The following is a 123,756-nucleotide window of genomic DNA, read 5'->3' on the forward strand; positions in this document are numbered from 1 at the left end:
CACAAACCCTTAACATTGTCTCCATTGACTTTCTGAATATGCTGCAAAACCTATCTTTTTTTTCACGCTTCTGGGGAAACAGAGGTATGGGGAAAATTCAACAAGATCATTGCAAAAATAGGTGCCAAACAGCCTGCTGAAATTAGATGGTAACAGTCAGAGTGGTCATTAGAGGGACAGAAAAATATTTTCTATATTTAGGACTAGATTTTCACTGTGAGAAGTGCTGTGGGTGGGTTAGTGTCAACCTCTGGATGATTCACTTTGATGTTCTGGTTTTGAGGAAGCTGTTATTTATTTAATTTATTGATTGGTAAATGGCCGATGTTACTGTGGTGGGTCCCGCACTTCTCCTTCATGTGGGGGAGTCTGGGTGCCGCTCCTTGCCCCTATTCTTGAGCATTGTGAGCTCTGGGTCCCAGCTCCTTCAGCTTTGCAGGCTGCGTACCCTCTTTCCCCTGAGGTAGGGTTTCCCTCAGTCCTCCGTGCTCAGGCAGCGTTTCCCTTCCCCTGGTATGGTTTTCTAGCTAGCAACAACATTCCTCCAAACACTAGTCTACTCTTGCTCCTTCCCCAAGCAGGGTTTTTTTATTAGGTCTTGGGCAGGGCCTAGGGTGACCAGATGTCCCGATTTTGTAGGGACAGTCCCAATATTTGGGGCTTTGTCTTTTATAGGTACTTATTACCCCCCCACCCTGGTCCTGATTTTTCACCCTTGCTATCTGGTCACCCTAGCGAGGCCTTAATTGACTCCAGGTGCCCCAATTACCCTGTAGTAACCTTTCCCTAGTTCCCAGGTACTAAGGCCTTGATCAACTTAGGGCTTAAATACTTCCCATCTACCACTCTCCTGCTGCCCTCTGGCCCTGCTGTATCACAATTGTAAAATGTCATTGCACTTTTAAAAGTACACCCAACGCACTTAGCACCTGGACAGGTGCTTTTTAGTCTTGATCTGGACCCAAGATCTTTCCCTTCAATTTTATATGTTGTAATCAGTCAATAATAGTACCCCACCAAGTAATCTTCTAGAGCTTCTCCATCCAGGACTGACATGGACAGCAAACTCAGCTTGCAGCTTGATCTTGGATCCTAGCAAGCCTGCTTCAATTTGTTCTCCTTGCTCTGTAGCCACATGCTCTGGTCTCCTTTTCCCACCTCATATCCCACTTCACTTTACCCTGCTATTATGGAAAAATGGCCAGGTCAGTCACCCCAGCATACTTGTCCCCTCTACAAGCCCAGTGAATGGCCTTGGCTCACTGTCCTAGGGGAGAGGGAATTTGCAAGCTTCCCAAGCTTGGTTCAAGAAGGATGAACCAGGTATGGAGACTTATCAAGATGTAACAAGAGTGAGTCAGAGCTGGAACAATAGCTGTGCTTCAAGTCCAAGCTGCAAGGGGGGTGGGTGGGATTTGTTCCCCAAGTGACACCTTGTAAGAGGGAAGTTGTGGAATGTTCCCTGTTTGGGGATACAGCCAAAAGAGTTCAGAGAGGAAGTTCATAAGATCCAACTCTGGTTTCTCTCTGTCACAAACATATCTGCCTGCAGGACGTACGACTGGAACTAACAGCCATGGACAAGGGGAAACTTGCTCAGTTTCTGAATTTTTTTAAATTGTAAATGATATATTTTTAAAATATATAATTATCTATCAGTATTGTCTGTCTTGTAAAACACAGTGGAAATTTTTCTTTACCTGTGTTGAAATAATTATGCTTTGCCCTTCTATAGCCTCTCTCATGCAAGGATCTCAGGGCACACTACAGACATTGTCAGGTAGTTTGGGCTCATAAATAGGTTTTGCTTTAAAAAAAATAGAAAAGTTTAAAAGTCTTCCAACTCTGAAAAAAATAGCATCTTCTTACTCAACAGAACTGCTCTTTTGGTGACACCTGGTGACTATAAGGATGAAATAGATCTATTACATTTTATTCCTATTACCTCTGCACAACTAATGGAGCTAAGAGACACCAAGTTGGAATCTATTGCTGCTTGTGCATCATTAACATAATTGTCCACTAAATTTCCATCAGTTACACCGGTACAAACTCTTTGACGGGTATGGGGTGAGCCTGGGTTTCACAGGTGTCACTGAGAACACAATTTAAAGATAATGGACTAGCACGGGTGTATTTGAAGGACATATCTAACAGACCCTTTATTACAGGTGATGATGTGCAAGAAGGCATGAACATCCTTTGAGTCTCAGTTTCCAGCTTGTGGTTGCAGGGCTGGCAATTTTATAAACAATTGTGTTATCTGTAAGATGCATATACTTGATATGGAAATCAATGAGACATTAAACATGGAATCCAGAGGTGAAAGCAAGAGCCGGTATGCCATGCTGGACCGGACTGGCTTCCCCAGGCCAGCGATTTAAAGGGCCTGGGGCTCCCATCAGTGGCCGGAGCCCCAGTCCCTTTAAATTGCCACCAGAGCCCTGTTGCCAGAGCCCCGGGGTAGCAGCGGCAGCCCAGGGCTCCGGTGGTGATTTAAAGGGCCAGGGGCTCCCAGCCGTCGCTACCACAGCGGAGCCCGGGCCCTTTAAATTGCTGACAGAGCTCCGAATCCTGGGGTAGTGACGGCAGCCGGGAGCCCCTGGGGCTCTGTCAGCGATTTAAAGGGCCCAGGGCTCCACTGTGGTACTCTGAGAAATGCAAATGAAACTGGCACACTGTGGGATTCCATCTGGGGTGAAAGTAACTTAAAGGACTTACTGGTACGCCGGAGTCCTGAGCAGGGGGTGGCACCTCAACCGGAAGAGGCGTGGCCTCAACCACAGTCTAAGAGCCAAACTTGTGTGCATGTTTTGAAGCAAGAGAGATAGGAAATAGAAATATAAAAACAGCCATACTGGGTCAAACCAAAGGTCCATGTAGCCCAGTATCCTGTTTTCCAACAGTGGCCAATGTCAGATGCTTCAGAGGGAATGAACAGAACAGGTAATCCATGAAATTATCTAGCTCTTTTTTGAACCCTGTTATAGTCTTGGCCTTCACAACATCCTCTGACAAGGAGTTCCACAGGTTGACTGTGCATTGTGTGAAAAAATACTTCCTTTTGTTTGTTTTAAACCTGCTGCCTATTAATTTCATTGGGTGACCCCCTAGTTCTTGTGTTATAAGAAGGAGTAAATAATACTTCCTTATTTACTTTCTTTACACCAGTCATGGTTTTATAAACATCTGTCATATCCCCTCAGTCATCTCTTTTCCAAGCTGAAATGTCCCAGTCTTTTTAATCCCGCCTCATATGTAAGCTATTCCATACCCCTTATCATTTCCATTGCCCTTTTCTGTACCTTTTCCAATTCCAATATCTTTTTTGAGATGTGATGACCAGATCTGCATGCAGTATTCAAGGTGTGCATGTACCATGGATTTATATAGAGGCAATATGATATTTTCTGTCTTATTATCTATCTCTTTCCTAATAATTTCCAACATTCTGTTCGCTTTTTTGACTGCTGCTGCACATTGAGTGGATGTTTTCACAGAACTATCCACAATGACTCCAAGATCTTTTTCTTGAGTGGTAACAGCTAATTTAGACCCCATCATTTTATATGGACAGTTGGGGATATGTTTTCCAATGTGCATTACTTTGCATTTATCAATACTGAATTTCATCTGCCATTTTGTTGCCCAGTTACCCAGTTTTGTGAGATCCCTTTGTAGCTCTTCGCAGTCTGCTTTGGGCTTAACTATCTTGAAAAATTTCTTATCACCTGCATACCTTGCCACCTCACTGTTTACACATTTTTCCAGTGATCAATTAATAATTTCTTGTTTTACATATAGGCAAAAGAAAAAGTTTGAAGTAGAAAATGCAAATCAGTTCTTCTGGTCCTATGTAAGGGAGGTAAGTTGTAGTTGTTTGGGGCTTGATAATCCAGATCCTTGCACCTTGTGCAGCCATTTATACCTGTGCAAGTGAGTCTAAAACACTATCCAATCACACACACTCACTCACTTTGCACAGGTATAATCATCACACTAGGGGCAAAGCAGTGCGCCAGACCTTTGGCTATGTCTCCACTAAGATTTTGCTTAAAATCTCCCAGTAACAGTAGGAAATTTTAAGAAAAAGATACATGTAGACAAAAGCTACATGCTGTGAGGAAAAATACCCTGTTGAGTGTGCTGACATTTATTTTACTTGCTTTCCTCCTCCATTATCCTCTCTTGGAAGGGGGATCATGGGCAACAGCTGTGGAAGTCCATGGGCGTATAATTCCTGCTCACGTGTTGGGAGGACCTGAAGCAGTGTGATGGCCCCAGGACCTCCATGGAGATAACTATAGTGGAGCATCCAAGGTCTGCATGGTTCTAGAGAGTTGATGTAACCTGCTGCCAGTACTGCACGTGTGTGGTGTGTGTTCATGTGCAAATCCTGTCCCATGCCCCTCCCCTCCCTGAACAACCGGGTGAGAACTCTGTCGGTGGGATTTTACTGAGTTTCCGGTACTCTTGGTGGAGAAATCCTACATAGGGGATGATCTGCCCGTAAGAATGTAATAAAGAAATGTTAAGGCCCCAATCCTGGAAGCACTTAAACAAGTAATTTTACTGATATGAATGGTCTTATTTAAGTCAATAGGACTACTTCTGTGCATAAGCATTTGCAGGATCTGGAACTAAGTCTGTGTCTTGTTTAGGTTTCAGCTGAAATAATGGGGAAAAAACTTCTCACCTTTAAATTCTTTATTGATTCTACAGGAAAATGTATACCTCAGAGGATTGAAAATCATCCTTTTGATTCATAGTAGGTACTTGTGTTGTAAATCTGTTCACTAAAGCCCAGGAGTTTTAACCTTCATTCATTATCTAGTGAGGGCAAAAGTAGCTTGTTCCTAAATCTGTTTGATGCTAAGAAGATGCCATTTCCAGCTGTTCTTCTCCATCTTGCCACCTGAATGCTGGCAAACTGAATGAGTAATACACTAAATGGAAAATATATGAAGTATCATCTACTCTCCACTGACAATACAGGCAAACAAGTTTGCCAAAACATCAGTCTAAAAACCAGTGAGCCAGATGCATATAAAATAGGATTGTGTAGTCCCATACATTTAGTTAAGGAAATCATTAATTTATTATCTTCTGTGATATTCAGAATCAGGATGTAAATCATCTATGATGTCACTAAAATAGAAGATGTTTCATGAGTAACATAGTACAGCACAAGAGAATAACTGTGCTATGTGAAAATCTCCAAACAGTGGTTTGTGAAGAAGTTGGCTGAAAAAATTGCAGCCAATGAAAATAACTCCACAAGAGAGAGGCTGTGTGTGTGTGTGTGTTTTGTGAATATATACACATATATGTGTATAAAATTCAGAAAGCAACTTCATGGTTCTTTATTCCATTTTCCTCCCTTTAACGTCTGATCTCTAAAGTCTTTTAAAATAGTGTTAACATTGGTATCTTTTTCCTTGTTTCTGAACTTTATGGGATAAGATAGACCCCAATCTGAACACCTAAAGAAAGGTTCTGCTAAGTTAAAAGAACCCACACTCTCTGTAAATGCCAGAAACTGGCAGCAGGACCTTTTGCATCAGAATTCTGCTAGAAAAGTGATGAGAAAGATGTCCATTCAAGTTCTGCTGCCTGTGAAGTCTTTTTAGAAGAACAAAACAGGGCCTGTCAGCCATCACTCAGAACATGCAGAGGGCTGGGAAAGAGGGTTTATCAGTACACTGGGCTAAAGTGTAGTTTCCATTGCAAGAGAAGTGGCACAATAATCTGTATCCAGAATTCATGTGCAGAACCTTGTTTGACTGCGCTCCATCACTGAGCCCACAGTTTATTGTGATGTCATAGAATGGTGAGATTAACATGAACATCCCCTAGCGCAGCAGCAGGAGAATAGAGAGGAAGACAAGAAGGAGAGAGAGAGGGAGAGGCAGTTATCTCTCAACAATTCATTTTTCACAGGTACTTGCTAATAAATTAGTTTTATTCAGGCTCTTGAGGTGCTTATTTCTAACATAGGGCCTGATCTTGTAGTCTTTACTCAGGCAAACCTTTTACTGACTTCAGAGTCAGAGCTCTGATTAGTCATTAGCGGTAAACATACTGCTGAAAGATGTTGAAACAACAAAGATAGTATAACTTCAGGGTTCTCAGGAAAGCAGGGAAAGGTTCTTAGCAGCCTGGGCTACACTGTATGTAAGAAGATGCGAAGCATGTGTCATACCACTAGAGGTCATGCGTGTCTCAGTGCTAAGGGTAGCGATGGTGCTGTAGCAATATGAGGAAGAAAAGAGAAACAATGTATTATAAAGTAAGTCTGTGGATTGAACTTTGGTTGCTATCTCCTTATTTGTTCTGGATGGGTGCAGGTTTTATAGTTTGCTCTTCATGGTGAGATTGTACCATAAACATCTGTAAGGAATACAGAAACAGGAATGCGGTCCAAATGCACGAGTAAATATGCTCACAAAACAAATGCTTTTAGTTTCCTGGAAGTCAGAGTTCATAATGAGCCTGAGGAAAAAGTAATTTCATAAACCAACCAAGAATGAACTCAGCTTGAACTGAAGACAACCTTGAGATAGCAGCAACTGATTAACTATGTCATGCAGCTTTTCATCAAATTTGCCTCAGACTATGTTAAAGCTTGTATATAATAGAATTCTAATTTACATGAGTTCTTCTAAAAGAGAAGGAAAGTTTACATTAGTAAGCCAAGCTTTCCTTAATCTAGCAGTGCCAGTAATGGAAATATGATATTTCCATTCACCAAGGAAGCCATGTAAGGAGAGGGGAGAATATTCAATAACTAAACAAGATAACCGCATAAGAAACTGTAGACAGGAGAAAAATTGCAAAACCAAGTGATAAACTGTATTTATTTTACACCTGTCACTTCCTTCCTTTAACTATCTCTACTATTAATTTCCAAACCTCTACAACAGCTTCAGATAGGTTCTGTGTTACAATAAAAAGAACCTGCCACTAAAATGTTAACTCCTTTTCCCCTTAATGTGGAATGTCACTCAAATTATCCTGGTCTGAGGTGTAGGACTAAAATATTTAGTGCTGTTTCAGTAACACTGATATCTCATGACTCACCGGGGCTAGAAACAGCTACTTTACCCCAAAAGAGACCTGTAAAATATCTTAGGCACAAACTTGCCAATACTTACATACTTGGCTTACCTTTAAGAACATGAGTAGTCCTATATGAAGCCAATAAGATTACTTGTATGCTTTAAGTTAAGCAAGTGTTGAAGTATTTGCAGGATCAGGGCCTAAACATTGTATCAACATAAGAACATAAGAATGGCCATACTGGGTCAGACCAAAGGTCCATCCAGCCCAGTATCCTGTCTACTGACAGTGGCCAATGCCAGGTGCCCCAGAGGGAGTGAACCTAACAGGTAATGATCAAGTGATCTCTCTCCTGCCATCCATCACCACCCTCTGACAAACAGAGGCCATGGACACCATTCCTTACACATCCTGGCTAATAGTCATTAATGGACTGAACCTCCATGAATTTATCCAGTTCTCTTTTAAACCCTGTTATAGTGCTAGCCTTCACAACCTCCTCAGGCAAGGAGTTCCACAAGTTGATTGTGCGCTATGTGAAGAACTTCCTTTTATTTGTTTTAAACCTGCTGCCCATTAATTTCATTTGGTGGCCCCTAGTTCTTATATTATGGGAACAAGTAAATAACTTTTCCTTATTCACTTTCTCCATATCACTCATGATTTTATATACCTCTATCATATCTCCCCTTAGTCTCCTCTTTTCCAGGCTGAAAAGTCCTACCCTCTTTAAGCTCTCCTCATATGGGACCCGTTCCAAACCCCTAATCATTTTAGTTGCCCTTCTCTGAACCTTTTCTAATGCCAGTATATCTCTTTTGAGATGAGGAGACCTCTTCTGTACGCAGTATTCAAGATGTGGGCGTACCATGGAGTTATATAAGGGCAATAATATATTCTCCGTTTTATTCTCTATCCCCTTTTTAATGATTCCTAACATCCTGTTTGCTTTTTTGACTGCTGCTGCACACTGCATGGCCGTCGTCAGAGAACTATCCACGATGACTCCAAGATCTTTTTCCTGATTAGTTGTAGCTAAATTAGCCCCCATCATATTGTATGTATAGTTAGGATTATTTTTCCCAATGTGCATTACTTTACATTTATCCACATTAAATTTCATTTGCCGTTTTGTTGCCCAGTCACTTAGGTTTGTGAGATCTTTCTGAAGTTCTTCACAGTCTGCTTTGGTCTTAACTAGCTTGAGCACTTTAGTATCATCTGCAAACTTTGCCACCTCACTTTTTACCACTTTCTCCAGATCATTTATGAATAAATTGAATAGGATTGGTCCTAGGACTGACCCTTAGGGAACATCACTAGTAACTCAACATGGGGGAGTTATTGTTATTATGAGAACCTTAAATTTATATTGTCTGAATTTTGTGCAGTCAAATTTGCAATTTTAACATTGTATTAACATAGCATTTTGTAGTTAGTTCCTTCTTATTTTGTTTTTCTATAAAGGAAAAGAAAACATAGCTGAAGCACTGAGATTTTGCAACTGTTTTTGTGCTATTCCAATCACTGAAGATGCACAAAAACTTGCTATAGCACTGTACACTAGTGCAATTTTTTTTGTGCAACTCCACACTGCCGTAGTCTTTGATTTTAGTAAAACTGCTGAAGAAGCAGGTGCAAATGTCATTTTAATTGCTTTATAACATCATAATTTCAAAAATATTTTTGATGATGTGAATTAGTTTCAAACATAGAGGCTGTGTTTTGGTTTGGTACTGCTCTTAAGGACTTTGAGGAGTATAAGATCCAAGGTTCACCTTCCTGCGAAGAATTGGGCATAGACCACCGCCACAGTTAAGATACAGACTTCAGTGAACAATGGTCTGATACATTATGGGAAATTACTGAGAATTTTTCTTCTCATTTCTGTACACTCCATTTTAAAGTAATAATGTGAAGGAGTCCAAAGATATGCCCTGATCCTGTAATCACTTACACAAATGAGTAACTTTATCCATGTGAGGAGTCCCACTGAGTTCAACCAGTGGTTACAGCTACTGTATATAGCAAAGAAAATGGACTTGGAGTTAGAAATCATAAACTCGGAGTTCAGAAAAACACCCAAAAAGGCATTTTCTACACAAAGTACCCAGAAAAATATGTTTATTCAAAACAGCATAACAGAGCTTTCAATTAAATAAGAATAATACAGGGCTATGGTACCCAGCTTTTTTCTGTGTAATTTCCTTATTTGGTTTTATTCTTCTTTACTTATTTCTGCCTCCTCTGATTCCTTTGATTCTTCCTCCTTCTCCTCTAAACTAGTATTTGCTGTTGGGGGAAAAACATGAATTCTGGGGTACATTTAATAAAATAATAGCGCTTGAGATCTTTTTAAATAATTCATTCATTGTAGTAATACTTTATCCTGGAAAATATAATGCAGGCTTCTTACATATACTGTCTAGTTTGTTATTAGGAGTGGGCCTAAGTGGAGTGCTTTAAAAAATCCTACTCTTGTTAGAAGATAGGCATATATGGGATATAACAAAATCCCTATTACTGTTAAACTGTTTTAAATTTACAGTCCACTTACTGTATTCACATTACCAAAGTAAAGACCCTATGGTAAACGAATAAGGATATAAACATGTAACCCATACTCATAGTCCTAGGTTCATCAACAGAATGCTGCAGGACTTAAATGGACGGATTCAGTTCATTACAAAAAATACTAATTACTAATTACTGAGGTGTGGGGTGCTCAATCAATATTTCATTATTAGAGAACATTCATCAATAAAGTAATAATGAGGCCTAAAAATTACAAGTACATTCAGCATCATCACATTCTGTATATTAGGGGCCAAATTCTTCGTGGACATAACTCTCCTGAAACCAAAAAACTTAGCTCTATGTGTTTAGGGTATGTTTCAGCATATTTTCAAGCCATTTAATTGTCTTTCTGGCTCCTGTTGTCAGTTTTGCACTTTACCTTAACATGAAATGGATTGATGAAAAACTGAGAATCAAACACTTGATGGTTGGAAACATCAGAATAAAAGTTTACAAATCTGGATATGTTTTAATATATGCAGTCCATATTTTAAGTAGGCAAAGATTTACTCATAAAATATGGCTTAACACAGGCCTCATTTTACAATACCTTCTAATAATTTTGATAAATAATTTGAAATATTTTTTTAAAATACTGAAAATTCAGAAACTATACTTAAAACATCCAAACATTAAAAAGCAATAACTTCAGTTTTACTTTTAATAATTAATTTAGCTTTCTGAATGAGAGTGTGCAAGTGTCACCAATGGGATCAAGCCTCCAAATCCATATGTAGATTTCAAACATCCAAAGTTCTGGTGTTGGTTAGCTCTTGTGTTCCATTTAGTGTATTACAAAGATCAGACCCATCAATAGTAATGATATTTCTTTTCTTCAGAACAAAGCTTTGTGTGATAAGTGATATAGTTTGAAGTCCTGAATGTCAGTTTCACTTTCTAACTAAACAAATTTTACATTAATATAAAAGGTTTGTTTCATTATCTCTTAGGGTGTTTTGGTTCTGTTTTGTTTTTTCATTCTAGTGAGGAGAACATTCCTCTCATTGGGGGAGGGGGGGCAGCTTCACTCTGAGGGGTTAAATTTTGTGAGGCATGTCAGCCCGGCCTCTAATTTTTGTACACAGAAGTTTCAAATATCCATTATGTGCAAACAATAATGCACATAAACTTGAGTATACAAAATTAAAAGCCACCTTGTGACGATTTAGCCCTTTATGAAAAACAAGAGTTATTATCTTTTCAGAATGATAATGTGCCCCCACACAGTAACACATTTTCAGCTAGTTGACATGCACCATTTCAGATGACCAACTATAATCACTCATTCCTCTCTTTCTTCCTCACCCTGATCCACTTGATCTTCTTTGCCCCCTTCCTCCTCTTCTTCTCCCTCCTTAGATGGAGACAGATCTTCAATGGGTTCTGTAGCTTCAGCAGGAGGTTCCCCAACCTCAACAGGTTCCTCGGCAACAGGTTCCTCGGCAACTGAAATGGGAGAAAAGGAGATATATGCCAAACTATGAGGGGGAAGAAGAACTTCATAGATCTGCTCATTGCCATTATTTTTACTCTTAAGTAACAGCTAACATCTTAGGCCCAATCCTGTAGCCTTTGCTCATGTGAGTAGTCCCACTGGCTTCATGGGGAATGCGTATAGACGGGTTGCAGTATCAAGCCCTGAATCAGATTATAATAATTTCAATAATGTTACAGGCTTCCCAGGACAGTTGTCTCTGTTACTAATACCACATTATATCAAATGGAAGTATATTCAGCATGCATGCTGCAGCATAAGAATGTGCTACAATAAGATGAACCTTCACACTTTTACTTTTTGCTAATATCCAGCATCTTGTAAGCTGACAAAAAGTACAACTCTCTTATTATAACATTTGCAAATTAATCAGGCAGAAACAGCTTGGGGAATTTGGGGGGGAAGGAGTTTCCAACAGTTCATCGGGACAAACCTGCAGTTGCTGGTATCTCTTCTGCTGCCGGAGGCTCTTCAGGAGGTGGTGGTTTTTCAATCCCGGGAGTCCACAGAGTTAATTTAGTAATATTTTTTGCTTTCCATTTTGGAATAATTGACTGAGATTCCTCCTCTTCCTCTTCTTCCCCTTTATCCTAAAAAACAAACAAACATAAAAAATCTAGCATCACAATTGGGAATGTGAAGGTAAGGACTACGAGCCTGTTTGCATGTATTGAAATCTCTTTACCCTGAGTTTGAAATGGTAACGATACAGCCCTTTAGAGTAAGGTGCCAATATGTAACAAGAACTGAACAACATTAATAGTCACAAACTTTAGAAGAGAGAGAAAACCTTTCTAAGCTAGAAAACTTGAAGGCAATCAGTCAGTTACAATGTTGGTCTCAAAATTTAAAAAAAAATGGCTGGTTTCCTTTCTTTCTTATGCTTAGATTCAGGCAACACAGCATGTCATGAAGGCCCAAAGAGCCTTCTTCCTTAATCATTCTGCAACTCTCAGAAGGGCTGGGCCTAACAGCAGTACCTACAGAGACTGGGCTGTTCCCCATTTCCCCAATGCCACAAAAGGGATGGAAAGGAGAGAAGGCAGGATCATTATCCGCCTCCTTTCCACACCAGCCTATACCATAGGTCTGGCACATAGGGAGCTCACGGAGGCATTCTGCACCCCAGAGGGGGAATGCATTCTGGTTCTCACAGTGGAGTTATACAGCTCTCTGCCCCAACTCCTTACAGAAACAGACAAGCAAGAGTGCACCCAATACAAAATTGCTCTCTGCTTCACAAGGCAGTGCAGTCTGAGCTCAGGTAAGACCCATGGAACTTATGAAGAATGTAGTACTGTACATGAGCTTTTGTGCTCTCAATATTCTGACCTTCTGTCACTTTCTTTACAAATAAGAATGATTTATTTTATACAAAAGTGGGAGAGTTTAAATAATAGACTAGCTACTTGTATTGAAAGATAACTTTTCTTAACTAATTTTATTTGAAAATGAGTCTTGTACTACAACTATTTCAACTACAGCAAACAAGCAAAGTTTTGACTGTTTATTCTCATTACTGTAATGTAGGGGTAGGCAATGTTTGGCATGCGGCTCGCCAAGGTAAGCACCCTGGAGGGCTGGCCAAGTTTTATTTACCTGCTGACACGGCAGGTTCAGCCGATCGCAGCCCCCACTGGCTGCGGTTCGCCGTCCCGGGCCAATGGGGACGGCGAGAAGCCGTGGCCAGCACATCGCTCACCCGCGCCACTTCCCGCCGCCCACATTGGCCCGGGACGGCGAACCGCGGCCAGTGGGGGCCACGATCGGCCGAACCTGCCACGTCAGCAGGTAAATAAAACTGGCCCGGCCCGCCAGGGTGCTTATCCTGGTGAGCCGCGTGCCAAACGTTGCCAACCCCTGCTGTAATGGGAGTATAGCACTGTGACCTACAGTAAATAATATAATCACAGGATTCACTTGAGAGTAATTGCTATAGTTAAGGGCTAAGACTGTCAAAAGTGAGTGATTAAAGTTAGGCTTCTAAGTTCACATTTAGACACCGACATAAATGGCCTAATTTTCAAAAGTATCAAGCACCCATCAGCTCCTCCTGAAGTCAGTGGGAGCTGCTGGGTGCTCAGCACTTGTAAAAGTCCCGCTACTTATATTCAGGTATCCAAATATGGAGTTAAGTGCCTAATTTTAGGTGCCCGTTTTGCGAAGGTATAATGTCCTCAGGCAACACCCCCAATAGTGCACCTCTTCACTTTCAAAATATGGTTCAGGCTCTTACAGGCCATAACTGAGCCCTAATTTTTAATGCATCTCAATCAGCACCAGTTAGAACTGAGGGTATGTCTACACTGGAGCTGGAGGTATATTTCCTAGCTCAGACAGACATATCTGTGCTAGCTCTGATCAAGCTAGCATGCTAAAAATAGTGTAGTCACAGAGGTACAAGTGGCAACAGGGGAGCCCACAAACACAATCACCTCTGAAATGCTAGGTACGTATTTGGGCAGCTAGCCCTTCCCACTGCTTGCACCACTCTGGCTACACTGCTTGATCAGAGAGAGATCACGGGAATTTCTACCTCAGCTAGAAATTACAGTCCCAGCTCCAGTATAGACAAACGCCTAAGGGGCAAATCTTAGCACACACAAAGTAGCCAGGCCAGGGGGAGTGGGGAAGGGGGAGATACTTTCCTCCTCTCCTCCCAGACACAATGAGCATCTGTGAAGCCACTGTCTGCAAGAGCCCTGAGTTCTCCCAACATAGACCTCTAGCAGCAGAGACACTGGCTTTGGCATACCCACCACCACACACTGTTCTTTAGGGATCTGATGTGGAGCTGCAAGTTGTTCCTTTTTTATAGAAATCTGAGAGAAATTGATATTGCTCATACTTCTTGGGTGGCTGAAGGTTTCATCACGTCACACACATAAATCTTCCATTATAACCATACACACTTCCTCATATCTTATTGCTTACAAATATACTTGGGATGGGTGTTATCTTTCCTAGTGCTTTGTCTAACAATATCTAAACATTTCAAAATGTAATTGCAGTATATTTACAGAAAAAGAGGAAACACCCATCATTATGTGTCATTTAAGGAGGCAAATACAGTTTGATTGAGGAATAAAAGTAAATCAAAGCCAAAGCATATGTTTTACGTCTTAATAGCTGTTTACCAAAACATGCAATACAATAGAAATAATAATCATTTCAGTTATAAAATGCTTCATATTTTTAAGGTCTTAACAAACAAAAACAACTGGAGTTAAATTTTACAGGTAAAGCAAAAGTTTCTCATTCAAACTGATATTATGAAGGGATATTGTTTTTTTGTTTTTGTTACATGCGGGTAAACCATGCAGCAGAAACACTTCATTCAAACCCAAAGAGCACCTCTGTTACACTAGGCTCCATGAAGATAAAGCCTTTAGTGGTTTGTGGGTTCCCATACTCTGGAACAGAAGGCAAAGTTTTTTGCTGCCCTTTCTCTTGTCCTTGGATTGTATTAGCTGAGCAAATCAATGAAAGAGAAGAAATGAATGTGAACTAGATTGACATGTTAACTGTAGAAAGATGGAAAAATTAGAAAGACCCTTTTTAAAAAAATAAAAGATTACAAATCGCCCAAAACTTTCATTTAGGTGCGATTATATTTGAAATAATTGTTTCCCTGGAAGTTTTGAAATAGCATGTAATAGACTAAGATCTGGCATGTCAGGCAATATAGAAAAAGAGCAAGTTCTGAACTAAATGCAGCATGTTTATTACCTGGAAACCAAAATACTAAGCTAAAAATATATTTGTAATAACAGCTAGGCATTATTGTTTTTATTATATAACTAGAGTACATAGGTCAGATAGTCAGAAACAGGTCTGAAAGGCCACACGCAAAAGCAAGAAGAAAAATCATTCCCCAATACTATTCACCCACAACTCTTATTGAAATCAATGGGAGTTGTGGGTACTTAGTACCTCACAGGATCAAGACAATAATAGACCACATTTTCAAAAGTAGTCTCAATTGTGGCTCTAAATTTGCACCTGTAATTTTTCACTACATTTTAGAATTACTTAGTACTATATTTTTATTTTCCAGTCTTTTGTAATGGAGTGCTAAAATATATTATACTGTTCAGCCACTAAGGGGCATGGTGTGTAAAATACCTTATTTAAATGAACCTCAACTATACCAAGCACAGCATTAAAGGATCTTATGATGACCACATCTGGTGTATATAAGCAAGCTCTGAAGCCAGTCCATATCTGGTAAAGGGACATGACATCTTCAGAATAAAGGCCAAAGTCAATCAAAACTCTGTCTGGCTTTTTGTATTGCAGAAGGCTAGCACATTTGAGGTATGATCCTGCTTTCACTGAAATCAACGGCAAAACTTCTAGTGTCTGCAATGGGAGCAGCAATGGGGCCCTCATGTGTCAGGGCTTGCTCAGCACAGTAGCCAGACACGTTTTTTTATTGACTCTGGTGCTTAGAAAAGCACATTCTAAAGCTGTTGGACTTTTTAAATATACAGTACCTGTAATGAGCTAGGCAGACTACGTTTGAACAGGCTAACCTGACTTGCTGAGTTTTCTAACATTTGGTATAGTCTGTATTATATTATTTACCTGATCTAGATGTGTGTATTCACCATGCTGTTCACACCCAATATCAAAGACATACTTTCCACGACCTACCGGCTGTACAAAGAGAAATAAAAAAAGTTAGCAAGACTTTAAAGCTAGAAAATTCCGAAGGAATAAATGAAAAATAGAAATGATCACTTAACACTGTGCTATGTAATTTACACAATAATAAATAAAAATACAATGAGAAAAGTAAACTTTGGAGAAACTTTGCATCGTCATTGATTTATTTATACCTGTTACATTTATGGTTCAAAGAATACTGTGCAAAATGGGAAACCTGGTTTAATTTTTCAATGTAAAGAGTCCATACCAGAACAACAACATGCGCTAGTTTTTCAAATTCAAATAGCGTTTTCCAACATACTTACATTTCCATTCACAAATTTGCCCTGGTATCTGTGGTTTAGATGAATAAGTTCAGCTGCTCCTTCCTGTTGCCCATTTACCCAGCCACCAACATATTTAGAGCCAGTCTCTGCATAGAGGTATGTACCTTGCCCGTGCCTGAGAGGCAAATAATAATTGTACTTTATATTACTGTAAATTAAAAGTGCAGGATTTCTTTGCAATTTTAAAGTATTTAAACAAATGCCACATTAATCTATATTTCCAACCCCAAGAACATCTTCTTCATACATTCATGCTCATCTGCCTTCTGTGTCTGGCTCTATTTAATTCAGCTGATGTCTTACTGCAGGCTTTCCTTCCATTCCAAACTGGATTTGGTTGCCAAGGCCCTCCACAGCTCTCTCTTTCAAAAGGACAACCACAACTCTGAAGACAACATTTTTTAAACTTCATCAAGACACTTGAAAGTTCACTGTAATAATGAAACAAACCTATAGTGGTTAAGCCATTCTCCAGTGTAGGTGTCTCCATTCACGTAGTAGTAAACTCCATTGCCATGTCTTTGGTCTCCCACCCATTCTCCTGCAATGGACATGACAAAAACAGAGTGAGATGTGATCAGTTTTACTTGTCATTGAAGTCAGCCTTCAGAATGATCATCTAGACATCTAGTCAACTTTTTATGTGAATGAAGAATATACAGTATTAGAAAATGAAAATGTAAACTCAGACAATGTAAATTCTGTAACTGTAACTGAATTCAATGAGAGCAGAAGCAAGCTCTACCTCAGTAATCTTCAATTTCGGTGTGAACAGTAAAGATAGCTTATCAGGCTTGTATATCAGTGTAGTCTCTTCACACTCCACAGTAAATTAAATTAGAAAAGTACTGGCATTCTCTGACAAAAAGCAGGCCACCATTTGTCACTATTATTATTGATATTACTAGTACAGTATTTCTAACTGATGGAAAGATTTGACGTCAGGAGAAAAGCCATGAGCATGCACAGATTCAGAGGATGTGCTAAACTATTCTCTTATTGAGAATCAGTAGGGCTTCAGGCTTCTAGAAAGGGCAGGGAGAATGTTCTGGACCATAAAGCTAATCAGTGCAAAACAGCATCTACTTGGCCAGTTGAAAGCTAGAGAATTAGAATTAGCCAGCTGTAGTCTACTACTGCTTAAATCAAAACGCATTAGAGAAAAGACTTGCAGAGAGCAATGAAGTGTGGATGGGAGACACACCTAGACTCCTCCTGACAAGGGTGACAAGATTAAGACATCTCCATTAGCATACAGAATGAAAAAACCAAATAAAGCAGGTCTTTTGTGATGTGGTGTATGTGCCCCATCTCAATCATGTGAACCAGAATGTAAACATCTTCACCACCCAGAAAAGAGGAAACTCAAGCTTAAAGACTGTGGGAGCTGCCAAACTTGGAGGGAAGTGCTGGCAGCTGTGGCTAGTTAGGCAGTACGGACATCCAAAATGGGAAGAAAGAATAGCCTCATTTATCTTTTTCTTCCTCAGGGGACAGGAGGATCTGGGGAATTATTTGGCTGCCTTGTACACAGAACGTTATGCTGGAGCCAAGAGACTCTGATCACAGTCAGAACTGAATTTTGTTTGTTTCCTCAAACTAGGCCGACTGAAGGAAGCTGCTGCCCTGTGTTCTTTGTGGACACTTGGAGTAAGTGGGAGGAAACTACCCTGTGTTTGTTTTGTTTCATTTGCCCTGTGGCCAAAGGTAGCTACTCTGTGCCTGTTTAACTTTCACCTTGCTGAGCCTGGAATATTGTTGTTCTTATTCCTTTTGTGTGACCTATCTTGAGCAGGGCAGCCACCTCTCCCAACCCAATGGGGTGGCTGGTAGTCTTAACTCAATGTTCACTGTACTGACCCTTCAGATTATCACCATTTCACTAGCTCTCCAGTAAATATAGTCTTCTGGCCTTCACGAGATTTAAATTTCTAACACAGGCCAAAACCCCTACCTTTCAGGCCTTCTTTGCACATCACAAAGCAGCAAAAAAAGACAGCAGAAGGCAAATTATTTTCCTTTTCAGGTCACCTTTAAGATCTGAGACATTTACAGACATCAGATGGAAGAATAGGGTGGGACTATTTCAGAGTGTCTTATACTGTAGCTGAAATAATCTTTTAACGGGTTCTAAGGAACCTAAGCCAAAACCAGTAACTGAGCGTTCTGATTTTCAGATACTGTGCAACAGGAGCTGGGTGGCTCAGAACATCTGGAAATCAGTTCACTCATTTAGGGGTATAAATATGGATGTGGGTGCCTAAAATTAAGCACTTAAGTTTAAAAACTTTGTCTTTGGTTCTGACCTCCTCTTTCAAAGCTGATGGTATAGCATACAACATTACACTATTGAAAAAAATGAATAAAAAATGTCAACAATCAGATCAACCTCCTGATGTTTTGCAGAGACAGCATTAGTCCTCAAATTAAATGTCATCCTGGAAAAGAACTCTCTGAAGATGGTTAATGAAGCGGCTGGAGTCTGACTTATCTGTCTCCTCATATTTCAGGGAAGACAGTGAAGAGAATCAGACCAAATCAGTCATTCCTAATACTAAAATGTGGGGAAATATTCTGTATGAGCTTCTGTTTCAGGAGCTGGACTAATGATATTCTGATCTTCTGTCTTATGAGATTCTTTAAGTACAGTATCTTGCTTAAACTGTTGCATTTCCTAGACATTGCTACCATAAAGGAAGAAAGTGAATTCCTAAAATAATCTGTTATTTGTAAAAGATTGTAATGAGCCTTCAGATTAATCTTGAGAATTCTGTTCAGGGCAAAGATCTAGATCAAGCTAAATTAAATAATTCTGTACAAGAACCCTAAAAGAGCATCTGGGGATAGAAGGAGAACTGCTGGCACATGCTAATTTCAACAGAATGCCATTGATTTCATTGGAAGTGAGGAGCCTAAATAACTTTGTGGATTGGGCCTACGCAACTTAGTTTTATAGTTGTTGGTTTTTTGTGGGGGTTGCTATCATATTGAAGATAGGTGCAGACAGAAAGTAAGGGAGTCACAATGACATCAGCCAATATTTCTTTCCTTAGAGGGGAAAATATAGAACAAAGACTGTACTAGTAAAATATAGTTTGACCTCATTTTAGGAGTATTTTAGCCTCAGAAAGCAAAGAATCCAACGTAGCTTTGAATCAGTGTATGAATCAGGCCAAAAGACACTGTCATAAACAAATTAATTTAACTTATGTCTGTGCAAGTCACTTAATTCTTTCTTGCACTTCTGCTAACATCCATTTCTTCTGCATTGCAAGATGCATCAGTATGAATCTAATCTTCCCATGCCTTCCAATCCATATTCTGATGAAAGCAGTGATCCTCCCTGGCGAATGCTTAATCACAAGTCAGATATAATGCCTACATTTGGAGGTGGTGCTTCTATTAAGTAGCAGATTTCTTATCTACCTATAATATATAAAGCTTTCTTCTCCTGGATCTCTCACTTTTCCTGAACTGCACACTTATAGAGGTGTACAGAGGAGGGAAAAGACTCTTGCTACTCCCAGAAGTAGAAACTGCATTAGGATATTTATCATAGTGACTCAAACTGTGGACCACAGAGAATTTACTAGTTGTCCACAGAGAGGTAGTGGGACACTTGGTGTTAACTCAAAAAAATATATATATATATATATATTATATATATATATATGCCCTGTGGGGGTTACTATCATATTGAAGATAGGTGCAGATATATATATGGACTCCTCCCGTGCTGTTGGCAATCTCACCAATAAAGATAAATAAATAAATAAATGTTCTCCCAACAGGTAAAAACTTTTTTTTAAAGTAAGCTTTAAAGGCTGGATTCTTCAGTCTAAGCTCTCTGGCCACAGATTCCCCTTAGAAAATTCTGGGGGAATCTCTGCCAATGTAGAGTTCTGCCCAGCAGTGCAAGTAGGCCGGTATGCCCAGTATGCCATACCAGCAAGATATTTATGTACCGGAAAGACACCGGAGAAGCCATTGGCCACATGGCTCCTCTCTGGTGCGGCTGTACTGCCCCCAGCCCCACCCCCCTGCCCTTCCACTGACCTGCCTCTCCTCTGGCTCCATCTGTACAACAGCAGCCCCACCGGAGGACAGGACTGGGGAGTCAGACTGGGTGTGGTACAGCAGCCCCGCTGGAGGACATGACTGGGGAGTCAGACCGGGGGGCGGTACAGCAGCCCCGCTGGAGGACAGGACTGGGAGGCAAGGCTGGGGGTGTTACAGCAGCCCCGCCGGAGGACACAACTGGGGAGCCAGACTGGGGGCAGTACAGCAGCCATGCCCGAGGACAGGACTTGGCGGCAAGGTTGGGGGTGGTACAGCAGCCGCGCCAGAGGAGCCGTCCGTACGGGGCTACCCAGCAGCCCCACGTTCTGCTCCTTTCCTGAAGTCTCTGGCGCAACAGGAGGAGGACAGTGCACCCCCTCCGTCCCCAGGTAAAGTGGGTGGATCGTGGGGAGAGGATGGAGAAAGCGTGGGGGCGGGGCTGGGAGGAGTCACATGGAGGGTTATGTGCCCCCCCATTAGCTGCTGCCCTCCCCACCCCCTGTACCAGTAAGAAATGGATTTTACCTGCATCACTGGTTCTGCCACATCTTATCCTAGTTCTGCTGACGGTATTCCATTTGGTATATGGGTATGGAGAAAGGTCAGGGGAGGGAGCCATGTCCAGAAAGATAGGAGATGGATTCTCTGCCAAGAGGGTAAATTTAAACTGCCTTCTTGAAGGTTTAACTTACACCAACTCTAGGTGGCTGAGAAACGGTGTGCTGTGATAAGCTCCTCCTTAGCCTCCACTCTCCACTGCTTTGCTTGGATGCAGTGGAGAACTGAATCCTATATTTTTACAATGCTCAGAACCTATAGCTCTTTGAAAGGATCTGAAAATGTTCTGGACTGAACTTGACTGTCAGCATAATCACTACATGTCAATGAATATTCTTGTGATGTTCTTGGGTTGTTGTTTTTAACATAACTTATACTCACTTCTACTCTGATTCTAACTAAGAATGTGAAGAATTTGCTCAACACTAAATATAATGAAGCATTCCACTTGATCAGATGATTTGGCAGGAATAAACTGTTGCCAAAAACTTCAATCCACTCTTCTCCTAACATCTGGGGTGAGGCAGGAATGAAGAGGGAAAAAAGAATTTTGTGGATTGAAGCAATAATATGCTGCCTGGCTCATTGTTTCCCATAATTCCACTGAAGCACCTCATCTTCTCGAATATTTAAATCTTCGTAATTATGTTCAACAACAAAAGATGAACATTTTACCTTCATATTTTGATCCATCTGGATACATAAAAACGCCTTGACCATGCTTTTTGTTGTCAAAGAAGTCTCCAATGTAGCGAGCACCATTTTTAAATCTGTAGGTCCCCTGCAATATATTTGGTGTAGATATAGTACTTTGAATTAAAAGGAAAATGAAGTGCCTAAACTAATGGAACTGCTGAAACACATGCATGGCTTTCAAAATAATCCTCTATAATTATCTTACCCGCCCATTTCTCACACCATTGGCATACTCTCCTTCATATGTATCACCATTGGGTAACCGTGCTCTTCCATGTCCATGTCGTTCACCTGCTGCATTGCGTTCACCTTCATATTCCTATTTAGATGGAATAAGCCATTCAACAGTTAAGAGGCAGGGGTTCTAAGCTGAATCCAATATGAGTACAAAGAGGAAGCCAAATGTTTGTTCTGAACAGCTCCTTTTCTTCCTGAGTCCCAGGATGGCACCTGGCCAAGAAATCTATTGGTAACTGTTGTGAGTATCTTGTACCAACCCACCAGATCCTACCTGGTACCCAAAGGTGTCTTTTGCCTGCAAACTACTGAAATTTGTTGGGGGCTGGATTCTTGCTGCATAAACTGCAGCAAGTTGAAAAAGACATTACATACCCTAGTAAAATGGCAGGACTTCACTCAAGTCCTTTTTATCTCTACAACTCCATTGAATGCAGTAGCTTAGCAACTCTTTGAGGCTGAGTATCACTAATGTATATATTCCAAAAGAAAATAGCAACTAAGGACATAATTGTATTTATAAGATTATTTCTTATTTTAAAAAATATTTTGTTTGAGATACACATCGCATAGCTTTGAGAATCCCAACATAACAGTGATTAATTTTTTTTTCGTTTCCCCATACTTTAATACTACAAATCCAATATCCTGTGTGATCCTAGTCCATGGCTCTGCTCCTACTCTAATTGACATGAGTGGCAGGCCTTCTGTTAACTTTGATTAGAGCAGAATTGACCTTTAAAATATGCAACAGTGAGTAATTACAAATTCAGTTCTTTTTGGGGTGACAAAACTAAAGATATGTTGGTGTAATCGTGTCTAATGGGTGCTTTTTCATTAATATTCCACATAGTTATGGACTGGGGCTGTACCAGGGGAAAAAGTGAATTTATAGATTCAAAGGGACCATTATGATCATCTAGTCTGACCCCCATATAGCACAGGCCATAAAACTTCTCCCAAATAAATCCTAGAGCAGAACTTTTAGAAAAACATCCTATCTTGATTTAAAAATTATCAGGACCCTTTGTAAGTTGTTCCAATGGTTAATTACTTTCGCTATTAAAAATGTATGTCTTATTTCCAGCCTGAATTTATCTAGCTACAACTTTCAGCCGCTGGATCCTGTTATACTTTTCTCTGCTAGACTGAAGAGCCCATTATTAAATATTTGTTCCCCAGGAGGATACTGCCGGACTATAATCAGGTCACCCTTTAACCTTCTCTTGGTGCACAGACACAACCAGCCCCCCAGGGTAACAGTGCAGCAGTGCCTGGGTGGCAATGAAGGGCAGCTCTGGGGCAGCTGGTGCCAGCTGTTCTCCACGGGGCTGCCCAGCTGCACGCGGACTCTGGAGGGAGGCTCGCCGAGGGCACCGGGGAAAGGGGGCTGGCAGCCAGCGCGGCCTGGATGGCTCCTGGGCACTGCTGGGCGGGTGGGGGGGGGGGGGGACTGCACCGGTGCTGAGCTGGGGGGATCCGCTCCGCCGCCCGCCCGGCGCCGCGGCTCTCAGGGGCGGCCGAGCCGCACGGAGGGGCGGGTGAGGCGGGGCCCGGCAGTGTGGGGCGCGGGGACGCTCCTGCTCTGCGGGGCAGGCGCTGGCGGGGGCGGGGGTGACCCCGGCCCGGGAGCGGGGCGGGGGGGGGGCAGCACTGGGCCCCGGAGGAGCCGGCGGCCGCGGCCCGCACTGACCCCCAAGTCGTTCTCCGCCTCCTCCTCGAACTCCTCCGAGCCCAGGTCCGACATGGTCCGGCCGGGCCCCGCGGCGTGTCCGTCACCATGGGAACCGCCGTCCTGGGCGGAGGGAGGCGCGCGCCGTCACCCTAGCAACACGCACTGGCACCGCCCCCCTTTCCGCTCTGGGGCGCGTGCTGCTGTCCCGGGTCCTGAGAGCGGGGCGCCCCGCCCAGCCAATCGGCTGCAGCGTCGCGCTCGGACCAGAGAGGGCGCGACGAGAGCGCACAGCGCAGCGCCCAAGGGCAGAGTCCCGGGCACACGAGGGGCCGGCAGGGGGCGAGGGACTGGCACACAGGGGATAAAGGGCACCCGGGGCGGGGGCATGCAGGGGGCGATTGTAAGGCACAGAGCAGGACGCGAGGCACAGAGACAGTAGCATCCATTGACATGAGGGGTGTGTGCAAGTTGTGGGTGATAGATACAGTGCAGGGTATGGCATGCACAGAGCACATTCAGCCTGGTGCACATATGGCATAGCACTGAGCACAAACAAAGGGAATGGCTACAGCATGTGGTTTAGCTCGGCAATGCTGGAAGAAGGCTAGATGTGTCATGCAGGGCCGGCTCTGGCTTTTTTGCCGCCCCAGGCAAAAAAGCCGCCTGCTGCCCCCACCTCCCGGTGGGGAGCACGGCAGGGGAGGGCGCCAAGCCCGGCCACGGCCCCGCTCTCCCCGACCGGCTGGAGTGCCGGGAGGAGGGCGGCGAGCCCGGCTGGGGCCCCGTTCTCCCTTGCCGGCCAGAGCACCGGGAGGAGGGCGCAGAGCACGGCCACGACCCCGCTCTCCCCGGCCGGCTGGAGCGCCGGGGGGAGGGCAGCGAGCCCGGTGTGTCACACCGGCCACAGCCCCGCTCTCCCCAGCCGGCCAGAGCGCCGGGGGGAGGGCAGCGAACCCGGCCGGGGCCCCACTCTCCCCAACCGGCCAGAGTGCCGGGAGGAGGGCAGCAAGCCTGGCCGCGGTCCCGCTCTCCCCGACTGGCCAGAGCGCCGGGGGAGGGTGGCGAGCCCGCTGCGGCTCCGCTCTCCCCGGTGAGCGCCGCCCCCCTCCAGGTGCCACCCCAAGCACATGCTTGGTAGGCTGGTGCCTGGAGCCGGCCCTGGTGCCATGGCTTTATTAGTCCAACAAATATAAGGTACAAGTCAAAATTCCAAATTTCTACACTTGTGAGTGTGTGGTTTGTGTCTGACTCTAAACTTTGCCAGAGTACACCATGTTCAGATTTTCATTTTATGACTAGGGTACAGAGCGACTTCAGCTACACAACTCTAACAAGAGTTTTGGTTTGGACTCATCTCTAGATCAGTGCATGACCAAGGGCACATAATGTATGCCTACTCCTTACTTCAGAAAGGACAAGTGTGGCAGGCCTTTTTTCCTATTAGAAAATGAAAATGGCCACATCCCAATAAATAGAAACCTCCTTCCTCATTCCTTTGTTTGTTTGTTTTTTGGTTGTTTTTGTTTGAGTTTCTTTAAAGGAATGTTGTGCCTCGATATTATTGTTGTTATGACTGAAGTCCTTCATGGAAATGCAATTATGATAACGTAGCTATACATATTCAATAGTGTATTGCTTATCTTTATTAAATATTTACTTTCCCCAGAAATAGCTCCTTTCTTTACACCTAGGACTTCTTTTTTTCTAGTGTGTACAATTAATGTCATGAACCTGTCTAAATAAATGCTTCAAATGTTCACAAATCTTTTTCTGTCATTCATATTGAGCGTTCCCAGTAATTCATATAGTTTGGTCTTGGACCTGTAAATAATATTTTAAATTTAAACTATTGCTAGGTCCAATTTTCTTTCACTTGGGTATAGTGGTGTTCAGAAATCCCAGTTCATAGATTTTTACCTGCTTGTTATATCTTATGACTTTTGCTTGTAAATGAGTCTTGTTCATCGGGACAACAGAGCGGGCGCTGTCTTTGGACAGCTGGGTAAATCTTATTGGAAACGGTGTACTCTTTCAAATCGAAGCCAGAGATCTTATGGTCAACATACCAATGTGCTGGCGTGTCTGAAAACTATCAAGAAAGATGCAGCTAACTTGGCAGCACTCATAGTAAGGAGAATTTATGCACAAAATAACGTGTGTGCCTTGACTAGCATCAAAAGAAGGGTGTTTCCATGGGAATACAATAAAAGAGTACATTGATAATAACCTGTACTTCTGCTTTATTATTCATGTACATCGAGGGAGTGAGATGTGCAGTGTTGGTGACACCATGCTAGATATCAAGCAACAAACATCAAAAACAGAAAACAATATACATAAAATTGAAAAGATCTGGAAAAGTAGCATGATTGGCACTGACAAAAATATGAATGTTTAACACCAGCATCATGTCTGGACTCCTTTATGGAGTAGAGTCACAGAAAACTACCCCTGAAACTGATAAGAAGATCACTTCATTCTAAAGTAAATGGTTGTGGAAGATCTTCAGAGTCCACTGGAAAGAGTTTCTTGCAACACCAGAAATTCTCAGTAGAGCAAATCAATCTAAAGCATCAAATATGAAAATAAGAATGGTCATACTGGATCAGACCAAAGGTCCATCTAGCCCAGTATCCTGTCTTCCAACAGTGGCCAAAACCAGGTGCCCCAGAGGGAATGAATAGAACAGGTAATCATCAAGTGATCCATCCCCTGTCGCCCATTCCCAGCCTCTGGCAAACAGAGGCTAGGGACACCATCCCTGCCCATCCTGGCTAATAGCCATTGATGGACCTATCCTCCATGAATTTATCTAGTTCTTTTTTGAACCCTGTTATAGTCTTGGCCTTCGCAACATCCTCTGGCAAAGAGTTCCACAGGTTGACTGTGTGTTGTATGAAAAAATACTTCCTTTTGTTTGTTTTAAACCTGCTTCCTATTAATTTCATTTGGTGACCCCTAGTTCTTGTGTTATGAGAAGGAGTAAATAACATTTCCTTATTTACTTTCTCCACACCAGTCATGATTTTATAGCTCTCTATCATATCCCCTCTTAGTCGTCTCTTTTCCAAGCTAAAAGGCCCAGTCTTACTAATCTCTCCTCATATAGCAGCCTTTCCATATCCCTAATCATTTTGTTGCCCTTTTCTGAACCTTTTCCAATTCCAATACATCTTTTTTGAGATGGGGCCACCACATCTGCATGCAGTATTCAAGATGTGGGCATACCATGGATTTATATAGAGGCAATATGGTATTTTCTGTCTTATTATCTATCCCTTTCTTAATGATTCCCAACATTCTGTTCACTTTTTTGACTGCCGCTTCACATGGAGTGAATGTTTTCAGAGAACTATCCACAATGACTCCAAGATCTCTTTCTTGAGTGGTAACAGCTAATTTAGACCCCATTGTTTTATATATATAGTTGGGATTATGTTTTCCAATGTGCTTTACTTTGCATTTATCAACACTGAATTTCATCTGCCATTTTGTTGCTCAGTTATCCAGTTTTGTGAGATCCTGTTGTAATGCTTTGCAGTCTGTTTGGGACTTAACTATCTTGAATAATTTTGTATAATCTGCAAATTTTGCTACCTCACTGTTTACCCCTTTTTTCAGATCATTTATGAATTTGTTGAATAGTACTGATCCCAGTATAGACCCTTGGGGGCCACCACTATTTACCTCTCTCCATTCTGAAAACTGACCATTTATTCCTACCCTTTGTTTCCTATCTTTTAAGCAGTTACCAATCCATGAGAGGACCTTCCCTCTTATCCCATGACAGCTTACTTTGCTTAAGACCCTTCGTTGAGGGACCTTCTCAAAGGCGTTCTGAAAATCTAAGCACACTATATCCACTGGGTCCTCCTTGTCCACATGCTTGTTGACCCCCTCAACAAATTCTAGTAGGTTGGTGAGGCATGATTTCCCTTTACAAAAACCATGATGACTCTTCCCCAGCAATTTATATTCATCTATGTGTCTAAAAATTTTGTTCTTTACTATAGTTTCAACCAGTTTGCACAGTACTGAAGTCAGGCTGGATCACCTCTGGAGCCCTTTTTAAAAAATGGCGTCACATTAGCTATCCTCCAGTCATTTGGTGCAGAAACTGGTTTAAATGTTATGTTAAAAAACACAGTTAGTAGTTCTGCAGTTTCACATTTGAGTTCCTTCAGAGGTTTGGGAATCTCCCTCACATCCTCAGCCGTGAAGACCAATGCAAAGAGTTAATTTTGTTTCTCTGCAATGGCCTTATTGTCCTTGAAAGTTCCTTTAGCATCTCAATAGTCCAGTGGCCCCACTGGTTGTTTAGCAGGCTTCCTGCTTCTGATGTACTTACAAAAAAATTCTATTACTTTTTGAGTCTTTGACTAGCTGTTCTTCAAAAAAAAATGTGGCCTTCCTAATTATATTTTTACACTTTTGCCAGAGTTTATACTTCTTTCTATTTTCCTCTCAAGGGTTTAACCTCCACTTTTTAAAGGATGCCTTTTTATCTCTCACTGCTTCTTTTACATAGGTGTTAAGCCACAGTGGCTCTTTTTTAGTTCTTTTACTGTGTTTTTTAATTTGGGGTATACATTTAAGTTGAGCCTCTATTATGGTGTCTTTAAAACATGTCCATGCAGCTTGCAGGGATTTCACTTTTGGCACTATACCTTTTAATTTCTGTTTAACTAACTTCCTCATTTTTGTGTAGTCCTCCTTTCTGAAATTAATTGCTACAGTGTTTGGCTGCTGTGGTGTCTTCCCCACCACAGAGACGTTAAATTTAATTCTATTATGGTCACTATTACCAAGTGGTCCGGCTATATTCACATCTTGGAATTCACATTCAGATCCTGTGCTCCACTTAGGACTAAATCAAGAATTGCCTCTCCTCTTGTGGGCTCCAGCATTAGCTTATCCAAGAAGCAGTCATTTAAGGTGTCAAGAAACCTTACCTCTGCATCCCATCCTAAGGTGACATGTACCCAGTCAAATCCCCCATTATTATTGAGTATTTTATTTGTATAGCCTCTCTAATCTCCCTGAGCATTTCACAGTCATGATCACCATCCTGGTCAGGTGTTTGGTAATATATCCTTACTGCTATATTCTTATTATTAGAGCATGGAATTACTATCCATAGATATTGTATGGTACAGTTTGGTTCATTTAGGATTTTTACTTCATTTGATTCTATGCTTTCTTTCACATATACTGCCACTCCCCCACCAGCTCGACCTTTTCCCTCCTTCCAATATATTTTGTACCCTGGCATTCCTGTGTCCCATTGATTATCCTCATTCCACCAAGTTTCTGTGATGCCTATTATATCAATATCCTCACTTAATACGAGGCACTCTAGTTCACCCATCTTATTATTTAGACTTCTAGCATTTGTATATAAGCACTTTAAAAACTTGTCACTTTTTAGCTGTCTGCCATTACATGATGTAATTGAATGGGGCTCTTTTTCATTTGACTGTTTCTCATTAGATCCTACCTGTATTTTATCATCTTCCATCCTCTCCTTCTTACTAGGACATAGAGAATCTCCATTAATAGATCCTCCCCTAAAGGATGTCTCTGTCCGAACCACATGCTCCTCCGCACCTGTTGTCTTTCCCCCAGACTTTAGTTTAAAAACTGCTCTACGACCTTTTTAATGTTAAGTGCCAGCAATCTGATTCCACTTTGGTTTAGGTGGAACCCATCCTTTCCGTATAGGCTCCCCCTTTCCCAAAAGTTTCCCCAGTTCCTAATAAATCTAAATCCCTCCTCCCTACACCATCGTCTCATCCACGCATTGAGACCCTGCAGTTCTGCCTGTCTAACTGGCCCTGCATGTGGAACTGGAAGCATCTCAGAGAATGCTACCATGGAGGTCCTGGACTTCAATCTCTTACCCAGCAGCCTACATTTGGCCTCTAGGACCTCTCTTCTATCCTTCCCTTTGCCATTGGTACCTACATATACCATGACCACCGGCTCCTCCCCAGCACTACACATAAGTCTATCTAGATGTCTTGAGAGATCCGCAACCTTCGCACCAGGGAGGCAAGTCACCATGCGGTTCTCCCGGTCATCACAAACCCAGCTATCTACGTTTCTAATGATCAAATCCTCAATTACTAATACCTGTCTCTTCCAAATAACTGGAGTTCCCTCCCCCAGATGGGTATCCTCAGTGTGAGAGGATACCACAACATCATCTGGAAGGAGGGTCCCAACTATGTATCATTTCCCTCTGATCCAGCAGGATGTTCTCCTTCTCTGAGACTTTCATCCTCCTCCACAGCACAAAGGCTGTCAGACCGGGGGTGAGACCAGTCTACTGTGTCCTAGAAAATCTCATCTATGTACCTCTCTGTCTCCCTTAGCTCCTCCAGTTCAGCCACCCTGGTTTCCAAAGCCAATACACAGTCTCTGAGGGCCAGGAGATCTTTGCACCAAACGCAAACATATGCCATCTGCCCATAGGGCAGGTAATCATACATGCTGCATTGGGTGCAATAAACTGGATAACCCCCCCTCTGTTGATGGACTTCTGCCTGCATTCTCTTTTTACTCCTGCAGCGCATTGATGTTATGTTTTTATCAGGGGGTATTTATGTCTTTAAGTTTAAAGAATGTTAAATGTATCTAGCCCCACACACACACACTCATCCTCTAAACTCCCTTGCAAAACTCCCCTGTTAGTTGCTCTTGTAAGAAGATGACAATAGATATATTTAGGAGACACTTTAAGGATACCACCAACATGACTTTCACACCACCTTTTCTACCTGGAAAGGAAAAAAGAGGGTAACCTCCAGAAACTTAACACAGGATAATAGAGAAAGAAGCTTAATCTGTCAACATGATATTCAGAAGCCTAAACAGACCAGCATAAGACCAGACGAAATGGTGGAAACTGATGAATGCCCTGTGCATCTGAGGGTGCGGGAGGATAAAGAAAGAAGAAAAAGAATAGGCAATTAAATCTCATGTTTCGGTGCTTAAGCTGATGCCTCAGCAGTTGGGAAGGATTCCCAGCTTCCCATGTAAAGCACTGCATAACTGGCTAGGTGCATTATTTGTGAGCCAAGATTGGGGTGCGGAAGAGTTCAGTTTCCTCTAAAAATGCCTGGTACTAGCCACTGCTAGAGGTAGGATATTGGAATTCATGGACTAGTGGTGTGATCTGGTCTGGAAAATCTTATGTTCCTATATAAATAAACAGAAGTGGTGTTTTTAAGTTCCACTAAAATTGAATTGTCATAGGCAGTATGACCACAAGGAAGTTGCTAAACCACTGAGCTGGTATTCAGGTACCGCATGATGGATGCAATATAAGACCGCATATCAAATAGACAATGTATGCAGTCATCTATACTCTGGCTAAATGGGTCTTTTTTGCCTGATGACTCTGTGGTCATTTCTCAGGACAAGTCTACCCGATTGTGACGGGGCGTACTTGCCCCGCACTGGTACTGCAAGAATTAACTGTACTCTCTGGACCATGGAGGCCTCACCCCCGCTGCCCTGCTGGGCATGCTCTAGTTGGAGACTAGATATAAAAGGGAGCAGCTTGGTTCATTCAGGGCTGACTGCTGACGAGGGAGGATGCATGCTGTGAGCTCCAGCCTGGGAACTGTGGAAGCCCCTGATGGTGGAAGCCAGGGACGCTGAGACTCTGGAGGATGCCCAAGAAGTGTCGGAGCTGCTGGGAGCTGCACTGACCAAGGAGCCCAGAGACCCCAGGGAGGCTGCATCAGGAACAGAGTAGAAAGTAGCTCAGGGGGATTAGTTATGGTGCCATGTGGGGTCAGTGTGTTTCGGGTGGATTTCCCGCTGACTCAGTGGCAGGCATACTTACCACTGACAGGGCCCTGAGCTGGGACACGGTGGAGCAGGGAGGGCCTGGGTCCCCCTACCCGGCTGCACCCTCCCTCCACCCCCCACCAAAGGGCAACCCACTCCCCTGACTGGCTGCCAGGCCAAACAGCCCTACTAAAAAGGGTCATTGTACTGACTCTGGCCATTGGGCCATGCAGCCCTGAGAGGTGGCAGCCATACTGACTCTGGCCACCGGGCCACACAGCCCTGCTGAACAGGTCAGACATATTGAATTTTACCCCTAGGCCAAGCTATCCCAAGACAAGGGATGGTTGTATAGACTCAGCCGCGGGGCCATCATTACCCCCATCCCGTCCCAAGAAGGGACAGGGCGCACTTGCCCTATGACACCTATAAAATTAAGTCAACCTAAGTTACATCATTGCACAGCTACTGAAATAATTAAATCGCTTTTGCATGTCCACACCATGCTGCTTTTGTCAGCAGTGTGTGTCCTCACCAGGAGTGCTTGCACCAATTTGGCTATCATTGTGGGACAGCAAAAGTCAATGTAAGCAATGCAGTGTCTACATTGACACTGCATCGACCTAACTACATCAGTTTAAGCACTACATCTCTCACTCACGGAGGTGGAGCTATTAAGCCAGTGTAGTGGGCAAGTTACATTGGTGGGAGCTATATTTTAGTGTAGACGCTTACAGAGTTAGTGTACTATAGTGTAGACCTGGCCTCAGTAATAGACCATGCACATTTTTATATTCTGATTTGCTGTTCTAAATCCCTCTGTTATAATTAGCTATTGGCCCCGGAACTCATTCACGTACCCAAAAAAAGCACAATCACTTCAACTTCTAACTATTTGGTCACCCTCACCTAATTATTGCTGTCAAACCAATGTAGGGAGTGATGAGGATTCCCCGCTTCAAAGGTAAGGAAGATAATGGGCTGATATTGAGATAGCTAAAACTGAGTTGGTAACAGGGAGTAGTGCTGGCTGTTGGCATAAGGAACTGGAGCACTGAGCACAGTAGCTAATCAGAACAGTGTGTTCACATCAGCCAATCATGGTACCCCATATGGAGAGATGTTTTGTGATAGTATGTAGTATTTTTAATATCCGTTTCCTATGCGTGGACTGCAACATGTGCAAAGAAATGTTTTTTTCACATTAGTTTACACAGGAATCTATACATTTAGTATGTGGAAACATGGCACTTCTTAGTGCTCTGCCACTGACCTACTGGGTGGAAAGTCACTTCCCCTCCCTGTGCCCCCATTTCCCCATTTGTGAAATGGGGGTAATAATGCTGATCTTCCTTTGTAAAGTGTTTTGAAATCTGCTGATGAAAAGTGCTCAATAAGAGCTAGGTATTCTTATTATATGGCATATATATAATGATTTTATTTCCCAGGGAACAAAGGTGAGGAGGGAGAAGACATTTTATTAAAAAGCAGTTCAATGTTGCTTAATATTGACCTCAAAATAACTGTGTACTTGGCTAACAAACTCCTTGTCCTTTGGCTTTGGAATTTATTTCGTGCATGGTTATTAATCTGAGGGAACATCCTGTTTTGAGATATTTAACAATATTGAAATCAAATTTCCCCAACTGTCAGAGCAAAGGAAGCTGTACACTTACTAAGTCATAATTGTATGACTGTTTCTCACTTATGCAAATCCCCTGTGTCTGGATGAGGGGGTCTGTACAGTTATTTCTTAATAACTGTATAGTATATAAATCACTCTATTCTAGTTTCTTACTACTGTCAGAATTTGACATCTGCTTGCCAACACTAAACATATCCACCTCCTTTTCTTATCTCCGCCTTCCTTCCCCCTGATAACACCTCTGTGATGATTGGGGAATTTGTCTGTACAATTTGTGAATTCTGTTTGAGATTATGAGCTCTCTATATGTCTGTATGAGACTGCAAACTCCATTTTGATTGTAAGGCTGGTCATTACCTTCCTGCTGTCTTGTGACCTCTATCTTGAACTGGAATTCCAGAGGGGTGCTAAACAGAGAGAGGGACCCAGTGTCTAGGCTCCATTCAGGGTCCAGAGTCTTAAAATTCCAGGGACCAGTGACTGAGTTCCCTCACAGTAGTCTAGTGTGTGGCTGAGATGGGGCACTCAACTGTGGTCTGTGACAGCTTCACAGTTTCTTATATTACCAGATCCTCAACTGGCATTTAGAATCACAAGTTGTTGAAGAACCTCATGTGCTTTTATCCTCTCAGTTAAGCCAACCAAGTGCACTCCAGACTTCCAGCCCTTAAAGAGTGCTCCATTTTAGACCCTTCTCCATATGCTTTCATCCCTCCTCCAGCAGCAGTACATCTGTGAACTGTAGCAGTTTTTCACTACCTAGACGCTAGGGTGACCAGATGTCCTGATTTTATAGGGACAGTCCCAATTTTGGGGTCTTTTTCTTATATAGGTTCCTATTACCTGCCACCTCCTGTCCCGATTTTTCACATTTGCTGTCTGGTCATCCTACTAGGCACTGAGATTGCTCTCTGGAACCCTTTTTAGAATCCTGTCACCAATTTAAGATGAAAGTTGAGGTGATTTCTCTGATTCCGACAGAGCTCGTCTCTGTTCTGGATACAATTAAATTATCATTGCCAGAGTAGACTTATTTCTGGGGCTCATTCCTGAACCATTGAAGTCAATGAGATTTTTTTCTATTGACTTCAGTGGGGGCAGAATAAGGGCCCTGAATATCAAATTTGTTTCCTTTGGAATGGACCAGGTATTTTAAGAAAAATCGTAGAAAAGAATACTCCCAGATCTTTTACCAGATCTTCACATCCACCCCTCTTCAAATTACGTAAATTAACTCTTAATACAGAGCATATTATACTCATGAACAGAGTATAACCCTTCCAGCAAAAGTGGAGCTGCTTAACATATCTGTATGTATCCCTCTGTGTTTATGGCTATGAAAAAAGTTTGTTTTATACATGAAAACAAATGAATGGCTTATCTAGTCCTTCCTTCCCCACACCCTGCAAACATAGATGCTCCTGAGACATAGTTTGTCACAGCCTAAGGACAAAAAATATGGAGGAAGCCAATCTTGAAATACTGGCAGCCATTCTTGAAATACTTCATTACTCCTCAGCTAATGCAACCCTGCTCAGCTTCTATTGCAGACCCAAGGGAGTGGTAATACCTACTCCAGAACTCCTCAAACCTTACAGCTGACTTTGAATATCCCATTCTTAAGACAAGTATTTTCCCCTTAACTTTTATATAAAAAGGAGAGTTTCCCCTTCCAATATTCGGGAGGGGACGAGAAAGAAAATGACACACCAAATGCCATTTAAAGGAAAAACCTTATGAACTTAACCTTAACCTTCTGAACTCTTCCCCAACACTTCTATAAAGATGTCTATGCAGTTTGAGATTCCTTTCCTTCTCTCATTTTCTCTCAATTTGTGCATTGTTGTCATCCAGACTTTTGTGGGAGGGGGATCAGATGGGACATAAGATTGGCAATATGTTGACTTGCACGCTGCATTTATAGTAAAGTTAAAAGAAAAACAATCCTTTTTTAAAAATTTCAGAATTCTTAACGTATTGTTGGTACTCTTTCTGTGGGCAGGGGTCAGATGAGAATTAGTTTATTTTCCAGATGCTTTAAGAAAGGATTGATGAAGGATCTAGAACTTGGCCCAGTCAAGGTAACCTAGAGTCATGGATTTTCCAAATCAAGGATTATATGGATTGGGAGGGACCTCCTGCCACATGGCAGCATTGATTGAATTGGGCTAGCTCAATCGTACCCATGTTAGAAAATGCGGGAGAGGACTAAAGGAGAGAACAATTCCTCACGGATTCCTATATGGAATTCTGCTCAAGTTGTTTCACAGAGAGGTGAGGTCTGCCCCACTATGGAATATTTGTGATTCCACCTCCCGTCTCAATCTGGGATCTGCAGGAGACAAGTGCCCTCTATACTCACTATAGGAGCTACTGATTCCTAGTAGAATGGATCAAATGGAGCAGCTCTGCCCAGGTCTTTCTCTGACACCTAATGCCCCAAGAAACAACACTCAAGATGGTTCCTTTACTGGGAGGGGCTCCATAGAAAAGCCTGGTGCTAGAGCAACTTTTCTGAGACTGCCCGTGGGAAACCTCCACAAGGGTCCAGTAAGAGTAGGATAATGGCACAGAGGCAGCTGACCTCATTTGTCTGATTGGAACAAGAGATTTGTGTGTGACTCACCAAGCATGCTATGAGTCATTATTATAGGGGTCAGATCTATCCTTAAATAGCACTCATGACAGCACTTCCACACCCATCCACAATAGTGTGTTCTATTGCCTAATCATTCCAGTAGTTATAGGTTTTCTTAATATTTAACGTGATTTTCTCTGCTGCTGTTTAACTGGATTCTTATCTTATCCATCCTTATCTAAGGAGAGTAATTGCTTCCTGCCCTCTTAAAAGTATTCCCTTAATATATGTGCTATTTGCTCAGTTATGAGAGCACAACATGCACAAGCAACAGATGCCTTTCTCCAAGATTGGTAATGCAGAGTAGGCTTGTGTTTCCCCTATGCTCTGATATCCAAATGAATCCAGATTCAGACATCCCCAAGATCTAGGTGGTTTTAAATCTGGCATTCCAGTCCTGGCACAACTGTAGTTATAAATGCACAAGAGTTTGCCATACATTTTTTTTATTTTTTTTTTTTACAAAAACATTTCTGACTTGCAATTTTTACTTCAACGGGGGGCTTTTAGTTCTTTGGATAAAGCAGCCACAGATGAAATCTTTATTTATTGAGGATTAGAGAAATATTTACTCTGGTCATAACAGAAATATTTGTTGAAAATGTTCTGATAGTGCCGTTACACTGGTTGTAAGTGTGCCCAAAGCCTTTCCCTGTAAAAGCGATTAAAAGTAGAGACACTATCAGAAGTTTGTCCAAAGCATGGCAATAGGTCAGCCTCACTCCCTGTGCTCCTCCAAAGCAACTGAAATTGGCCATCTTGTCTTTGCTGTGTGAGTCTGATTTAGTGCCTATGGAAGTCAATGGAAAGACTCCCATTGACTTCAGTGGGCTTTGGACCACACCTTTAGGTCAGAGGTGCCATCTCAATCAGGCTGGAACAGAAATGTCTTGGTTCTGGAACTGCCTGTTGAACTCCCTTCCTAAGGATGACTAGAGTTTTTTGTTGGCTGTCTTAAGAGGATATAAATCCAGATATAAATCCACTGCACCTATAGCTATTTTCCCCCTCCCTTTTGTTACCAGCTCTTCCTTTTGGATTTTTTTTTCCTTTGCCGAGGTTTGATGGCTGGTTATATCTGGACTGGCCCCAATTTTGATGTAAATTGTTCATATAATATCCCATGTCCTCTGTTGGGGAGACAAAGGCTGTTAAAATTAATAAAAACAAATGAAGACCAATAGTTGTACCAGTGCCCGGAATACTGCTACTTCTTTGGAAATAGTAACCCATTATTAGCTAGAGAAGGCATTAGCTTTTTTGAGCTTCTGAAACTGTCTGCATGTACATAAAAGGCTAATCATAAGACATGAAAATGAGATCATGCAATATAACATACTGGGAGGGAAACCAGCTGTGTACATCTAAATGCTATATGTGGCTACAGGCTGCAATTTCTGTATTAAGGCCCCAATTCAACAAAGCATCCTAATTCAGCAAAGCATTAAAAAATATGCTTAACTCCCATTGACTTCAAGTCATGAACTTAAGTACTTTGCTGAGTCAGAGCTTTAAGGAGTTAAGAGTACACCTTAGTTCTGTACAAATTAAACTGACTTTTTACCCAGGAAATTGGAGTACTTTTTCAGGTTGTGATGTCAGTAGGGATGTAGTCAAGGATATGTCAATATACAGAGCATAATAACTGTTTGTTTTTGGAGATAAGCACAAACTTTTTTATTTTTTGGCAATGGGAATGCTGGAACAGGCGTAGCAAGAAAGGAAATGGTTTGTATAATCAACCCAACAACATACTGCCATCCTCATACATACCTTCTATAAAGAAAACGTCATCAAAACCCAACAATTATTTTGCATGGTGCTCTGGATTATGTATTCTCCTCTCAATGTTTTTTTTTTAATCCTTTTCTCCTGGCCATATCACTATCTGCATCTCAGGCTGGAGGCTGACCTTCTGATTCTCCCTGCCACTGTTCTCTTGTGTAACTGGCAGGCACAGACTCCTGTCACTCTTTATATGTGTTCTTGCTTACTTGCTGGCTTTTGGCAAGTTTAGCTGCTGGCAGCTGTGCTAAATGCAGCAGCGGTTTCTGATGATAGAGAAGAACAGTCTGGAAGAGATTTTTATTTGATCTTAATAAGAGCAGCATTTTCAGCTTTAAGAGGAGAATTGTTATTATTTATTTGTTGGTTTATTTATTTTAAGGAGATGTTTGCAATCAGGGACTGGATGTTATCAAATCAAGCTTATGTACTTTAGGAGAGTAGGCATCAGATAACATAACCTGGTCAAAACAGACTTAAAAAAGACAAGAGGCTGTGCATGTAATGGTAAGAATATAATTTATGTTGAGTAGTTTTGCATATAAACAAATGTTACTTTAGGGTATCTGACCGTTCTGCTGCAAAGAGTGCAAATCTTCACTTTTTACGTCAGTCAGAGTAAACATTGCCTGAGTGTCTTCTGGTGCTGGCAGAAAAGGGCAATGGCATTATTCAAATTATGTAAATTGTGTTTCATAGGAGGGCACCCTCTTTCTATTTTTCTCTCTGTTAAACGGTCCATAAAATAGAATTTTTTTAAAAAAATCAGCATATTGATAAAGAAGCAGCCCAGACTGATGGCTCCCATCAATAGCTCAATAATGTCATGCTTCCCTGCATTGTCTGTGCTGTAGTTATTAGTAGAATATAGCTGATGTTTCCTCCCCAGCCACATATCAAGTTTTTTCATATTGGGCAATTTACCCAATGCTCCTCAACAGTGGAAGAAGGGGGCATAAATTGCCTTCCCCTGTAAGGATTACACATATAGTGAGTAGCAGTGTAGGGATAGAGCAACTTCCTTGAGGCCCTGGTTCCCCACTTGTTGCACAGATGGGGAGTGAATAGAGCTTTAGCTCCACCTCCAATGACCCAGCCAGCATTGCTGAGCTACTGTGAAGGGGGATGTAGTCCCTGTCAGGCATCAGGCTGAGGCAGATCATTTCTTCTCTGGAGTAATGAGGGAACAAGGGGCCATATTGTGACTGGGCAACTATGTACTGCCAGGGTTTGTGATAAAGTCACAATTTAGCCCATACTGTATGACATTCCTCTCTACTAGTTGTGCCAAAACTAAACATTTAACATACAGAATAGGAGTGTTTGTTTTTCTGAAATTGGTCCGAAATTACTGGATTACCTGTGAACCAGAAATGTTCTACTTTGAGGATAAGATTGATCATAATCCAGGACAACACTTTAGCTTCCAAGGCAGGGATCATTTTTTCCCCCCAACTTGAATAGTTGTGAATGCCAACAACTCTGCTTGGAGGAGGAAGTCAAGGGCTGTCTCTAAAGTGGGAAAGCAAATGAAGTATTTGTTTGGGCCTGTACTGGAATATTGTGGGCCTAGTTATATAAAACAACTCTCTCCAATAGCTTATATAGTGGAGCTATTCCTTTAGACACCACATAAAGGACTGTCTTTGGAAACTGAATTCAAAAATCTCTTTCTGAAGGTGTTTATATAATGACAATGGCCACTATTTTCAACTGTCAGAAAAAGCAAGCTGCACAACGGCTACCCAAGATCACAACTATCTAGTGTAATTTTACTAAGCTTCAATGTAATGCCAAGGACCCGATTCTGCAAACACCACGTTTAACTTTATTACTTTGAATAGTCCCATTGAAATGAATGGGCCTACCCATGGTAGTGAAGTTGAGCATGTATGTTTGCAGGATCAGGCATAAGTAAAATCATGTTAGGAGCTAATGAGTTTGTTTAACTGTGAAAGCTGGGATAGGCAGTACAAGGGAGAAAATGAAATGAAGCATAACTTTCCAGAGAGAGCTGTGAGACATTTTGTAAGCAGCCTGCTGGAGCCAAGGATATTACATTATACAAAATAGAAACTGTCTGTGCTGTAGAGGATAATTAAAGCTACTACTCCATAACTGTTTACGTTACTGGGTACTGAATAAAATAAACAGATTCTTAAAAACATAACTGAAATAAGGGTTTGTACAAATTAGAGCCGGGGGGAAGGGAATTAGATTAAGTCCATCTTCCTGTAAATGTAGGACCTAGTCTCTTGACAAAGAGTCTGATCCTGAAACGTCTCAGACATGTTCTTTGTGCATGGTGAGCAGTGTTACCCACTCTAGGGTGACCAGACGTCTGGATAAAATTGTCCCAATATCCACCGGCAGCGCTTTTTTTTTTTTTTCTCTCCGCCGGCAGGGACTGATTTGGCTTTTTTTTTTTGCTCCCCCGCCATGTGTCCCGATTTTTTCTTTCCCTCATCTGGTCACCCTAACCCACTCCCACAATGTTATCACAAGTCTAGCAATATTTAGTATTTTTATTTAAGCCCAGCGACAGGAATCAAGTATATACATGAGCTGTTCAGCTTTCATTGCTTTTAAAAATGTAAATTTCTAGCCTTCATGGTTATTTCGAAGTTTTAAAATGTGACGCAAATGCACAAACCAGATGGCAAACAAAAAGAACCCAATATTCATTTTTAATCATGATTTTTAAGCCAGTTTCATGAATCTGCCTCATAATTTTTGAACATTTGAGATGGCAGTACTAGGAGAATAGCCTTATTGAATTCAATGGGACTCCTCAGATTGCATAAAGTTAAGCACCTGCATAAGTTTTTGAAGGATCAGGGCCAATGACTGTACCACATATCAAACTGATGACATTTGATAAGTAGGCACTATATAGTAAAACAAAAAAATCCTGAATGCACAAATTAAAAGTGTCAGGTTAAAACTCATGGTGTTTTTTTTTAAAAAACCCTTACAAATAATATCTTTTGTTGATTAAAACAAAAGTTTAGGAATATAACCTAGGGGTTACAGTGGACGAGAAGCTGGATATGAGTCAACAGTGTGCCCTTGTTGCCAAGAAGGCTAATGGCATTTTGGGCTGTATAAGTAGATGCATTGCCAGCAGATCGAGGGACGTGATCATTCCCCTCTATTCGACATTGGTGAGACCTCATCTGGAGTACTGTGTCCCTTTTTGGGCCCCACACTACAAGAAGGATGTGGAAAAATTGGAAAGAGTCCAGCGGAGGGCAACAAAAATGATTAGGGGGCTGGAGCACATGACTTATGAGGAGCGGCTGAGGGAACTGGGATTATTTAGTCTGCAGAAGAGAAGACTGAGGAGGGATTTGATAGCTGCTTTCAACTACCTGAAAGGGGGTTCCAAGGAGGATGGATCTAGACTGTTCTCAGTGGTAGCAGATGACAGAACAAGGAGCAATGGTCTCAAGTTGCAGTGGGGGAGGTTTAGGTTGGATATTAGGAAAAACTTTTTCACTAGGAGAGTGGTGAAGCACTGGAATGGGTTACCTAAGGAGGTGGTGGTTTTTAAGGTTAGGCTTGACAAAGCCCTGGCTGGGATGATTTAGTTGGGAATTGGGCCTGCTTTGAGCAGGGGGTTGGACTAGATGACCTCCTGAGGTCCCTTCCAACCCTGATATTCTATGATTCTATGATAACTAAGGTCCAGACAGTCTCCACCCAGGGGGGACTCATTTCTGGAGCAGAACCCTACTTTCCATCATTTTATATTTGTTTGCCTCTCTTTGCTTGTCCAATAAAAATACACCAATCACTTTCACTCTTGTTTCTAGTCAGTTTCGCTTTCAGATTCTACTGAAAGTAGCACAATGTTGCTGCAATTGTGTATCGAACAAGCCGGGAGAACGTTTTTTCTTTTCCATTGAACTTGAGGGTTTTCATCTACAGTGCACTTCAGGTAGGACGATGTTTACAAAACCTAAAATGTGTGCCCAAACCGGTGACCTGACAGTTTTGCCTTTTAACCAGAAATTATTTGTAAGAATTGAAACAAAACTGTTTTGGAATTAAATGTCTACGGTTCTGCAGCACGCTGCATATGTGGGCGACTAACCACGCCGAGTCTGAAGCGCTGCTGAGTGATCCACGGGACAGGTTACGTGTATAACGGGAAGGAGCTGTGTCTCCCACGTACTGTAGCTTCTTCTCTGTGCACTGAGCACATTGTGCAGCTTGCTTCTTCCTGCATTGCATGTGGCGCTGCTTCCTTATCAGAGGGGCGAGGTGGGGGGAGGCGCGCCCGGCAAACAGGTTCTTCTATAGCACATCGAAAGCTAGGACCGGCTGAGCATGAATGAAACAAGAGGGAGCCACGCCTGCAGGTCAGCTAACCAGGAAGTATCCAAGCAGCAAGGAAACATCACCCAATGCTGCGCTGAGGCAGTGCACTGAGAGAGCCCTCGATGATCTCCAGGCGCGATTTTCTGGTGAGCTCTTGTGCTAGGGTCTGTCTGCGCCTAAACTGGAACAATGGGAGGGGAAGGGGGCTGCTGGGAAGGGGAGTCTCGGGCTCTGGGGGGCTAGCTGGGGAGGAGTACTGCTCGTTAGGGAGATGCACCAGCTGCCGCCGCCTGGGAATAATTATCTCCACCTATGCATGAAAGGGAGGGTTTGAGTGGCACGGCCAAGGGAGGCAGAGTTACAGCTTTGTGCTAATTTATCAAACAGAAGGGGGGAGGGTGTCTTTATTTTTGGTTGCCCTCCTTCTCCCCCTCCCCGCCTTACTTATTAACTGTACCGCTGCTTCACTCTATAAAGCCTTTTGAAGATACACAGTTTGCGTGGAAGAGGTTGTACACAAGATGATCCTAGTCCGGCACATTCTTGCATGAGTAGTTCCACTGGCTTCAGTGAGACTAGACTATTCGCACGGGTACGTTTTGTGGTAAGGGAATTAATCTGTAGGGGTGAAACAGAACGTCTTCCATCAGCTGACATCCTCATTTCCCCTAGGCATGGGGGGTTGAGGGTGAATCATCTTTCCTGTTTCATTTTCCCAAGCTGACCGTCAGTTGAATGTCTGGCTGTCTGGTAGGGCTTGAAATTTGATGGAAGCTAGTGGCGTGATCAGAAATAATTTGTCTCATGTGGGTTGAAAGAGTTGTTAGAATCTACTAGCTGCAGGTCCCAAGCAGGAAGTTTCTGATCAGATAACCACAGTATGAGGTGAATTTACAGGCAGCATTTATGCAACAGATTGTTTTACAAGAAACCTGTATTTGTCTTGAAAAGGGAAGATAGTAATTGGGTGTGTTTATATAATTTAAGGCACAGTGTCTTGGACAAGCAACACTAAAGCAATGATGAAACTTAGGCCTTGTCTACACTACGAGAGTAGTTCGAATTTACTTGCATCGAATTTTTGGAATCGATATTGCAAAGTCGAACGTCTGTGTCCACACTAAGGACAGTAATTCGACTTTGTGAGTCCACACTAACGGTGAAAGCGTCGACATTCGAAGCAGTGCACTGTGGTCAGCTATCCCACAGTTCCCGCAGTCCCCTCTGCCCATTGGAATTCTGGGTGTAGCCGGCAATGCCTTCTGGGTAACAAAATGTGTCGAGGGTGCTTTTGGGTAACTGTCGTCATCCGTCCATCACTCCCGCCCTCCCTCCCTGAAAGCGCCGGCGGGAAATCAGTTCGCGCACTTTTCCAGTCATTGACAGCGCGGATGCCACAGCACTGCGAGCATGGAGCACGCTGCGACCATCGCTGCAGTTGTGGCCGCTCTCAACGCCTCGCAGCTTATCATACACCTTTCCCTGAGGCAGATGCAGAAAAGTCAGGCGAGGAGGCTACGGCACCGCGGTGATGTCCTGAAGTCTGAGAGTAGCACAGACCTCTCAGAAAGCAGGGGACCCAGCGCCGAGGACATCACGATGGCAATGGGTCATGTTGATGCCGTGGAACGGCGATTCTGGGCACGGGAAACAAGCACTGAGTGGTGGGACCGCATAGTGCTGCAGGTCTGGGATGAATCCCAGTGGCTGCGAAACTTTCGCATGCGGAAGGGAACTTTCCTGGAACTTTGTGAGTTGCTGTCCCCTGCCCTGAAGCGCAATGACACCCGGTTGCGAGCTGCACTGAGTGTACAGAAGCGAGTGGCCATAGCCCTCTGGAAGCTTGCAACGCCAGACAGCTACCGGTCAGTCGCGAACCAGTTCGGGGTGGGCAAATCTACCGTGGGGGTTGTTGTGATGCAAGTAGCCAAGGCAATCGTTGATGTACTGCTGCCAAAGGTAGTGACCCTGGGAAACGTGGAGGCGATCATAGATGGCTTCGCAGCGATGGGATTCCCAAACTGCGGTGGGGCCATAGATGGAACTCACATCCCTATTCTGGCACCGGACCACCAAGCCACCCAGTACATTAACCGAAAGGGCTATTTTTCCATGGTGCTGCAAGCACTGGTGGACCACAGGGGACGTTTTACCAACATCTACGTGGGATGGCCGGGCAAGGTTCATGACGCTCGTGTTTTCAGGAACTCTGGTCTGTTTAGACGGCTGCAACAAGGTATTTACTTCCCGGACCACAAAATAACTGTTGGGGATGTGGAGATGCCTATAGTCATCCTCGGGGACCCAGCCTACCCGCTAATGCCCTGGCTCATGAAGCCCTATACTGGCGCCCTGGACACTGAAAAAGAACTCTTCAACTACCGGCTGAGCAAGTGCAGAATGGTGGTGGAGTGTGCTTTTGGCCGTCTCAAGGGGAGATGGAGAAGCTTGATGACTCGCTGTGATCTCAGCGAAACCAATATCCCCATTGTTATAGCAGCTTGCTGTGTGCTCCACAATCTCTGTGAGAGCAAGGGGGAGACCTTTATGGCGGGGTGGGAGGTTGATGAAAATAGCCTGGCTGCTGATTACGCTCAGCCAGACAGCCGGGCGATTAGAAGAGACCTGCGGGAAGCGCTGTGCATCCGGGAGGCTTTGAAAGCAAAGTTCCTGAGTGAGCAGGGTAACCTGTGACTTTTAAGTTTGTGTACAGAGAAGCTGAACCTGCCCCCGTTTCTTTACCCAGTTAATGTTGACTATCCTACCCAGTTACATACCCCCTTCACCCCCTTCCAACACACGTTTCGAAATAAAAATAGTTCTACTTTGTTAATGCACACCGTTTTTTTTAATACTGTTTTCGCGGGAATTTTTTAAAACTGGGACGCAGACTGTGGTGCGGAGCGGGTGTAGTGTAGTGACGCGAATGAAGCTTCTAAACTCAAGGATTGACGGGCTCCGCTGCGGTGGGATGGTTGTTTCAACGGAGCCTGTCACCCCTCCTGATCGGGACTGTGTGTATGGGGGGGCTATGTGACTTTGTGGCAGGGGTGGGACGGTTACAGATCCCCTGCTGTGTGGCTCTGTGATCCTGCCTAAGGACCGCCGCTTAAGATCTGTAACTGCCCTCCCCCGCCACAAAGTCACAGAGCAACCCACCCCCCACCACATAACATGAAAACAACCTCCCAGACTAACCAGGGTAACTAGTCACTGCATCACTGCACTGTGTATGTGCCCTGCTGCTGTGCCTGCCCCCGCCTATGTACCCTGCCAAAGGTGACTGTCCTGTCCAATTACCAACCCCCTTTCCCCTCCTCCTCCAAAAGAACATGATTGAAACAGTAGTTAACATGAACGTATTTTTTATTATCAACTACACATGGAACTGGGAGGTGAAACTTGGACGGGGGCTTGTGTCAGGCGGGAAGGAAAGAACTTTTCAAGTTTTGGGGAATGAGAGCCTTCTGCTACTAGAGCTCTCTGCAGGGGTGGAGTGAGAGTTAGCAGGGACTCTGCCGCCTCTCCTTCTTTGCACTTTGGGTGAGGTGGGTATGGGACTTGGTGGCGGGGGAGGGCGGTTAGAGATGGACTGCAGCGGGGCTCTGTCCTCCTGCCTCCGTTCCTGCAGAACATCCACAAGGCGCCGGAGCGTGTCTGTTTGCTCCCTCAGTAGTCCAAGCAGCGTTTGAGTCGCCTGCTGGTCTTCCTGCCGCCACCTCTCCTCCCGATCCATGTTTGCTTGCTGCATTTGGGTCAATTTCTCCCGCCACTGGGTCTGCTGTGCTGCCTGGGCTTGGGAACAGGCCATAAGTTCAGAGAACATGTCCTCCCGTGTCCTCTTCTTCCTATGCCTAATCTTCGCTAGCCTCTGGGAGTGTGATGCCAGGCTAGGTTGTGAGACAGTCGCAGATGTGGCTGTGGGAATGGGAAAAAGGGAGTGAATTCCTCAGAAAGATAAATGTAGTTGTGAACAAAGAACATAGTCTTTCTCTGTGAACAAGACCATGCACAGCACCTATCACATGCGCACTCAGCACAAGGTCGAATTCTCGGCCTTCGCATTCAGTGCCTGGGGTCTTCCACAGCACATTTGAGAAGCGGGGCAGCACAACGGAATTTCTGTTGCAGGCAGACATGGTAAGCCGTAGACTTGTGGCAGTTTAAAACTTTTATATTACCACTGGCCTCATTTCACATTTAAAGCAATGTCAGTACCTGCTGCCAGCAATCCGGCAAGCGGGAACTCTGCCCCTGTCCCACCCCCTCGCGGCTGTCCCCAGGAACGATCCCTTTCGGCAGCCCCTCTCCCGCCTCCACCGCGTGGCTGCAAACCAGCGGTTACAGTTCTGTAAAGGAACGAGCAAGCAGTCCCAACACTAACATTCCCCTACCTAATTCAAAGCAGGTCACCATGGGCGACATCACCCTGATGAGGATCTCTGACAGCGAGAGAGAGAGAATGCTCCGGGAAAGCCTCCAAAGACCAGGGCCGTATGCCGCCCTGCTGTGCAGAGCAATGATTCCCGAGTACTTGATAGTCTCGTGGCGCGGCAACGTGTCGTACTTCGGAGGACCCAATAAGGCCGCTCTCCCCAGGAACCTCATGCAACGGCTTTCCAATTACCTCCAGGAGAGCTTCATCGAGATGTCCCGGGAGGATTACTGCTCTATCCCTGCACATATAGACCGCATCTTACTCTAGCTGCAGTAGCAGGGACTAAACAGTAGAGCGGCTTGGGCAGGACAATCACGGAAAACCGGACATTGCTAGATTTTTTTTCAAAACTTGCACTGCCCATGACTGAACCGTTAAGTGCCTAGGGCAAACTAATCATGAACAACCCATTCTTTTAATTGTTAATATTCCTGTTCTGTTAAAAATAAATGTTTAGATGTTTACAACACTTACTGGATGATCCTTCACCAGATTCTGTGTCCGGGGTAACGGCTGGGGAGGGTTGGTAGGGGATCTCTGTAAGGGTGATGAAGAGATCCTGGCTGTCGGGGAAATCAGCGTTGTGAGCGCTGCCGACTGCCTCGTCCTCCTTATCTCCTTCCTCATCTTCCCCGTCCGCTAACATGTCCGAGGAACCGGCCGTGGACAATATCCCATCCTCAGAGTCCACGGTCAGTGGTGGGGTAGTGGTGGCGGCCGCACCGAGGATGGAATGCAGTGCCTCATAGAAACGGGATGTCTGGGGATGGGATCCGGAGCGTCCGTTTGCCTCTTTGGTCTTCTGGTAGCCTTGTCTCAGCTCCTTGATTTTCACGCGGCACTGCGTTACATCCCGGCTGTATCCTCTCTCTGACATGTCTTTAGAGATCTTCTCATAGATCTTTGCATTCCGTTTCTTGGAGCGCAGCTCAGAAAGCACGGACTCATCGCCCCACACAGCGATGAGATCCAATACTTCCCGATCAGTCCATGCTGGGGCCCTCTTTCTATTCACAGACTGCACGGCCATCACTGCTGGAGAGCTCTGCATCGTTGCCAGTGCTGCTGTGATCGCCACGATGTCCAGACAGGAAATGAGATTCAAACTGGCCAGACAGGAAAAGGAATTCAAATTCAAATTTTCCCGGGGCTTTTCCTGTGTGGCTGGTCAGAGCATCCGAGCTCGTACTGCTGTCCAGAGCGTCAACAGAGTGGTGCACTGTGGGATAGCTCCCGGAGCTATTAGCGTCGATTTCCATCCACACCTAGCCTAATTCGACATGGCCATGTCGAATTTAGCACTACTCCCCTCGTCGGGGAGGAGTACAGAAGTCGAATTAAAGAGACCTCTATGTCGAACTAAATAGCATCGCAGTGTGGACGGGTGCAGGGTTAATTCGATGTAATGGCGCTAACTTCGACATAAACGCCTAGTGTAGACCAGGCCTTAGAGAGAAACTCTGCTCTGGATGGTGTTGAATGTGAAACGGATCTGCAATGTGTAACCAAACTTTCCAGGATGTAGATTTTTCATAAAGACCAGGAAGTTCCCCCACCTGTTAAAAAAGAGAAACTTAGATTCTCTCTTTCCTCTGTTGTCAAAATGCTCTTGGAGCAATCATTATGCAGCCAATAATGACTATTCATATTTAAATACCATGTTGTTGATTCATCATGTTGACACTTTGGGAGACTGGGAAGTTGTCACCAATGCAACATTTCAGCTTTACTGGTCATCTCAGACCAATACAAGCTATGTTGCTATTCCTGAAGGTTTTGTTTTTTAGGGTTTTTGTTTTGAAATCCCTTATGAGTTAAAACAAAGCATCTTGGGTACCCATATGCCTCATTTGTTTATTAAAAGAGTTTATAAACTAATGAAAATAGCAGTTTAGGGCTAGATTTTGGACTTTGTGTTTGCTTCAGGGAGCGAAAAACTACTTACATCTCTGCATGGTCTATCAGGACCTTGGGCCCAAGCATTCAGAGGTAAGTGGGTGCTGCATACCTGCTTACTCTATTTCTCCCAGAGTAGATGGGAGTGGGCAGAACCTTCTCTCTGATCCCCCAATGCACTGGGCAGCACAGCTTAGGCCAGTGTTGAGGGCTACTGCAATTTGCGGCTGGTATAGGCCAGCAGCAAATTACTATACCTTCATGGAGCAAGGAGGAAGCAGAGTGGGGAATTATGCTTCAGATGCCTGTAATGCACAGTGCCTTTGGAGATGATGCAGTGTATGCACAACCCTAGTTCAATGCTTTGCCTAAAGGCACAATCTAACCCTTAGAATGCAAATACCATTTCAAAGTTAATTCTAGCGTGCCTTCCACAACGCTGTAATAGAATGAGGAGATGGTAAGGTATTCATTTATCCAAGGCCGGATTTAGGGGCAGGTGATCCAGGCGACTGCCTGGGGTGCAGGGCTTGGGATGGCACCGGGCTCGCAGATTTACAGATCCTAGCATGCAAATTTATCATCTTATATGACAGGGTTAAATCATACATGCAAATCGTGCATCAAAGTCATGAAATAAGCAACAAATGCAATAAAAAATAAGATATTCAAAAGTTTAACAAATGGAGTGGGGGGCACCAAAGATGTTCCTTGCCTGGGGTGCCATTTGGTCTAGGGTCAGCTTTGCATTTATCTACCATGCTTGAGGTGCCCTTTTCCTGCTATTCAGTTGCTTCTTTTAGGTTAGAAAATTAGGTCCTTAGTGTTACTGAAAACAAAAGACTAGGAAACAAGTTAAAAATTTTTTTTTTCTGATTTGTATATTTACACTTGCTTTAATAAAAAAAGAAAATGATTCATCCGTAAGTTACCTGGTATACTTGCCATTGCCTCTGTAACATACTACTGTCCCTTCCAAAAATTAAACTAATATTAATACTTAATGATCACATGCTGTCATAGAATGAATATAACTGTTGTTGCTATGGCTACATCTTTGTCACTCTTGTCACAGATTCTCATTTTCTTTCTTTCTTTTTTTTTTTTTAAACCACTTCAGACATCTGGTGAACTTGTGGGTGGTTGGGTGGATGGACGTGATGATAAATGTCATAACTATAAAGGGAAGGGTAACAGCTCTCCTGTGTACAGTGCCATAAAATCCCTCCTGGCCAGAGACTCCAAAATCCTTTTACCTGTAAAGGGTTAAGAAGCTCAGGTAACCTGGCTGACACCTGACCCAAAGGACCAATAAGGGGACAAGATACTTTCAAATCTGGGAGGGGGAGGGAGGAGGGAAGGCTTTTGTTTGTGCTCTTTGTGTTGGTTGTTGTTCGCTCTTGGGACTGAGAGGGACCAGACATCAATCCAGGTTCTCCCCATCTTTCTAAACAAGTCTCTCCTATTTCAAACTTGTAAGTAAGTAGCCAGGCAAGGCGTGTTAGTTTTCCTTTGTTTTCTCAACTTGTAAATGTACCTTTTACTAGAGTGTTTATCTTTGTTTGCTATACTTTGAACCTGAGGCTAGAGGGAGGTCCTCTGAGCTCTTTAAGTTTGATTACCCTGTAAAGTTATTTTCCGTACAGATTTTACAGAGATGATTTTTACCTTTTTCTTTAATTAAAAGCCTTCTTTTTAAGAACCTGATTGATTTTTCCTTGTTTTTAGATCCAAGGGGTTTGGATCTGTATTCACCAGGGAATTGGTGAAGAGTTTCTCAAGGCTTCCCAGGGAAGGGAATCCACTTGGGAATGGTGGCAGCAGACCAGATCTAAGCTGGTAGTTAAGCTTAGAAGTTTTCATGCAGGCCCCCACATTTGTACCCTAAAGTTCAAAGTGGGGAAGCAGCCTTGACAATAAACAATTGAAATTTTTTTCACTGAGAACTTAGGCTGAGATCTGCTCATAAAAACAGAGTTTTGGAGCTTTATGTGGGTGGTGGATAAGAAGGTGAAATCAGTCCCTACAAACTAGCATCAGGGTGCTGTGCCACACTTTCCATGCAGCTATTATTTCAGCCTTCTGCACCAGTTATATGAGGCACAGAGTTCTGCTGGAGCCCTGTTGTGGCCTTCGTACCAACCTATGTGGGACTATCATGGAACTATATATAGGAGGTGTGTGGGCATTCCTGTATAGCTGCTTCAGCAGCAGACCCCTCTGTACAGGGTATAAATTATGTGGCCGGGGGGCCTTGAGTAGGCTGTCCATACCACACGTGAATTTCACTCATGAAGAAAGGAAAAGTTAAACCGGGGTCAGGGTGAGAAGCTAAGGGAGCATGTGTACAGCAACAAGAAAAACATATGGCAAGCTAATGGTGAATTCATGGTGAGAGGTGCAATTATTCTGGGGGTGATTAGATTTCTCCATTCCAAAGACTTAAAAACATAACATCTAAAATAGAGGTATTTAGGTTAGCTTTAGAAAGGTCAGCTTTGATACAACCGTTACTGTGTTAAATACTGTCTGCTGTTTGGAAGAGCAAAAGCACAGTTCCTATTTGTGCTAAAACAGTAGAATAAAGATTAAAGGAATAAAGCTCACAAATCAATGCCTCTGGCTGCCATGTGACATCTCCTAACAATCCTATCCTAAGACAAGTCCTAGTTATTAGCAATAGTGTGTACTTCAGAATAAGATTTTTCTTTAGCTTACATTCTTTTGCTCGTCTAGGGAGGTCAGTCTCAGTCTTATTACTTATCAGTCTCAGCCAAACATGCCAAGTAGCAGCACGACTAGTACACCATGCAGTACCTGTCATAAAGGTTATTGTGCACCTTTTCCTATTAGAGAAGAGGATCTAAAACAACTACGTTGGGCCAGGAATTGGTAAGTTCCCTATGGCATCAGAAATTTGAGTGCGTCTGATGTTTTAAAATACATCTTTTCCTGGTAGGTAATTGCCCCTTGCAGTCTCTCAGAACCAGAACCAAAATCCAATAAAATCAATGGGATCTTTCCATTGACTTCAGTGGCCTTTAGATCACGTCCTCAATGAAGTCTTTTATCTGTACTGACGTCTTAAAGAAAAACTTATTCAGGCTTGGTACCAACAAGTAAGAAAGGCAGCCTTTAGAAATTTGTAATTTTTTCAGTGGTTTAAGCTATTTCTCCAAATTTTTGATGTCTATAAAGTTGCAGCAGTTTATTTACATTATTGAAAGAGGGAATCACTGATTAAAACTATAATTAAAATGCTAACTTTTCAACATTTTTTTTTAAAAACAGTTGAGTGAAGAGTTGGCCATTCAAAGTGACTGAAAATATCAAAGAGGAGACCTAAAAGGAGATCTGCTTAGTGTGACATCTCTTCAGAACCGTTCCACAAAGTGCAATTACACAACATTCTGAGCATCTTTGATAAAAAGCCTGACCCTAGGACAATCCTTTTCCAAATATAGCATTTTGTCACCTAAAATCCAGATCCTGGCAGTGAAGTAAATGGCTCAACTTCCCCCTGGAGTTCGCTTCATCGTTTTATTTACAAGAGATCAGTGGTAAGTTTTCAAGTATATCTTACAGACATCCATCTTGGACAATATCAGATTTTATCTGAGAAAGATTATTCCTTTGACTCAGTTTCTCTAACTTTTTATTTCTTAGAATATAAAACAAGTCTTTGTTAAAGAAAATGTTGATTTAATTGCAAAATGAAGAGCATGGCTGAAGATTTTTTAATCAGGAGATTTGACACTAGTGCAGAGTGATATAGGGGTTTGGAATACATTTCCATCACCATTAGTTTTGTACGCTAGAGAATAAGTACTTCACATGTTATGTGCTTCGGGAGGTGAATCACAGCCTTTTATTTTGAGTTGCTTGGTTTATGTCTCTGAAAAAATCAATCTGTTTATCCCGGACCCAGATCTTCTTTCTTCTCCTGGATGATATCATAATTTTATTTGTAACAGTGCCTCGCACAATAAGATCTTGATCTTGGTTGATGCTACTGTAAAATAAATAATTAATAACTATATTTGTCCTTGGAAACTAAAATCTGGAAGTCTTTTTTGACAACTTTTTAATTCTGTTTTGGTCTTGTCAGCTCTTTTTGTGCTTTCAGGGGAGGGGGAGAGAGAGAGAGAGAGAGAGAGAATTTGTTACTCTTATCTTGAAATCACTTATTTACTGTAACAAAGGAAAGAAATCAGTACTTCCCAATTGAATGATTTTTATCATGCACGTCATCTAACAGAGCTTCAAGGCAAGAGTCACTGCAGTTTATTAAATTAAATCTTCAGTAATGGGCATAACAACTGAACACCCCAATGTAAGTTGTTATACCAAAACCCAGATGGTGTGTTTGGGTAGCCATACTTGCAGAGTCTGCTGTTCTGGTTCTACAAGCTAAGCAGGGCTAAACATAGTCAATTCTTAGATAAGAGACCTCCAAGAAAATCCAGGAAATGCCTGTGCAGGAGGATGTGTTAGCAATTCAGTAACTTGTATGTTTGCCTCTCAGTCAGTACTTGACTGATGCCTTTGAATAGCATTAGGGTCTGCTGTATTTCTGGAGGTACCATCCATTAGACAACACCCAAAACTGAAGTCCTGCCCCCTTGTGGTCACTAAGGATCCTGTGGTGGTTTTTGCAGCAGGAGGCATGTTGTCCATGTGTCTTGGCGCAATACCAAGTATACGGTATTTACAGTGTGCTGTGGCTACTTACACATCTATTGGAGATTTAAATGGATACATTCTACTTGTTCATGCTTTTGCTTATATATGCAGACAGATGTATGTAATGTAGGATGCTGATGTAATGTAGGATGCTGAGCTGAAGACATGCAGCATGTAGCATTGTATAATCTATCAGACAGTATACTTAACAGGTATTGGTAAGCAAAGTAGGAAAAGAATCTACTATAGTATAACAAATCTTTCAAACTACTCTTCTCCATTTAAAAAACTGCACTAATGGTTATAAAGTAGATGTGAATGAAACCATCAGTGTAAAGGCAAGCATTCTCAAACTTTTTTATAGGGTGGATCACATTTCATTGTCATAGGAACACAACTCTCACATTTCCAATCAGATCACATTCATTTGGCAACTACAATTGCTTATGTGGAAAAGCAATAATAGGAAAATAAGTAACGTTATTTTTCTTTAGTTTCTCTTTTAATATGCATTAGCAACTGGAAAGAGAGAAGAGCCAGCACCATGTGCTCTGTGAACAACGAGTAGTCCCCACACCCTCGTTTGTGAACCTCTGGGGGTAAAGGTGTCACAGGTGCCAAAATGATGTTTTGCTCTGATGCTGGCTTAAATATAGAAACTATTGAAATTGCTCAAATTTATACCCAAATTTATACTCAAATTTATAATATACAGTAGTTCGAGTTAATTTAGAGTCTCTTTAGCTTCCAGGGTTTATGATAACATGAAGTGGAAAAAAAAATGTGAAGAATACTTTGAAATATTTTGTTTTATGTAAGATGGTGGTAAATATAAACCTAGTGATTGAAATCACTTAGAAATATTAAAATAAATACTGATTTTTCTTTTGTTACAGGTGCAGGGCCTTCATTTTTGTTCTTACCTTTTTGTTATATGCTAGTTTCCACTTGTCAAGGAAACCTATTAGTATAGTTAAGGTAAGCAACAATGAATCATTTTGTTTAAATGGCCTCCTAATTTTCTCAAACAGGGAAGTATACTTTTGTGTGTGTTGGTTTTTTGTTTTGTTTTTTTTCAAAGACCGTGTTAAAGTTTAACCCACAATGCTGTAAAAACAAGTGCCGATAATTACAGTTGTCGTACCATAGTTCCATTCTATACATTTTTGGTGAGACCACACCTAGAATACTGCACATACTTCTGGTTTTAGGCCCTCACATGAGTTAAGCTAAGTACACGTGTAAGTGTTTGCAGGATCAAGGCTTGAAATCTTAGAAGAGTTGCTCAGAGCTGAGGAATCTATCGAGACTGAGTAAATTGTGTGGATTAAATCTTCAAACCGATTTTGGTTCTTGTGCAGTACTATGCATGAGCTAGTGCCGTGATGTCAGAGAAATATAATGTATTTCATTTTCACCTTTAGACTTTGGCAGTACATTAACCTGAAGTTATTTCTCAGGTATATTTTTAACTTTATTGCTCAACAGCCTATTCATATTAATAAAAAAAAAAAAGCCTTGCTCCATACAGTAAATAAATAGCATTGGATCTGTTATCAGAATGCAAATTGCTTACATGTGGTTTCATTGTTTACATTTCAAATTGTCAGGTGTTTCATTAACCTTTTGATTTTATTCCCACTAAGAACCTGTTTACACAAGGGATAAAACTGACGTTAGCACTGTTTCTCTGATCTGTATAGACTGGGATCGTCCTATTGAAAACCATGTTATCTTACTTTAGATTATATTTGGTTGGGGTTATAAAATAGCATTTTTTAAAGAGAGCATAATTCTCAAGAATGAAATTTCCATCGATACTGCTCTGGAAATCAGTGTTAGGTATTGGTAGCTTGGCCTTAAGCAGTGTAAGCAGTTACTTGATCTAATTAAAAACTAATAAACTAAGGGTACATCTACACTACCCGCTGGATTGGCGGGTAATGATTGATCTATCGCGTCTAGTGTAGATGCGATAAATCGATCCCCGATCGCTCTGCCGTCGACTCCGGAACTCCACCACGGCGAGAGGTGGAAGCGGAGTTGACGGGGGAGCGGCAGCCGTCGATCCTGCGCTGCGAGGATGCAAAGTAAGTGATTCTAAGTTGATCTAAGATATGTTGACTTCAGCTACGCTATTCTCATAATGAAAGGTTTCAGAGTATTCTCATAGCTGAAGTTGCATATCTTAGATCGATCTCCCCCTAGTGTAGACCAGGCCTTTAATCCCTTCCTCCCTGTATCTCCTTTGAAGTTTCCTGCAGCTTGACGTGTCCAACTATATTTTCTATTTTTATTTTTTGACTTTGTGGTGGTTTTCTTTTTTTTTTTTTTTTAATACTGATCCTTCCAAAAGCTGATTGATTTCTCCCTCCCCTCCACCCCCCGCCCAAGTCTGTTTCTGCAGTGTCCATATACAGGGCCACCCAGAGGGGGGGACAAGTGGGGCAATTTGCCCTGGGCCCCACAGGGGCCCCCACGAGAGTTTTCAAGGGCCCCCACAAGAGTTTTTGGCGGGTCTTTGGCAGCAGGTCCTTCAGTGCCGCCGAACACACCCGGAGCAAGTGAAGGACCCGTTGCCAAAGACCCGGAGCTTCTTCTGCTCCGGGTCTTTGGCGGCAATTCGGCGGCGGGTCCTTCACTCACTCCAGGACCTGCCGCCAAAGTGCCCCGAAGACCTGGAGCGGAAGGACCCCCGCCGCCGAAGACCCCAGGCCCCCTGAATCCTCTGGGCGGCCCTGTCCGTATATTTTACTGTTCTGATTCCTTTTGGGCGTAATGATACGCTAACTCATGGACTCCAGTCCTGCAACGTGATCTGTACATGCAGGTCCCTACATGTATGTGGAGTCCTGGTTATGTCAGTGGGACTCTTCACAGACCTAGAAGTCTGCTCATGCACATCAGCTTGCAGCAGTAGTTGTGTGCTTGGGGATGAGGAGACATGTTTAAGATATAAACTGAAAAATAAAATGTTCTTTGTTGAAGGAAAGGGCATTGCAATGTTCTCAGATGACATAAGGACACATTCTGCCCTTATTCACAGCAATGTAAATCCAGAGTAACTTCACTGAGATTAATGGCGCTATTCCAGATTTACACCTGCATGTCTGAGAACATCACTTACATATGAGTATTTTTAGAAAAATATACCATTACCCCTTTGTATATTGTGAACATTGTGAACAGATCATTTTTTTTTCCTTGGGTGGGGTGGGGGGGTGGAGAGAGAGGTATTCTGCTTCTGTTTGATATGTATGGTATCATGTACCACTGAAGTATGCTTGTTGACTTCTATGGGAGCTTCTGGGCAAACTGGGCCATTTCCCCAGCATGTTGAGTAGTGTGCTGTTGGAGATGCCATCGTTCCAATGAGATGTAAAATCCAAGTCATGGCCTATTTCTGATCACCAAAGTTCCCATAGCACTTGTAGTGAGAATAGGGGTGTCAAACTCTGCTGTGTCAATCCTGGTCATTACATTTCGCCTACCTAAATTTCCCTTGCAGTTTCAATGGGGTGTGTTTTTTCTCTTCTATCCCTGTCCGAAACTTGGCTGTGCTGCATTATATGGGATGAAATACAATACATTGCCGTTGGTGCTGCAAAGATTGACGCACATGCTTAATGTTGTGCACGCTGACTTTGATAGGACTATTCACAGTACTTAAAGTTAAGCAGGTACATAATTGTCAGTTTTGGAGCCCAGTCCTGCTCCCAGTAAAGCCAATGGCAAAACTTCCATTGATTTCTAATAGGTGTAGGATTGTGTTATTTCAATCTTATACCAGTGTAACTCCCAGCCAAACCTTGTAGGGATCCTTTGGCGTTCATAGTGACACAAAACTGCAGCGTAACAGTGGTTAATCAGGCCTAGTGTTCGTAAAGTGTTTTGGGATCTCTCGGTATGAAAAGCACTGTCACTATAACATTGTTACTAGCCTCACATGTGGTGAAGGGTGTTTCATGTATAGGAACTGATCCAAAGCCATTACAATAGATAGTATAGAGATGAGATGAGTGAGATAATCTCTCTTATTGGACCAACCTGAAGAAGAGCTCTGTGTAGCTCTAAAGCTTGTCTCACCAACAGAAGTTGATTCAGTAAAAGATGTTACCTCATCCACTTTGTCTCTCTAATATCAGGGCACCAACACAGCTATAACAGCACTGCAAATTAAAAAGGATAGATATACCATTGATTTAAACGGGCTTTGGTTTGGGCCCATAAATAGTTAGATTTGTTAAATTTGCTACTGTATTGTGTATAGCAGGATTCTGTACTGGATGAATTTTATATTGTCAAATTCTCTTTCTACATTAGGGAGAACTACATAAGCACTGTGCTTCTCCAAGTGAAGTTGAACTCAACTCCTACAAAGAATATGCCATCCAGATTCAGCCTGTTAAAAAGTTATCTAATGAGTCTCAGTGTGGTTGGGAGCCATTTGGTGAGTTTATTACAAAATTAGCATGCAAATGATGATATTTATACAAGTATTGTACCTTGTTACTTATCACAGGGATTCTTCCCAGGGAAAAACGGGGAGGAGGGGCATGTTTTGTTTTTAATTTAACCTGGCTAATATGTTGTGAGTGACCCAAATGAGATGAAGCTTTAAATGGCAAGTCTCTTACAAGAACTTCTTTTCCAAATAAATTATGAGTTCAGCTGCTGAAGACTAAACTATTACACCTGGTCTTAAACTTTTTGATGGAACAAATTTCAGTTAGAAAATGCAAATTTGTCAGATCTAATTGTTTCATGGGAATGTGGTGATTCCACATATGTTTGCTATGGAAATATGACATAACTGATCATTTTGGCTTTCTCACTTCATTTCATTTTGACATTTATATTTTATCAAATATATTATATTTTATATGGTCCTGATACTATTGAAACAAAACAATTCAATGCTTCCAGAATTTCCAGTCAGTGGAAAAAAATCAATATTTTCGAGTTGGAACAAAAACAAATTTTGAAATGTCAGAATTTCCCATGGAATTCTAACCAGCTCTATAAATTGATGCCATGCACATTCCAGAAATGCTGGCACCTTCAAAACAAAGAAAATATGCTCATTTCGAAAACTAAATTGTAATTAAAAGGCTATGTTTTGCTTATTTACAAGTTAATACTGTAATAATTTGAATATAATAACTGAGATTTTGAATAAGTGCTCGATATCTTGTGTTCAGCATCTGATCATAAACAGGGAATGTCAGTAGGATAGAAGATCCTAGTAACTTGATAGCCCACTAGCAAAGGAGAAACTGTTCAATTATTACTAACTAAGGCTGTGATCCTGCACTCTCAGCTATGTGTAGGTTATCAAGTGGCCTGGTAACCCACTATACATTTGTAGCTCTGGGACTCTAGGGCATACTCCTGAGCACATACCTCTTGTCTGACACCCTTCTTTAGAAAATGGGGTGCCGCCATCTAGCCATCCTAGACCCTGAAAACCAGTGTCTGAGACCCTACTCACTGGTCTCCCCATCCCCCGTTGCTTACACACACTCAGCGTTCCACCTAGTCCATGGGCACTCTGGGGCTCCTAGTTTAACCCTTTTGGGGACAATGTGGCAGTTAAGCAAGGAGCACAGGTTCACCAGAAGAATTTCTTTACCACAGTGACTTTACTGATAAAGCACTACAGAGCTTCGCAAATGACAATCCTGAAACACACTCTTCTGTAGTCTGTGCTCACGCCTTCTTTTGAGTCAATGGTTCATCAGCCGTTCAGGCTGAGCAGAGTTCTCCTTTAAATTCTCCCTGCTCTTAAATAGGGCCTCTGCTTGTGTGCCATGTGTCAGTTTCACGGAAAATGTACCTGCATATTCTCCCTTTGATATTGCAACCACCTGCAGGCTAGTTGGGGACCATATTGTATGAAGTTTATGAATGGTTTATGTATCACGGTGAGCCAGGGAGTGTATGCAAAGCTCCCCAGAGGGTGGCACTCCTCTGGAGGTGTTTACAGCCTGAGTGATTTGCCTCCATCACCCTTCTACTGCTTTTCATTCCTGGAGGAGCCGGTGGAGTAGCCTGCAATCCCTAGTCTAATGTGATGTAAAAACCATTCATAAAATTACTACAGTATAGTCCCTAACTATACTGGATGCGGTTGCAACATCTGTCACACCACGTGCTCAAACTGGGGGCTGGTCTACACTAGAGAATTAGATTGACCCAGCTACATCGCTCAGGGGTGTGAAAAATCTGTACCTCTGAGTGACATAGTTAAGCTGGCCTACGCCCCATTTAGATAGCACTAGGCCAATGGAAGAATTCTTTTGCTGACCTAGCTACCATCTCTCAGGGAGGTGGATATACTACAGTGATGGGAGAATCCCTTCAATCACTGAAGTAAATTTCTGCACAGAAGAGCTAGAGCAGCACAGCTGCAGTAGTGTTGTAAATTCATAGATTATAGGACTGGAAGGGACCTCGAGAGGTCATCGAGTCCAGTCCCCTGCCCGCATGGCAGGACCAAATACTGTCTAGACCATCCCTGATAGACATTTATCTAACCTACTCTTAAATATCTCCAGAGACGGAGATTCCACAACCTCCCTAGGCAATTTGTTCCAGTGTTTAACCACCCTGACAGTTAGGAACTTTTTCCTAATGTCCAACCTAGACCTCCCTTGCTGCAGTTTAAACCCATTGTTTCTGGTTCTATCCTTAGAGGCTAAGGTGAATAAGTTCTCTCCCTCCTCCTTATGACACCCTTTTAGATACCTGAAAACTGCTATCATGTCCCCTCTCAGTCTTCTCTTTTCCAAACTAAACAAACCCAGTTCTTTCAGCCTTCCTTCATAGGTCATGTTCTCAAGACCTTTAATCATTCTTGTTGCTCTTCTTTGGACCCTTTCCAATTTCTCCACATCTTTTTAAAAATGCGGCGCCCAGAACTGGACACAATACTCCAGCTGAGGCCTAACCAGAGCAGAGTAGAGCGGAAGAATGACTTCTCGTGTCTTGCTCACAACACACCTGTTAATGCATCCCAGAATCATGTTTGCTTTTTTTGCAACAGCATCACACTGTTGACTCATATTTAGCTTGTGGTCCACTATAACCCCTAGATCCCTTTCTGCCGTACTCCTTCCTAGACAGTCTTTTCCCATTCTGTATGTGTGAAATTGATTTTTCCTTCCTAAGTGGAGCACTTTGCATTTGTCTTTGTTAAACTTCATCCTGTTTAACTCAGACCATTTCTCCAATTTGTCCAGATCATTTTGAATTATGACCCTGTCCTCCAAAGTAGTTGCAATCCCTCCCAGTTTGGTATCATCCGCAAACTTAATAAGCGTACTTTCTATGCCAATATCTAAGTCGTTGATGAAAATATTGAACAGAGCCGGTCCCAAAACAGACCCCTGCGGTACCCCACTCGTTACGCCTTTCCAGCAGGATTGGGAACCATTAATAACAACTCTCTGAGTACGGTTATCCAGCCAGTTATGCACCCACCTTATAGTAGCCCCATCTAATTTGTATTTGCCTAGTTTATCGATAAGAATATCATGCGAGACCGTATCAAATGCCTTACTAAAGTCTAGGTATACCACATCCACCGCTTCACCCTTATCCACAAGGCTCGTTATCCTATCAAAGAAAGCTATCAGATTGGTTTGACATGATTTGTTCTTCACAAATCCATGCTGGCTGTTCCCTATCACCTTACCACCTTCCAAGTGTTTGCAGATGATTTCCTTAATTACTTGCTCCATTATCTTCCCTGGCACAGAAGTTAAACTAACTGGTCTGTAGTTACCTGGGTTGTTTTTATTTCCCTTTTTATAGATGGGCACTATATTTGCCCTTTTCCAGTCTTCTGGAATCTCTCCTGTCTCCCATGACTTTCCAAAGATAATAGCTAGAGGCTCAGATACCTCCTCTATTAGCTCCTTGAGTATTCTAGGATGCATTTCATCAGGCCCAGGTGACTTGCAGGCATCTAACTTTTCTAAGTGATTTTTAACTTGTTCTTTTTTTATTTTATCCGCTAAACCTACCCCCTTCCCATTAGTATTCACTATGTTAGGCATTCCTTCAGACTTCTCGGTGAAGACCGAAACAAAGAAGTCATTGAGCATCTCTGCCATTTTCAAGTTCCCTGTTACTGTTTCTCCCTCTTCACTAAGCAGTGGGCCTACCCTGTCTTTGGTCTTCCTCTTGCTTCTAATGTATTGATAAAAAGTCTTCTTGTTTCCTTTTATTCCCGTAGCTAGTTTGAGCTCATTTTGTGCCTTTGCCTTTCTAATCTTGCCCCTGCATTCCTGTGTTTTGCCTATATTCATCCTTTGTAATCTGTCCTAGTTTCCATTTTTTATATGACTCCTTTTTATTTTTTAGATTGTGCAAGATCTCGTGGTTAAGCCAAGGTGGTCTTTTGCCACATTTCCTATCTTTCCTAACCAGTGGAATAGCTTGCTTTTGGGCCCTTAATAGTGTCCCTTTGAAAAACTGCCAACTCTCCTCAGTTGTTTGCAGACCTAACCTGAGAATCTCCAGATCCACCAGGCATACTTCCCAACCACCCATGGCCGTCCCCTGTGTAGAAAGACCATTGTTCCATGGCATGGTCCAGCAGTTGAGAATCATTCAAAATTGATAGCCCTGGGATTGTTGTCAGTGTGATGGTCCTTCAGTGAAATGTCAAACACCTTTCCAGGGCTGGGTAGCTGTTGGGAATGTAGTAAAAAGTCTGTCCCTGGACGGAGTGCAGACTAGTGTTCAACACATGGTACAAACCAGAATTCATAATGAGATACAGACATATCTTACTCTGTCACGCTCTGTGCCTGGGTGAAGCTCCATTAAAGGGCTCTGTGTGAGTGTAGGGTCTGCACACATGGAGTTCAGTTCATGATTGGGGCCTAAAAGGGTATGTGTGTAACATTCTGATAGACTAGGTCCTAAGGGGGTAAAAACACCTTAAACTTTTCTCCTTTCAGAAGCCCCTGATTGAAAGTTACTGTTGAGTACAGTGTTATATTCAACAGGTTTCTAAAAATAATTAATTTAAAAGCTGAAAATTGCAGGAAATTATGTGGTATTGAACACCATTGTTTTCATGACCTTTTTAGCTTGTGTTTCTTTATGAAGTCAGTCTGTTGCCAGCACTAATTTGAGGCCCAAGTAGTAGTGTTCAAAATGGGGATGGACGGGTGGTAATTCTGACAAGTCCTGATTTTTCAAATGGCTGCCTCCTCTTGTGAATGATCATCTGTGAGCCCATTTAGAAAAATCTGTGCATGTTCCTAACTTTAAACATATGAATAGTCCTGTTGAAATTGGTGGAGCTACTCAAATGCTTCAAGTTTGACATGCGTTTTAGTCCCTGGCTGAACTGGGCCTGTGTGCAGTTCATAGATTTTGTGCATAAATCAACACCTGATTTTTAGCTGAACATTTTCAATCGATAGTCATTCTCCCATCACTGGTCGAGCAACAATGGACATTTTAATTACCATGTCATCTAACCTTACTCCTTTTCATCCAATATGTCAAAATAATGACCCTGATCCTGAGATTTGTATCTGCATGGATGGTCTCTTGGCATGCAGAGAGCCCCATTGACTCTAGTGGGCTAATAAGAATGGCCATACTGGGTCAAACCGATGGTCTAGCTAGCCCAGTAGCCTGTCTTTTGACTGGGGCAGTGCCAGGTGCTTCAGAGGGAATGAACAGAACAATTAATGAGTGATCATAAGAACATAAGAAAGGCCGTACCGGGTCAGACCAAAGGTCCATCTAGCCCAGTATCCTGTCTACCGACAGTGGCCAATGCCAGGTGCCCCAGAGGGAGTGAACCTAACAGGCAATGATCAAGTGATCTCTCTCCTGCCATCCATCTCCACCCTTTGACAGACAGAGGCTAGGGACACCATTCCTTACCCATCCTGGCTAATAGCCATTAATGGACTTAACCACCATGAATTTATCCAATTCTCTTTTAAACTCTGTTATAGTCCTAGCTTTCACAACCACCTCAGGTAAGGAGTTCCACAAGCTGACTGTGCGCTGCATGAAGAAGAACTTCCTTGTATTTGTTTTAAACCTGCTGCCTATTAAATCCATCCCCTGTAATCCAGTCCCAGCTTCTGGCAGTCAGCGGTTTAGGGACATATGGGCTGCAAGGGCCCACACAAGCAGGTTTGATTACAGGATCAGAGATAACATTGTAATGGAGGGGAAAAAATTTAAGAAATATTTATTTTCTAGCATTAAAGAACAAAGAACAACATCCTTTTTAATTGTATTGTTTTTTAAAAGTAGTTAGTCTTTGCCAGATGGCTTTTTAAAATTTGCTTCCGCCATCTTTGCAGTTAGGACCTGACATATTTGAAAAGTATATTTTCCTTTTAGGGAATTTTAAATATACTTTTGTAGACTTTTGTGAACTTTGTTCTCTTAGAAGCTTGAAAATACAGTATATTTTGCTAATAAATTTGTGGTTTCCATTTCCAAATGTTGTTTTTTATATGAATTGGGTAAGAGGAGATTAAGAATGCTTCGAATAATGTTTTTCTAATATGTAATAGATGAAAACAGAAAATATAGTATTCTTTGGTTAAGTAGAATGCAAAGTGTCAAGAAACTGGCATTCTTTTTTTTCTGCTAGAAAATTCACTTTGAACTAAAAATGCCTATAGTGTTTTTTTTAAAAGATTTCCAAGACCTGTACATGAAATATGTAATAAGGGTTTGAAAGCTATTGATAAACTTATTCCATTGATTTGTTTTGAAAATGTTTTCTTAGACAAGAACAATTACAAACAATTACTGGGAGCCCTGGATTACTCATTTCTGTGTGCTTATGCAGTTGGAATGTATTTGAGGTAATTCCTTTAGACTTTTTTTCATACTTCTTGAATTATTGATTCAGAAGGCTGCACTGCTTCTAATCTGTTAGTCTTAAAGGTGCCACAGGACCCTCTGTTGCTTTTTACAGATTCAGACTAACACGGCTACCCCTCTGATGCTTCTAATCTGTTATCCTTCCCTTTTGGGAAGCTTCTGATGAATGATCACTGAAGAAGGAAGGAGAAATTTGGATTGTCTCACACACCCAAAGACCTGATTTTAGGGCTTGTCTACACTACCGTGCGGGGTCGATCTAAGATACACAACTTACTTAGATCTACTTACCGGTGTGTCTTCACTGCTGTAAGTCGACAGCTGACGCTCTCCCGTCGACTCTGCTTGTACTTCTCATTCTGGTGGAGTACCGGAGTCGACGGGAGAGCGCTGGATTGATTGCTGCCTGCCGATCTGGCACGTATTGTAGACAAACCCTTAGGCACATTTTTCACAGTGACTATCCTGAAACCCTTACAGAAATTCATAGGAAGGATTCTTACTCCCTTGAACTGAAATGTATCACAGGTGACAATCAAGCCCATATACATCAATGAGTATGTCTAAATAGCAGCTGCGTAGTTTAATTCCCAGATCTGGTAGACATACACACTGAGGCTATCATGATTAAAAACAGCAGTGTGGCTGTGGTGGTATGCGTGATGGCATATGTTAGCCACCTGAGTACATACTAGGATCTTGGATAGGATTGTATTCAGGCAGCAAGCCCAGGACACAGCCTGCACTGCCACATCTGTGCTGCTATTTTTAGTGCACTAGCTCAAGCAGGGCTAGCACATGTATATCTGAATGAGCTGGGAATTACACCTCCCCACTGCTGTGTAGATACACTCAACGTGAAGAATCACGTGGAAAGTAATTCCCATTATGCCCACAATAAAACCATTCAGTTCTCACAATATCAGCATTTGTTATGTAATGCACCAAATATTTATTATTTAATTGCTTGATTTTTAGTTAAAATTTCTGTTGAAACTTGCAGGGAAAACCCTAATAGATCCAGAATTTGAACATCCTCTTTATGCGCTATGAAAGTTTGGTGTGTGAAATGTTTCATGTTTCTTTTAAATCTTTTTTTTCTTTACCCCTGTACATTCTCAGTGGTATAATAGGAGAGCGACTGCCTATCCGGTATTATCTAACAGCTGGAATGCTTGCCAGTGGACTCTTCACTGCAATGTTTGGGTTGGGCTATTTCTATAATATACATAACCTGTGGTTCTACATGATAGCTCAGGTAAGCATACTGTTGTTTGTTTCCCTAGATTTGTTGGCTTTCCATATTTATTTATTTTATTTTCAGATGTGAGTAGCCTTTAATGGTTACATGGCGAGATGCATTCCATTCTGGTTTGAATGTAATTCAGTTTTGTTAAGAGATTACTTGCCATAGCGTCTCAAGAAATACATAGTTTTAAAAATAAAGATATATTTTAAATGAACTGTTTAAAATCCCAGATCATTCACGTGTGTAAACCTAAACGTGAGAAATAATATACCTTTGAGAACAAAGACATTTACTTTTACCTGTCTGCTAAGACCTGAGTGTAGGGTACTGTCTTTTTCTGAGCAGTTTCCTGCACTGGTGAAAAGTGTTCAAGATATTGCCAGCTGGTGCAACAAAAACCCATGGAGTGGAATTCTCAGAAATCTTGTGGGTCTGATCCAAAGCCTGTTGAAATCTATGGAAAGACTTTACATTGACGTCGATGGACTTTGGATGAAGCTTTAAGTGAAAGGCAGTGGGACTTGTGCTCCTAAATCATTTAGGGTATGCCTACACTTAGAGCGGGAGATGTTTAATTCCCAGCTCAAGGAGACATACCCATGCTAGCTCTGATCAAGCTAGCATGCTAAAAATTAACTGTAACTGTGGCAGGGCGAGCTGTAAAAGAGGCTAGGTGCCCTGAAGTAGGTACCAGTCTGAGACCAAAGACACGTATTCAAGGCAGTTAGCCCCTCCTACCACTGCTACACTTAGGCTACATACTTGTGGTCTCCGACACATATGTAATCGGGGTGTCTTGCTCCTCCCACTGCCTGAACTGCCACAGGTACTGTTTATTTTTAGTGTGCTAGCTTGATCAGCTCGATCAGAGCTAGCCTGGGTATGTCTCCTTGAGCTGGGAATTATGCCTCCCACTCGAAGTGTAGGCTTTTGAAAATCCCACCCAGAGTTATTAAAGCTGCTTTTGATAGGTAAATTACAACAGTTTGCCTGAATACATTTTATTTTGTTTTTTAAACTGTATATTGTAAATGTGAACTATTATGTTATCCCCATGGTATTAGTGACTTGGGTTTTTAGGATGGAATCTTCAAGGGAGCCTAAGAGAGTGAAGTGCCCCATTGATGGGAGTCAGGTACCTAACTCCCTTAGTATGCTTCGAAAATCCCAGCCTTAAACGGGTTGTTAAAGAACTTCATTTCAACTTCAACCCTAAGACTGAATTTAGTATATATGAAATTTGTCCCTTCAGTTTATACATCTTTTCTTATAGTCCTTTTAAATTCTAGGTTCTACATTCTTTCATAAGACTTTGTCTTTTGAGCATTTATTTTCACCCATACATTTTCCTAAACTCATATTCAGGTGAAAATATTATGAAGTGGTTAGAGCAGTGGGAGTTAAGAGCCCTTAGCACTGTCACATTCCATGTGATCTTTGGCAAAGCCTGAGACGACAATTTGTGGAGGTTTGCCCTATAAAAAGCTTTGAAATTCTTGGATACAAAGTGCTGTATGTATAAAGTCTTACTTTATTTTTGCTGAATAATGGTGTTTGGGGAAAAATATTAATCTAATATTAATGATAATGTAGGCTTGTTCTTATGCAATTTAGGATCTTCTAAGGAAGCACTTAGCATGAAATTTTGTGTAAGAATTTTCATATTCATAAAATATTTTTTGAAATATGATTTCAGATAGCTAATGGATTGGTGCAAACCACTGGCTGGCCCAGTGTTGTTACCTGCATTGGCAACTGGTTTGGAAAAGGAAGGTAAAAATATACATATTTTTTAAATACTGGGACTATATGTGGGTGGTTTTTAGGCCTTAATACAAAACCTGATGAAGCCAGTGTAAGAACTCCCGTTTAGTTTCAGTGATTTTTGAATTAAGCCTTTAAGGAAGATCCTTTAAAAATACGTAATTGCCTGTTTGTCATGCGTAGGCAGCATGTGACTCTTGCGTTTGGGGAGGCTGGGTGGGAGTATGAGGAGCTCCCCAGAAGTATGGGGGGAGGGACCACTGGCACCCGTACTGTGGCCCCGCTCCACCCAAAGGCCTTGCCCCCACTTGGCCACCTCCTCCTCCCGAGGCCCTGCCTGCACTTACACCCACCCCACCCCAAGACTTCACTCCTACTCCACCTCTTCCTACCCCTGCCCGCTAGGGTTGCCAGGCGTCTGGTTTTCGAAAAGGGACCCTGGCAGCTTTGATCAGCACCGATGACCAGGCCACTAAAAGTCCAGTTGGCGGTGCAGCGGGGCTAAGCCAGGCTTTTTTCACAGTTTTTATAATACAACTCAAAGTATGAATTTAAAGAGGTTCTATTTGGCAGATGGATTAACAAAAATTTTTGCTGTTTCATAGTGCTCACTTTTTTCAAAGCCAACTTTTTCAGTCCTGTAGTGGGAGATATTTTACTGTTGTTTTGTAACATCATACAGTGTTTCTCCATAGCATTGTGGTAGCTGCATTGGCACCATTGGCACCAATGGCAGTTGCACAGAAATAATTCACATTAATGCTACTCTAGGATCTGATGTCCTTATTATAGATGCTACTGTCTGATCAGTAAGGGTATGTTACACTACAAGTACCTACAACAGCACAACTGCAGCTCTGCAGCTTCACCGCTTCTGGGCCCAAGAAATGAACACTGACTGGTGGGATCATATCATATAATTAGGGTGACCAGATGTCCCGTTTTTAAAGGGACAGTCCCATTTTTTGAGACTTTTTCTTATATAGGCACCTATTACCCCCAACTCATGTCCCATTTTTTCACAGTTGCTATCTGGTAACTCTACATATAATGCAAGCTTGGGATGATGAGCAGTGGCTATAGAATTTTCAGATGTGCAAGGCCGCATCCCTGGATCTGTGTGCTGAGCTCACCCCAGCCCTCCTGCATCAGGACACCAAAATGAGAGCTGCACTGATAAGGGAGAAGCGAGTGCCAATCACACGATGGAAACTTGCAAAGCCAGATTGCTACTGTTCAGTGGGAAATCATTTTGGAGTTGGAAAATCCACTGTGGGGGGCGTTGTCATGCAAGTGTGAAGGACCATTAATTGTTTCCTGCTATGCAGGACTGTACTCTTGGCAGTGTGCAGGACATAGTGGATGGATTTGCAGTAATGGGGTTCCCAAACTGCAGTGGCGCAATAGATGGCACGCATTTTGGCACCACCCCACCTTGCCACAGAGTACATCAACAAAAAGGACTACTTTTCTGTGGTTATTGCAAGCATTGGCGGATCACCGAGGATGCTTCATTAACATCAATGTGGGTAGAACGTGCATGATGCTGCTCACATCTTTAAGAACACAGGACTGTTCAGAAAGCTTCAAGCAAGGACTGACTTTCCTGACCTGCAAATTACCATTGGTGATGTTGAAATGCCAATAGTGATCCTGTGTGATTCCGCCTACCCTTACATCGACCTAACTTTTGTAGTGTCGACCAGGCTGAATTCTTCCATTGACCTAGCTACAACCTCTCAAGGGGCTGGATTTACTACAATGACAGAAAATCCCCTTCTGTCACTATAGCAAGTGTCTATGCTACGGTGCTGCAGCTGTGCTGCTGTAACAGTTCTAGTGTAGACATAGGTGATTCAAACTAAGAACACATCTTACCTTTTCCTAGTAAAAATGCATCTTTAGTACCTGATCCAAAATCCACTGAAGTTTAATGGGAGTCATTCCATGTATTTCAATGGCCTTAATCAGGCTAAAAAGCAACAGAGGGTCCTGTGGCACCTTTAAGACTAACAGAAGTATTGGGAGCATAAGCTTTCGTGGGTAAGAACCTCACTTTTACAGATTCAGACTAACACGGCTACCCCTCTGATACTTAATCAGGCTAGTAGGTCTCAATCATGTCAGATTCTGAATAATGCCCATATCCTGCACAAGGAAGCTCTTAGGATACATTCATTAATGATTAGGTATTTGGAAACGGTCAGGTAAAAGGCAGCATAAAGGGTTATGTACAGTTATAGAGTGATAAGGACTCAAATATTTCAACAGTGCCAAAGATTAACTGCTGTCTGTCATTCTGTATGCTACTTAATAATGTTTATGAGCAGACTAACTAAAATTGGCATCCTTTTGAATGCAGGAGAGGTTTGATCATGGGAATCTGGAATTCTCACACTTCCGTAGGGAATATCTTAGGATCCTTAATTGCTGGTTACTGGGTATCTACCTGCTGGGGTCTGTCTTTTGTGGTTCCTGGTGTTGTTATTGCTTGCCTGGGGATCGTTTGTTTTCTGTTTCTCATTGAACGTAAGTATATATATTTCCTTATTTTGATTTTGATTTCTACAAAACTGTGTTGCCCATCCTATGCTGGGAACCTGCATTACACAAATTAAAATCCACAATGCAAAATACTTATAAAGGGCTGCTCATACCTAAATAAATAGCCACCAGACACTCGGGTCACATCCTTCCCAGAAGCTACATGGAGAAAAAGATGAGCTTTTCAGCATGTTCAGAAGGTCAAGATGTGACATCCTAAGGGGGCAATTGCAAGGTCCTAGTCTGATCCCCTGCCAGCAGCTCTCTCATTTATAGCTCAAGGGTCTCTACTAATCACAACTCTGGCCTGGGGAGAAAGGCCAGCTCTCAGGTAACTGGTTTTTAACCCATTTAGAGCTTTACAGCTTTAACACCAAGTCCTTGAATTCCACTCTGAAATTTACTGGGAACTAATACAAATCATGGAGCACGGGTGTAACGTGCTCCTGGTCAGAACCTCTACTTAAGCTGGCCACGGCATCCTGCACGAGTTCTTGTTTCTGAGTGGTCTTAAGGCAGAGCACCATGTGGAGTGATTGCAGCAACATGATACCCTGCCAGAATGTATTTGTCCTACTTCACCCCAGACCATATCCTCTTGAACTTGTATCTTCACTTGACTTCAGTGAGTCTACTTGTGAGGCAAGGCTCAGACTCCACGTATGGATGGGGTAATCAGGGTATTCCTACTCTGATAACATATGACATCTTCACTTGACTTCAAATGCATTGTGTCTGACTAAAAATAACTTAACTGTGCTCTTTGTCTGTGGGCTGAATATTAAAGAAAAGAAACAAATATATCTGTAGGTCAAAATAAATGTGTGGGTTTTTTTGTTTTGTTTTGTTTTGTTTTTTCATTTGGGGCTAGACCAGGGGTGGGCAACTTTTTGGCCCGAGGGCCACATTGGGTTTGTGCAACTATATGGAGGGCCGGGTAGGGAAGGCTGCACCTCTCCAAACAGCCTGTCCCCCACCCCCCATCCACTCCCTCCCACTTCCTGCCCCCTGACTGCCCCCCTCAGAACTCCTGACCCATCCAACCCACCCTGCTCCTTGTCCCCTGACTGCCCTCTCCTGGGACCCCGACCCTTATCCACACCCCTGCCCCCTGACAGCCCCCCCGGGACTCCCATCCCCTATCCAACCACCCTCTGCTCCTCCATCCCCTGACCACCCCATCCTGGGAACCCCAGCCCCTAACTGCCCCCAGGATCCCACCCCCTTATCCAACATCCCCTGCTCCCTGTCCCCTGACAGGCCCCCCGGGACTCCCACTCCCAACCCTCCCTGTTCCCCATCCCCTGACTGCCCCCCCAGAACCTCTGCCCCATCCAACCGTCCCCTCCTCCCTGACTGCCCCTCAGAACCCTCCTCTCTCTTACCCAACTCCCCCGCTCCCCAACCCCCCCGGCCAAAGCCAGCTACTCTCCCCACGCTGCCCACTGGGAGCGGTAGGCCAGAGGGTGGCCGGCGTGGCTGCGGTGAAAGGGGGACAGCGGGGGAGTGGCTGGGACTAGGCTCCCCAGCCAGAGGCTCAGGGGCCGGGCAGAACGGTCCTGCGGGCCATAGTTTGCCCACGTCTGGGCTAGACTATACCAGAAAGTTTTACTGTTTTAATTATGGTTTAAAGTAGCAAGAATATGCACCTGTGCGCATGCATGCAGTGTGGAGGCAATTATATCAGTATAGAAGTGCTTATACAAAAGTAGCTTATGCCGGATCAGGGAGCAAAATAAACTCTACCAATATAAGGCATCTGTATACCAGTGTACTGCATCTGTGCTAAGGCTTATACCAGTATAACTGCATCAGTAAAAAAAATCATACCCTTATCAGGCATAGTTATACCATTATAGCAACTCTTCTAACTGCAGACCAGGCATTAATATCAGCAGGGTTTTAGGAGAATGATTCCTTATGTTTGATTAACTGGTGTTTTGTTGTATTTCAGACCCTAAAGATTTAAGTTACTCTTGCAAACCATCCAGTGTAAGTGAACATTATTGTAATATTTATTGTTATATTTCATGTTACTTTTATTTTTTTTAATGGATAAATAGGACAACATTTGGTAGTTTATAGTATGAAACTAGCCTTCTGGTATACATTTGAACAACAAGGGGCTGTAATACCTGTCAGGGAAATGAATTAAGCTTGGTGGTAGGGCTTGTGATAATGTAGTGTGTTGGTTTTGTAGTGGAATTCAAGTATTATTCATGCGGTTTGCTCCGGAGGGAGGAATTTTGAGTAAAGTTGATTTTTTTTTAATTTAAAATTGATTTTTTTATTTTGTTTAAATTAGCATAAGGAACAGTGTGAGGGGGAAGATCTCCACAACGGGATCCTCATGTAGATGTATTTTCTCCTGCCCCCAGATTTCACTGGGGTAAGGAATGATTTGGGTCTATATCATTTGCCTTAATGATATCTTTTAGCAGTAAGTCCCAAAGATGAATTGTACATTGAAAGAAAATGTCCTGTGTCTGTTTTGAATATATTGATTTTCTTAATTTTGCATGCAGTCTTGTTCTTCTATGGTAATTTAGGGTAGATTGGCCTTCTCTGTAGCATGTATTATTTCTTGTACTGCTTTCTCTTATCCTCTTACTATTCTCCTCTCTAAAGGACATAATCTTTAATATTTTCAATCTCTCCTGATATAAAGTTTCTGATCATTTTAATTGCCATTGTCTCAAGCACATGTTTTTGGCTTTATCACATATTTTGGTCACCTCATTTCAGAAAATACTGTACTGTCTATATTTTCCGTTTAATTCTTTCGCATTTTTTAAATACAAGCAAATCTATTACTGGATTGAAGTTAAATGACTCATAGACACTTTGAGCTGGAAGATATTTTTCTTAAGTATTTATTTGCTACCTATTGAGAAACATCCTGGTGAATGTTTCAATCACTTCATACAGTTACTAGAAAGAAAGATAGATCTCAGAATTTGCCACTAAGCTTTGCTGAGGTAAATGTATTCCATTCACTTCAGTGCGCTGTTACTGAAAAGCATTGTTAAAGAGCTCTGCACAGCATATTGCTTTTCTGCCTTACCAAAAGCTGACATGAAAGAAAAAAATGACTTTCAGCTATATCTGTCTTGATGCTGTTGAACCAAAAAAAAAGGCAATTGAGAATTTGTTTTCTTGCAGCCCCCCCCCCCCCCCAAAAAAACAAGAGGTCATTGACTTCTCATGAACATCAGCAAGATAATTGCCTCACACCCAGCCTCATTGTCTGATGCATTTGACCTACTGTTTCCATGGAAACCTTGCTCTCTGGAGCATAAAGTATCACTCCCTCCCACAGATTCTTATTTGCAATCCCATAGGAGGTTTTAAAGACATTTCTCTCCTAGACTTCACTCAGAAATAGCTCCAGAATGCAAAACTTGCCAAGAGTTCAGTAAATCCTAGGAAGTCACATGATGTTTGAATGTGGGAATACCTCAAATTTAAAATTTGAGGTCCGAAAATTACAGAGTACCTTCAACTCCTGTTAACTTCAGTGCACTCTCCTTCTGTATTCACCACAGGATTAATTTGTAGAAGTTAAACCAATTAATAGAATATTGATTAACAAATCTTGTTGCTGAAGTGTAGCTGAATGACAACTGAAAGGATACAGCTACGGTATTAGCACAATAAACAGACAGTGTCATCACTTGAAACAAAAACCTTGGCCCTGTTAGACTAGCTGCAGAATTTTGCAGGAAGGCATAAAATTCTAGCTGCCACTTTGTTTTCAGTCCTTCTGAGAAGCAAATTCCCATGCGGCATGGGTCCCCTTGAAAATTTTTAAAACATTTTTGTAAATAATAATTCAAGAGTATATTTGAATCTAAGCAGAGCAGAGACAATCTTCTAATTGCAGGTGAAGCAATACAAACTTGAAAAGTTACCATGAGGAGTAGTTCCTCAGAGAGAGTAAATCTAAGGCACCATCTGTGAGCTGGTCTGGTGATATTTTTTTTTTCATATCCTCCATAATTTGAAGCCTCACAGGATGCCCAGGTCCCGCCATACTTTTAAGTGACTACACTGTAAGTTACAAGCTATTCAAAATTTGATCATTTTTCCTCCCAAGTCAGTGGCAGAGACTGGAACAGAACCTAAAACCCTTAACTCCGACTTTCTCCACAGATTTCTCAGGATACCCATTGTCACTTGTATCTGGCTTTGCTGTGTTAAAAAAGGAACTGGAAACACACTCATGAAAATAATTTCATTTTAAATTAAGTTTTTCAACAATTCCCAAAATAGAAGGTGCACTTAAGTGCTTTGGCCATTTTACCTTGGTTTGTGTAATGTGAAATATGTTTCAAAATATTTCAGATTCTGGTGTAAATGCCAGAAGTGGAGTCTTTGTCTAAGCTTTCCACAGAGATCTACTCTCCACAAGTGCTGAATTCAAGCAGTCTATGCAATCTGCAATAAAGGAATTTGATAAATGACAGTAGAGGGCAGGTTTAGTGGCATTTGTAATAGGGAAAGAAATGTAAAAATTATGTGAAGATTTGGTATCTTCTTTTTCATTGCTTCTAATCTAATCTCTCGTTCACTGCTCTTGCAACCCTGCAGCTTGTAGTCCCGATTGATCAATACGTATGAACACGCTGAAATTCTTTTGTTCTAAGAACTCTTTTAACATGGCTTTTCCTTTCTGTGGAAATATCAGTTCTTTTAAAAATTCTTGTGGTAAAGTTCTTCCATATCTGGAAGACTCCATACTTTTCAACTTCTTACTTCTCTCCAGAAGATAAAGTGTAAATATTTAATATGTAGCCTCTCAGTCTAGTCCTCATCTCCAGACATTTCCTCTTTACCAGAGTATATTGCATTTAAACAGTGAAATGAAAAAAAAGTCTTTCACTTTTTCTCTTCTTAACCTTTAGATAAAGATATAGCTGGTCTTTCCTCAGATAATAGATTTTCTTTCTGCTAGATCATTGTAATTCACTTCCCAAAACGACTCTTCTTTTCAGTAAGACCATTTCTAGTATGTATTTTGCAGAACCCTTGTTTTTGGACTTTGGCCCATCAAGGATGATTACTTCAATCTTTGACTGCACTTTACCTTTTATGGATTATACATAATTTATCCTCATCTCTCCATAAATTTTCTGTACTGGAGGAATGAACAAGTAAAGAACAAAAAATATGCATCCATACACTTTATCTGGGGCAAATTTTGTGTATATTTCCTTTTAAATTAAGACTTCAGATATGGACAGGGCATGCTTTTCTGACTATATTTATTTTTTACATAGCATTCAGGATGTACTAAGGCACTTAGTAAAAGTTTAGTGCCTCCCTCTGCTCCTCTAATGTTATACGCAAGTGAACACAGCCCCATGTTCTCTCTACCTGGTGGTGAATATACATTTAAGGTTTACATGTAAGCTACCCAACCCACACACTTCATATCAATGGCAAATATTTTTAGATAAAGTGTCATATGGTGACATATTTCAAATAATGCAATTTCAGCATGCATTGATGTGCAACTGTGCATGCAAATGAATGGCTATATTTACAGGAAAGCAACTATTTTAGATCTGTTCCAGTTGGGGGCCTGGGGAGCCCACAGAGGATAGATAGGATCAGATCCTCGGGGAGGCGGGGGAAGGAAGATCCCAAAGACAACAACTATAACCGTGGTGCCCCCTTCCTGTGCTCAAACAGCTAGAATGAATATTTTATATGAGAATGTGAGAAACCTTTATCTTCAATGGGGAGGGAGGAGGAGAGAAATTGTTCCTTAATAGCAGCCTCTGAAATAAATGGATCAGTTTAGGAAGTCGAATTGTGATTAAAGTATTGTTACAAAATGTGGATTTTGTAGTGAAAAATGTCAAAGTCATTAAGTAGAATGAGCTCAAAATCTGAATTTCCTGTGCCGCTCCTATGTACAGCACAATTTGAAATGAGAATATATAAAAGTGCCTTCTCTTTAACATTTTGCAAGATTCACAGAACTCCACCTGAATTTAAAATAACTAGAATGTACAGTCATCAAACCATAAGTTTTTCCACTTGGCTTTGCATCTGAGGTGTGATGAACATAGATCTTTGGTATGTAAAAGTAGGGTCTAACCCTACTTCTAGCATCAGTGACTTCTTTAAGGTAGTGCTTTTTTAAATTGTTTTTCAGAGCTCAAAGTCCTACATGAATGGTAAAAATAAATTCAGAGTCCATAAGCCAACCTTAAATCTTAAAGAAACCAACAATCTTCAGGTAAAATGAAATTTCTTAAGTTAAAATTGTATGTAAGATTTTTCTAAGCTCAGATATAATCTTTCCAATGAAAATGGCTTTACCCATGAATGTTTCAATCTGCTAAAGATCTTATAGAAAAATATAAACATAAAAATATTTCAACTTACTGTAAACAGTGTTTTAGGGGGAGATTTTTCAAAGACACAAAAGACAGCTAGGTGACTGACTGCCCTTTATGCATATGAAAATCTTTCCCTTAATTTCTTCTGTAGTGTCCCCTTAGTGTTTTTTGCTTTCGGCTGGAGATTTACTGCTTCTTAAAAACAATGACATATTTAACAACTTCTGTGCCCTATTGTCCTCGCCTACAAAACCAGTTGCATCAGTTCTGTGGTACACTTTGAGTTCTTCAGAATGAAAATTTAATTTTAAAAGAAGGGGAAGAGATGCGAGAGCAATGTGAGCAAAATTCACAGTAGTGATAAGGGGATGAGCATAAACCGATAGCCTGGATCAAAAACATCCCCAAATTTGGGAGACCTTCGGATCCCAACATTTGTAGTTGTGACCAATTTCTGCAATAATCGCATCCCTGAGTTTCATTTAGGAGAGCAGAGTAATGTGCTGTACACTACGAGGCACAAATAACCAAAACTCAAGTACCTTTCACTCTGCAGCCCTTTGTTTACTAAATATACTATGAAGGCCAAGAACATAAGAACAAGGTTCAAAAAAGAGCTAGATAAATCCATGGAGGATAGGTCCATCAATGGCTATTAGTCAGGATGGGCAGGGACGGTGTCCTTACCCTCTGTTTGCCAGAAGCTGGGAATGAGCGACAGGGGATGGATCACTTGATGATTACCTGTTCTGCTCATTCCCTTTGGGGCACCTGGCACTGACCACTGTCAGAAGACAGGATACTGGGCTAGATGGACCCTTGGTCTGACCCAGTAGGGCCATTCTTATGTTCTTATGATATATTACAAGGGAATGTATTTGATTATTCACTAATGAGTAGAGGAGAGACCATTTCCTCCACATCATATTAAGGGACAACACAGCTGGTTTTGTTTCTTTGGTGTTATCCAAAGCCCATTAAAGTCTATGTGAGTCTTTCCACTGAGTTCCAAGGACTCTGGACCAAGCCCTTACTGATGAGCAGCTATTTTACATGTTCCTCCTTTCATTCTAAGGCCTGAGTTATGCCTGGTAGGCAGAGCCTGTAATAAGGCTTGATGTGCAGCTGAACCACTCCAGGGGAACAAAATGGCTCCTGGAGCTCCCTGCGGGAGAGGAGTAATTTGCTACACCCTATTACTGTGCCGAATAGACCCTATCACATAGCTAACAAGCTCTCCTGGTTTGTGGGGTGGAGAAACAAAGGCATGATTTCAAATATCAGAAGGGTAGCCGTGTTAGTCTGTATTCACAAAAACAACAAGGAGTCCGGTGGCACCTTAAAGACTAACAGATTTATTTGGGCATAAGCTTTTGTGGGTAAAAAACCCACTTCTCTTCAAAGGCATGATTCTGCCTTCTCCATTTTTGTCTTGTTGCTGGCAGAGGAAGCAACTTGTTAGCGGCGCCTGCACTCCCCTGAGTGCAGGGACTTCTGATTCTGGAGGTCCATTACGTGGACCTCCCATGGAAGGCAGAGTCCATGCTCTCTCTCCCTTCTGTGCAGGCATTGGCCACAGTTTAGCCCTCTGACTTTTTGGGAAATGGTTAGTTATTTGTGTGCATAATATGTAACTTTTTGAGCGGTTGGACTTCAGCATGGAGACTGAACAGTCTGGGTTGGGAGGCACCTCTTCCCACCCTCCATGCTGAGAACATCTATATAGAAAAGGAATAGAGTTATTCTCTCTCCCCATTGTACATACTTATTTACTGAACTTTGCAGGCCATTTGTTTGCAAAAACAATCCTTCTGAAAATGAGAACTGAGTGCAGTCTAAGTATAGTATTCATGATACTGGACAACGTAACATCTCATTTCCTTGGTGAAGTACAGCTCTGAATATCACCCGAGGACCATTTTTTAAAGGTTTTCTACAGGTGGTAGGTGGTTACTTGGTTGCTTGTTTGTCATATAGACTTTTTTTTAAAATGAGAGTAGTCTTCATCTAATTCTCTGTGGGGAGAAACATACAAAAAAACTACCCCTGGGTAAATACTGCCAAAAATTTTGAGATTACTCATTCTTAAATTGCTCCCACTGTGTTTGCTCCCCTCAGTGGCCAGTGAGTTTACTTGCAGGAATATTCATGGAAACAGAAAGGATTTTAATCTATTAGAAGTTATTGACAGGAGCAAACTTTACATTTGTAAATGAGTACTGGTATTCACACCAGAAAACAGATTCTGGATTTGTCCCTTCAGAGAAAAGAAATATCTTGTGACCAGAACAAAACAAAAATCTTCGTTTCATTTCAAAATGTTGATGTGAATCTAACCACTTTTGTTTTTACATCTTCCTGTGGTAAAAATTTAAATTTGTTTCTCAGAATTGATTATTTTCTCCCCCAAAAATTCAGTTTCAATTGCAAAGTCATATTTTTTAGGTAGGAAAACTTTCCACACATCGTACTTCAACCAGTTCTACTTGTCACCTATGTGTTCAATCAAAATTAACCAAACCATTCTGAACTAAGTATATTCACTGTCTACAGTGAACTGTTTGAGTACAACCTGCAGCCCAGATGTTACTTGCCAGTATTATGCTCTGAATAATTTTAAAATAATGGCAAGAGTCTTGAATCTCATAAGCTGTTTTTGGACAATTCATAAATACAAAGAGCTGAAATTTGAAAATAAACTGTTGGCTGTAATTTGCTCTGCCAGCTCTAATCATAATTCTCAGTAATTGCACAAACTGACAACAAGAGTGGCAGATTTCAGAGTAGCAGCCGTGTTAGTCTGTATCCGCAAAAAGAAGAACAGGAGTACTTGTGGCACCTTAGAGACTAACAAATTTATTAGAGCATAAGCTTTCGTGGACTACAGCCCACTTCTTCGGATGCATATAGAATGGAACATATATCAAACTGTCTGTACTGGGCTAGCTTGATTATCACTTCAAAAGTTTTTTTTCTCTTAATTAATTGGCCTCTCAGAGTTGGTAAGACAACTCCCACCTGTTTATGCTCTCTGTATGTGTGTATATATATCTCCTCAATCTATGTTCCATTCTATATGCATCCGAAGAAGTGGGCTGTAGTCCACGAAAGCTTATGCTCTAATAAATTTGTTAGTCTCTAAGGTGCCAAGAGTGGCAGAGAGGCTATAGACTGAATGGATAAGGAGACTTTATCCTGAGAGGTGTTCCATCTTGATCATGACAGACGGACACTGGCTGAGCAGCACTGGGGTGCTTGCTGTCAAATCTGTCAGAGTTAATGTGTGTTTTCTTTGCTATCTGTGTTAGTTGTTCATAATGGTGAGAAATAACCAGGCAAAAAATGCTCTCTCTGTTTTTGAGACCTTGCCCTTTCCCCCTCCAGTTGAGGATAACTGTATCTAATCTTGCTCTTGTAAACATGGAGTTGAATATATTTTTTACAATGGATACACTATAGCTAAGCTAAGGTTATCATAGTTCTGCTTCTTGCTGCCTGTACAAACAGCAGATGTTCAGTGGTTTTAGAACTAGTCAATTCCTAGCATACTAGATTGGCAGCTCTGACTGATTCTTAGCTGACCACTCTAAACACTATAACAAGAAAAATAATATTAAATATATGCAACAAATAAAAGCAGAATGTGTTTCTAGATACATTACCTGTCATGTCAGGTTGGCCTCTTAAAATTATACACTATTGAGCAATAATAAATCCTTCCCCAGAGCTCAGGAGTGTACCATATGTCTGTTCACTCTCACTGACAAAGCTGAAAAGTATTATCCCTGCCAAGCTCAAATTGCTTTTTCCTTATCTAGCTCAGTCTAACACTTACCTCCAAGATATTGATATATATCTCCAACTTGAATTGCTAAGAGAGGTGATATGTGTTGTGTATTGGGAACTTCCACTTCAGAATTATCATCTCTTTGCATTAGTAAGCTTAGAGTCACCTGTCTGAGAAATGAGCAGCATTTACTCAGACAATTCCAATCAGGCTATTGAGCTTACAGGTATCCTGCAGGGTTTACTCTGCCCTTATTCAAGCAACGCTCCTGTGGAAGTCAATAGGAAGTTTTCCTGAATAATGACTGAAGGGATTTTGACCAATTTTTTTGTTTTGTGTTTGGGATTGATAGCTTGAATTGCAAATGTTAAACTAAAGTATCAATGGTGTTTCAGTTATTCAAAGATTAAAAACTGAAATTAAGTGTCTACTGCTAATTTGTTGCCATTTAAAATAAAACAAAAGTATAAATAGGATTATTTCAAAATCACTCAATAGAAAGTGTCATTTTCAAATCTGTTCCATCATTTTTAAGCTGTAACATCTGTTCTCCATGTCAGTTTGTTTAATATTAATCAGACACTTTCCATCTACCGCACAAGTACGGGGGGGGTGGAATAATGTACCAATTTACCTTTCCAAGCTTAGATTCAAATAAATGTGGTAGTATTAAGCTCTTCACCAAGATTTAATATAGATGTGTGATGGTTAGGAGAAGGGTGAACATACATTAAAATCGTCTTGCAGCTAAAAAGAGAAGCATTGCTAGGTCATCTTAGGGGTGACAGTGCCATAGGGCACAGGTGAAATACTGGGTGGCTACAACTACTGAACCTATCATTTTTACAAGCTGGCAAAATAGTTTTGATGGACCTTGACAGCTTTGTGTCCAAAATTTCTGCCACCACGCATGGGAGTGAGTGGTGAATCTTGGATTTAGGTTTGAACTTCCTCAAGAGTCGGGGGGGAGCACGTGAGAGGTTTTGGTTCAATGTAATCTCTGGATAATTGGCTTCACACACTTAGGCATGGATTCCAGTCCCTACTCATATTGAATAGTACTTTATCCCAACAGCACTGTTGAACAGAGGTGCCAAATCAGATAGATACTTCCAAGGGAGGATGATCAAATTATGGTCCCTTCCCCACTGCCAGGGCCGGCTTTAGGAAGTGCGGGGCCCGATTCGGACAGTTTCGACGGGGCCCCGACAGGGATGACTAAAAAAAAAAAAAAACCACGTTAAAAAAACCACGTGGGGCTTGTACTCACCGGGCCGCGCTCCTAGTCTTTGGCGGCGGGTCCTTCACTGACTCCGGGTCTTCGGCGGCACTGAAGGACCCGCCGCCAAAGTGCCGCCAAAGACCCGGAGCGAGTGAAGGACCCACTGCCAAAGACCTGGAGCGCCGCCGGGTGAGTAAAAATTAAAAAGGTGCCTCTAGCCAGGGAAGGGATTCTCTGCCACTTGCCCCCCACTCTGGGCGACCCTGCCACTGGGCGCGGGGCCCTCTTAAGCGCGGGGCCCGATTCGGGGGAATTGGTGGAATTGGCCTAAAGCCGGCCCTGCCCACTGCCTCCTCCTGAAGGGACCCCAGGTTTCCCTCACCCAGGGAGTGTCCATCTCTCTTACCACATGGTGCTTTAGCCAGTTTGAGTTCTCGGTGGGCTCCCCTGCACTCTGCTGTACAGGAATAGGCTCCTGGTGCGCCAGATCACCACATCATTTCACCCCGCTGCTCCTCCAAAATTTCAGTGGCGTGATAACCCTATGCTCCAGGTTGCAACACCATTCACTGAAACGTGGCCTGGCCACCCCATTTGTACAGAGGGGAGGCCAGGTCAAACTTTAGTGGCAATGTGACTACACAGCTGGGGTGTTAGTCCAGACCGCTTTGGCAGCAGCTGTATTTGTTTAGTATGGACAGCTGCTAAAAGATAATTGGGCCATGGCCCCCCTGCTCTGTGGCCTATGGAACTTTGGGCAAGTGCAAAAAGCATGGGGGGAGGGAGGGATTTGCTCTCACTTCTCCCCACTCCCTGCAATTGGTGTCACTGCTATTGAAGTCAGGTTGAGTAAGGCACTGTTACCGAAATGTCGGGTCCGCCTAGCTAAGAGCCAATAACAGCCAGACAGGGATAAGGAAAAGGTTGCTTTATTCTGCAGAAGAAAAGAGACCTTTGCACCTTGGTACAAAAACTCTAACTCATACAAAAGCCAAAGATCTTTTATACACTCAAACACAGGCCCTGGTCGTGTTAACATTTGATTGGTGGTTAACAGACCCTGTACTTCTGCTATCTGGTCAGTGAAAACCAATTTGGGACCAGCTCCAACTACCTCAAGGCCTTGAAAGGGAAGACAGTTGAAAAGTTCAGGCTACTGTGTACTTGAGGTGTCTGCTTCCCCCTAATGGCCTCTGGCTGCCATAACGGCTGCTAGCTGTTAAAGGGTTGGGGGGGGGGAGTCGCTGCTGACTGTCACAGTACTACTCAGTGTAAAACATCAGAATCTAGCCCTTCGATAATATTGATCTAATTCATAGGTGTCACTGCATGAATGAGTAAGACTGAAAACTAGAGGTCAGGAACAAAACAAACTCATGAGTCTTTTAAAACTAAGCATATGCTATACATACCTGAACAGTACAAATGATCCCTACTTAAACTGATGAATGTGAAGATACAAGAGACAGAAATTCTGAAAAATCAGCTTAATATTTATATAGAAGCCAGGTAATGTCCGTGATATCTTCAGTATGTTAACCAAGAAGTGTTTTCAACTCCAACCAGTGAGACCACATTTGAATGGTGGATGGGGAGAAGCCATTGAAAAGTAGAAGAAATAAGTCAATTTCCAATAGCTGGGTTCTGTTCAGGGCACGCTATGATGTGCAGTGGTTTTGCAATTTGAAATCTCCTCACAATACAGATACTGTAGTGCTTTGACTCCAGAAGTAATGCACGCTGCCCTAAAAAATAGTGCTTTTTTCACAAAGATTTCAGAATCCGTGAATCACTTTCTGAAGTACAGAAAGTAAAGTCATAAGACATGTGAATGACTTGGTTGTTTACTACATACATTTTAATGTATTTACTTTTCTTTTTGTGGTGGTGGGAATCTGTATGTAGGATCCAGCGATGCAGTGTTTGCTTCCTGACAGAGAGAACTTCACAGTGCCACTGAACCATAACGTGGCAGTCAATGGGGAAGGTGGAACTAGAATGTCAGCTATAAGCTTCATAGGTGCTTTGCGAATACCTGTGAGTACATGCATTAGTCTTATCCACTGTACATTGACTTGGGTTTTATCCGACAGGATTCTGATTTTTATACAGTTTAAATGGAGAAATGGACAAAGTTGGTTTTCCCATCTCAAAACTGGTATTTTATTCAGTCCTGTTGAGTTTTAACTGGATGTCGGGAATCAGGGGGTCTATGGTATAAGACAAAGTGGGTGTCCTATTCAGAAGAAGAGAGGATACAGAAAAAGGGAATATTTGGCTCAAAGAAGCCAACTGAATACATTAATAAATCACATATTCGAATTTACAAACATCCAGAAAACTAGTGAGTGCAAGTTTAAACCTGCTCTTGGAGTTTTAAGCTGTATAGCTAGCACTCACACACTTCAGAACCCAAGAGTATGATGACATTATTAACATAATGGGACAATATTTATGTATGAGGGGAGAGAACTAAGGGGATCAGAGAGGCAACCTTGAATTGTCAGGGATGGAGGGGGAGTAGCTGAAATACCTACAGCCTCTTCTGCAGAGGCGACAGAACTGTCCTTTCATATCACCTCTTCTTATGCTCCTTGAAACCTCAGGTAACTGACTAGTCCCAGTTAGAGCTGGTTGGAATTTTCTATCTAATTTGGGGGAAGGGGTTAATGAAAAAAGGTAGTTTTCACAAAATTACTGATTTTTCTTGACATTTTTCACAATGGAAAATTGAAAAAAAAAATTGTTGGGGTAGGGTTGACCTGAATCAAAATATTTCCATTTATTGAACAGAATCAAAATATTTTGAGTCACTTCAATTTTAATCTGCATCCACCTGAGCTACCGTGGTACTTCACTGATGTTGTAATTCAGGTCTTCCTCATTCTGCTCTCTGAGTCGGGCCTCTCAGCTAGCCCACATCTCTCATGATGCTCTTTGGTCTTCCCTCTGGCTGAACGCCATAGTGTATCATGGGAGATGTAGTTTTTGCTGGGGAACCTGGCTCATAGAGGAGAACGGGGGCATGAGGCATCTGAACTACAATTCCTAGGAGGCACTGGCAGCTCAGGCAGATGCAGTTCAATGTCAAACTGAAACAAAATGTTTCCAAATAGAAATTTTTTGGAACTTTTCATTCCCTGAAAAATGTAGCAATTTTGACTTTTCATCCTGGTTTTGAGGCAAAAAACAATGTTGAAATATCAGAATTTCCTGCCGGACAAAAGTTCTGATTTCTGACCAGCTTTAGTCCCAGTGGTTCTGCAATTCTGTGATCTCCTTAAGTGGGATGAACTCTTCATCCAGTATGAGCAAGCTGAACTTCAATGCATGTGCTTTTTTTGTCAGCTGTGTTTTGGTTTTGCTTTTTGGTGGGTGGGTATGAAGTGGAAGTCTGAAGTTGAGCTATATGAATTTGGTATATAATATAATATTCTATAGCCCATTACCCCTGTTGTATGTGTATTTGTCCTCATATTTGGAGTAGTTGTATTGATGTACATTATGGAATATTAATAACCTTGATTAGCACTTGATTACACCAGGGCTTCCCTGCATTAATTGGCTGCCTATGTTGTTTAAGTGTTAAATTGAAAAATGAATTCAACAATTGTTAAAATATGATGGAAACTCCTACCTAGTCTCCTATCTACATCTTCCATAGAGTCAGTGGACCGTGCTCTATCCTGGTACAAGCGGGCTATAACGCCACGGAAGTCAGTACAGTTGTACCTGCTTACAGTAGGTTTTAATTTGGGCCGGTGTCACAAATGGCATCATTTCTTCAGGCAGATGACTTCCATCACTAGTAGGTTCATAAATGATAATTGTCATTTTCAAAAGCTCCTAATTTGAAAGCACAGTTTATGGCTTATGTAGGGGAGCATCTTACCACTCAAACTTTCAGGCTGCTGGATAAAAGGAAAGGGGGAGTTTGTTTGAATTCAGGGTAATAGCCCTGCTCAGGGAAACACAAATGAATTCCAGCTGGAACTGATATTGGGCCGGTGTGAATGTAGGAAAGAGCTCCTGGCACTATATGCTACCCTCCTGTACCCTTAGATTCTACCCAGTACCTGATCCTGCAACAGCAAGGTGATATGTATCTAAAATATCCTCTTCTCCCTTCTCCTCGAGTCTTCCCCTTTCACTTCTCCTGTCACTTGGTGGTGGGAATGAATAACACTTTAAATACAGCAAGGTGTGAGTGGGGGAGGGAGGGTATTGAGGGGGATGGGAAAGCATGAATGTGGTGGTGGTGGTGGGGCAAATCTCCAGCAATCCATATTGATACTTGCAGGAGTAGCATAACAACAAGGACTTAAAACTGTGTAAAACCCCAAACTGCTGCCAGAAGATGGCAAATGGTGGGGGAAGGATTGACAGGAACAGGTTTATGTGGCAGTCAAATACACTTCAGCTGTGTTTTTATAATAACTTAACCTTACATAGAATTCTCAGCTAAGGCAATAGGGTAAAAGAATACTGAGACTTGTACGTTAAATAAGCACCCACTTTTACTGTGCTGAGTCCTAACTAGGCACCTCTTTGAAACCATGTACCATACGGGCTGTGTGGATTTTTGAAGAAATAAATACCATTGGTGAAATCCTGGTGCAATTTAAGTTGATGGGAAAATACCCCCAGGTCCCAACAGTATGCACCCAGATCAGTTCTATAAAAGGGAAGATACATGTAACATGACAGAAAATCACTGTTGATCTCTGAAGTGGTTATAAGCTCTATCTGTCCTTATTAGTATTCTGGTTTCTGGTTACAGTTACACGGAGAGAAAAAGATATACAAGTAGAATACTGCAATCTGCTTTGATCATAAGCTTCATGTTTCCAGAACAGGAAGTCTCAAGAGAGAAATTCCTGAGACAGAAAGGCTTAAGATGCCATTTGGCGATTGCTTGCATGGTGTGGTTTAACAGAAGCAAAGAAACAACAATAATGCATGTCTAGGTACTAACCTTGTTCTTCTTTTTTATTTTCTTTCCTTAGGGAGTCATAGAATTCTCCCTCTGTTTGTTGTTTGCTAAACTAGTCAGTTACACTTTCCTTTTCTGGCTTCCGCTCTATATCACAAACGTAGGTAAGTATCTGTGGGAGGAAAACAAGTGTTTAGTTAGAGAGTGTCATGAACCATGATGAGCCTAGTCACGTGAAAATAAACATTACTGCTTTTGTTTTAAGCTACGGTTGCCCTAGTAGAGTTGAAAGACTGCCGTTTATTATATATGTCAATGATACGTACTGAGAGTTAAGAGATAGCGACCACAAAAATAAGAATCCGATTTCTCTCTGAAAATTGCAAGTCTGTGTGATGACTTTCGCTCTTGAGAACCAGCCAAAAATATTTAATTAAATAAACCCTATAATAATCATATATTTATAATGGTGCCTTATATCCTGATGGATCCCAAAGAGCTTAATAAGCTGCACAAAGGAATTACTTTATTTCTACTATTTATTTATTTTATTAGATCATCACTATCACTGTGCTTTGTGCCATACAGAACATAGAGGAAAGCATGCTGCCTCGAGAAGTTCATATTCTTTGAGCTATCCTCTGGCTTTTAAATCCACAGCCTCAAGACCAGAAGAGACAGGCAGGCAGAATGCCTGTAGGGAAGTGTGTGCAGTAGGGACACTCACTACATCCTTTGATAGGCCGCAGTATGCCCTCCTAGTAACCAGTACTTCAGTGCTAATAGGTTTGATGAAGGGAGAAGATTAGCTAATACGTTTTTTTTATGTTTAAAAACAATATAATTAGTTTTACTATATGAACATTAGAGGCGTTGGGCATCTAACTCCCATAGGTGCTTTTGAATATCCCACCCTGTGTTGCAGTAGCACTCAGATGTCCCGCAGTGCTAGGCACTGTGCAAACACATGCAAAGACATGGTCTTTGTTGTGTATGGTTTATAATCCAGTTGCAGAGGTGTCCCTTTGCATGCTGGGGAGTTCACGGAGTCATTCTGCCTCCTGCTCCTGGGGCATTGCAGCTTTGCATTGTTCTTTGCTCCAGGCTGCGTTTAACCAACACAATCTAGCCAGCCAGTGATACTGGTCACATAAGTAAGGGCTTCAGGATTAGGCTCCCTCTGTGGCCTTAATTTGTACCAAACATGTTTCTGAAACAAAGCAGCATTACTTATTGGTACTTGTTAGTAGTGTGGTGCTCTGATTATTTTTAAGACTGTTGCTAATGAACCAGAAAATTCTTGTGTACACACAAGTTTTACCACTTTAACTCAAGTGGTATGAGCCCCTCTAGCGTGGACAGAGTTCTATCAGTATACAATTATTTATACCAGTAAAGCTTATTCTTGTAAATAAGTCATTCTGGTGTAAGGCACCTTTATACCAGTATAACTGCACCCACACTAAGTTGTACTGGTTGTAACTAGATGGGTAAAAAAATCACACCACTAACTAACATAATTATTCTGGGGCAAAAGCTGTCTGTGGACCAGGCTTTACATATGGATCTGAATAAAATGAAGACATTTCTCATAGTTTTGAAGTGAGAGGCTATTCTAATCCGATTTATTCTGCTTTTATTGTTAGAGCATCTTGATGCGAAAAGAGCTGGGGATCTATCTACATTGTTCGATGTGGGTGGAATCTTTGGTAAGTTTAACACACTATTATTAATCAGACCTAGGTTAGGAAATCTGTAGCACACATAGCTGTTCTGTTTTACTCTTTTACTAAGAAATTGGGGTTTGATCTTGCATCCACCTGAAAATGGCAAAATTGGCTCCCGTGGGAGCAGGATGGGGCCCTTACAGCCAAATCCTATGCCATGTGACCAGCCTAAGTAGCAGGTCTAGGGGAATAAATCCATAGCCCCTTATGTGATCCTGGTGCAAGAAAGATTGGAGGATCCTAGTGTCATAGAAACTTCTGTCTCTGTCCCTTTACCCCTCTCTTCCCCTCTGTCACCACATCCCTGACCCAAAAAGGTATCGTGTCCTCACCCTTGCATAGCAGCACTACACCAATTTTGCAGTTCCTCTGCCCAATGTGCCACAGAAGGGGTCTCCAGGGCAGTGATTGGGATAAGCTGGAGGAGGTTTCACTGGATCCAGAGTTATATAGATCTAATGGCCCCAGTACACTGAGTAAGTGACAAAAAGGGGTTGCAGCCACTGCTCCAGCTTGGCCCTGAATTTCACCTGCACTACTCCTCTCCACTCAGGCTCTGTGCAGGAGAAGTGAATTTCACACCATGCAATTTAAAGCAAGCATAGGTAGTTGTATCTCTGTGTTAGAGACTATACCAGTGTGGCTGCATGGCTGTAGTTATGGTGACATAACCCTGTAGTGTAGAGGGACCCTATATTGACAGAAGGAGTTTTTCCATCACTTTAAGAACACCACTTCTCGGAACAACAGTAGCTATGATAATACCTAGTCCTGCCATGAGGGCAGGGGACTGGACTAGATGACCTCTCGATGTTCCTTCCAGTCCTAAGATTCTATTATTCTATGTCAACTGAAGCATTCTTCCATTGACATAACTGTGTCTACACTGGGGGTTATGTTGACATAGCTATGTCAATCGGATGTGGGCTTGCTCATACTCCTGACCAAAATAGCTATGTTGACTTCTTTTAAGTGTAGACCAAGCCTAGTTAGCACCCAGAAAATAGAGATTTTATTCAGCAGTCTAAACACAAATCTCGCTCCACTGCAAATCCAAGCCACCAACATAGCTACTTGCAGAGCTTGATGGGGACCCAGATGTGTCAGTGCGATATATATATAGCTGGGCATTTTGCTGTGAGGGTTACCCTTTGAAAAGAGGGAAGGGGGAGGGGGGCAGTAGAGTACGGAAGAGTTGGGAAAACAAAAGTGCACTTGGAAAATTATTGCAAAGGGCTATAATAATTGGGTCAAATGGAATAGTAAAGAGCAGTTCAAAAGTATTTATCTGTAATTTGGGAGTTATTTCTCCTGCCATCCACATGCTTACCAGAATATCGATCCATGGGTCTTTTCTTTCCCTGATGCAGGCTCCTATTTTCTGGGTTTAACTCCTTGATGAGAAATGGATTTATTATTATTGTTTCATTTTGTATAGCAGTAGCACCCAGGAACCCTAGTCATGAATTTACAGCCCCGTTGTGCGAGGCACTGGACAAACAAAGAACAAAAAGGAGGCCCCTTTCCTAGAGAGCTTACAATCTAAGTATAGGACAAGAGGCAACAGGAAGAGACAGGCAGGCAGGGCAGCATGAGGAGTAGCCAAAGGATGTATCCAGTATTAAACTAAAAGCAGACACAGGGTGGCTTCTGGTAACCCTACCATGTGATTTGTGGCTCAGTAAATGTGGGTGGCATACCTCTGGATCTTACACTTGAATTCAGATTGGACACAGGGTTTATGATGATGGCTCTTTTGTCATGGTCAGACTATAACATCCTACATGTTGAGGCTAGGCTTATTCTTCCTCCAGAGGAGACGGAGGCCTTAATTCATTGGTTCAGCCCCAGAAGCTGGTTTGACGCAGTTGGGTTCCAAAACACCAGGTGGAAAATACTGGCGAGCCACTTTACTAATGACACAGTGTAGCCATACCCTAGATGTCCCCTCCAATTACATCATCCTGGGTGTACAGATGCCTGAGAAGGGAGACAATGAGGCAGACTACAGTGCCCGTCGCGGTTGTCCAGCTCAATCTAATCATTTGTGGCATAGATGATAATAATAAAGCTACTAACTCAAACTAGATTTTCAGTCGTATGCTCTATGTGTGTGTGTTTATAATAGAAGTGTACCTTTACAACAATTACACTGGATTGCTGTAACTTTGGGGAAATATATGTCCAATTATAGTGCATAAAATGCTCATGAAATAACCTTTTTGTTCTTTAATGTCTCTTTTTTTTTAGGTGGCATTTTGGCAGGCATGATATCAGATAGATTAGAAAAAAGGGCTTCAACCTGTGGAATGATGTTACTACTAGCAGCACCTGCCGTAAGAGCTACTCTCCTTATTTTAGTTGTGCCCTTTTGTGCGACTGGGTGAGGTTTTGTGAGCATTTCCATTAGAGATTCCTGTTCTCAGCAATCTCTGACCATTCACCCCAGGCTGAAAGTTACTCTGAAAAGTCTCCGCACAAGAGCCAACACAGAGGTTTGGGCTGGTTTTAATAAATTAAATATGCCATTCTTTAGCACGTCATATGCTACAGGACTCTATGAAAAATTGTCACATTCAGCTGGCTTTGACAGCACTCACTAAAAATAATAATTTTCCCTCTGTTGAAACTCGCACCTTCTTGTCAACTGTTGGGAATGGGCCACATCCACCCTAACTGAATTGGCCTCGTTAGCACTGACCCCCTTCCCGCACTTGGTAAGGCATCTGATGAAGTGGGTTATATCCCACGAAAGCTTATGCCCAAATAAATTTGTTAGTCTCTAAGGTGCTACAAGGACTCCTCACTGTTTTTATTGATACAGACTAACACGGCCACCCCTCTGAATCCTTTTACTCAGTTATTCAATTCTGAATCCGAATTGGGCAAGTGATTTGTCTTTTTGATTTCCAACAACCACCAAATAATCAAAATTGCCGGGTCTGTTAATATTAGGAATCTGGCTGCCACATATGTGCAGTGTGATTTTTATACTGTATGTCTACAATGCATACACTGATCTTGCCAGAATCAGCAGAACTCTGTGCTATGCTTTATTTGAAAGTGACAGGTTAAAAAATTATGGTCATATTAATTAGCTCTCTCTATGAGACAAGCAACCTCATGGGGAAATTGACGGTGATTTCCATGCCAGGGGACTCCAGCACCAAAAATAACAAACAACTTTTCATCACAAAGATAACTAGTATTTTTCATGTTGTGACATTAAGGAGATTTGTGTGTGTGTGTGAAAACCTACAATTCTGTGAAGAGCAGGGGCCTTAACTTCCTCTCATTCCACTTCAGTGGGAATTTATGCTGGTGAAAGCGTGAGATCAGAATCAAACCTTATTCTTCTGTTTTTACTACTTAAATGTTTACCCATTCATATCCATTACAGCTATACATGTTCTCTGCAATCAGTAAAATGGGACTAGAAGCTACCATAGGTGAGAACTTAAATTACATTCTGCCTGCTTTTAACTGGACTTGATTTTCTTTTACTTTTGTTCCATTCACACTGATTTTTCTGGGGAAAAAGTCTAGAAACTAATTGTCTGCTTTTCAGAGGTGTTGAACACCTGCAGCTCCCATTGAAGTCAGTTGGATTTCTGCTTAGCCTCTTTAGAGGCCATGAACCACCTGGAATAAAAGGGCAGAGGACAGCATTTCGGTAGCACAGTAATTTCATTTCAGGCCATAGGAAAAATGATTACATTAGAGCTGGTCGAAACATGGAAAACCTCTTCCACAAAAAAATTGGAAAATTCAAAGCCCTTTTTATTTCAGGGGTTTCAAAAAGAAATGATATTTTTCCTCTATTCAATGTGTTTCATAAAAAAAAATTGGAAAAACTTTTTGGTTTAAATGTTTTGTTTTTGCTTTTTGAGTTTCTCTTCTCCTTCACCCCATCCCCACTTTTATCCATTTCACTGCTGGTAAAGGGGAGGGAGGAAATCTGAGAGACAGACAGACGCACACACAAAATTAAGACATTTTCACCAAAAAAATTCCAATTTTGAAAAAAGACACTTTTTTGAAGGGGGGGACCCTTTGACCATTTTTGACCAGCTCTGAATTGCATCTAGCAGATTGTACCACAAAAGGGGCAGTCTGACAGAATAGGCTGAGGGGGAGGAGATCTCTGTGTGGCTCCCCTTGCAGAGTTTCTCCCCAGCCATTCTGTTGGAGGGGGATGTTCTCTAGGGCCTACCCCCAAAGCTGGAGGAGTCTCACATGCATGTGCTGCGTGGAAGCCTGTATTTGCCCCCCAGAGCTCCCCATCAAATTCCCTGGCAGTGCAGCTGAACTGGAGTCGCACTCCCAGGACCTTCCATTGCCTTGCTGCCCCCGTGATTTCCCCCCCCCCCTTAAATGAGGGTTCCCTTCCACTTAAGGACTTCTGCTAGCTAACACCTCCTCCAAGCTGTGTCACTACTTCCAGGGACTCTCTGTGGGACTGGAAGGAGGACGATGCCTTAGGAAGGGGAGGATGGTGTCCCTTCCACTCAGGAGGATGAGAATCATGCACAGAGTGGTTGGAAGTGTGATCTGAGCTATTGTTTGACTTACAGAAAGGCAGATTAAAAGTAGGAGTAGAGTTCATTCCTCTCAGCCTCAAACACTGATGAATCTTGAGAGCCTTTGTGGGGGGAAGGAGATAAGGAAATCCAAAGACAATAAAATACTTTTGAATTAATGGGAACAGTTTGATCTCCTTTTGAAAGCAGAAAGGAGCATAATTAACTTAAAAATCACACTTCTCTCTGCAAATGCTGTACCTATTATTGTTATAAGTAACCACTATAGCATCTTATACTTTTTTTAAAAAGTCTTGTGCAGTTTTAGCTTATACATTTGTATGTTGTACACCCACTTTCACCATTTTCCCTTTTTGCTCGAGTCTTTCAACTGGGGGAGAAAAACACTAGGGGAAAACAGGAAATGTATTTATAAAACCACAAAAATTATCCTGGGAACTCAGTAGCCAGGACTGTTCTGGAAACTATTTGCAATTCTATTTTAAATGAACAATATCTTTGTGAGTTTGCATTTTTAGGGGTCAGGAAAAATATTCCTCGAGTGGATTGGGGACTGAAGCATACTGATAGTGTGTAGAGAATTATTAGGAATTAGATGGTCAAATATTTCTGTAAGGAAGCTCAAATAGAGGCATGTAATTGTAAGGAGAATGCACCTCTGAGTTGACCCAGTGCCTCAAAATGTACACTGTCGGATAACTGTGTTTAAGGGTGTTGGGAGTCCTACTCTCTGGCTCATTGCAGACTAGAATCATTGTTACAAGGATACATCTCTGGGTGCCATAAGCATGACTGAGTTGAGATGGGACAGAGGGAATTTAATCAAGAAAAACTGACAAAACAGCATGCATCAACGAAAATGCTCTTGCCTCCCTGAGGCTGTGATAAGGGGCTTTTCTTTTTGCATGGCCAGGAAATGAGTGGAGGTGGGGAGTGAGAACCATGAATAACCAGTGAATAACACTGGTTTCTGTACCTGGAACTGAGAGTGCTTGATTCCCTCTTCCAAGTATCAGAGATGATTAAAGAGTCTTATAAACGTAAAGGGATTCTGACCTTTTGTTGGGATAAACTCAGTTTATTTGTGGCCTACTACCAAATACAAAAGGAGAGGAGTTGAAATGTGAAGGCAGTGTTGGTGGTGAGGTTTTGTAAGTATGGCACAAGCATCCAAAGGCCCCCTTGAGCTTTGGAGCCCCATTGTGGTAGGCCCTGTACAAACAGATAAAGGACTCTTCTCCGCCCAGAAGGGTTTACAGTCTAAAAGTACAAGCAGCCGAAGAGCTGGGAGTGGACACATCGTGTTCTCCACTGTGCTGGAAGCAAACGCCCCTTTGTGCTTAAATCTGTCCCTTGCTACCAGGGCCGGCTCCAGGCACCAGCCCACCAAGCGTGTGCTTGGGGTGGCGCCTGGAGGGGGGCGGCGCGGTGGGGCGCTCCGGCCGGAGAGCGGGGCCGCGACTGGGCTCGCTGCCCTCCCCGTGGCGCTCCGGACACTGGGGAGAGCGGAGTCGCAGCGGGCTCGCCGCCCTCCCCCCAGCGCTCCGGCCGGTCGGGGAGAGTGGAGAGCCGCGGCGGGCTCGCCGCCGTCCCCCCAGCGCTCTGGCCGCCGGGGCCTCGCCGCCCTCCCCCCGGCACTCTGGCCGCCGGGGGCTCTCCGCCCTGCTCCCGGCACTCTAGCCCTAGGGCGGCAAAAAAGCCCTGCTTGCTACTGAGATGGCTTTTTACCCTTGTTTTCCTTGGTAGCCATTTTGAAGCAAAATTGTACTTCCCATGAATATACTCTTGTGTTACATTGCATTTATTAAAGACATGTAGTATGTTAAATGATCAAGGTCTAGATCATCACGTGGGATTGTGATTATAAATAACATCAATTCTGGAAACTTCGTGTTTACTTTTCTTCATCGAACTTCCAACAGTTATGCTGCTTATCAGTGGAGCCCTGGTGAACGGTCCTTATGCACTGATCACAACTGCGGTCTCAGCCGACTTGGTGAGTTTGGCTCTTTTGTTTTACATTTAGCAGACAGACCCGCTCATTTGCTCTCATTTGCTGGGGGGGGGAAGCCTGGGGGTTTCTGTGATGAGTAGTAAATGTGTGTAAAGCATTGAGGGCTCAATTCTGCGTAGTACAGATGTGGTGTGTGTGCTGCACTTTTGTGTACAAGGTAAAGAGTAATGAGCAGGATGGGGAGCATTAAAGAACTCAACCCTGCGTTAATACTGATAATTACTGCTGCCTCGTAAGAAGAGAGATCAAAGAGGGGATCTCTTAGATAAACACTTCATGTGCATGCTGAGGATCAGACATAAGGCCACAGGAGATGTGCCATTTGCCACCCACATCCTGCACTTTTTTTACCCTGCACCTTTGAGAGTAAGGGACCAGGTGTGCAATGGGCTGGAGACTTATCTCCATTAGGTGTGGAGGGCACTGCCTGGTGCTTGCCCTTCCTTGTGCTCATGTTAGCCTCTGCTCACCCATATACTGCACCCCAGTCAGCCTGTGTTCCCTGCCACCCTGCCACAACAGGCCCTGCAGGCTTGTGGTCTGACTGCAGCAGATGCTCCATGAAAACATTGCCCCAGGTACCTTTTCTTCAATTTTGCTTCTCAATGCTAGGTAAATGTATTGCTTTGAAAGGTGCTGGATGGTGGGAGCCCCACAGAGTGAGGTCATTCACCAGCAGAATAGGTAGAGGAAAGGCAGCGGAATTTAAATCCACACCCCATCCCATCCCAGCATTCCTCCTGAGCCTCCTTCGTGATCAAAAGGGAGCACCGGTAGGGTTGAGAGAATGCTCCCCCTTCAGGTCCATTCAATCAATAGCCTCATTTCTGTGACTGGCAGCTAGACTGTAGGATCTTGTCACATAGACACCTGCCCTCTGGGAGCTGGACAGAAGCCGCCAACTGATTTTCTCATATTTCACTAAACTACCATCTGACACTAATGACTTTAGGCGACTGGTGACCTAGACTGAATTCTCCTCAGTGCCCTCATAGACTCATAGACTTTAAGGTCAGAAGGGACCATTATGATCATCTGGTCTGACCCCCTGCATGCTGCAGGCCATAAAACCGTCCCTACCCCTTCCCTGGACTCTGCTGTTGAAGTCCCCAATCCTGTTTTAGGTGACTTCAATCGGCAGAAACCCTCCTGCTAGAGATCCCTGCCCTATGCTGCGGAGGAAGGCGAAAAACCTCCAGAGGCTCAGCCAATCTGCCCTGGAGGAAAATTCCTTCCCGACCCCAAATATGGCGATCAGTAAGACTCCGAGCATATAGGCAAGAGTCTCCAGCCTGACCCCGTCAGCCATTATACAATTTACCTACCATTTCTTGGTTTTCCTTGACTACTATGTTATACCATTAAACCATTCCCTCCATAAATTTATCTAACTTAATCTTAAAACCAGACAGGTCCGTCGCCCCCACCGTTTCCCTCGGAAGGCCGTTCCAATATTTCACCCCTCTGACGGTCAGAAACCTTCGTCTAATTTCAAGCCTGAACCTCCCCACGGCCAGTTTATATCCATTCGTTCTCGTATCCACATTAGTACTAAGCTGGAATAATTCTTCTCCCTCCCTCGTATTAATCCCTCTAATATATTTAAAGATAGCAATCATATCCCCCCTCAGCCTTCGCTTTGTCAGACTAAACAACCCAAGCTCCTCTAGTCTCTTTTCATACAACAGGTTTTCCATTCCTCTGATCATCCTAGTGGCCCTTCTCTGCACCCGTTCCAGTTTGAGTTCATCTTTTTTAAACATGGGAGACCAGAACTGCACACAGTACTCCAAATGAGGTCTCACCAGCGCCTTGTACAACGGAAGCAGGACCTCCTTATCCCTACTAGATATACCTCGCCTAATGCATCCCAAGACAGCATTGGCTTTTTTCACCGCCACGTCGCATTGTCGACTCATAGTCATCCTGCGGTCTACTAGGACCCCTAGGTCCTTCTCCTCTTCCGTTACTTCTAACCAATGCGTCCCCATCTTGTAACTAAAATTTTTATTAGTCATCCCCAAATGCATCACCTTACACTTTTTACTATTAAATTTCATCCTATTCCTGATACTCCAATTCACAAGCTCGTTCAAGTCTCCCTGCAGGATATCCCTATCCTCCTCCGAATTTACAACGCCTCCCACCTTCGTATCATCCGCAAACTTTATCAGCCCACTCCTGCAATCGGTTCCGAGGTCAGTTATAAATAGATTAAATAAAATGGGTCCCAAAACCGAACCTTGAGGCACTCCACTAGTAACCTCCCTCCAACCCAACAGTTCACCCTTTAATACGACCCGCTGCATTCTCCCCAATAACCAATTCCTTATCCACCTCTGGATTTTCATATCGATCCCCATGTTTGTCAGTTTAACCAATAATTCCTCATGGGGTACAGTATCAAACGCTTTACTGAAATCCAGGTATATTAGGTCCACCGCATTTCCCTGATCTAATAAATCCGTTACTTTCTCAAAGAAGGAGATCAGATTCGTTTGGCACGATCTGCCCTTCGTAAAACCATGTTGTAATTTATCGCAATTGCCACTAACCTCCAGGTCCTCAACTAGTTTCTCTTTCAGAATTTTCTCTAACACCTTGCACACTACAGATGTTAAACTAACAGGCCTGTAGTTACCCGGATCACTTTTTTTCCCTTTCTTGAAAATAGGAACCACATTAGCTATTCTCCAGTCTAACGGGACCACCCCCGAGTTTACAGATTCATTAAATATTATCGCTAATGGGCCTGCTATTTCCCGCGCCAATTCCTTCAATATTCTCGGATGAAGATCGTCCGGTCCTCCCGACTTAGCCCCATTAAGGCATTCAAGTTTTGTTTCTACCTCGGATACGGTAATCCCCTATCCTGAATGCCCCTCTGTAGTGGTGCTAGTATCCCTAATACCTTCATTGGCCTCATTAAACACCGATGCCCTGAGTAAATGAAAGGCTCTGTCTTCTTAACAATCCTCTGAGCCATTCAGTCTCCTATATACCAAGTTATAAAATTGTTCCTATGATCATTCGTTTTGCTCTGCAGTCCTATTGAATAACTGGCCTAATGAAAATGGCCTTCACAACTACTTCCTTTTGGTGCCTTTTGACTCAATAACCTGCTGAGTAGCCCTTTTTATGGCTTTTATCATTGATACTCTAGCTTTGTTAGTATTCTTGTCCAACTAGTGATTCTCTTCTATTCTGCAGAGCTTTCTGATATCAACAATGGCTGTACTGACAGACCACTATGCAGTTTCAGAGAAAAATTGCAGGCTTCAAGCACAACCCATTCTGCCTGAACACCTTGCATGCAGAATAGAAGGGGTTATTTATAAAGAACATCATTAAAATAGATTGGTCATGGGGAATTTTTTTTAAGCAATGATAAAAGGGTCTTGTCCATACCTATGGAACGCTACTTGGTAACGTTCATGCTAACATGTTCATACCTGACTAACCTAATTGCCTTCTGTGATGAGATAACTGGCTCTGTGGATGAGGGGAAAGCAGTGGACGTGTTATTCCTTGACTTTAGCAAAGCTTTTTGATATGGTCTCCCACAGTATTCTTGCCAGCAAGTTAAAGTAGTATGGGCTGGATGATAAGGTGGATAGAAAGCTGGCTAGATTGTCGGGCTCAATGGGTAGTGATCAATGGCTCCATGTCTAGTTGGCAGCCGATATCAAGCGGAGTGCCCCAAGGGTCCTGGGGCTGCTTTTGTTCAATATCTTCATTAATGATCTGGAGGATGGCATGGATTGAGGTCCCTTCCAACCCTGATATTCTATGATTTTCTATGTATTTGTCCATTATTTCATGATATGTTTTTCTATGGGAAAGGCCAAGAGTATGACGCAGATACATGGCCATTTCCCAGGCTCATCTGTAAATGGTTCTGAAATGAATATTTGTCACTGTAGGGTACCCATAAAAGTCTGAAAGGAAATGCAAGAGCCCTGTCCACAGTTACGGCTATCATCGATGGAACAGGTTCTGTAGGTAAGCTATCGTTCGGAAGCTGCCTGCCTTATCTGCAGTAGGCTTTCTGTGGCTCTAAGTGCTAGAGAATTACAGTGTAGTTCTGCTCTGAAAGTGGACTAAAGCTGGCATCAAGGAGTTCCATGTCTGTGTCTCAATGATTTACACATCACGTGTGCGCAGTTTGCAAATAAAAAGATGGCTCCCTCACTCCCCCCCCCCCCCCCCCCCCCCCCCCCCCCAACTGCCAGTGCTACAAAATCAACTCGGGCTCTTTATCAAGCTGGATTCTCTCCATGTCACACCTGGCCAGTACTAAGCATCACTTTGGGAGTGCGGAATGGGCAAAGACGGCTTTAGGCCTCCTTTGTACTTCCCCAGGTTTGGTGGTGGTGGGCTGGCCCCCAGCACAAATTAGAACAGTATACTGTTCTGGGTACCTGAGATCAAGGATGCCTTGGTTATGCCCTCTGCACCAGCAGTGGTGAGGGAGGCAGAGATCCACCGTGATAGACCTACACAACCTGCAGACACCTCTAACCAAGGGGAATCATCCACTGGCCATCCAGCTACACCAGTGTTATGGCAGCTTTGCAGCCATATATACTGTCTATAAACCTTATGGATCCTCTTACAAATGTATGCCAAAATGGGTTTGCTTTTATGAAGGTTGAAACTGAGTAAAATATCCAAACACAGAATATCTTGTCATAGGAACTAGTAATGTTTCCATCTCAGAATTTGAACATGTTGTGTCATTATTGTATTTTAGGTGCTGCTCTCGGGCCTCTGTTAGCTGGTCTCATCTCTCCCTCTGGTTGGAACAATGTATTTTACATGCTAATGGTGGCAGATGCATGTGCCTTATTAGTAAGTCTAAATAAAACATTTAGTGCCATATTTCTTTCTTATAAAGCCCTTTGTGTTAAAATGGAAATTTCCTCCTTGTAGTGTGATTTGTATATTCTATTATTGAGTGGGAAGTTTCCATTCATATTGTAGAGTTCTTCTTGTTTGTTTTTTTTATTTAAAGAACTAAGATGAGCATTTTGAAATTCTTGTTGAACTTTGAAGCCGGAGAGCAGATTAGCTTCAATGGGTGATATCTGTATTCAGTAGCTCACCAAAGGGATTGCCACAAACATAGTTGGAAGCAAAAATTCACATCAGTTTTGGCCCACAGAAGAATTCTTCTGTTTTTTCTCTTAAAGGCAGCACCGAAGCAGCAATGCCAATTTACTGAAATAGTAACACATTTTGTTGCATTGCCACAGAATCAGTATCACCATGGTAATTCAACTGTTAAGAATGAATGCTTCACGTATTCCAATTGGGTGTCCATCACATCTTTCTCCTATTTGACAAAGTGTAATGGATGGGATGATCTGAAAAGAGGCTGTTTCTGACTTGTCCTATTTTATCCTATCTAGGCAGATTGTCTTCTGTGGTGTTTTAAGGCACAAAATAAGGAATCAGGAGATCTGTGGACTAATTACTTGCTGGTGTAACTATTAAAGTCCGTGGTGTTACAGAAGCAGAGAATATAGTCTGGAGGTTCTGTTTCTAATTTTGCTACAGACTTCCTGAATGCGCTTCATCAAATCTCTTAACTTCAATGTGCCTCTTGTTTGCCCCTCTGCCAAGGGAGGATGACATTATTGACCCACCTCAGAGAGGGTTAGGGAAGGTTCATTTATTAATCCTTTGTAAAGTGCATTGGTATCACTTGCTGGAAGATGATGACAGAAGGGCTAAATTTTTGTTAGACACGTCAGAATCAGGCCCCTGTCTGATCTGCACGGACAGTCCCGTATGCCATACAGTTCCATTGAATTCAGTCACATACATGCAGGGAAGGTAGGGTGACCAGACGTCCCGATATTAGGGGCTTTGTCTTAGATAAGCAACTATTATCCCCCCCACATCCTGTCCCGATTTTTCACATTTGCTATATGGCCACCCTAAGGAAAGCAGTCCCCCTGTGAGGGTCAGATTGCATATCTCTAACTCAAGAAAAAGGTTGGTTTGTTGCCAAGTTGTTCCACACTATAGAGTAAGATGTTTGGAAATTAATAAATAAAATGGACAAGTTAGTCAGATTTCAAGAGGCACTCCCACAAATATTCAGTAGTTTTTAGATTGTAGCTCTTTTAGTACACCAAGAGACTGCATTCATGTTGCTATGGCCCAGTACAAGATCCAATTCTTTTGAAGGAGCTGAATGTCCCTTTCCATCATAGATGGAAACCTCTGCTTCCCACTTGCTGGGTCCTATCAAATGAATGAATGTGTGTTTATACATGACTGCATAACTTCTTTACTCAGTCATTACTGGTGCTGCCAGGATTTATATTGGCCAGTGGGTAAATTCCTTGTCAGGGTGATAAATCCGGCTATTGGAACCTTTTTTCGCCCCAATATAACAAATAGAGCTTTTAAGATCTATATTTTAAACTGATTTTTTTTTCCAAAAGTGCATGAGGGAATTAGGCCTTTGAATTCAATTGAATTCCAATGGGAATTAAATGTGCAAAGGGGGAGTAGGTGCCTTGAAAAATCACAGCCTTCATTTCTAAGAATAGTTGTAACTGGTTCACACTGATAATAGCCAGAAAACATAGAAGATTGAAATTTTCTTAGCATGGGTTTTTCATCAAACATCGTCTGTAAGATCACTCTTCTGTTTCCTCTTGATGGAGGGCTGTATTAATTGGTATACCTATGACAATAAGTATAAAGGGCCTGATCCTGCAGTCAGTAATGGACCTGAGTAAGTTTAATTGCTTACAGGATTATACCCAAATGTGTGTCTCAGAGCAATGGTGGTATAATAGATACCATTTTTCTTGCAGTCTTGGGCTCCCTCTGCTGGTCTCATCAGAGTCTTGCTGGTACAATAATAAAATAGTTATTGTTAGAACTGGTAAAAAATGGTGAGGCAGGGTGGACAATCACCATGAATTTCACTCATTTTCATTCCACAGATTTAGAAGTGGAACAGTTTTTTTGTTTGAAATAGTAATCCCAAATGTTTGGGAATTTGGGGCAGGGTTGTTGATGTGGGATGGGGGTTTTCTCCAGTTTTCCTTCCTCTTCCCCCCCCCCCCAACTTTGCCACTGAATAGGTGGGCAGAAGATGGGGGGGGGAAGGTATTTAGGGAGAGGAAGAGAAAAAATAATTTGAAAAAAACAGCAGTTTTTGTTTTTTCAATTTTGTCACAATGCGGGTGGGGTTGCAAAAATGTTCTATTTTGAAAAATGTCCAGTCCTCCAGTCCTTGCATAACCTCTGGATCCTTGCTGATACAAAGAAAGACTTTGATTTAGCTCCTCTCACATGAGTGGTACAAATTCATCTTCCAACCATTGACTGAACATATGAGAATATAATGGGTTTCCATTCGGTCGAACCGGGATAACAATAAATGAAGAATTCAGAGTAGCAGTGTGCGTTTGACACTGAAAACTTAGTTGAGTGGTTCACCTGTCTAGATATTTAACCCAGATTTGTTTTTTGTACAGTTCTTACTCCGTCTTATACGAAAAGAACTCCAGTGTAAAATGGACCAGACCTTGTAAGTCTGTTACTTGTGTTTTTCTATATGATGATTAAATGTTTTCATATGTCATTCTTGGCTTCTCCACCTTTGATGTGCTCCTCCTTGCAGAAATCATGGATTCTTCCTTTATGTGCATGTACCTTAATCTGTGGGATTTTTCTGTTTTGTAAAGAGTAACCTCTTTTTCTTTAAATCATGAAAATCTTTCTTAAAAACTATTTTTTAAAACAGTAGAGAAAATTGAGTTCTCTGTCACATTCTCTGTACATTTTCTCCAAAAGTTGGGGCCCTCTTAATTTATCACCCTTGAGTGTGAAACTTGGCAATATGAGGGTTTTGGTTGGCTGGTGGTGGAATTATTTTAATAGCTCAATTTGTACTTTTTTTCAGAAGTTGGCAGGAAGGAAAGGGTGGTTCAATAATGATCTGGAGGATGGCATGGATTGCAGCCTCAGCAAGTTTGCAGATGACACTAAACTGGGAGGAGTGGTAGATACACTGGAGGGTGGGGATAGGATACAGAGGGACCTAGACAAATTAGAGGATTGGGACAAAAGAAATCTGATGAGGTTCAACAAGGACAAGTGCAGAGTCCTGCACTTAGGATGGAAGAATCCCATGCACTGCTACAGACTAGGGGCCGAGTGGCTAGGCAGCAGTTCTGCAGAAAAGGACCTGGGAGTTACAGTGGACAAGAAGCTGGATATGAGTCGACAGTGTGCCCTTGTTGCCAAGAAGACTAACAGCATATTGGGCTGTATAAGTAGGAGCATTGCCAGCAGATCGAGGGATGTGATCATATCCCTTTATTCGACATTGGTGAGGCCTCATCTGGAGTACTGTGTCCAGTTTTGGGCCCACACTACAAGAAGGATATGGAAAAATTGGAAAGAGTCCAGCGGAGGGCAACAAAAATGATTAGGGGGCTGGAGCACATGATTTATGAGGAGAGGCTGAGGGAACTGGGATTGTTTAGCTTGCAGAAGAGAAGAATGAGGGGGGAATTTGATAGCTGCTTTCAACTACCTGAAAGGGGGTTCCAAAGAGGATGGATCTAGACTGTTCTCAGTGGTACCTGATGACAGAACAAGAAATAATGGTCTCAAGTTGCAGTGGGGGAGGTTTATGTTAGATATTAGGAAAAACTTTTTCACAAGGAGGGTGGTGAAGCACTGGAATGCGTTACCTAGGGAGGTGGTGGAGTCTCCTTCCTTGGAGGTTTTTAAGCCTTGGCTTGACAAAGCCCTGGCTGGGATGATTTAGCTGGGGATTGGTCCTGCTTTGAGCAGGGGGTTGGACTAGATGACCTCCTGAGGTCCCTTCCAACCCTGATATTCTATGATTTCAAACCAGTGTAAACCCAGAGAAGTTCCACTAAATCAATGGAGTTATACAAAAGTAAAATGAGTGCAAGTGAAATCAAAATCAGGTCCCTCATCTGTAAATATATCATAGAATAGAAAAGTGTATAACAAAGAATGTGGACAGCATTTTGAATTTATTGATATCTTATTATGCACTGCTTCCAAACTTCTCATATTAGGTATTTTTTCACAGGTTTAAGGAACACTGACTTATGATATCTCAGACATGGAATTAAGGTCTTCATGTGTGATCAAAACTACGCCCTCAAAAGACTGTGGAATAAATTATTCTGTATTTGTGATTTGTCTTGTGGAGCATTTTGCACATTTACCAGGACAGGATTGAGAAATTCAGCTGGTGAATTCCTGGTGAAGTTTTTTTGTTTTTGTTTTGTTTCCTGTTTGCACATACATCAGTCTCTCAGGATGGTGACTGTTTATCACATGAAGAGACAGAAGCTTTGGGAAGCTGTATGCCTTAACTGAGCCAAAAAAGAAATACCAAGTGCCTTTTGATTCATGTTGATAGGATATTTTAAGTAAACCTTAAACTGCTTATTTTTAACAAACTGCAAGGAGATTTGAGAATAGAGCACAAAGAAGAAAATGAACTCTCTTCGGATGCTTCAGCAGTGGAATGTGCCAATGGTATTAGCAAAGAATTTGTGAGCGAAGTGTCTTTTAAGAACATAAGAACGGCCATACTGGGTCAGACCAAAGGTCCATCTAGCCCAGTATCCTGTCTTCCGACAGTGGCCAATGCCAGGGTCCCCAGAGAGAATGAATAGAACAGGTAATCATCAAATGAACCGTCCCCTGTCACCCATTTATGCCACCTCTTAAAAGATAAGGTCATCACACTATGTAAAAGTACCAGCTGTCTCAGATTCACTGCTACTCAATATCCTGAAACAGTTTAAACAGTAAGAAAGTAGTCTGACCATATTATCAGACTTTCACTACAGCACTAACTTATCCTACACTGTAAAATCCCCAGGGCAGCATTCCGCTCTTTTATGTATAATATATTGGAACTTGTACATAAGTAGTTACAATGTGCGGTAAAAAAGTAGCCTCCACTAGCCCCCTGGATGGGGAGTTTTGCTCATTTGGGGTTGTCAGAAAAGGAGACTCAAACAACAAAGAGGCTTATTATGATGGCGCATTTCCTGTCAGGAGTTCTAATGATTTGTAGGGCATTATACACTGGTTGTGCAAACTTTAGAGAATTGTTTTATTGTTAATTCTATATGCTCCTTTGGAGTTGCAGGTTATTTTTAATTTGGAGGGCAAAGGCATTGTCTCACCTGTGACTGAAGCTTTAGCACTAGCTGCCTTTTTTATTTTATTTTTTAATGGGTGAACAAAAAATTGGCTGGTTTAAACCCTGATCCTGAAATGGTGTTGAGTTCAAGCACCCATTGACTTCAATGGGGCTGGATGCAGTGCAGGGAGTCTGTCCACTCCGAGCTCATTGCAGTATCAGGACCTTAATCATAGCACCAAAAATCTGTCAAAAAACTAATGTTGCAGTCCAAGTTTAGAGCCAAAGTATATGGTTTAAAAAAAACCCAAAAACCTGACCCACATACTGGACATAAAGTCGGGAAAGGAAATTCAGAGGTTTATGTTATCCTGTAAGTGCAAGTGTTAGTGTTTTCATAATACACTGTTTCTTCTTGATCTGACAGTTTTTAATCTCCTTCCAATAGAAGACAAGCTTCTGGTGAATATTTGTAAGATGTACAATAATATTAAAGGGAATTTCTATAAAAGAGATGTTTATTATGTTGACTATAAAGGTTAAATAGACTTAAACTGTATATTGTTATAATGTGTATTTATTAAACCTCTGCAGAACTGTTCTTCTGAATTTTTTGCTTTTTTAACTTTTTTACAAAACACTGTGGTACTGTACATACCTCACTTGCTTAACAAAATAACCTTTTTTTAAAATAACCCTTCAGAACGTACAAAGAAATTTCTTCTTTCTCATCAACTTCTTGTTTGCATTTTTGGTTCTGGCACAATGCTTAATCTTTTTGGGTTGTTTTGGGTGGTGGTGTTTTTGTTTTTGTTTTAAATCCTTTAACCTTTGAGCAGTTGTTCTTGAACTCATGCTTTTCTCATGTTTTTTTGCATTTTTGGCCCTGATTCAGCAAAGCGCTTAGGCACGTGTTTAAATGCCATTGACTTGAACAAGACTTCACAAATGCTTAAAGCTAAGCACTTGCCTATGCACTTTGTTGCAAATAAAGGTCCCTACTCAGCAAAGAATGGGCCTCAATCCAATAGATTTATGCATGTGCCAAAGTCCATGTGTGATCCATGCCAGACAACGGTCTATGTCCTGCAAAGATTTACGTAAATGCTTAACGTCACACATTGTGAACAGATTCATTAAAATCAATGGGACCGCACACACTGCATAAAGATAAGCACATGCCCAAGTCTTTGCAGGATTCAGGCCATAGTTGTCAAAACCGTTTTACTCTTAAACTCCACCATTTGCAAGTAGTTGTTTTTAAAGCTTTGTCACTCCAGCTAAAGTCTTATGTTAAAGTGCTTCTAACTGTATGGTTGATAACAGAATTATACTGTTAAGATGTTTAGTGTATTCCAATTTTAAGTGTTTCCTTCTTAGGAGCTGACATTATTCATTTCATTTTTTATGTTTTTGCAATATAAGAGCCCACATGTGAGGCAGTGAACGTGTCCCAGGCAGGACTAAAAGCCTTCCCTCCCACTGACTGCACTGGTGAATTAGAGCTCTCAGCTACTCACATTGTGTCCTTTATGGTTCGGAAGTTTAGATTCTTTTGAATTTACACAATCCTTGCAGTTCACTTAACTCATGTGGGATTTTCTTCAGTGTTGTGATATTCTCTTTACCACTTTATTTGGGGTTGAGTGGGAGAATCCACATCTGTAAATAAAAAAAAAACCACTAAAATGTTAGCCAGCAAATTAAATGTCAAGATATGTTGAGGAATAACAAACCTGGTGAAGCATTAACAATGTTTTCTAAGGTGCTAGGAAATTGATTAATTTCTGTGCCAGGAAAAAAATTTGTCGTCATATGAAATTCCCTGTTCATTAAGGCCAAAGAGTTTTGTCTGTAACAGGAATTCTGCCTGACTAAGAACAGCAGGATCAGGCTTAAAATTTCCAAAGGGCCCTCAGCCTAACCTCTAAATGTGTTCACAGTTTGCATGTGTAATCATTTTCCGGTGCAGATAATTAAATTTGAAGGTCTAACTCCCATACCTAATTTGCCCATGAGGAAGGAATTTGGTCACTTCTCTTTTATAATCAGCCCTAAAATTCCTTGCATTCTGACCAAACAGTGCATTTTGTTAGCTTCTGGTGTCAATACTCATTCACCTGGGGGTGAACAAATCTGGTGACAAATGTGTACAGGAATGTAGAAGTGTGGTAGTCAAAGTAGGCTTAATATCTGAATGTGAAGTGTTTCCATTTTAAATACTGATTATTTGCAGATTAAAATATTTTTTCATAGCATATATTGAATAAAGATGGATTCTGTATTTAAGTTTAAAATGTGGATTGCTTTTTTCCTCTTTTATATCTTAATAAGGAAATTGTCCATTTCCTGCCTGTGAGAGTAGCCCCTTTCTTGCGGAAGTAGTGGAGATAATTTATTAAGGAAAACAAACTAGAATCTTTCTTTCAGACACAGTGGCTTTCTTACCTGAAAGTAGAATTAGACACCTTGGAGCAGGATGCAATGACCAATGTGACCATTAGAGAGACAATGTGGGTAAGGTAATAGCTTTTATTAGACCAATTTCTATCAGTGAGAGACATTAAGCCTTCCTCTCTGTCCTGTGTGAAAGCAGACACTCAAGAAAGGAGACAGGGCCCAGCACTTCTTAAACTAGTTACCTTAGAGTGCCATTTAAACTCTGTCTATTATGTTCCATCTGTTCTTGGATATATAGTCCATATATGCAGACAATGAATATTCCTGTCTTCCCCCCTTTACTGTGCCCCATCTTTTCTCCTTTTCCCTCCTCTCTGTTCCCAGCCCTCTCAAGAATTTCATGGTCTTGATCAACTTACAGTGTTTAATGTTGTGTGACTCTCCTAGAGATATAATGGGATTAAAAGCACTTCTGCATGGGGGGAAAATGCTAGGAGGTGAAAGCAAGTTTCCAGTTAAGAAAGCTTTGCAAAATTACATCAGAAGAAAGATTTCCATGTGTCTAAAATACTTCTAAAGAAAATATCGGGGGCAGGGGTGTGACCCTGGAATCTAGTACTTTTTAGGGGGGGAGAAGGGGAAGGAGCAAGAGACGAAGAAATGAACAAGTATAAAAAAAAAAATCACTTTGATGTACAAAAAAATGGAAGCCCTGAGGTGGGTTAGAAAAATACAAAGGCCCATATAGTACAGAGCAATTTCAAATGGTTTTGGTAAGTGCAATCTGTAACTGTGGCACTCAGCCTTACAGAGCGCTACTGCAGTATCACAGAGATATAGAGCCATAGCAAAATAAATTGAGAGAAATGTTCAGTCCATCTGTCTGGGTGTTTGTAGACAGACACACACGCACACACAGGTTTGACCTCCAGCAGGTCATATACTTGTCACTGCAGTGCAGACATGAAGCTGGTGTCCTGGAATGCAAAATTTATGGGGAGTAATCCTACCTTTGAGAATTCCTGAACCACTTCCTTCTCTAGCAGGGTTCCCAGTGGGACAGCTTCCAAAAATCATGTGGCATAGTCCACTATTACTAGAATGAATGTATGTCTTCCTTTATCGAATCAAAAGACTCATCCTAATCTTCCCAAAAGGCTACTTCTCACTAGAACCAAGGGAACTAGAAGAGCTTGGTAACTGTCTGAGCCACTTTCTGGCACTCTGGATGGGAGGCACAAAAACTAGTCATTTCATGATGAGCCATCAAGACTGCAACCAATCTCTGTAGAGTCTTCTCCCTTCCCAGGTGGCCAGCAGAGGGTATGATATCAACAAGCCATAGAACTTCCCTTTGAACTAGTTTCAAGAATGATGTCCGATATCAGAACTCTATCGTTTTTGGATAAATTGGTCCACTCAATAAAACAACTCATTTCTCAACTTGAAATGAGGAAACTAGGTGGCCAATCTTTCACAAGTTACCACCCTATTTACCATAAATCACTGGTGGTGTGCCTCCCTGAGGTTCTTCTCACTCCCGCTCTGCCACTAGATTAAATTGTTCCCCGAGAACGTCTGGTTCTAGGGTGGCAATTGATCCATATAGTAACCGGGTCTCAGAGGCCTTGAAAGTGAAAGCTGATTCCTTATTTAGATTGTAAACCTTCAGTTTAGGGACTGTCATTTACTATGTGTTTGTACAGTGCCTAGCACAATGAGGCCCTGATCCTAACTGGAGCCTTTAGACACATTCTGAATGAAAATAATAAAGAATATCTAACCATGCCTTGTAACTGGTTTGGCTGGTCCTTCTTCCTTCCAGCTCTCTTTGCACTAGGCCATCCGAGAATGCATTGCCTCACATCCTGCTTTTGCTGCTCCATGCCCAGGCCCTGCAGAAACTCTGTCCTCTCTGGAGCACTATGGGATAGCCGCCTACATTTTCCCAGAACTGATTAATACAAACAAGGTAGGTGCAGATGTACAAACATGGTTGTGATGGCAGTAAAGCTGCTGCATGGACACAAAGTGAACCATGTTGCCTGTAACCAGTGCAGGTGAATATGTCCCTCTCCCACCATATTAAAACGTGACTTGATAACATGACTTCAGACATTTTAGCCTGCATGTTGTCAGGGCTTTTTGGTTATGCTAAGCTAACTCGATTGAGGTAACCCTACTGGAAAAAACATACCCATTTAGCCAATCAAGCAAGGGTCTAGTAGTTTACAAAACCATGGTTCAAACTTCTAGTGAGGACAAAGGTAAAGGAAGTAACTTAAATCTACTGAAAGTGCCCCGGGAGAAGTGCTGTATTAAAACAGATGGGACCTTTGGCTCCTAGGATTTCTTTTCTCATTCCAGTGCTTATATTCCTATATAATACAAATAGCAAATGTGATGTGAACACAGGCTTATGGAGGGGCTTCAGTGCTTTGAGTTTGGCAACAGAATACAAAGATGAAAGAAACATAGCAAAAATGTAAACTTCTGTATCTCATTACAGTCCATCTTCCAGATAGCCAAATTACTGTAAATACATTCCAGTGTCAGTCTTTCCTTTTTCATCTAATTGAAATAAAATTAAAAAGAATAATAACTCTGGAACTTTGCTTATCAAATCATGAGAGCCTGAATGGAAGCCATAATAGCATTAACCATCCATTGTTTGTGTATACCTCTTGGGATGTAAGTCTCTTTAACTCTGGCAGATGCTGCTGTAAATTCCCTGGAAATGCCCATCTCTGTTGCTTGAAAAAGTGAAGTTTTTATTTTTAATGGCATTTCACCTTCAAATATTAAAGAGACCACACTGAAGATTTTTTTGTCTTCAGCCTCCTGCAAGGGGTACATGTGGCATTTTAAAGAACAAAACAAAAAACTCCTGTTGTGGTGGTTCTTGCATCTCAATAAAGGAATTTCAGATAGGATTCCTCCTTACATTTGTAAAAGTTATTCCATATGTTGAGTGTATATGTCTCAGGTATGAAGACTTTAGAACAATATTGGGGATGTCTAATTTATATTTATGCTGTCCTATTAATTCAGACTTACTTACGATTCCATTTAGTCATCACCACTCATAGGTTCCTGCAGTGGTCAATATACAGGATTGCTAATGTTAAAAGTGACAAGGAGGGTGAGGTAATATCTTTTATTGGACCAACTAGTGTTGGTGAAAGAGCTCAAAAGCTTGTCTCTCTCACCAACAGAAGTTGGTCCAATATAAGATATTCTCTCACCCACCTTGTCTCTCTAATATCCTGGGACCAACATGGCTATGATGACACTGCAAACATCTGTTATAAATGTTGTTCAAAGTCAGACTGACCTAGTATATTATAGAAGTCAATGGATGTTCAGAGTTGTTGGATGTTTTCAAACCTGGGTCTGATTTTAGGAAGATCCATTTTAGTCAAACACAAGTTACTGGGCTCAATACAAAGAGATCTGGGTGAAATTATTTGGCCTGTGTTACACAGGATATCAGAGCAGATGATCTAATGGTCTCTTCTGTCCTTACAATCCAAGAAGTATGATTTCCTTACCTCTCAACTATGACTTTTTAAGCTGGGGGGGGGGTCTGGTTTTGGGGGGGGGGGTGTTTTAAAACTTTTGAAATGGAAATCACTTGCATTATCTGTCCTCTCTGGTAATTACAGATGAGACTGTCAAAGCTACTATATGAATGTAGAAACACATCGCTCCTTAATTTCAAGGGGAATTGTGCATCTAACTCCCTAGATGGCTTTGAAAATTTCACCCCATATTTCCTACAATGCTGAATTAAAATTTTGTGTGTCCTCTTGATTGGGGGTTGATTCAAATATTTTAATGCTTTACTCTCAAGTGCTGTAGATGTATTATAATACGAATTTCTCTTCAGAATGTAATTGTCTATATCGATGTAAAGAATTTAGCATTTCCTCTGTTCATTTCCCTTGTTATAGCTAATTTTCAGCGTGGAGTAATGTTGGAAATATATCTCCCTACAAGCAGAGAATTACTTGCCATTAGGGGAATATTCTACTGCACATGCCTCTCTGTGCCACTGTAGACCAGGCTCTCTTTTTACTGCTGTAAACTTTTTGTGCATTCAAAGACTATGAACTCCACAGCTGAACTTTTCTCAGACATGTTGCATCTGAACTGTCTGTCACCTGCTTTGAAAAACGTGCTGTGAGAATCTGTCGCAAGCTGTTTCTGAGGCTGTAGATTGCTATATATTCCTTTGCCATGTTTTTATTTACTTTCTTCAACTGCCTGTTCCACTTTTTAGGTATATGCAGGGTAGGGTAGGATTTCCCTCCCCCACCCCCGCTTTTACAAAAGGGGCTTAGCCACGTTTCCTTCATTTCTATGAGTGATCCAGAAGCTTACTCCATCTCGAAGGCAACTCTGCACTACAGTGGGCTTGTATATGTTCCTGTGGAAGAACAGCAGCACACAATGCTGTATTTCACAGCTTTCTTCTCTGTTTACATAGCACAGGCTTCCCTTGATGGAAAAACACATTGTAATGGAATCGTTGTTTGTTTTTAGTTTCCTTGCATCGCAGTACTGCCCAGAGGCCAGGGTTCCATTAAGATAGGCACCGTATGCATATGTATGCATACAAAATGGAAACAGTCCCTGCCACATGAGCATACAGTCTAAGTACATCACTGCTGTAAATGACACGACTCAGCTGCGTCTTGCAAGTCCAGAAGGCTTTTATTTTAAATTCCCGAATGACTTTTGAAACCGTGAATGACCTTGTGTTCACCTGTCCTTCACCACCAGTAAAGAAATATTTTGGTAATCAAATCCATGGGGAAAATGTAGCATTTAAACAGGGCCATTGCAATGCTTTATTTCCTGTTTTCTTATCATGCTTACGATATTTTCTAACAAAAGGAAACCTAAAAGAAAAAATTGAAAGTGAAAATCATTTTGTTTCATTTTCTGCTATCAGAGGCAACGTTCTTTTCCAATTCTGGCAATGTTGATGATGATTTCCCAACATTAAGTGATGATTACGGTTTTGGATACACCAGAAGACAGGCCTCTTGCTGCATACAAATGAATGAATTTGATGATGTGAAGTAGATGCTTCAAAAGCTAGAGCCTGGGCTAGATCCAAGGTTTTAGAGATTGATTTGATTATGACATGATTGTTTTATTTTTTTTTAAATGACATTTTAATTATATTATTTTAACTAGTTTAAGTTCCACATGTACAAAAAGAAGATAGCAAGTGAACCAAGACAGGAAATGTCAGGGCTATAGCACTGTTTAGCAATAGAAAACATATGCATATGCTATTTGAAGAACACTTGGCCAAGATATTTTTTAAAATGTGTGTCTACATTTAAGCTGATAAATCATTATGTATATTTCAAAAATGTGGCCTGTTTTCAAAAGTGCAGAGCACCTAGCAGCTCTCATTAAAAGGTGAATTTATCAGCTTGTGTGTGTGTGTGTGTGTGTGTGTGTGTGTGTGCACGCGCATGGGTGGGACAGGGCCTTGTGCTAGAACTGGGGTATGGACTCAAAATCTTCACTGGAAAAACAGAATTAAAACTGCAGTCTGATAGAGTCAGTGAATCTGTTTCAAAATAAGGAAAAGAATAGATGTAGCAAAATGACAAACTGGTATATGAATGCTTCTATTTTCAGTGTTATGATACAAAGAGTCAATTCCATAAACAGGGAACAAATAGCCAATTTAAAGTACAGTCAACTTCTTTCAAAAGGTTTTGTTTTCTTCTGAATGACCAGCCACAACATTGATATTAATTCTGCTGTAGAACATGAAAAAATATTTTTGGTCTAACAGTCATCATTTCATTGCATGGTATGTGAGGTTTTAATTTAATAAATAAGGCTGATTCTGAATCTATTATTAAATCTCTCTAATTTATATGACAAGTAAGAACTGAACTTTGCAAGTTATCCTGTAACAGAATATGTATCTTTGAGTCTTATATGATTATTTAGTTTTATGTATTAATATAGCTGGGATTCAAGTTAGCAGATCACAATTACAAGTTCTTTATAACTTTTTCCCTGCCTTACTTTCCTTTGCCCTCAGCTCTACAAGGTTATGCATAATGATGTAATAACAATTTTAAAGTCCATCTCAACAGAGAGAGGGTAAGGCCACAGAGAATTTTTATTAAGATTCATATCCTTTTATCTTGAACAGAATAAAGAACTCAAATGACATACAGGGATCTATGAGGGTCCTGTGTACTGGGATGAACTACCCTACTTAGGTTTTTGGTTTTGGTTTTGGTTCAGTGCTGAACAGTTTTTTACATTCTTCTTAGTTCTACTAGCTATATTGAAATACCATTGATTTTCTTTGTACGGGCCTCTATGTATTAGTGCAAAGCAATTTGGATGGTTAACATAGAATGATCATTTTATTTTCCTTTCCTACCTCCTTTTTGGCTAGCTGATTTTTTTAAAAAAACTTTGCTGTTATCCAAGTCAAGGCACTTTGAAGGGGGTGTTGACTGCAGATTTAAGGAACTAATATTTTGCAGGGGAAAAAAATCTCTGAATCTAAAATCCTAAATGATGGTTAATTCTGAAAGTGGAATTAACTTCTTGCATAGATAAAGAAATCGAATACGCTGGCTAGCTCTCCTCAGAACACCATCTGCACATTAGTGTTTGAAATAAGCCTGTGGATAGAAAGGTTATGAATGATGCAATTGTTATCACGAAAAGCAAAGCTCCTGTGTTTGACTAATCAAAATCCTCTTGTAGAATACCAAAATAATCCACTTGTTAGAACAACACCAAAATTTTGTGCCTGTGTATCATAAAGAAATTATTTTTAAGTACCTATTTGCTCCCAGGGAATATTGTTTTTTAAGTGTTTTCTAATCCAAACCCTTAAAAGCATTCCAGCAGTTAAAATGAATGCATGGCAGCTTTTATGCTTTCATCTATACACATGTGTAAATATCAACAACTAAGTTGATTCTTATGGTTATCTAAAATTTTCCTGGGCACAACTGAAACTGCCCAGCCAATTTTTTGCATTGAAAATGACAGAAGAACGACTGTATGCAGCTGTGTTGGTCCCAGGATATCAGAGAGAAGGTAAGTGAAGTGATATCTTCTACTGGACCTGAAGAAGAGCTCTGTGTGGCTCGAAAGCTCATCTCTGTCTCCAATAGAAATTGGCTCAGTAAAAGATATTGCCTCACCCACCTTGTCTTTCAGAAGAATGACTGCCTGTAATTTATCATAGTGTTACTCATTTTTTCTATGAGGCAAAAATGTACAGGATCAAATGAGCAGTCAGGAACTGCATGGTATACAAGCAACTTTTAATATTCTATGACATATGAACCAAATGTCAAGCAAGGCTGTCCAAATGATCACGTCATGGATTTCAGTCACATGTCATCCAGCATCAAATTCTGGGTCTGTTTCAAAACATCTGGGCCTTACCCATTCAGGTATCTTAGCTCTCCACCAGATCTTCTATTCTCAGTGGCAATGCTGTGGCTGACAGAGTCCTGGTTTGAACTTGTGGTGGTCAAGGTCAGGGTGTTCTCACAGGAAGACTCATGATGATGGATTTGGCTGCTGCAGGGGATTGGGTTGAGCCTGGATTTCATCACCTTTCAACTATGATGCCGACTGCAGACCCCCTTGATTATGCTGGCAGCCCCTCAAACAATCTCATATAATGAGAAACTCAGCACAGATGGAATCGATCAGCAGCACCTAAGCTAGGTAAGAAATTGACTTCAAAGGAATGAAAAGAATACTACATTTTAGAGGTAACAAAATGTATCTTAATCTTACCAGATGGTCTGATAACACATTGAGTGCGCTATAGACATGGCTACAAATAATACTTAGCCAGGAAAATGTTTGTAAATGTAGACCCAATGATTTACTGTACATGATCTGATGTAACACTGCATATTAGGAATATGTATTTTTATAAATCCATCATCTTCTTTTGCACTGGACCAGATGACAGAACAAGGAGTAATGGTCTCAAGTTGCAGTTGGGGAGGTTTAGGTTGGATATTAGGAAAAACTTTTTCACAAGGAGGGTGGTGAAACACTGGAATGGGTTACCTAGGGAGGTGGTGGAATCTCCATCCTTAGAAGTTTATAAGGTCAGGCTTGACAAAGCCCTGGCTGGGATGATTTAGTTGGGGATTGGTCCTGCTTTGAGCAGGGGGTTGGACTGGATGACCTCCTGAGGTCCCTTCCAACCCTGATATTCTATGATTCTACCCCGTGAGTCGTTGATTTAAATGTGTGAGAGTTTATAATGGATCATACATTTGCAAGAATTTCTAAAACACACAAATAAATAAAAACACCAAGACCAATTCTGAGAAGCAGATCATCAGCAAGAGGCTTCTATGTGAAGAACACTTCTAAAACGGCCATTTTGCTCACTTTCCTCACACGCATAATCCCATTGGAATGGTACATGTGCAGAAAGCAAGAAGAATTTGGATCAAGATCACAGGTTTGATTAATAAAAACAAACTGATATATTGTACTTGGTCCTATCCTTCTTCCAGCAAAGACAAGGCTCAACTGTCATTGACATCAAAGAAAGCCAGACTTGGTCTCACTGGGGCTTGACATGAGGGGGCATGGGAACTGCCAAATTAAGGCTGCACCTAAGAAAGCCAGTGCATATTAGGAATATCTTGATTTAAACGTCTAAACTTTGCAAGAGATAGGTAGGAATGGATGAGCTGGTTTTCTCCTAATGTAATAATCTATTGCAATATCACAGGCTTGAAACTTGACCTCTAAATCAGATGTTATTGGGCTCCTGTTTGACTTAGGAGAGACTGTGAAAACAAAAAAGGGAAGAGGGAAAACTAATAGGGCAAAGGTGAAAAATGGAGCTGAGAGGGGGGGAAAGGAGCAGAGAAAAATTCTAATGGGGGGGAAACAGTGCAAAAGTCTTATACAGGCCACCCACATGTTGTTCACCTAACTTCGCTGTGTTACCAACTCTCACAATTGTATCACTTGTCTTGCAATATTTACTGTTTGACTTCAAGCCTCAGGGCAGGTCTACACTACAGCTGGGATTGACACTCTGAGATTGATCCACCAGCTGTAGATTTAGCAGGTCTAGTAAAGACCAACCAAATCGACTGCAGATCGCTCTCCCATCAACCCATCTACTCTACCCCCGATGAGAAGAGTAAAGTAAGTTGACGGGAGATTTTCTCCCGTCGCGCCCTCCCTCCCACGCATGGTGTAAAGCCCCTGGTAACTCGACCTAAGGTACGTCGACTCCAGCTACATTATTCACGTAGCTGGAGTTGTGTACCGTAGGTTGTCTTACCACAGTAGTGTAGACATAGCCTGATCACAGAAGTCATGTGGTTGTTACATGAGATTCTCTGCTTTCATTTATAAAACAAAAAATCTATCCTTCATGCTTGCAAAGAAATGCTTGACAATATGGCCTGAGGGCAACCTAAAGGCTAAGAACCCAGAATGCAAAGAAAAACTGCCCAAATTTATTTATTTTTAAACTCTCTTGATTTTTAAGCCAATCATGGGGTTTTTTTGGTCCCTGTGTCCTGATTTTTTTTTTTTTTTTGGTAAGTTGTAAATTACAAGAAAAAGTGGTTAATGAACTCAGGTTAATTTGGGGAACCCAAAAGAGAGTTTGAGAGCTTTACAAAAAATTGAACTCCATGAGGCTCATCTATCCCTGACTTAGCACTATTTTCATCTGCTTCAGACATTTTTCAGCACTCCACTGAAGCAAGTGAGACGCCCTCAGTGCTGATCCGACCCATTGTGGATCTAATTTTATCTTCTTCACTTGCTAAAATATTCTCCCCCTCCTTGTACTGTCATATCAGCGAGTATATCCCCATACACTCTGATATGTTGATTCTCTGACTCTTTATATTGAAAAAGCATACATATCTCTGCATGTTAGTGGAAGCAGTGCAGAATCATATGCTCACAGAACAAAAATGTGATTGGTATGTATTATAAAGGAATCCGTTTTTGTATCATGCAGTGAATTATGTAAGCTAACTTCACCTGTACTGATGTAGCAAACTTCAGGTAGCTGATTCTGATCTCACTTATTGTACATGAGCGTAAATCAGAAGTAATTTCTCTTTGCTAGTTGAGTTGTACTGGTGCGAGACAGCTGAAAGTGAGATCACAGGCAGGCCCTGGAAGTGTCTAACTTGCTGTAACACAAAGAATTTAGTTTTGTATGTCACATCCATTTTTATTTTTTCCAATATGTCTAGACATAGCAAAAAAAAAAAGTCTGTAAGCAGTGGATAATCTTACAAACTCAAAAGGGTGACTTATAGCTGCAGCAATAATTTTGCCTCTGAATTCTTGTCCCCTTTTGAAATGAATGTAAACCCTGATGGGGAAAAGGAACTGTGCATAATTCCCTTTGGGGAGGGAAGCAATTATATAGAACTACTGTCCTTATAATTGTTCTGCAAAATGAGCATGTGAGAGAGAAAAATATATACAATATTATCAAAATAAAACAATATTATCCAAAGCATTTAAGACTTCATACATCCAGCATGTCTGGAAAAAAAAATTGACACTGTATCAGGTCTGTGGATTCTTTCATCCTGATATAAAAGTCCATTGAATCTTCCATCCCAAGTTCAAATAATGCATTACCCACAGTATTCCAGAGCTGATATTATGAAAATATCCGTGCCTCTTTTCACTCTAAGTATTTCAAAACATTTGCAGACTCTTTTTATTGTGATATCCAGGATCTACTTAGAAAGATGGAAAGTACAGATACGTAACCTATTTATAGATAAAGCTGTGATTCACTTAGCAGGATAAACCTGTTCAAATGTTACCTTCCGGTCCCTGTATCTGAATTATCTTACTTTCCTGGAGGATCTCCCCTAAATAGAACCTTATACTTGTCTGTCTCCTATTTTGAGGCATATACTGTTGCCTCTAGCTCAGCTTCCTTGCCAAGAGGGTCAGCCAGTTTTAGTCTAGTGGAGGGACTTTACTTTTCCATTTCTTGGCTATCATCTCTTTGACTGATCCGGCAGGCGTCTCTAGACTCAGTTAATTTGATTATTTGCCCATCAGTTATTGAAGTTTCCAGCTATTTCTGTAAATTCTTCCATAATCTTGAGAAAATAAGTCCAGACAGATTTTAAGGTTGCGCTTCCCCAGAAACTCTGGATGTGGGAGCCAGTATTCTGACTACGGCCCCAGCTGCTTGTTAGAACATTTATACTTCTTGTAGAAGAGTGTGGAATGGCTGATGTGCAAGATTGTGAGGCATTCAGATACTGTGGCAAAGAGGGCAATATAAGTACCTACTATCAGTAGGAAAGGATTGTTGAAGTAAGAGGGGGACAGGATAAATGAAGGAGAGTGGTAGAAAAGGGAAAGGAGGGAGAAAAGAGTGTGATAAGCAGGAACGGTGAGACTGTGCTGTTGATGGGTTGTAGTGGTAGGGGAGGTGGAATGAGAGAAGGGGGACAAAAAAACAATAACACAACAAATGGGGTGGGAAGTTGGTTGTCATTCTGCAATATTGGAGGCTGCCAGCAGATGGCGCCATGGTTTGGGTACATATTAAATTTAAGAAAGAACTTTCTATGGGAACACTCAAAAGAGAGTCAGAAGGAAAACTGCTTAGAGATGAGAAATAGCTATAGCCAGTTTGTGCAGGGTCCTCTATTTTTAAAATTTTATTAAGATGTTAAAAAAAATTGTGAACAGGGTTTGAGCATAGAAGTTTCTGGTTATCAGGGAATAATATACAGATTATCGAGGGTGCAAAGTTTGGTTTAAGATAAAGTAGCATGAGGAATACATAATCTGCAATATCCCCGATTGGGAGTAAAAGGTTGATGGGTCAAAGTACAGACATTGAGATATGAGGGTATGACATTCATAAAGTGGCTATGTTCGGGTGTGGAGTATAATGAGTGGATATGATGTAGTATAACCAGTCTAAGCAGGGTCTGAATGAACTCTCTGCTGACATGTAGTGATGAGCTATGGAAGAAGACTTCAGGAGCTGATCTCGTTTGCATGGGCACACCCACCCTGCTTAGGTGCTCAGCATGATTGGATTGCTTGCCCAAATGATGGCTTTTGGCTGGTGTTGGATCCCCAGTCCCCCTGTTATTGGGGCAGGAGTAATAAAGGGTTGTTATCCTTGTTGTGTGAATTAAGGGCAGGAAAACTGTGCTTAGCATACCCTGATTGAGGGACTCACCCTCAACAAAAGGACACTCACTAGGCAGGGGACATGAGTTCCAACTTCCAATGAGTGGAGAGAGGGTGGGAGCGGGTACTTGTACCTGGTGGTGTGAGCCCTAGACACTGTTTGACCCTTCCTCTCTTCCCTGTGTAATAACAGAGCTGGTTAAGACTCAATTGAGAGGCCTGTTACACACCGCAGAGCTGAAATCACTGATATCTAGGTCTAAGCACTAGACCTGCTTTGGGACAGGATCTCTGATACAAGAGGCTGCTCAATGTGCAACAGCAGTGAGGCTCCCCCACTAACAGCCAGCTGAAATCAGCAAGAGCTGTGTTAAGCAGTGAGACCTGAAAACATCCAGGCGGATTGGTGATAGGGTGGCCAGTGGAGAGGACCAGAGTGGAGCCCTGCAGAGAGGTGTGGTGATTGAGTTGCAGGCCGGCCAGTGAACAAGAGCAGAGCGCCGATCGGCCGTCAGGGCTGCTGGCAAAGAGGAACAGCGAGCGAATGCCCAGGCAGCAGAGAGAGTAAGGTGCCTTCTTACCGCCCCCCCTCCCCCAGGGTGGGAGGTGAACTGTGCAGATGCACCTCTCAATTCTGAGTCTGTCCTGACCAAGGACAACAACAGTGAGTGGGGTGCAGAGAAGGTACGGGCACGCTTAAGGGACTTTTGGCTGCTGGACTTAAGAACCTGAAGGAGGAGGACACTGCCTAACTTACTTGTGCGTGGTGAGTCTTTTGCTCATGGTTTATGTTTATGAACCCTGTTTGTGATGTTTTCCCAAATGAATGCTGGGTTACTTCCCTCCTTTTATTAAAAGTTTCTTTGCTACACTCAGACTCTGTGCTTGCGAGAGAAGTATTGCCTCTTAGAGGCGCCCCAGGGTAGTGTGTAATTGTCTTAGGTCACTGGGTTGGGGACTCGAGCTGGTTTCATGTTGTATTGTTGAAAAGGAACTCTTAAATACTGAATCTGGCCCTTGTTTCTGCCAACTTTGACTGGCAGAAGGGTTACACCAGGAAACAGAACTCTTCATCTCAGCACTTGTTTGTTCTACCAAGTCTCCTCACCGTGTTACAAGCAGATGATTATAAAGTTTCAATAAACACCTGTCCACTTGAACTTCTTTTTGTAATGGAAAATGGCAAAAACGTTGGGCTTTGCAATGTGTCAAAGTAGCTTTTCTAAAGTCAGCCATTCTGAAGTAGCTACCAGAAACTGGAAGATTTAAAAAAAAAAAAAAAAAAAAAAAAGATTCCGCTTGGAGTATAGTTAGGCACAAAAGGTGGCAAATGCTGAACAGTCTGATAGACATCTGCTTTCATAAACAGGAAAAATTCCCCTCACACAAGGCACATGTGGGTTTTATTGCTGTGTTCTTCTATCAGTTTTAACTGACACGCAGCAAAGATGCAAGCACAGGCCAACGAGTTTGAACCAATGTTTGCAATAGAGAGCTCTCCAGAGAATCTGGCTTATAATGTTGTGATATTCTACACCTTGGGGGAGCATCCTGGAACCCCCACATTCCTCATTTTTATATAATCGTGATCTTACCTTACAAACCATGCTTTATATGCATCAGGGGAAAGGTTATGATCTGCTGAAAGTCATTTCTCTATCCATATGTGTATATTATTAATGCATATGAAGTTCTGAGAATTGTGTTGTATGGTGGTCACTAAAACATGCTGTAAGTTGGGGAATCAGCCAGATATTAGCTCCCAGAGGCAACAGCAAGGAAAGTAGCCAACACCCGGGTGAGGTGTCAATCAACCCATCAACAACCATTGTCCAGCAAGGGACCTACAATGCAATGACTCACCTGGATGAGGCCACACCAGGGGAATTGCTCAGTCTTGCCTGGAGACTCAGCAATGCCCACCCAGATATGCCTGGACTTGTGTTTTCCAAGCACATGGACTGAGGGTATAAAACCAAACACAGGTGGCCTATGCTTGGCCTTTCCTTCACCCACCTATGCTGCAAGCAACAAGGACACTCTGAAGACTACAACTGAGGGGACTGGCCCAGATTTCAAGCGTGAAATCTATGTACCAAGAACTGCAATATTCAGAGGGGTAAGAAATGTTGCCCAGTCTAATAGGGTTGAGAGTTTAGACTGTGTGCTTATATTTTATTTTGGTAACTAACGCTGACTTTTTGCCTATCACTTAATATCACTTAAAATCTATCTTTTGTAGTCAAAAATTTTGTTTAACTGTTTATCTTTAGCAGTGAGTTTGTATGAAGTGTGTGGCAAATCTGCTCAGGTTTTGCAAAGGCTGGTGTATATCCACTTTCCATTGATGAAGTGGTGAACCAATTAATAAATCTGCATTGCTCGTCTTGAGCAGTGCATGAAGGTATATTCCTGAGGTACAGTGCTGGGAGCTGGGGGGAGCCTTTCTCTGTGTGCTTCATGAGTGGCTCTGGGAGCATTCATGCAATCTAGATGGATGTGGGGTCTCCACATGTGGTTGTGCTGAGTGATAACCTGGAGGGGTTTGCTGCTGATCACTCAGGGCCACCCAGAGGATTTAGGGGGCCTGGGACAAAGCAGGGGAGCAGACATACTCACCAGGCAGCGCTATGAGTTTGCGGCGGTGGCAGCATTTCGGCGGCGGGTGGGCCCTTCAGTCGCTCCACATCTTTGGCAGCACTGAAGGACCCGCCGCCAAAGACCCAGAGCGACTGAAGGGCCCCCCACCGCTGAAATGCCGCCGAAGACCCGGACTGCTGCCAGGTGAGGAAAGGGATTCTCGGCCAGGGCTTGCGGGGCCCCTGCAGGGCCTGGGGCAAATTGCCCCACTTTTCCCCCCGCTCTGGGAGGCCCTGTGATAGACAGTCCAGGCTGGAGAGAGTTCAGAGGGCACAGTGGTGTCTCAGTCCCAGGCTGCACTCTGGGGAGGCTGTCACAAACATAAATAGTAATGGAGGTTCAGATTAACTGTGCAATAATTAGCAAATAATTAATAATTAACAAATTCATGGTCCATTTTGGTCAATTTCACAGTTGTAGGATTTTAAAAATAATAAATTTCATGATTTCAGCAATTTAAATCTGAAATTTCACCATGTTGTAATTCTAGGGGTCCTGACCATAAAGGAGTTGTGGGGGCGGATCGCGGTACTGCTACCCTTACTTCTGTGCTGCTGCTGACAACATCACTGCCTTCAGAGCTGGGCAGCCGGAGAGTGGCAGTTGCTGGCCAGGATCACAACCCTTACTTCTGCACTGCTGCCTGCACAGCTGAGCCCTCAGTCAGCAGCCGTCAATCTCCAGCCACCCAGCCCTGAAGACAGCAGCACAGAAGTAAGGATGGTATGGTATTGTTATTTCTGTGCTGTTGCTGGCGGGGTGCTGCCTTCAGAGCTGGGTGCCCGGCTAACAGCTGCTGTTCCTCTGCTCCTCAGATCTGAAGGCAGTGCAGAAGAAAGGATGGCAATACTGCAATCCCCCTAAAATAACTTTGTGACCCTCCTGCAACTCCCTTTTGGGTCAGGACTCCCAATTTGAGAAACGCTGGTCTCCCCTGTGAAATCTGTATAGTAAAAGCACACAAAAGACCAGATTTCACAGGGGGAGATCAGATTTCACGGTCTGTGACACGTTTTTCATGGCCATGAATTTGGTAGGGCCCTAGCAATAAAATTTACATTTAAGTAGGAAAAATCATATCCCCTTTTAATGGCGCGTAGTCAGGAAAGTACTTTGGCAGTCTGGTTCTCTAGCTATGTGTCATGTGGTCTGTGGCTGAAGTTGTGCCTAATAGATATCTGCCATGAATGCAAATGGTCTCCCAAATGAGTAATTTTTAATTTAAAATCACATTTTTGACACTTCAAATGTGTTCGTTTTGTATGAGATTTTATTTGTTTATTTATTTATTTTTCATGAAAACTGCCCTTCAGCTTAACAAACGGCGTACTTCAGCTATTACCAGCCCAAAGAGTTGTCTTTTACTGGTGAATGTGGCTTTTAAAAAAATAGAAGTAAAGCACAGTCTTTAAATTTTTTGTGTGCCATAAATAAATTTAAAAATTGAGAAATTCCCTGAAATTTCATTAAATCAATATGGATTTCATTGATCTAATGAGAAATACTATGAATTTTGGAAAGACAGGCACTTAAAACCTTGGAAAAATCTGCACTGCCTCAAAAACCAAACATTAATTAATATTTAAAGTTTCTTAGAAAAAATGTTGTGAAAGGAAATGTACGGGAGGGGGGTTTCAAATTGCCCGATGCATTTGGAGGACAGGTCTGTCTCTCTTGCTTAGGTGTATTCTTTAAAAGGAAAATGGGTTTACATCAAGGACAATGTCTCACAAAAAAGCATGATTTGCATCCTAATATATCACTCCATATCTATAGCCCTATTCTGGACTGGCCTGTCTTATAAAATATTGCATCTCAGGCTCCATCTAAACTGCTCCCCCCTCCTCTTCCCCCCCCCCCCAAAAAAGACACATCAGCAAATCTCCATAGCTCGGGTCAACTGACTCAGGCTCATGCTTTTACTGGGCTAAAAATAGCAGTGTAGACATTCCCACTCCGGCTATGAGGGCTGGTGAGGGGATTGGTTCTCAGAAACATCTATTCGGCTATTTTTAGTCCCGTAGTGTGAGCCTTTCAAGCCAGTGTCGGGCTGAGAGACTTGCTGCCTGTTTGTTTGTTTTGCCATGTAAACGTACCCACGGAAACCTACACTTTGTTTAGTAATTCATCACTGTGTTCATTTTGCAAAAACTCTGCATTTTTTCTTGATCACTAATGTATTATATATGTTTTTTAAGTCTGTTTTCAGCTAAAATGTCACTGGGGCTTGGACTACCAGAATAGGGGAGTTAACCTCAATGTCCTGGCCAACCCCAGCTTCGACTACACTATTCCCTCTTTCATTTACAGTTGGATACAGTATTATTAATTTCCTGTCCTAAACTGTTCTCTAGAGCTCTTGTGTGCTGTGAAACAGCTGCTGTTTTCCACTTCACTGGTCTTGGTATGTATTTCAGTTTAAAATTATCAAGTGCTTTGGGATCCTTTTGGGATGACAGATGGTATATTATAACATGCATTTATATTAGTAATAATAAGCTCTAACTGCAATAGCATAAACTCTGCTAAATAGTACAAGAGAAGACGTGCTCTACAATAAAATCTTCCACCCACACACCATATCTGAAACCCTCAGCTTTGACCCCAATCCTACAAACTTATTACTGAGCAGAGCGCTTACCGCAGTAGTCCCATTGAAGTCAATGTCGTTGATGAGACTACTTGCAGCACTACACTCTTTAGCAAGTATTTGCAAAATTGGGCCCATATACGTTGCTGGGACTTATCACATAAGAATGGCCCTACTGGGTCAGACCAAAGGTCCA

At 42.0% G+C, this 123,756-nt stretch overlaps 2 protein-coding genes across 3 annotated transcripts; one reads left to right on the forward strand and one right to left on the reverse strand.

The window, feature by feature from the left end:
• Positions 1 to 9,174: 9,174 nt before the first annotated feature.
• RSPH1 (radial spoke head component 1) lies at positions 9,175 to 23,481 on the reverse strand. The gene is made up of 9 exons (XM_034753449.1): positions 23,372 to 23,481; positions 21,647 to 21,760; positions 21,421 to 21,526; positions 16,579 to 16,669; positions 16,108 to 16,243; positions 15,719 to 15,790; positions 11,565 to 11,721; positions 10,942 to 11,082; positions 9,175 to 9,351 (listed from the first exon to the last, which is right to left on the reverse strand). Exons 1-9 carry the CDS (start codon positions 23,423 to 23,425, stop codon positions 9,278 to 9,280), a joined length of 945 nt encoding a protein of 314 aa, XP_034609340.1. The 5' UTR covers positions 23,426 to 23,481; the 3' UTR covers positions 9,175 to 9,277.
• Positions 23,482 to 41,070: 17,589 nt separating this feature from the next.
• SLC37A1 (solute carrier family 37 member 1) lies at positions 41,071 to 104,038 on the forward strand. 2 transcript variants are annotated; one of them, XM_034753464.1, is made up of 20 exons: positions 41,071 to 41,687; positions 51,167 to 51,435; positions 53,455 to 53,536; positions 56,882 to 57,008; positions 63,336 to 63,414; positions 64,556 to 64,691; positions 66,379 to 66,455; positions 68,809 to 68,975; positions 70,945 to 70,982; positions 75,154 to 75,237; positions 82,255 to 82,386; positions 85,356 to 85,446; positions 86,929 to 86,991; positions 89,260 to 89,345; positions 90,410 to 90,458; positions 93,473 to 93,546; positions 97,488 to 97,566; positions 98,318 to 98,415; positions 101,067 to 101,119; positions 102,662 to 104,038. In XM_034753464.1, the coding sequence occupies exons 2-20, from the start codon at positions 51,380 to 51,382 to the stop codon at positions 102,675 to 102,677; spliced, it is 1,587 nt and encodes a 528-aa protein (XP_034609355.1). In that variant the 5' UTR covers positions 41,071 to 41,687; positions 51,167 to 51,379; the 3' UTR covers positions 102,678 to 104,038. The 2 variants fall into 2 exon arrangements, with proteins under 2 accessions (XP_034609355.1, XP_034609364.1); XM_034753473.1 differs by lacking the exon at positions 75,154 to 75,237.
• Positions 104,039 to 123,756: the final 19,718 nt, after the last annotated feature.

This window comes from Trachemys scripta, chromosome 1 (assembly GCF_013100865.1).
Source record: "Trachemys scripta elegans isolate TJP31775 chromosome 1, CAS_Tse_1.0, whole genome shotgun sequence".
Lineage (NCBI taxonomy): Eukaryota > Metazoa > Chordata > Testudines > Emydidae > Trachemys > Trachemys scripta.

Bases quoted from the DNA above. Each gene is read 5' to 3' on its own strand.
- RSPH1 (XM_034753449.1), bottom strand. From the start codon at position 23,425: ATGTCGGACCTGGGCTCGGAGGAGTTCGAGGAGGAGGCGGAGAACGAC. The intron at 21,761-23,371 runs GTCAGTGCGGGC...CCATCTAAATAG, and splicing joins AGGCGGAGAACGACTTGGGG to GAATATGAAGGTGAACGCAA. The intron at 15,791-16,107 runs GTAAGTATGTTG...CTCTTTGTACAG, and splicing joins GCAAATTTGTGAATGGAAAT to CCGGTAGGTCGTGGAAAGTA.
- SLC37A1 (XM_034753464.1), top strand. From the start codon at position 51,380: ATGGCTCAACTTCCCCCTGGAGTTCGCTTCATCGTTTTATTTACAAGA. The intron at 70,983-75,153 runs GTAAGTGAACAT...ATTGTTTTTCAG, and splicing joins ACTCTTGCAAACCATCCAGT to AGCTCAAAGTCCTACATGAA. The intron at 85,447-86,928 runs GTAAGTATCTGT...TTTTATTGTTAG, and splicing joins GCTCTATATCACAAACGTAG to AGCATCTTGATGCGAAAAGA.